Genomic DNA, 144,179 nt, shown 5'->3' with positions numbered 1-144,179 from the left:
TTGGAAGCACCTTTAGCTTTCTCGCAGTGTTCATGAGTGCTTCTTTGGTGCTATAGTGATGTATGCGTACTATGATGTCTCTAGGTGTATTTTCCTTGAGAAACTTTGGGAGGGGAAGTCTGTGGGCTCTGTCTATCTGCAGCTCCTGTTCTGGGATGTTCGGGAGGATCTTTTTAAGGAATCGTGTGATAAATCCCTTTATTTCAGAGTTGGAGATTTTTTCTGAGACACCTCGCAGTTTGACGTTGTTACGTCTATTTCTGTCCTCAAGATCCGTTAATTTTTGTTGTAGTTTGGCAACAGTCCCCTCTAATTCGTAGTGGGCATCAATCAAGGAGTTGTGGGATTTAACTATCTCTCCCATTTTTGTTTCTGTTTTTTCTATACGGTTGTTAACCTCTTGAACTGAAGTGTCAACATGAGATGTTAGGCTTTTTAGATCTAGCTGTATAGTTTCTCTCAGAGCTAGTACTATCTCTTTAATATATAACTCTGAGGCTGGCTTATCTGAGGCTGATAGATTAGCTAGCCCGCTCTCCTTCTTGCTATTTTGAGCATTTGCAGGAACTTCAGGGGCTTCTATGCATGTGTTATCTGACATTCTCTGCCTCTGCTTCTCGGGACTGCTTGTGGGGGAGGGGGCACTCAGTGACAGCGTGTCCAAAGCCATCTTATCTCCCTTAGAGCGCTTTATGCTGTCTTCTATCAGGGGAGGGTTGCTTGCTCCCATCTCTTGTCCTGTCTCTGGGATATCTCCTGTCTCCTCTATCCCCTCTGCAGTGTCCCCTCGCTCACCTTTGTTAGCTGGGATCGGAGCCTCCTGCACCTTAGCTGTCTGTGAGCTGTCGGCCATGTCAGAGGGGGGGCTGCGTGCTGGGAAGAAATCCTCCAGCCTGGCAGGTTTAACTTTTGTTGTTCTCCTCCTTGTTGCCATAGCTGGGTTCCTGGTAGGTTCCTGCAGCTTGTGGTGTATTTTTTGTTCTTCTGGAGTTGCTTTGATGTTGCTTAGAGTCCTGTTCTAGACGGAGCCTATGCAAAAACTTCCATCTTGGTGCCTCTCTAAGCCACCAGTTTGAGTCCTTTTCTGAAGCATTCCAAAGATTAATCCAATTTTGGAAGAGACCTGATATCCATCTTTGGAGCTAGTACTGTCAGCCAGGTACAGGGTCTATCATTTCCTTATATCAAAAAATTGCGTGATATATATTGGGTGCCTCTAGTTTTTTGTTTTTTTTAGGTTGTGTTCGTTGAGTAGCCCTGGTTTTAAACTTAGCAATAAAATTGTTATTTAGGGAGGAGTTCTTTACTGTGATGGGCTTTTGGGTTTATTATTTAGATCCCCTCTGTCTCATTTCATAGTTTTGATAGGAGCCTGTTTGGGGTACATATAATGTATTCAATAATTTTTTATTTTTTTTTTTTGCTGGGGCAGTAGAAAAAACCAATTTCACGATTGTGTTTTATTTTTATGGCATTCAGAATGTGGTATAAATATTGTTACCTGTATTCTATAAGTTATGATGACTATCAAATATTTAGAGTTTTCTCTGTTTTTACCTCTTTTGTACAATATTTTACAAAAACTCCTTGTCTGGCACCAGAACAGTTTTATTTTACCATCACCATCTGGATCAAGCGTGTTTTTTGTGGGACAATTTTTTTTAAATTTGTTTATTTTTTTTTTTTTACTGGTACCGTTTTGAGGTAATAAGACTTTCTTTATTCCGGTATTGGGCAAGAGAAATAAGAAAACTGCTTTTATTTTATTTTTTTAAGGGGGGATTTTTTGTGCTTGACAAATATTTTAGTCATTATTGATACCAATTATGCGTAGGGGTTTTGTTTTTATTTTTTCAAAGTTTAATTTTTTTTTTTTTTTTTTTTTTTAGTAAAAGCAGTTGGATTCCACGGTCAGCAATAACTGCAGAATATGTGGGATTAAACTGTTTAGAGTGCATAGATGAGTAAGTCCTCACCATTTCACTCCTTTTCTAGGAAAGGCCCTGTTTGTAACAGAAAATAATGGAAAGAGAGAGCTGACTTCCCGTGAAGTATACTTTGCCTTCATTATCAAATAGTGCCACAATACATCAGATTAAAACAGAACGTGTTTAACCCCCCTCAGGTCTCGACCACCTCAAGCCGGCTCTCCCTTTCCATTATTATTTGCTTGTGGTGCCGCCGGGACTGGGCAGTGAAAGCCTAATCTCCGTGATTTACTACCTCTGTGGATTAAGAACCGTCTGGGTGAAGGAAAGGTGAGCAAAGCCTTGTTCTACTTTATACCTGTTTGTAACAATTGGAGAGCAAATATGCTGTCTGATTGATGAAGGGGGGTGGTGGTGGGGTTTATATCAAACAAAATTCATGTTACACTTCCCCAGGGACAGAGAGTTATACAGGAGCATCATGCGTGTTCTCTGTTGCCCCTGGTCTTCCCTCTTCTCTACAAACAGACTAAAAACTATAGCTGTAAATTCAATATTACAAACCCCTTTTAAAATGGCGGTAGCTCTGCTTCTGTAGGGGCTAAGAACATGTTTTTGATGCCATTTTAAAACCAAGAATCACATTGCATATAGCCTCAAAGACTATGGCAAACTGTATTTGTGTTTTTTGTTTTTCCAAATCCATAGGTTTAGCCAAAAATTAATCTCTATAAAATTAGCCACTTTGGAAGAAGACATATCAGCCTTAGTTCAGAAGGGGTTGTATGTTTAGTCCCTATGGAAGAGGTAGTGAAAGGCTTTTATTTTCCATCATTCTTGGTTAAAAAAAAAGCTCAATGGTTATTTTCGAGTCACCAATTTAAGACAAGTGAACAAATCCCTACTTTACAAAAATTGAGAATGAAAACCATAGCCCACAGTAAACTTGCTTTTCAAAGATTTTATCAGTTACAGTGAACTTTAAGCTTTCCCATTTCCCCATACCAAGTCACCTAAAAGTTCTTAAGAGTATAAGTACTCATAGGTTTTTAGGTATAGAGATATGGTTATATGGCTTGTCCACCTACAGTCCAGGGTTCTTTCATAATCTTTATGAACCTGCTTGTGGAGGCCACAGCATCTGTGAGATCAAAGAACATCCTCCTCATACCATGTCTAGATGACATCTCAATAGTATCTTCCTCCTCTTCTCATGCCTAGGTTGGAACGTGAACTGTTAGAAATGCGCACCAACACCATCCACAGCTTGTGCCTTCCTAGGCATTCTACTGGATTCCTCACACCAGAAATATTTACTACCACCCAAAATACAGTTACTAAAGAACAGACTGATGGCTTTTTTCTTTCCTATAGATGCTCTTTCAGGGAAGCAATAACGATGCTAGGACTCATGAACTCTACACTCCCTGCCATAAAATGGGCATAATTACATTCCAAGCCCCTTCAGACAGCGATTCTGTAAAAATGGGCTGGCTTCCTAGTCAGCGAGCTCAAGAGCTATCATCTTTAGTGCACTCATGTAGAAAATGTGTAATGAGGAGTTCCCTGGGCACTCCAGGATCCATTCATCCTCACAACAGACACCAGTTCCTTGGGTTGGGGAGCATTTTCCCAGTTTGCCCGCTGAGAGGATTTCTGGGAGCAGAAAATATACCAGACATCTTCCAAATTCAAAAAAAAAAACTCCACAGTTGGGTTAGGCCGCAGCATTGCAGGTCTTCTGTTTGTGAGAACAGATGTGGTGTCTCAACAGTATAGACATACATCAACCATCAAGGAAAAACAATATTTTTGCCTCTACTAATTCCATCAGATATTTTTTTTCTGTTGGGTAGACTGGGCACAGGATTTTTTTTGGCCGCTAGAGTACTTTTACATAGGCTGACTAGCAACATCTAGGGTACCCGCCATTCCATTTCAATGGTCAAGACAATCTGGTGGCAGGCTGAACCATAGTAAGAGGAGTCAGACAAATGCTACATAAGAGTGCCTTTTTGTGAAATGTGGAGGAGGAGGAAAAAAGAGATGGTGGAGCAAAACCTGTACGTACGGTCAGGTTAATTGTGAAGGACGACTCTATATAGAAGGTGAAAAGAGTAGAATACCTTCAATGGTGGAGGTGCTGCCTGAACCAATGATGCACCACCTGGGTGGGCGTAATACAACAAGAGAATAGGACTAAAAGCTGACAGTGGGGGAGGTGCAACACTCCAGGTTAAAGCATGTAGGAAGTGACCAAAGGTGTGGAAAACTTCTCCTTTTCTATATATATAAAATTGAATGTATGCGTGTCTGTCTGTTTGTCCTTTATGCGCTACTACACCATTCATCCGATCGCTATAAAACTTTGGGAAGTTGTTGAGTACACTCCTGGGAAGATTATAGGCATAGTACAACTATCCTACGATAAATGGCGCGTGCGAGCGTCGTCGACAGTTACGCCCCCCCCCCCAAGTAGATCGTTCGATTTCCATCATTGCCACTAATTCTCTCACTTCCCGATGTCGTAGAAACATGAAATTTGGCACGAGCATTGATTATGTCAAATTGGAAAAGGTAATGGGTCCCAACTCAATTATTCAATTCTAGCGCAAAAGAACTAGCGTCCAAATTTTACGTACGGAATCTAATTTTCTCACTTCCCAATGTCATAGAAACTTGGAATTTGGCTCGAGCATGGATTATGTCATAAATAGGAAAAGCTAATGGGTCCCAACCCGATTATTCAATTTTAAGCGGAAAAGAATTAGCGCCCAAATTTTACGTACGAAATCTAATTTTCTCACTACCCAATGTCATAGAAACTTGAAATTTGGCACAAGCATTGAATATGTCATAAATAGGAAACGCTAATGGGTCCCAACTTGATTATTCAATTCTAAGCGCCAAAGAATTAGCGTCCACATTTTACGTACGGAATCTAATTCTCTCACTTTCCAATGTCATAGAAACTTGAAATTTGGCACAAGCATTGAATATGTCATAAATAGGAAAAGCTAATGGGTCCCAACTCGATTATTCAATTCTAAGCGCAAAAGAATTAGCGTCCAAATTTTACGTATGGAATCTAATTTTCTCACTTCCCAATGTAATTTGGCACGAGCATTGATTATATCATAAATAGGAAAAGGTAATATGTACCAACTCGATTATTCAATTCTAAGCGCAAAAGAATTAGCGTCCAAATTTTACGTATGGAATCTAATTCTCTCACTTCCCAATGTCATAAAAACTTGAAATTTGGCACGAGCATTGATTATGTCATAAATAGGAAAAGCTAATGGGTCCCAACTCGATTATTTAATTCTAAGCGCAAAAGAATTAGCATCCCAATTTTATGTACGGAATCTAATTTTCTCACTTCCCGATGTCATAGAAACTTGAAATTTGGCACAAGCATTGATTAATTATATCATAAATAGGAAAAGGTAATGGGTCCCAACTCGATTATTCAATTCTAAGCGCAAAAGAATTAGCATCCAAATTTTACGTACGGAATCTAATTCTCTCACTTCCTGATGTCATCTATATAAATAAAAATGAATGCATGTCTGTCTGTCCTTTATGCATTACTACACTAGATATATAAAAACGAATGTATGTATGTCTGTCTTCGCAGCAACGTGCGACGGGTAAGCTAGTATTTAATAAATACATGATCAGCATTTGGAAACACGTTTTGGGGATAACCCTTTCATCGGGTCAGCTGGTATTTAAAACATACAAGTAGAGATGAGCGAGCACCAAAATGCTCGGGTGCTCGTTACTCGAGACGAACTTTTCGCGATGCTCGAGGGTTCGTTTCGAATAACGAACCCCATTGAAGTCAATGGGCGACCCGAGCATTTTTGTATTTCGCCGATGCTCGCTAAGGTTTCCATGTGTGAAAATCTGGGCAATTCAAGAAAGTGATGGGAACGACACAGCAACGGATAGGGCAGGCGAGGGGCTACATGTTGGGCTGCATCTCAAGTTCCCAGGTCCCACTATTAAGCCACAATAGCGGCAAGAGTGGGCCCCCCCCTCCCAACAATTTTTACTTCTGAAAAGCCCTCATTAGCAATGCATACCTTAGCTAAGCACCACACTACCTCCAACAAAGCACAATCACTGCCTGCATGACACTCCGCTGCCACTTCTCCTGGGTTACATGCTGCCCAACCCCCCCTGCACGACCCAGTGTCCACAGCGCACACCAAACTGTCCCTGACCAGCCTTCAGCTGCCCTCATATATATGTCTTCTGGCCCTGCCTACGCAATTCTGTCCCTGATGTGTGTGACGGAACTGCAGTGTTGCACTGTCTGTTATTAAGTGCAACAGAGCGGTGATTTCAGAGCCAGGAAATAATTTGGCGCAAGCCTGCTGTAACACTTAGCTGGCTGCGTATTTATTTGGAGAAATTTTACCCCCAGCACACACGGACCCAGAACACTGAGCAGAGTGACAGGCAGGCCAAATAGATTTTTTTCTAATCTTTTTTTGCACAAGGACCACTGCGTATATTCAATCTATATATGTCTTCTGGCCCTGCCTACACAATTCTGTCCCTGGACTGTGTGACGGAACTGCAGTGTTGCACTGTCTGTTATTAAGTAATACAGAGCGGTGATTTCAGAGGCAGGAAATAATTTTGCGCAAGCCTGCTATAACACTTAGCTGGCTGCGTATTTATTTGGAGAACTACAACCCGCAGCAGACAGAGACCCAGAACACTGAGCAAAATGACAGGCAGGCCAAATATATGTTTTTCAAAGATTTTTTTGCAAAAGGACCACTGCGTATATTCAATCTATAATATATGTCTTCTGGCCCTGCCTACACAATTCTGTCCCTGGAGTATTACTGCAAGGCGCAATGCTCTGCACGGCCGATATAGCAAAAAAAAAAGTGCAACACTGCTAAAAGCAGCCTCCACACTACTGCACACGGTTAGATGTGGCCCTAAGAAGGACCGTTGGGATTCTTGAAGCCTACAATAACTCCTAACACTCTCCCTGCCTAACCACCACTTCTGTCCCTGTAGTATTACTGCAGGGCGCAATGCTCTGCACGGCCGATATACCAAAAAAAAAAAAATGTGCAACACTGCTAAAAGCAGCCTCCACAGTACTGCACACGGTTAGATGTGGCCCTAAGAAGGACCGTTGGGGTTCTTGAAGCCTACACTAACTCCTAACGCTCTCCCTACAGCAGCTCCGGCACCAACAGCACTGTCCCTCAGCTATCTCACAACGCATCTGAGGCGAGCCGCGGGAGGGGCCGATTTTTATACTCGGGTGACACCTGATCTCCCCAGCCACTCACAGCAGGGGGGTGGTATAGGGCTTGAACGACGCAGGGGGAAGTTGTAATGCCTTCCCTGTCTTTCAATTGGCCAGAAAAGCGCACTAATGTCTCAGAGAGGAAACTGAAAGTAACTCGAACATCGCATGGTACTCGTTACGAGTAACGAGCATCTCGAACACGCTAATACTCGAACCAGTATCAAGCTCGGACGAGTACGTTCGCTCATCTCTACATACAAGCTATATAGTACATAGCGGAAGGCCGAGTTAGAGATGGAGGGTGAGAGCATAAAAAGGAAGTAAAATCATAGGACATATTCTATGTATATGTTATATAAACACATGCAAGTTAAGTGTAGTCATAAATATATATATGGAAAAGATTCCTTGGTTAAACTACAGGTGAAGTCACGATTGTTATGGCACATATTGATACAGCTTTTACATTTCTTTTTTCAGACTGGAAACGCCCAATAAGTGTAGGGAATATGATGATTGGGTGTCGATTGGAGATTGTGTGTGGGGGAAAAAGAAATGTAAATGCAGTATCAATATGTGCCATAACATACGTGACTTTACCAGCTGAACTGATATAGGGGTTATCCCCGAAATGCGTAATCACATGCTGATCACGTATTTTATTAAAGAAGTTTTCCACACCTTTGGTCACTTCCTACATGCGTTAACCTGGAGTGTTGCGCCTCCTCCACTGCCAGCTTTTAGTCCTATCCTCTTTTTCTGGAATGGGCGTTGTGTATTTGCACTTGCATAGCCGCATTTTATTGTACTTTTTGATTCCACTTGTCATGCACAATTGCGCACACTGAAGCCCGTATTCATTGAAATGGACAGTTAGCGAAATAAGTTCGATATGTGCTCATTCCTTGCACAAATATGCAGGGAAATCAAGCATACTGCATATTTTTGGGTGCAAACAATATGCATGTGCAAAATACTTATGTGAATGAACCCATTGAAATCAAAGGGGTCTACTCACTACATATGGTGTGTGCAAATACGTTTGTGTGAATAAGCCCCTACCCACTTGTGAGGGTATATGTATATATTGCCAAATGTTTTTTATGCTTTTATACCTATATGCAAGTTCTATTCAATTCCAAATGAGAAAAAACTTATATGTCGCCTTACATCAGATATTCCAAAGGCCTTGCAAGGCGAAGACAAAATGTATCTTGAACAAAATGTATTTTAAACACAGCAAAGAAGAATCGGACGAAGGACGCGTACTTGGCTGTTTTCCCGGAGGCGCCAGTATTAAGATAACAACTGTTCAACTATGCATCTGAACTTTCACTGTTTCAGGCCGGAAATCCGGACTTCCCATATATGGTTATGAGCCCATCACCCATTCCTGGTGATGAGACAAAGGGTATAAGATCTCATGTAATCTGTAATAAAGCGAAAAGCGCAGTCATGTCCCCGTGTGAGGAATTATACCAGACCTCCGTGTGTGTGGTGTCTCTTCTTTACAGCTGGCAGCGGGGCAAGTGGGGTGGGCCTGATTGGTGCTGTACTTAGAATTACCCTGACACACTGGTCCTGATCCCCAAAGTGCTACAACTGAGAAGACGGGACATCAGTGATGCTAGTGGCTCTATGTTGGCCTGATTGCCCTTATGGTGTGCTTACACAGAATGATTATCAGTCACAAAATCATTCAAACGAACTAAAGTGAGCGATAATCGTTCAGTTTATACGCGAGCCAAAGTTGTTTAGTTTCAGCACGTTGGAGGGCACTTTAAACACTGATTGTTCAGAGGAATATGAAACACCGAACCATAAGACGATGACGCTATTGTCAACGAGAATTGTGCAGTCTAAAACAGGCTCGATCGAGCTGGGGGTGACAGCACCCAGCTTGTTTGCTTGGGCAAATGAGAATCGTGAGATTCTCGTCCTATCTAAAAGGGCCCCTCTTGGGCAGAGCGCTGCTACCTGGATCTCCCACCACATTTTTTTCCCTTTTTTTAAACACTTGAAGTTGCAGCTCCATTGATGTGAACTTGCCTTTGGCTCAATAGTCGTGCTGCAGGCATTGGGCTGCTTCCTTCCTTCCATTTAAATTCCTAGTTTAGGCTCGGACTATACTACAATTTCAGTCACATGGCACCAAGCTGCATGCAAGTTTTGCAACCAAAAGCACTTGTGTTACTTGTTGTGCAACTATTATAGAGTTACAATTTGTCTGTTAAAAAAAAAAAAACCTACCCAAATTGAAAACCAGTCAAAGCATGTTGCAATTGCCCATGACTTCCATTGTTACGGATCTTGGAAAAAACTTGCAGCTGAGGATTCAACAGTGTTGGATGTTTTGTGATAGATAGTTGGATCACAGTCATGTGTCGCTGTGACTATAATATTAATAATTGCATGCAATGTTGCAGCAGGACCCAATTTGCAATGTAGTCCCAGCCTTCATCGTGCATGTATGCTGTCATGGGCATTGGGAGAATAATTATTTTATCTAGTACTTGTTTTGCTAGCGCTCATGAGAGCATCCTCATTAATTAAGTGCATCAGTTACATATATTTGCTAAGAATGTTCTATTCCTTTATAAATATGAACATGATGCCATAGTTGGTTCCCTCTCTCATTTTTCTTTTTTGTCCTCCTCTGTTGGGTTGGTGGCATTTTGGTTTGTTACCATTCGTATGCACACCCCTCCAGTAAATTTCTTACCAATCGCTAATGATTAGAGATGAGCGAGCGTACTCGCTAAGGAAAATTACTCGAGCGAGTATTGAATTTTGCGAGTACCTGCCCGCTCGTCTCAAAAGATTCGGGAGGCGGCAGGGGAGAGCGGGGAGGAACCAGGGGGAGATCTCTTTCTCCCCCCGCAACTCACCGCTCACTCCCGCTGCCACCCGAATCTTTTGAGACGAGCGGGCAGGTACTCACAAAAGGCAATACTCGCTCGAGTATTTTGCCTTAGGGAGTACACTCATCTCTACTAATGAGCCTTTTACACGGGTGGTCACTGGCCAAGCATGATACCTGCCAATTGTGAAAGTGTGAACATGCCCAGTTAAAGGACAAATTATAATTTTTTAGAATCCTAGAATGATAGAGTTGGCAGGGACCTCCAGGGTCATCGGGTCCAATCCCCTGCTCAGTGCGGGATCACTAAATCATCCCAGACAGATGTCTGTTTAGCCTTTTGTTTGAACATTTCCATTGAAGGAGAACTCGCCACCTCCCGTGGTAACCTGTTCCACTCATTGATCACTCTCACTGTCAGAAAGTTTTTTCTAATATCTGATCTGTCTACCTTTCAGTTTCATCCCATTGCTTCTAGTCTTTCCTTGTGCAGATGAGAATAGGGCTGATCCCTCTGCACTGTGACAGCCCTTCAGATATTTGTAGGCCGCTATTAAGTCTCCTCTCAGCCTTCTATTTTGCAAGCTAAACATTCGCAGATCCTTTAACCGTTCCTCATAGATGTCCTACAGACCGCTCACCACTCAGGTAGATCATCTCTTAACTTGCTCCAGTTTGTCAATGTCTTTTTAAACTTACGGTTCATTATCATTGATTGTAGACATAAAATTATCGTTTGTTGGCACCATGTAAAGTAGAGGTGGTCCAGACTATAGTGGAAATAAAGAGGCATATAAACGATCATCACTGCAAAATGATTGTGCAGCCGTTCTTTACCAATTAAATTATTGGTAAAAAGTGTGCACTGTATGGGGACGTTTAACAAGCACAGATAGACTTGCTACAGCATTAATCAGCACCTGTGATGGGCAATTAATCTGCATGTTAACTCCTTAATGACTGGTCCATTTTATGCCCTAACTACCACCAAATTTTACAATTTTTGTTGATTGTTTCATTTCAAGAGCCCCGACTTTATTTCCCTGTTGACATGGACCTGGAAGAGCTTATTTTTTTTTGTAGGACAAGTTTTATAATACCAATATTCTTGGGTACAACTTCAAATGTATTTATTTATTTGGGGGGGGAATGCTCTATTTGTTTGGTTTTTTTTTTTTTACAGTGTTCACCACATGGAACAAACATGATAACCTTCCCTGGATCAGCATGATTAGAGTAATACCAAATTTACAGCTGCTTGTTACATTTGCAGACTAGAATTTTTTTTTCTCAATCACACGCCACGAGCCTGAACTTTTTTTTATTTTTCTGTTGACCTGACCATGTAGGGGCTTGATTTTTCAAGACCAGTTGTATTTTTTTAATACCATCACTAGTCTGAAATATTATATATATATATATATATATATATATATATACATTTTTTTTTGGGGGGGGGGGGGGAGGAGGGAGGGTGGAGTGGTTGACAAATGGCACCATTTCCTTTGGGCTTCCTGGAGGCAGGATTCATGAATTCAACAAGCAGGAAGTGATCTGTGGGTGCACGAGGACTGCAGGACACCCTGGTGGAGCTCCGGAGAGCAGCGGCAGTGCCCAGACCGACCCTGATAGGCAAGTATTCCCTTGTTTTTTTATGGCGTGCAGCTGGGGCTTAGTTTTGGGATAGGGCTTATATTGTAATATTAAAGTCGCATCACACGAAAAACACTATTGTGGCGGCCGTGTGAAAACGGCCTCACTGATCCCTTTGTGTATTTTAGTTGATGTATCTTTCTTTTCTGTGTAATAAGGTGTTGATACATTTTATCTTTAGAGTATACTGCCCCTGCTGTTGTGTTGCTCCACCTAGTAAAGATTTTTCTAATTCCTCTCTGAGACATCCACTCACTATCCTTCAATACAGATTCAATGTTTGCTCCCAATGGATACAAATCTGTTTTGGTCATATGATCGACTCAAAAGTTCAACGGTTTGTTCTATGAAACAGGTCTGATAACTGGACTGTAACAAGTCCTACAACTGTGTGTGCCCATCACATGACCAGGACAGATTTATAGACATTGGGAGCAAACAATGAAGGGGTCTGTTGAGCAACTGTAAGATGAGATCTTGAAAACCAAGTAGCTGATACAAGGTACAATGGAAAATTGGATAAATGCAAATAAAGCTGAAACTAGAATACCCCTTTAATCCCCCCTTTCGGCATTGGAGTACATGTTTTTTTATACAAAGCACTGATATTTTTGTGACTGTGTTTAACTTTCATAATATCAAGGTAAAAAAATGTGCTCAAAAGGTAATTTTTATTCCACAAAGCTCAATGGGTGTAATTAATGTTTTGTATGGCACAACACAACCAAATTCAAGGCATCAACTTTCATTAGTTCCTTCCAGGGTTGCCAACAGGCTGTAAATACGGAGTGCCGCTTTCCTGGCTGTAGCATCGAGCAGGAAAAAAATCCGTCCACAAAGTTTTCCTTTTTAGTTTCAAGTCTGTACTGTGTATGTACAATGCAAACAAGGAACGGGGATGACGAGAGCGGGGATTTTATTCAGCCAATCCCTATTTATTGCCAACCCAAGGCCACCCACCGTAAGAACGGAGTAGCTGCTTATAGAACGTGATGTTAAGAGTCTGCAATGAGTACGACGTAAGCTATGGACAGTAAATGTTTGAGTTACAGAATAGACTAACACCCTTGTTATTGTGAGCGATTACAAGTAGATTAAGTGGTACTTCACACAGGCGATAAAATTGTGTGGGTTTTTTTTGCCTGCGGCGATAGTCAGTAAGAAATCAGAAAACTAAACCCATGATTTACAATCGATTTATTCCCATCTGCGATGTTTTCACTGATGCGATATTAAGAGGATAAAAAAAATCATGGCAGGCGCTATCTTTCTGCAATGTGCGATATTTTATTTTTTTTAAATCTCCTGTGTATACCTATGGAGGCTTCTTTTTATTGCATTGCAACGCTACAAACGCGCTTTGCCATGTTAACATGACAAAGTCCCATAGTCTTTTGTGATAACTAAAAATAGATTATACCTACCCGATAATCGGGTTTCCAGTGGTCTCCACGACAGCACCAATTGAGATTGCCTCCTCCTGATAGGACAGGAACACACTGAGAGGTTAAAAGCTCCCCCCCTTCCCCAATTTCCTCAGTGGATTCTAACGAATTGTCGGGGTAGGAGCTCAACTTAAATTTCTTCCCTTAACCGGGTTTTTTTTGTTGTTTTATTTATTTTTTATTATAAAATTATATTATATATTTATTTTTTTATATTATATTCTATAGTTTCTTTTCTATCAATTTAGGGGGGGGGGGGGTACGGGTTCTGTCGTGGAGACCACTGGAAATTATCGGGTAGGTATAATCTATTTTTTTCCCCAGTCGTCTCCACGACAGCACCAATTGAGACGTACCAACTAAAGTTTCCCTAGGGTGGGATTGCTGCTGAGAGGACTTTGCGGCCGAAGGCCATGTCCTCTTCCTGCTGCACTTTTACCCTATAGTGTTTAACGAACGTGTGGGGTTTCTTCCAGATTGCGGCTTTGCATATCTGCTCGACCGAGCTGAGCTATGTTCGGCCCATGAGGATGCTACTGCCCTTGTAGAATGGGCTTTAAGAGCTAAGGGGATTTCCTTCCCGAGGGCCTTATAGGACTCTATGATGGCTAGGCGGATCCACCTGGCTATGGAGCTTTTCGCTGCTTTGCTCCCTTTATTTGGGCCACTGAACTGGACTAACAAGTTGTCGTCCTGCCTCCAGTGGCTTGTCACGTTTATGTAGCCTAGGACTGCTCTCCTAATGTCCAGGCAGCTTAGGGTTTTTTTCTTCCTCGTTTTTAGGTTTACTAAAAAATGAGGGGATTATTATGTCTTGAGACCTATGAAAATGTGATACTACTTTTGGCATAAACGCCGGGTCCGTTTTAAATACTAATTTGGTGTCCGAGATTTTCAGGAACGGGTGGCGAATGGACAAGGCCTGCAGCTCGCTAACCCGTCTTGCGGAGGTGATGGCTACTAAGAAAATGGTCTTGATAGTAAGCATTTTTATGGGTAGTGCTTCGATCGGCTCGAATGGTACAGTTGTCATGGCCCTTAGAGCCCAATTAAGGTTCCAGTCTGGAAAAAGATTTATGGGCCTAGGCCGTAATCTAGTTGCTGCTGCTAGGAACCTGTTGACCCATCTGTTGTCTGCGAACTTTGTGTCACATATGGCGCTAAGAGCTGCGACCTGGACCTTCAGGGTGCTTGGAGAGAGGCCCATCTGTAGGCCCTCCTACAACAACTCTAAGATTAGAGGGATGTCCAGGATAGAATCCCCGTGATCCCTTCCCTGTCTCCATGAGGAAAACCTTCTCCAAACTTTCTGGTAGATAAGGTGGGTCATTTTTTTTCTGCTGGACATTAACGTTTCTACTACTCTCTCTGAGAATCCCTTCTCTTTTAGTGAGGATTCCTCAAGAGCCATGCTGTTAAGTGGAGCTTGTCTAGGCTCGGATGGTTCAGTGGCCCCTGCGATAGAAGATCTGTCCAGGTAGGGAAGGTGACTGGGTCCTGGACGCTCAATGTTGCTAGAAGACCGAACCAGCTTCTCTTGGGCCAGAAGGGGGTCACCAGGATTAGTGTGCATACCTGGGTTCTGAAATGTTGTAAGACTCTGGGGATCAACAGTATAGGAGGAAAGGCGTACGCCAGCCCCTCTCCCCAGTCTTGGCCTAGGGCGTCTACTGCTGTCGGCCGATCTCCCGGCCGGAGGGAGAAGAAGTTGCTTACTTTGGCATTTTTCCTGGTTGCGAACAGGTCCAATTGTGGGGTCCCCACCGGTTGGTCAGGATTCTGAACGCCTCCAGGGAGAGAGACCATTCTCCTGGGTCTATTTGCCTCCTGCTCAGAAAGTCCGCTTTTTGGTTTAGCTTCCCCTTCAAGTGGGTTGCCGTGATCGAAAGGATCCGGCCCTCTGCCCAGTGAAAGATTTTCTGTGCGATGTTTTCTAGGGCGGGAGATCTTGTGCCCCCTTGGTGTCGTATATGGGCGACCGCGGTGATATTGTCTGACAGTATCTTTATATGCCAGTTCCGTAGCGAGTTCCCTAACTGCTGTAGGACCTGCCATACGGCCTGTAGTTCCCTGTAATTTGAGGACTGTTCTTTCGTCCTTTGAGGCCAGGGGCCCTGAAAGAACTGGTTCCCCACATGCGCTCCCCATCCCCAGGCGCTTGCGTCCGTTGTGATGTGAGTGGCTGGGTTTTGTAGCCAATGAACCCCTCTCCGCAGGTTCTCTGGGGATGTCCACCAACGCAGGGATGTTTTCACCATGCTTGGGATGTACATTCTTGTCCCTAGAGAGGACTGCCTCTTGTCCCACATGGATAGGTCTGAGGCTTGCAGGGCTCTGGTGTGAGCCTGGGCCCATGCCACTCCTGGAATGCATGACGTCAAGCTTCCAGGAGAGACATGGCTTCCCGAATTGTGCATAATCGTCTCCGTAGGAAGGTCTTGACTAACCGTCGGATTTTTTCCTTGTGTAGGCAGGAGCATTGCGATTCTGAGTTGAGCGTTATTCCCGGAAACGTCTTCTGCTTGTCGGGATCTAGGCTGGATTTTTCCCAGTTTATGATCCATCCTAAGGATTGGAGAAGTTCTAGCACTATCCCCAGGTGTTCCGTTAGGAATTCTCTGGACTCTGCTATTATTAAAATATCGTCCAGGTAGGGTACTATTAGGACCGACTTCTTCCTCAGGTAGGTGGCTACCTCTGCCATAATTTTGGTGAAGATTCTGGGTGCTGAGGAGATCCCGTAGGGAAGGCATCTGAATTGATGGTGCTCTATTCCCTTGCCCATATCCACTGCGAACCTTAAGTATTTCCGGGACCCCTCGTGGATCGGTACATGGAAATAAGCATCCTTTAAATCGATGGATGCCATGTAGGCTCCTTTGGGAATCAACTTTATCGTTGAGGCGATGGACTCCATCTTGAATTTTCTGTATCTGATGCAGGTGTTCAGAGGCTTCAGGTTTACTATCATCCGCTGCTTCCCGCAGGGTTTTCTTACTAGGAAGAGCCTGGAATAATGGCCCTGGGTTTCCTCGTCTTGCTGTACGGGGGATATTGCGTTTAGTTGTTGCAGGTCCCGAACGCTTTGCCTTAGTAGGTGTAACTGTTGTTTGGAGCCTCCCGTGATAATAAATTTTCTTCTGGGGAGGGACACCAGCTCTATCCGGCATCCCTGCTGTAAGATCTTTGGGATCCATGGGCCTTCGCAAATCGCGGCCCATTGATCCACAAAGCTCCCCAGCCTTGCCCCTACGGGGATGGCGTCAGGGTCTCTGCTTTGGCTCCCCCTGGTGGGGGTTAAAGAGAATGTTCCTTCCTCTGCCCCACTTGGGGTAACTCCAGCGGCCTGTCTTGCCCTTGCCTCGGTAGGCCTCGGGTTGTTGCACTGGGGTCCGGAAGAAGGTCTTCCCTCTCTGTGGCTTTTCTTCCGGGAATCCCTTCTTTTTGTCGGCCACCTTCTCTAGAATCTTGTCAAGGTCCGGTCCGAACAAAAACTGGCCGTAGAACGGGAGGGCACATAGCTTATTTTTTGAGGCTAGGTCGCCTGACCACGATTTCAGCCATAACACCCTTCTGGCTGAGTTAGAGCGGGCTGTAGCTTTTGCAGAGAGTTTGACCGTTTCGGCCGCGGCGTCCGCTAGGGAATTTGTTGCCATACGCAGGATCGGAAGGGAATTTAGAATCTGTTCCCTCGGCGTCTTATTGGTTAGGTGTAGCTGTAGCTGTTCTTGCCATACCCCCAGAGTCCGCGCCACACAAGGGGCTGCGAACACTGGCCTAAGTATGTTTGCCGCTGCCTCCCATGATTTCTTTAGAAGGCCCTCCGCCTTGCGATCCATAGGATCTTTTAACTGTGCGGCGTCCTCAAAGGGCAGGGTCGTTCTCCTGGCTACTTTGGCCACCGGGACATCTACCCTAGGTACTTCCTCCCAGCTTGCGCAGACTTCCTCCTCGAATGGGTACCTTCTTTACGAATCGGAAAAAAAAACGTTCATACTCAATCATCAACCCATAAAAAAGAGCCTTAAACATGCTCCTATCTTTGTAGAAAGTGATTTGCAGGTTCTAGCAGCATCACAAACTGGCTTTATCTACATTGAAGCTAATATATAACACTGTATGTTGAAGTAACATTGCATTATGTGGTCCCTCAACATACAGTATTAATTGATAGTTAACCATAAATGTTAATCAGAATTGAAAACAAATATTCTCCTACTGACCTTCTCCAAACGCTACTTTTTATTTGGGAATAGTTTTATAAAAAAGTTTATTAGTAACAAAAATTATGCTAATAAATAGTAATTTAAGAATAGATCTATTAGACAAAAATAGCACATTATGGAGTTGCTGGTAAGAACATAATAAAAGAGCTGCTCTTTGCAGCGTCCAGCAGGTGGTGCTAGCCACCCATATACACTCCTACACATAGAAACATTCACTTCTTAAATATGCAATAGAATATTGTCATGTACCCTTCTGAACAACCAGATGCAATTTGTTCCTCTAGAGGCCATCTCGAAAGCCACTCAAAATTACCATAACGTGTCATAGTTGCAGAACCGGGCATTTAGTGTGCTTTCTCTTAGCAGATGAATTTGGCTCAGCAAACACATACTGTGTATCAATTATTTTATGCAGGCTAGGATCGCAGGGTGACACAAGGTTAGGCAAACGCAGATGGCAGTGCCTCATATCTGGCACAGGTACCAACAGGGCAGAAATGTCAGGCAACATTTTAGCAGTGCTTTTTCAAGGGTTATGTCACAAGAACATTATTTGTCTCCTACTGCCAAATGTGGGTAGAGTTAGTACAGCAGCCAAAAGGGACAATATACCATCTATATACTGCATTAGAAGGAATTGTATGACTAAAGGTCTGCAATATGCATCCCGCTGCCAACTTCCCACAGAAGGGCATATATGACTTGGTGCACAGAATATCATGTTTAGATGCAGGACGGGGGGTGGGCTGTGGACTTTGCTGACAAAAGTCCAGATTCAGTCACATGGTTGCTAAGGTTGCAGAAGGCACATGTCCTTCAAGTCCAACCCTTGATTTTACTGTTTTGAGACAGAGGAAAGCAACCCCCTTGAAGTGAATGCCAAGTGCCCCATATTAGGGGAAAAATAGCTGCCTAGGACTACATTCACATGAAGGAGCAAAACAGGCCAAGAAACCCGGGACTGATACCGTGCTTGCCAATGTGTGATTTACCTGCGGATGCAAGATGTTTTTCATGCAAAAACTCATTGCATCACTTCTGTGAAATTACAAGCCTCCAGCGCTTATTTCACGCATGCCAGAGAATTGGCAAGGGTTTCCCATTGCTTTCAATGGGAAACATCACATGACACTAGTGTGCACATCGGACAGTATGTGACCTGTTTGACTTTCCCATGAAAACAATGGGCGATGTGTTCCGAGGGACACAAAAAAATATGTCTGACTTAATGGAAGAGTCCGTTTTTCAGTTCTGTTTAACGGATATTGTTGTTACACCTGAAAGTCTAGCTGGATTTTCTAAAACATTTCTTTCCTTTATCATTCCAAAAATGCTAAAAGACAGGATTGAGCTCCTTCAGGATTACTACCGATAGCATTGGGAGAGTGGTGGAACTCATGGGCAACAATATTTTGGTGTTGGTGTCAAGCACACTTCAGTGCTGTAGTGCAGACATTAAAGGCAAGACAGGATAGAGGTATGTCCCAAAAACAATGGATATGCTTCCCCCGATTTTGTTGTGATCAAACAACTAAACTACAAACGAGGGATTTGGTACTTGCCTTTCTTAATTTTTTTTCATTAGTCCAGGGTTCTTCATGCTCCAATGGAGGAGATGGAGGATTATCTTGTCCATATTGATAATGAGCTCCGCTTACAAATGGTGCAGGAATGGGAACCTGTAGACTAGAAACATGGTCACATTAGGACCACATCCTAACCTGGCACCTCTCGGAGGGGATTCCCTGGGCATTATCCACTGGCTGGGATAACCTGAGTCCCGCAGGTAGACAATGCCCAGTAAAAAAAAAAAAAAACGTGGTAATTGTAATATAAGAATTATATGTACTGTGCCTCTGTACACCAGAATAAGAACCACAAACCTAAAGGAGAAATTTTTTAAAATAATTTTGAACGGTAGACCTTGTAAATGCTGTCAATATGGTTTAAAAAAAATTGTCACCTACGCTCAAGTCTGACCCTTTTTTTAAACAGAAGAAACTGCAATATATTGTTTCGTCTTTCAGGTGAAGTGGGAATGCGATGTGGGGTGCCTGTGGAGATTAGACAGAATTCGGATGGGTGTCCATGTTCTGTCCTCAGGATTTGAAGCTTGTGTTTCTCAGGCAGAGTACATACGGCACAGAGTATGGCCTATGCTGACTAAAGTTACAGACAAAAAAAGTTACCTTTTTTTTTAAATGTGCATTTAAAAGAAGAAAAAAACCCTCTCCCATGCTCTGAGAAGCCGCACCGGTCTGCATCCAAATATTCCGGTAAACTAAAATGTCATTTCCTTATGCACTTTATGGTGCTAAATACAAATCTGGGCTTCAAATTTCTTCAGCACTCAGGTTTCTGAGAAATAACATGTTTAGTAATAACAAAAATACAGAAAACTGAACTGCCAAGGAAGACCTAAACATTTTTTTGTGGTCTTTTCTCTTGACTCTTTCCAATCCACTGTCTGACATCTAAAGACATTCTGATTGAAGCCTGTTCAGCTCCGATGTCAGAAGACGTCCAGCAGGGTATTTTTACTGTATATTACTGGCTGCTCTGTTGTCAGGGGGCCTCTCCAGCATGTCACATACTGCAGCACTGGCTCTAGCCAGCAGATGGTGCCATTGTATAATGGCAAAAAAAAGAACCCCCCCCTAGGAAACCCTGAATCCAAAATTGGATTGCAAAGGGTTAATATATTTTGAGGAAAATCTCAAGGTAAGATCTAGGGGGTTCTTACCTTATGCTTGTGAAATATTGTATAATCATATTTTCAAAAATTATTAAATTGTATTGTCCATATATTTAGATGAAAATTAAGTTTGGAAATATAGCATATCTTAATTTTTTTAAACATTTTTCCATAAGATATTGGAATAAAGCAGATTCTAAGCTTTAATTGGTGTATTGTGAATTAGAATTGTGCCAATCAAAGCCCATAAAACTAGAACTATAATAAAAAGCACAAGTTTAAAAATCAGTAGAAATAGTAGAGGAGATGCTTATGCTTATATCAGACATTAGGCTGTACGATGTCTCTCAAAATTAATTTCCTCCATGCATATTTGGATTACTTTCCAATTAACCTGGGAGCAGTCTTAAATGGTAATACATTTTTTTTAGTCCTGACAGGGAATGTGAACGTAATATGATTGTTTAGACAGTATAATACGATACTACAGCATTGCATCATGCTGTATTTTGAGCACCAATTAGGACAGTGTTTCTCAACTCCAGTCCACAGGGACCCCCAACAGGTCATCTTTTCAGGATATCCTATAGTAAAAACACCTGAGGCACTGACAATAATTACATCACCTGTGCAATACTGAGGAGATCCTGAAAACATGACCTACTGGGGGTCCCCCGAGGACTGGAGTTGAGACACTCTGAATTAAGACATGACCCAGGAATGTCTTGATAGGCAATCATTCCTAGAAACCATGGTGGCTTCAGAAGGCCCCAGTCTGCCATGATACCTGGACAGCTTCCCACGATCTAATCATGGGAAGGGGGTATTCTAGACTCCAAAACTCTGTTCGGGGCACTTAAAGAGTTAACTGCAATCGGTGTTCTTCGATTGCCGCTGTCAGAGATGCTTAACACCCACCTTGTATGTAGAAGGCTCGGCTCCCGAGCCCATTCCACGCAGACACCAAATATGCCGTGTGTGTATGGAGCATGTCTGGAAAGGGTGAAATGGAGGCGACGAAGAGCAGTTGCACCCTGTGCCCAATGGGACCACTTGTTGACTTCCCATGACTCAAATGTTTACCTGCATCTTCATTGCAGAAATTTTGTTTTGTTACTTCAGTTTTGGTGATTTTCTGTCTATACAGCAGTCGTTAAGAGGTTAAATGTTGGTGTTGTTCTAAAACAGAGTCTTATCTTTAAAATAAGACCAGAATCACAACTCTATCTGCAATACTGCCAAAGATACAATGCTAATCTGGAAGGATGTAGAAGATGCATCAACGTCAGGGAGAGGGTTAAAAGTTTGTGAAACAACCTTTAACTTTTTTTTTATTACAAACTCCCCCTTTGATACAAAACTGGATTAAGGCCTCCATGAATGTTAAGTAGTGGGTGGAACTATAATGTGTACATCTCCAAAGATATAAGGGGACATGACTAGAGATGAGCGAACGTACTCGGATAGGCACTACTCGTCCGAGTAATGTGCCTTATCCAAGTACCGCTGTGTTCGTGCTGAAAGGTTCGGGGCGCTCCGCTGCTGACAGGTGAGTCGCAGCGGGGAGCGGGGCAGAGCGGCCGGGAGAGAAGGAGAGAAAGATCTCCCCTCCGTTCCTCCCCGCTCTCCCCTGCAGCTCCCCGCTCCGCAGCGCGTCCCGAACCTTTCAGCACGAACACAGCGGTACTCGGATAAGGCACATTACTCGGACGAGTAGTGCCTATCCGAGTACGTTCGCTCATCTCTAGACATGACATGATTGTTTTAGTGTTCACATTTTAAGATGTTCCCATAGTGAACGGGTTAGTTTCCCGATGAAGAGTTATGAGGATAATAGTTTTATGCAGGAAGTAGTTTTTAGCCTGATTATAATCTAATGTGAGGAACACATAACTTACGTGCACAGTATAAAACAATTCACCTTTTATTTTATGTATCCTCCGGTTTCCCTGAGTTAATATTGTGGAGTTCATTCTTTCCTTTTTAATTAACAGAGGACAGAACAAGCCCAGAGCACTTTGGATGGTTTAATTTCCTGAATAAGAACGGCCATAAAACAATAATAAACTACATTTACAATGGAATCTATGTATTGTTTTGGTATTGAAGAGCTACAGGTAATGCCTCCGGACTATTTGTTTCAAGACCTGCTGTCATACGTCATTTTGATACATTACTTGCAGATTACAGTGAAGGTGATTGGAGGAATCTTCACTTCTGATTTTCAATCTACGATATTTAGGCTACTATTCAAAACATGCTAATTTATTAAAAATGCTTATCTTAATGATAAAGCTAGAAATCTTTTACATTCTTACACCACAAGCAGCAGAGTTGCCAACTACAACCAGACTCCAGTTGCCATTTTTTGTACAGATCAGAAATACATCACAAATGAAAAACTGGTGGATTTGTCTCTGGCTTTTAACTGTATCATGTCCAAGGGCCTATGATCGCTAAAAGGCGATCGTTTTAGCAATAATCGTTGCGTCTAAACGCGCGCCCATCATGCACTGTTAGCTGATCGTTAAATTCAGGCCAACCTAAAAATCGTCGTTCAGCCTTAAGGCCCATTTACAGTGGACGATGATCGCAAAAAATTTGCTAATCGGCGATCGTTTTAGAGATAATCGGTGCGTGTAAATGGGCGCGGGGCACCCGCATTTCGGGCACTATTTGGTGATGGAATGCAAGAGGTTAAAATCAAGCTCACTTGATTTTATTGATCACTTTTATCAGCAGTTCTCCACAGGGAGTGCTGATAGCATTGTTTCCCACTGAAGAACAAAGGATCTGAGCGCAGGTAAGAGCCTCAGGCTATTAACTGCATTCAGTGAAGGCTTCATTTGCACACTTAATTCTCTTAGGTAGCCAAGTAGCTACTTAAAAGTTTATGCAAAATGATCGCTCAAAGCTGTCACTAAACTGTCATTTGAGCGATCGGCCCATGTAAATGGGCCTTTATATATACCCTAAAACAGTCACTACGTTTTTAACATTGAGTCCTTAGATGATGGCCAGTATGATAACTACCAAGAGTGTCATTTACTTTATTTACCTAAAATTACATTTTTTGTGCTGGAAAAAAAATCACTAACATGCTGGCCAAAAAGAATCTCTCGTCTTCCCAACCTGCTGTTCATTGCCTACTGTTAAGTGATGCAGTGGAGGAGGAGGATTTGTCATCCTGCTTACTGAAATCTATTAGAGCAGAGAGGAGTGAGAGTCCCACACGGGCACTGCCTGCAGCTAATTGTGATCATTTACTGTGTTTCAGCTAATTAAATCACATCTACACTTCTCAGTACTGCTTGGGTGACCTCCCTTATATTTGTGTGTGATATTTCTACAGAGAGATAAGAATCTCTGTGCACAGTGTAAAGAAAGCATCACAATAGCAGGCTCCTCCCACCATTTCTTATCGGCCAAAACCGGACTACAATAATCAAAGGAATTTGCAGAACTGCATATACAAGCTTGTGGCCCCAGTTCTGCGTCAATTCATCCACTGCAGTAGGATAATCTCGTGGATTGAGTGAAAAAAATTTGTTTACTTTGCAATTTTTTCCTGTTGGAAAGAGCTCTGAGTGAATCCCCATTTGTATATTGGGCTCTGAGATACCTCTAGGGAAAGAGACCATTACCCTGGATCTAGTGTTTGGCAACCAAGGAAATCTGCCTTTGTATTTAGATTTCCTTTCAGCTGAGTTGTTGAGATGGAAAGAACATGCTGCTCCACCCAACTGAATATCATTTGCGCAAGACTCTGTAGAGAAATGTGCCTTGTTCCCTCCCAGTGACGAACAAGTTGATAAAGGTCATCTGAGCCCCCCACAACTGAAAGAACTGTCATCTGTTGTGATCTGAATCTGAACAGGTCCTTGAAACAAAGTGAACCCCCTCGTCAAATTGATGTTCGATAGCCACCATTGTAGGCTTTTTACAGTATTCCCTTTTACCACATTTCTGACTAGAAAAGTGTGTTTCTTGTCCCAGACAGAAAGAATTGCATTCTGCAGAATATTTGTATGCAACTGGGCCCATGCTACTTCTGGAATGCAAGAGGTTAGTTTCCCTAGCAGTTCATTGGATAAAACAAGCTTAAGGTTCAGAAAGGTTTTGATCTGAAGGTTTTGTATTTTGTCTACATTGCTTTTCTGAGTCCAGAATTATTCCAAGAAAGCACTCTCTGAATGGGAGTTATTTCCCATTTGTTCCAATTGATTCCAGCCCAAAGACTGAAGAAGCTGGATAGTTATTAGTAGATGAGAATTTAAGAGCACCTCGGTTTGGGCTACGATCAGTAAGTCATCCAAATATGATTTTTACTTCTGAGTCGGGGTTGAAGAAAAAGTTTCTTCCTCTACCTTTTTCCAGTGTTCCGTTTTGCTTTTACCTCTGCTAGCTTGTTGAGTTTGCCCTTAAAGGGGTTGTCCCGCGCCGAAACGGGTTTGTTTTTTTTTTTAAACACCCCCCCCCCCCCCCCCCGTTCGGCGCGAGACAACCCCGATGCAGGGGTTAAAAAAGAACACCGGAGAGTGCTTACCTGAATCCCCGCGCTCCGGTGACTTCTTACTTACCTGCTGAAGATGGCCACCGGGATCTTCTCCCTCGGTGGACCGCAGGGCTTCTGTGCGGTCCATTGCCGATTCCAGCCTCCTGATTGGCTGGAATCGGCACGTGACGGGGCGGAGCTACACGGAGCCGGCATCCTGCACGAGCGGCCCCATTGAGAAAAGAAGACCCGGACTGCACAAGCGCAGCTAATTTGGCCATTAGACGGCGAAAATTAGTCGGCTCCATGGAAACGAGGACGCTAGCAACGGAGCAGGTAAGTGAAAAACTTCTTATAACTTCTGTATGGCTCATAATTAATGCACAATGTACATTACAAAGTGCATTAATATGGCCATACAGAAGTGTATAGACCCACTTGCTGCCGCCGGACAACCCCTTTACGTACGAAAAAAGGCTTTTTGGTGGTTTTTCTTCAGGAAAACCTCTTTTCCCATCTTAAGCTTTCTCCAAGATTTTATCCAAGTCTAGCCCAAAGAGCAACTGACCATGGAATGGAAATAAGCACAACATTTTTGAAGCAATTTTCTCTGACCAGGATCTAAGCCATAAAACTCTTCTAGTAGATTTAGACATGGCTGCAGTACGTGCTGAAAGCTGCAGAGTCAGTCAAAGTAGGTCTGCCAAATAGATTTAGTGTATCCTGGAAATAATTTTTTCTTACATTAAGTACATTTTTCAGCCTACTTTTAGCAGAACCACAGGGACAAGGATCTGTAAATATATTTAGACATAAATTGTATGATACACCCAAATGGGTTACTTACAATACCAGGGTTTGTAGCCAGTTCTGGGTTGTCAGATGCTGGAGTGCTCATATCTTGATGGCACTGCAGGCAAATTGTACTCAGCCCAAAATGGAACTCGGACAAGGAGGCTTGTTCCCGTATGTCTCCTGTCTTTTATACTGACTGTCAGTATTCCATCACTGGAGCACGCTACGTCCCTCCCTCCACCGACAACACCACATTCCCATGTGACGCTCGGCATCAGAAAGCGATGCCTACTCCAAACACGTTGGCCAGTAAGCTACACCCGTGACATCAGCGGCACATAATACCGCATCAGTGCATTACGAGCAAACAGTCAGGTGCATGCTTAGGTGGGAAACTAGGAGCATGACAGCACCATCCATTGTTCTCCTTCATTTAAAACCACCCTTGGCCACTGTCAAGAGGATGCTAAGCTAGGGAGAACTGCCCCCGGCAGCGTTTTGGAAAACAGCAACTCTAGAAGGGAGACAACAGCCTCCGATCATTAAACAAAAAAACTTAATCTTCATGGCCCAGAACTCCCAAGAGCTCCCTGCACCTTTCTGTATATCTGCCTATTGACAGGTTAGGAAAAACATGGAGGAGGGTGGGGTGCTTTAAACCACTGTTTTTCCTGTCCTACCAGGAGGCAATCTGAGATGGTTCTGTCCTGGAGATTACTGAAGAAAAACAAGCTTTCTGCACCGCATGGTTCGCTTTACAAAAAAAAAAATCTCTTAAAACGAAGTTAATTGCTAATCTGAGGGAGTATTTTTATTGCTCCGTGCTTGCAATATTACTGCTGACTGCAGGGGAAGAGAATGGTTTGATCCACTGCTTATGTTCATAGCTATGAAGACAAGTCGGTTACATAAACTAAGCACATTGTGAAGAAGTCTAAAGACCCATTTATACCGGATGAATGTCAGGCAAACGATGACTGACACTCGTCCCCGCACATACAGCTCCCGTGCACCTGCTAGTATCGCTGGCTCACAGCGGGGAGGCTGGAGATTTCTCTTCTTGCTTTTTTCCCCCACCCCTCTCCATTGATGTAACATAGTGGCCATTCAGTACTGAACAGCTGCTATTTACACTGAGCGATCAGCTGATTGTCCATTGTTTATGCTGCAGTGTAAATAGCAGTCCGCTATGTTATGTCGATGAAGAGGGGCGTTGGAACCCGAGGAGAGAAATCTTCTGCAGCCTCCCTGCTGCGAGCCAGTGATACTAGCTCCCATGCAGTTGCCCGACACTTGTCCCGTCTAAATGGGCCTTAAAGGGGTTGTCCCGCGCCGAAACGGGGTTTTTTTTTTTTTCAAACCCCCCCCCCCCCCCCCCCCCCCGTTCGGCGCGAGACAACCCCGATGCAGGGGTTAAAAAAGAACACCGGACAGCGCTTACCTGAATCCCCGCGCTCCGGTGACTTCTTACTTACCCGGTGAAGATGGCCGCCGGCATCTTCTCCCTCGGTGGACCGCAGGGCTTCTGTGCGGTCCATTGCCGATTCCAGCCTCCTGATTGGCTGGAATCGGCACGTGACGGGGCGGAGCTACACGGAGCCCCATTGAGAAGAGCAGAAGACCCGGACTGCGCAAGCGCGTCTAATTTGGCCATTAGACGGCGAAAATTAGACGGCAACCATGGAGACGAGGACGCCAGCAACGGAGCAGGTAAGTGAATAACTTTTGATAACTTCTGTATGGCTCATAATTAATGCACAATGTACATTACAAAGTGCATTAATATGGCCATATAGAAGTGTATAGACCCACTTGCTGCCGCGGGACAACCCCTTTAACAGTTAACCTTGTATTTATTTAGAAGCCATAGGCCGCATGCACATGGGCAGGTTGGATCCCGCATACGATATCCCACAGCAAAATCCGGCCCTGGCAGCAGCGGCGTTTGCACGTACCTGCTTTCATTTTCTTCTTTCTGTACTGCAGATGGTCCACACGGCTCGCCATCGGCCATGCGCAGTACAGATTTTTAAAAAACTTCTGCTTTTCCCGTGGAATCTGCGGCCCGTCCAGCTTCCATTGACTTCAAAGGAAGCAGTCAGTGTGGAATTCGTAGGAAAATGGAACATGCTGTGATTTTTCATCCGCGAGCTGAAACCGCAGTTGGTTTCCACTCGTGTGCATGGAGAATAAGTTTTGCACTGCATGCTATGGACGGTATTTGTTGCGTAATCTGGAGGCGGTCGCCTGCTCTGGATTCCCCAATTGAAATCTGCCGTGTGCATTCACCCTAGGATTGCTTTCACATCCACACATGACTCTGGGGAACATGGTGGTTTGCTCTATCCTGCGTTCAGTTGCTATACAGAGATCCCTACTTTTCCAGCTTTTGTCCATGTTTAGCATTGCGCTTCGCCCCAATGCTATCCTACGTTTTATCTCTGGCATAGATTCTCCAGCCTGGTCAATTTTCAAACCAAGAAAAATGAAGTCTCGCACACAAAATACAAAAAACACAACATAAGCAGATGTAAATATACTCATACTTCTGCACTAAGACTTCTTTTTCCCTGACAATTTTTATTAGTTTTTGCATCACCAACAACAATGTAACAATACAACTGTCATACAAAAAATAGTTTTTAGATCAAATTGAGGAGTCAACACACTTGACAAAGCAATAGAAAATCAGAACTACTTAAAAAAAAAAAAGCAATACTGTCTGGAATCCTTTTTACGGAGGGTGCGAGCCAATATGGTTATCAGGGGCTTTCATTTTGTGGAGTTGCAACTCAAAATGGCTACTTAGGTAGATGACAGATGACCTGCTCTTCTTCATAACCTCCCCGCAGAATCCAATTCCGGTCCTCCTAGCAGAATTTCACACTTTTCAGTGAGTATCTAACTTTAAAATAAACTTCTTGAAATCTGAAGCAATAAATATCACCTTGCCCTCCCCCCTACAAAACCTGTTGGTACAGACCTTCCTATTCCGTTAGACTTCTGAAGCTTTGACGTACTTGGCAGTCTGGATCCCAAAGCAGCTAGCTTCTTTTTTTTCTCGAAACCATTTAAGCCTCATGATAACAATTAGAGACAACCTTCATAAGTGGTCCACAAACTTCTATACTTGGTTTGGCTGTTGTGCAATTATAAATATGAATAGTAGTCTTCCTCCCCTCCTATACCACCCTCCAGGCTCTCCCAGTCAGAATTCCAAATAAGTTCTCCCAGCCTTTAAATGTAGACCTAACTCATTTTATATAGACGGGGAAATCGCTCCATTCTTTTTTTTACCCAAAATCAGAGGTGGGATTGGACTCCCAGATGATAAGTATTATTATTAGAGATGAGCGAGCGTACTCGGAAAAGCACTACTCGCTCGAGTAATTTGCTTTATCCGAGTATCGCTGTGCTCGTCCCTGATGATTCGGGTGCCGCTGCGGCTGACAGGTGAGTCGCAGCGGGGAGCAGGGGAGAGCGGGCGGGAGAGAAGGAGAGAAAGATCTCCCCTCCGTTCCTCCCCGCTCTCCCCTGCAGCTCCCCGCTCCGTGCCGGCACCCGAATCTTCAGGGACGAGCACAGCGATACTCGGATAAAGCAAATTACTCGAGCGAGTAGTGCTTTTCCGAGTACGCTCGCTCATCTCTAATTATGATGCATCCCATCTCCAAAGAATATTACGACTGTTGCCACCATGCAAATTCCAAACAATAGGTAACCATCAAGAATTATCCTATCCCCGACCCCTACCATTTCCTCTCTTGCCCATTCAACCCCACTTTCTGCTAATACTACACCCTTTGCACTCTCCTCATTTAATCTCTCCTCCCCTCCTCTAATCTCTCTACCAATGTATGTAGCTTTTGTTTTGCAATGTTTCTTTGTTTCTGGATTTAGGTTAACCCTAATGCTCATCACCTCAGTCTACTCATATAGGGCTCAGTCACATATGCGCGTCGGCGCCCGTGTTACTGCAGGTAGCAGACGGCCGTACCTCAAGACGGACGTCTCTCTGCAGCGCCGGGAGAAAGAACATATGACCGGCCTCATTGCCGGTCATGTGTTCTTTCATCAGCGCTGCAGAGAGATGTCCGTCTTCAGGTACGGCTGTCTTCTTCCTGCAGTAACAGCTCAGTCACACGGGCGCATCGGCGCCTGTGTACGGGTGCTGATGCGCCCTATGACTGAGCCCATAGACTGATCCCCAATGCTTGCACCCCTATTTTATCATCGCATCTTCAATCTTGGTCTCCTTACTATGATGATGGGTGCAGGCACCCAGTTTTGGAATCGGAATAATTCTGTTTGTCCATGGTGGTGTGCTTATTTTAAAACATGTAGTTCATGATGTATTCTTTGCTGTGCTTGGGCTTTTCGTTGCCCAAATGGTTGTCTTTTTAAAGATGTATAAAGAATTTAAAAAAAACAAACCTGTCATATCAACAGTGAAGAACTGGAAGTTTGCAATGTCTTCAACAACTGTATTCTTTGCTTAGTAATGGCATATACAGTTTTAAACACATGCCTGGCAAGACAGATTTTCTTTAGGCCTCCTGCAGACAGCCGGGTCGGACCCCGCTGCGAGAATATGCAAGCCGTGCCCCTGCAGTGACCACTGTGGCTCCCCTCCTCCCAGCATCTTCTCCGCTCTGCTTTGTGCCGGCTGCCACCCAGCTGGTACATGCGCAGCGCAGAGCCGGTGTGTCAGCCATGACGTTTCTGTGCAGGCCTCTGCGAAGCTCGCACAGAAATAGGACATGTCGCGATTTGTTTACCACGTGAGTTCTCACACGGCCAAATCACGGCTGTCTGCATAGGATTGCATTATCTAATGCAATCCTATGGCAGCAGGCACGGGCGGAAATTCTGTGGGAAATCCCACCACGGATTTTCCGCCCGTGTGCAGGAGGCCTTAGTGAAAAGAGAAAAAAAAAGTATAAACAAAAGACATAATACATACAAATCAATTTTATTCCATGGGAATGGTCAAAAGGTATTCACCACTTTGTAAACTGAGTCAGTTTCTTCACCTAGTTCAGAATTCCCTATGTAGGCTAGCAATGATTTTATAGATTAAGCTGGTTATACAGTTATAAAATAAGTGCAAAATATGAATTTTCACATTTTTCAAAATAAACTAAATAAAATTCATAACTTCACATGGCAAATTCTCATAATACTAAATTACAGTCCCTCTCCCCATCAGTGGCGTAACTTGAAGCTCCCGGGCCCCGATACAAAACTTGTAACAGAGCCCCCAACTATAATGCTTTACTCATAGTACTGGGTTCCCTAAATGGAGAAGAGAGGCCTTATGGGCCACCTAAGGCTCCTGGGCCCGAGTGCAACCGCATCTCCTATAGTTATGCCCCTGCTCCCCATAAAGGTTGAATGGAAAAAAAAATGTCTTGTTGATCCAAAAAATGGCAGTATCCTCAAAATCTCACACTATATCATTGGCAAATACAGAAGAGCTAATTGCATGAAGCAGCAAAATCATAAACAAAGTCCCCCCCTTCCCCAGGCCCATAACACAACACTGTTGATGACGGCCTGGCTGCTTATTCCAGGAATCTGTCTTGTTGCAGTTTTGCCACTTTGTCTAATTGCCGTCCTTCTTGTTGCAGCTCTCCTACAATAACAGAGAACGGTTTCAGCACATTCCTTGGGACAGTTTTAATCAGGTTAAGTGCTATGGCAGACTGACATGAATCCATGCTCAACCCTTTGTAGAAGTGACCATGTTTATAAACCTGAGTGAAGTAAGGTCCAAAACTAAAGTTCAAAAATAAAGAGGAAGTGAGTAACTGAAGTAAAGACTTTAACCAATGAAGCTCTACAAAACAGGAAATGGGGAAATAATTTACAATGTAAGAAAAAAAGAAAAACAAATAGAAATGTTGCTATTAAAAAGCTGAACAGATAAGTTTAGATGATTGTTACTTTGGAAAGCTACATGTTTTTGCTTGAAACAAACTAATATAATTCAGATTACAATATGGGGTTTTGTGCCTTTATTAACCTTCCCCGTTTTGTGTGTAGTTACCTCAGCAGCTCACTCTTTAGTCGCTGTTAAATTGATTACATGTGCTATTTATCTAAAGATTATAGTTTCTTATTATCGTATATACTAGAGTATGAGCAAATTTTTTAGCACTTTTTTATGCTGAAAAATCCCCCCTCGGCTTATACTTGAGTGAGGTAAAAAAAAAACAACCAAAAAAACCCAAAACGCAGTATTTACCACGTCCCATCCAGCGTCTGTGTCCCTGGCCCGATGGTCTTCCCAGCGGTGCGGCAAGCTGCTTGAGAATTCTCCTTGCTGTCATCTACCTGCTCAGCTTTGAAGTGCCCTGCTGTCAGCGCTGTGATTGGATCAAGTGCCAGACAATCACAGCCAGCGCTCGATCATTCACAGCCATTCAGTGAATGACATCACTGAATGGCTGTGATTGGTTTATCAAGTGACGGCTGTGATTGGCTGGCGCTCGATCCAATCACAGCACTTACTTACACAGAGCTGATGGCGAGGGAATTTAAAGCCGAGCAGGGAGATGACCATTTTTTTTTACCTAGTATATACCGGAGTATAGCTGGGCTTATACTCGAGTCAATAAGTTTTACCAGTTTTTGTAGTAAAACTTATTGATTCGGCTTATACTCGAGTACATACGGTAATTTAAAATGTAAATTAAAACAATATCATACATACCTTTAATGGGGAGAACTAGAACAAGCAAATTACAAATAAATGTATAAACTTAGATATAACATTTAATGATAAAAAAATATATAAAATCCAATATAAAATCACACAATCACTGTACCCATGTTTTTTTCCAGCCCTCCATTATGTTGCTGTGCTCGCTAACAGCACTCTTCCATCTTGATAGTTCATTTGACCAGCCGTGATTTACTGAACCTGGAGAAATAATGGAAGCAAATGATGCGCTACTGAATTAAAACCCTCAGAAAGTTAGTATTTATCAACACAAAAAGCGTTCTACATAGCAGAATAATCTTGGTCTAGCGAGGGCCACTATGCAAGCAGTCCCCCTAGAATGATTATCTGTTTAGCGAGGGCACTACGCAAGCAGTCCCCCTAGAATGATTATTATCTGTTTACCATGTTCTTTTGCCAAGTAGCAGCTTAAATCAGTCTGAGAGATTGCTTAACAGAAATTGCAGTTGATAGGCGACACTGCCTGATCTCCACACTCACTAACACACTGGTGACATGCGATATGGCATTCCTGTCTGAGACTGAAGATAACCGCTAGAAGCCAGCACTGAACCATGGATCTAAAGGCAACTTCTTTTTTCTTCTTACAAGGGGTGTACACCTTTTCAGCAGCTTCTCATGGTCTCCTTAGCAAAGGCTACAAATATTCTGCAGGTCTGATGCAAATAACCTGCAGCAAATGTGCTGTGTGTGTGCAGGCACCCCAAGTAGGGACAGATGATCAACATCTACATCTTAAGACATACCTGTTTCCAAATAGCATGTTTTAAGTACATAGATCTTTTAGGAATGTTGCATCACAAGAGGTGGAGACAGTAAAGAATCTGTACCTGTTACTCTAATGAACACTTTCGCAGACTTCTGTCCAGCTTCTGATTCAATTGTGCAATGATACTCTGCATCCTTAATGGCAACATCTCTCACCCAGCTGAGGATGTGCACATTGTCTTCAGCCAGTGGGAGGATAGCATCCTTAGCGCAACTCTCCATTTTTATTCCATCTTTTATCCACACAAAATGTGCATCTTTTGGCCCTAAAGCACAAAAAGAGAAGGTTTAGAACTTACAAATTATAGACCTCTGGGAAATTTTTAAAAAACCTATAGATGCACACAGCTCTGTATACTGTGCAGTGGCCCAGAATGGTATTGCAGGTTGTCCAGGAATACATGTGGATATTACTCTGACGTGTGCCACCCACCTAAACAAGACCAAGTACATCCATTCATAGCCACAGTATTCCTTAATGGTAGTGGCCTCTTTCAGGTAGAGAATGTGCCCTGTCACACTGTAAAATATCTTCAGGAATGGTTTGCAGAAAAAGAAAGTGTCTTGGGTGTCGTCTTGGTCTACAAGTTCCCCAGATTTCAATCCGATTGAGTATCTGTGGGAGGTACTAGAAAAACAATTTGGATCCATGGAGGTCCAACCTCACAACTTACATGTCCTGCTGTTAATGGCTTGGCGCCAGATAGCATAGGAGACTTTCAGAGGTCTTGTGGAGTTCATGCCCCAATGGGTCAAAGCTGCTTTGGTGGCATGAGGTGGGCTTACCAATATTAACCCCTTAGTGACGGAGCTTTTTTCTGTTTTTCCATTTTCCTTTTTTTCCTCCCCCTTTTAAAAAATTGTAACTCCTTTAATTATCCATCAACGCCGCTGTATGAGGGCTTGTTTTTTGTAGAACGAGTTAAAGGCCCCTGGATGCCATGACACCCACACAGCTCCCTGCGATCTCATCGTGGGGGGCCGTACGGGATCCCCAAACATCGTTCGGGGGATTTAAATGCCGCTCTCAGATTTGACAATGGCATTTAAAAGGTAAACAGCCCTGATGAGCTGCATGGCTCATCACAGCTGTTGCTGCTGCAATCGCTCTTCATACATAGACTGCCGATACAGGCAGTCAAAAGCCGCACCAGTGGTCTTTAAGGGGTTAATGTTATGGCTGATTGGTGTATATGAGCCATGCAGAGTAGAGCTGCTCTCTGTGAAAGTGGCTTTAGAGTACAATGAGAGCGCTATGGCCCTGCATGAATCAGAACTGTCACAGAGGAGATGTAGCCCAGCGAACTAGAACACACTGACACTGGAAAAAGTATACATGAACTATTATGTGCAGCAAGGACACTTTTTCGACATTTCCCAATAGTCTTAGAAAAATCAATAATGAACGATTTCTGGCAGATTAAAGTGAAAGTAAAACACACTGAAGCTAGGACTATACTATGTAGTCAATACTGTGATATTAATGCTAGTAGTCTTAAAAGGATCTCATTCCATAACTTCATACAGCTTAAAGGGGTTCTCCCACTTCGAGCTGTTTTCAGACAGCTCTGTACATTGCGCAGTGGCTTGGGTTGGTACTGCAGGCTGAGTCCCATTAACTTCAATAGGATTCAGCCTGCAATGCCAATCTGGGCCACTGCACAATGTACAGAGCTATCTGAAAACAGCTAGAAGTGGGAGAACCCATTAAGGTGCAGTATATTTCAGTGTTTCATCATAATCTGGGAAGAACAGGATGTTAAATGTAATGTGGCTGCATAGTTCTGTGTATTTTAAAGTGACAGCTTTAAAAAAGGTCAATGGTTTAAATTCGGCTACATTTCATTAACAGAAGAACGAAAACAAAAAGCTGTTCTGTACATTCTTTTGAAAGCCAGTACTTACTGTTGCCAGTCCAATAGAGTATGCTTAAGATTAACAAAAGGGACAGAAATACAGATTTAACAAGTTAGCAATATAAAGCAATATTCAAACTGTTACAAACTAGAAGCAACCTAATACAAATGTAGTCTTGGCGTGGGTGGCTATTTCAGTGTTGCAGGTTTGTCCCTATTTGCATACATTGGAAGCAAACATGGGCAAAGCTACATAAAACTGGGTTGTTGGACTATGGAGTAAACCAGATATAACAGGCTGCTGTAAATGGAATCAGAGGACAATAGGAGGCTGGGTACTTGTAGATTGTCGGCAGGATGATCGCTTCTACCTTTTGTTGAGCAGTCTGGAAAAAACAAAAACACACAGACCCTGTGGTGTCCTCAAACATTTGGGGAATTGTGCTTCCTTATCAGTGTTGTTTATACAGGCTACACATATACTTGGAGGGACAGATATTGGTCTGTGAAAGCCATGAACACAATCCCTGTGATGTCATCAAATATTTGGGACTATTACTCTTTATCAATGACCTGGCTTAACAAAGATTACTTCAGACCCAAAAAGTACAATGACTTATTTTAAGGGGCTGCCCGGGACTTTGGGCGTCTGCCTCTCGGGATTCTCACCACCGCTGTTAATGTGGTCAGTGCTGGAAACAGACAGCACTGATATCACTACAAGGGCAGTTCCCCTTGAATTCAATTGGAGCTGTAACGGCAATGCCAACCCAGGCCACTGCCCTAAGGACAGCGCAGTCTGCTTCCTGAGCTGCCGTGTTTACAGCGGCACCAGGAATCTGATGATCAAGTGAGCGGGTCAGGGATAGAAAAATGTGTTTTTGCTGCAGTGGCCTTTTGATGTTTTAGCCTGGGTTCACATAGCCAGCCATGTGGATGAGATTTCTCAGACGGCCAATCCGCTGCGGTAAGTCCGGCTGAAACCGCGGCTGCCACAGCCACGGTTTCAAAAGAATGCAGCATGTCTATTTATTGTTTACTTCCGTCGCGGCCGGCGTCCTCTATGGGAGTGCCGGCCGCAATGGAAAAGCGAGCGGCCGGGCCGCTTCAAAGCCGCCGCGGGTTTTTCAGCAGCGGTTCTCCCGTCGGAAATCTCGCGGTTTCGGCTGCGGTCAAACTGCGGGATTTTCGACGGGAATACGCCTAGTGTGAACCCAGCCTTAGGCTTCCCTCAGACAGACGCTTTTTTCCGCGATTACTGCAGCATTTTTAATGGAGCCCCTCAGACAGGCGCTCCCGTGCCGCGATTTTCGAGCGGAGTCTGTTCTATTTTCCGGCATTTAGCGCACCTCATTAATTATGGGGAGTGCTAAAAGCCGGTGTCAGCCACAGTATCGCTGTGGCCAAAAACGAAAGTAAGTCACGGCGGTTTGCCGAAGACCTGATTCTTTTCAAATAGAGGACATTGAAGGAAGGTTTTGCCAATTATGCTGCTTCTTTATTATGTTTATTTTAAATTTTATTAATTTGATTAAATAAGCCATTTTCCTTTTTAATATATGGAATTTTCATCAAAGTTTTATTCAAAGCGCATCTAGAATATGGTAGTTAACAGAAGCACTTATCCCAATATTAGGCTGGGTTCACACAGGGCGGATTTGCCACGGAAATTCCGTCTGGAATTTCTCTGTGGCAAATCCCACCTGCGGCCGCTGATGCCGGGATCAGCCAGCCATGTGGATGAGATTTCGCGGCAAAGCGAATTCGTGGCTTGACGTGATTTGCCTGCCGCGAGCGAAGAATCGCTATGATTCTCTTCTCGTGGACAGGGGGGGCCGTGCTTTCCATAGCAACGCTATGAAAAGCGTTCACTGCATTGCCTGCGGCCGGATTATCTCCGCAGGGAACGCAGTGAGAATTCGCCCGTGGACAGGAGCCCTTACACTGAACTATCGTTTGAATTCACTTTTTCAAGCGGTTATTCAGCCAAGAGTCATCCCGCGTAAGGTTCGTTTAGATGTAGTCTACACAAAGAGATTGTTTTTTGAGATGTTGGATTAGAACAATTTTATATTAAATTTGTGTATATGCTTTGTACACACAAAAAAGGGATGATAGTCCTGGTTAATAACAGACATAATGCACACTTACTAACTAATGCTACTTACCAGTTCCATGACAAAAGAGGTGAAACGATCCATGGACATGAACCAGCTGGCCCTGATCACTTAGGAAAGGAGGGAGCAATTTAAGTACATCTGTGTCTGTACTAGACAGAACCTCAAGTGGCATGCTGGATAATGAAGGAGGCAGTTCAGAAGCCATAGAAGACACAAAGGAAGTGACGGAAGGAGGAAAAAGTATGGGAGATGAGGCTGTGTGACAGAGACAGGGATAGAAGAGAGAAAAGGGAACTAAGAAAATAAAGAAGTATAACCCAACAAAATAAAACACACGCACTAAAGTACAGGAAAGAGACATATGGAAGATGAAAAACAATACTGTAAAGGTGTGAAAGCCAACGAGTCACAACACTGGCCAATTCTCTCAAAACAATAAAATAATACTTTATTTTAGGGCTTTCTGATTTGACATTTATACAGAACTGGTATAGAAAAATAGACATTTTTGAGAAATATAAACAGCAAGAATCACAGTGTATTCTCCCCTACAGTCTTGTATATAGCCTATGGAAAGTACGCCCTAAGCAATATTACCGCTAGAGTTCTTTCAGATTTCAGTCTTTATGTCGATGCAAGCTTATAAGATACTGCATTCACTCCAGTGTGTCGACTGGTAAAATATATTACTAAAAAGGAACGTCTCTGCTGAAACAGTTTGTTTTCCCTCATCGTCCAAATACACATTGGCGTATATTAAAGTAGTCACTTCTCATTTTTGAAACCCTGACCAAGATGTCATTGCGGAAAGCAGGGATTATTTACATCTCCCCCACGTAATATTCATGCTCTGGTTCCAGTGTAGACTGTAGAACGTGTGGAATTTCTGTGTTATATCGTAGATCGTAAAAGGAAGGACACCAAAAATTGTTCTTTTTTTTCTCCCTGAGAAAGCAAATCAACTTAAAAATATATCTGTCAAAAAGCCAGGAGGCAAATTCTACGCAGAACATATGTACAAGCAAGTTGCCCTTAACTTTTCACCTTCAAGTACTAAAAGAGAACAGATGGGACCTATGTGGGCCCAAGTGAGCAGATTTTTACCAATCTGATAAACGATTAACTTCCAATTTGGAATTCACTTCATAATTCGGTATTGTGCAATGACTGAATATACGTCATCAGTCTGCTGAGAAGAAAAAAAACAAAAAACATCGAAAAGGAATGTAAATGAAGCGGTAGAATCCAGTTGTATCTCAGGGCTTAGATGGGAACATCCCTATATCCACGCTTCCTTTTACGAAATGGAGTGGACTGCAACATAGCCCTCTTGCTTATGGCTCAGAACGCTTGAATCCCAATTAAGTCTTTCAATCGCCATCGGAATCTGCATATTTTATCTCACACTTGACGTCGAATGGTTGGTCCATTTCTTTTTCTGGGGTCGTCTCATCTTCCTTATGTGTGATGTTCCCATTGCCACAGTCCGGCTCGGTCTCGTAACCGGTGTCATGAGGAGCTTTCTGGGTATCGCCGCATTGGTTCTCGGGGCACACTTTCTCCACCAAGGTTTCTTTAACCCCTTGTTCACAGTCTTTCAGGTTGAGAGGGGTCTTCTTCTTCCCATGCACCATAGCATCACGATACTTCAGACAAGTGGCTGGAAGAAATCCCTTGTAGCAATTGTATGTCAACAACAAGACGAAAAGGAAGAAGAAAAGGATGACCAAGATTATAAGGAGGGAGCAATCATTGGTGTTTGTCAAGTACAAAGCCTTTCCAACTCCGACATCAGCCACGGAGCTGTATACCTCCATAAGAGATACTGTGGGTGTTATTTTGTTGTTTAAATTGGTTACGCCGACAAATGGCGTCGCTGCTTGAGTGGTTGACATTTTGGTGGTCCCCTTTGCAAGTACATAGAAGCGAGTGGTCTCTATGCTTTCTTTCCTCTGTGTTGTAGATTGCGCTGTGCTCGTCAGGGGGATTGGTGTCCGTTCAATCTCCAAATCATGTTTCATAACCACCTGAGAAAACACTTTATCCATTATGGTCTCCTTTGACCAGCAGTGGTAAGTGCCGGCATCCCACTCTGTCAAATTGAGTATTATTAAGGTACTCTGCAGAAGATATTTAGGTGGGCTTATTTTCAAGGTTTTGTTATTGAAAGTCCAAAACACTGAAGCCAAATTAGACTTGTAAGAGCATTTCAGCTCTACCGTGTTTCCTGCTTTCACCTTGTACCTCATACTTTTCCGGATTCCTTTATCAGCAGAATCTAAAAAAGTGGGTACATATAAACAACCATTCTGTTAAATGAGTCTACATTGCAAAGTTTTCACTTTTAAAGCACTGATGGAAGGCTTTAATACCTTTGCATGCTTGGTTTTAAAGTATAACTTAAAACTGATAAAAAAGAGAAGTAGACAGATCACTAGAACATGTCAGAAGTTGTAATCGGTGGGGGTCCGAGGGTTGAGACCCCCACTGATCGCTAAAACAAACTGACAGAAGCAGTCTTCTGAGCACTGTGCCCGTGTGGCTGTCACTGGCGAGCAGTTTACAGACTCCATAGACTAGGAATGGTGCCGTAAAACGCTCCTAGGAAGAGCGTAAATAGCCAAACAGGCAGAGTACTGATATAAGTGCTTTTGACAATTTGTTTTAGCATTCATGGAGGTCTCAGCCCATGGACCCCCAACAATTATAACTTTTGACATAACACTCCAACATGTTAAAAGTTTTTAAAAAGTTTAGTTACACTTTAATCCCCACATGCTTCTTCAAAACAAAAATCATATACTTTGATAAAAGATAAAACACTGGGCTAGGTCGTATTTAATAAATAACCTAATAATATATGTTTGTATATATATAAATAACCTAATAAAATCATATATGAAGGGACCTCAAATGTATTATGAGAAAAGGCCAACTGTCCTCAAATCTCCCCAAGATTATTAGACTCAGAAAATGTTTAAAATGAGAGAACGTACCTGGGCATTGAGATGCATCTCCATTCAGTGCCTGGATCAAAAGCCTGTAACCAACAATGTATACATGACAATCAAGATAACGGTGACTTTGGAATGTATTAACACTGAGTATTTTAGATGCAGTTTTCGGGATGAGATCAATGTAATAAACCATGTGAAATCATTAACATACGGAACTGTTTAGCATTAAACGTTATGACACCTTTCTACATGTTATTGGCTGCCTTCAGTTACCTACACTGGTGGAGGCTGCAATCTTCATTTATTTACAGAATCCCTCATAGGAAGTTTGCAACCTAGTTTCTTAATTTTCTCAGAAATGGCCATCCCTCCCAGTAATACATATAGGATGTGAGCGCTGTGTGTTCAGGATGCTGCTGTCTTCACTAGATCTCATGTATTAGCACAGCTTCGCTCCTGTACCAAATTCTCCCACTACAGCCCATTAGAGAGGTCTTCTCGGCATCAATGTCTGTCAGCGCAGAGACGTATGCAATTCTCCCTCCCTGCAGTCTGCCAAGAGTTCTCTTGTCTCTGTACACTGATACATAAGCCTATGTGATTCACAGTCTCCTGTGTAGACTTTCCTTCCTATCTACAACTTGTGTGAGCAGCCTTTCCTGAAGACCTGGATGCTCGTCCCTCTCCCCTCTCTGATCTGCCACATACAACATCCTTCCCCCTCTCCATACTGCCATTTGTAATACTGAAAGAAAAACGTCTATATTGCAACCATCTGCTCTGTGCCATCACATAGGGGCTACGAATGCTGCAAGATCAGCATTTACATCTACAACTAAGGGGTTAAAAAGCCTGTTGCACTAGCTGTGTAGCACAGCTGTCACCCAGCAGTTATATGGAGCAGGGTCGGGTCCCAGGCCCAATCAATACAACCCCCAGCGTTGGAGGGTACCTAAGTCCTCCCACTTGCACACGTCCTCCCTTTCTCATGTAGGCTGTAAATGATTGAAAATAGATTTTCAGTGCAGTCCATAACCTTTAACTGGTTTTTACCTTGACAAAAATGTCCCATCTTTGTTTCAAAAATGAGTAATATGAAAAAAGTGCACATAAACCACAAGCGCTAAGTAAATGAGGCCCCTTTGATGGAGGTTAGGCAATTACTATTCTGCTTATATTTTATTTTTTAACTTTGTTAGGTCACATTCAAATTTGCATCACAGGCTCCGCTCAGAGCCCCGGCACAGCCCCAGCAGAAAACCCCCCAAAAATAGTGCAGCAATCTGTGCCATTTCATCTGGTAAGGTACCGGAGGGCATAACAGAAAGCAGACAGATCCCACCATAGTCAATGAGGTCTGTTCAGCATCATTTAATTCATCACTGGATGGATGTGTTTGGGTAGGGGGTTCCATTTTTATGCTCCCATAATGGAGCAAGAAAAAACGGAAGCCCAACGCAAGTGTGAATGTAGCCTTATTACTATATTTATGAACTGTTCCATACCTGTCAGTGTTACTTTCATCAAGGATAGAAACACAAGAATTCTTGACCGGGTGCCAAGCACAGTAGGGATCCCTTGTCAGTATGCACTCTGTGCAAGAAGTGAGCTTCTCACAGAAGGCAACAGGAGACTGCACCACCTCAGTGTTGGATCCAGCATAGATGTATCTTTTGCTCTAAATTAAAACAATGGTAGAAATCATGAATTGTAGTGATCTGAATGGGCAAATGAGAGACTAAAGGCCCATAAACACAGAGAGACGAGTGCTCAAAATCGCTCAAAAGTCGCTAAAAGCGATCTTTTGAGCGATAATCGTTGCGTCTAAACGCGCTGCCATCGTGCACTTTTTGTGCACTGCTAGTTGATCGTTAAATTCAAGCCAGCCTGAAAATTATTCTGCAGTCTAATCAGGGCCGCATGCTGAGTTCTCCGCAGGTAGTGCTGATAGTATTGTTTCAGCTACTTAACCTATTGGAGAACAAAAGGAGCTGAATGGAGATAAGAGCCCTTGGGCTATTAACTGCATTCAGCTAAAGGCTTCATTTGCATGCTAGTAACCTACTTAATAGTTTATGCAAAATGATCACTCAAAACTGTCACTCAAATGGTCGTTTGAGCGATCATCGCTCCGTGTAAATGGGCCTTAAGATAGTATTTAGAAAGTAATACACAACTAATTGGCTATCCCGCATGCAATGAATTTGTATGAGATAAATAAAAATGAAATGTACCGTTATTCTAATTATATTCACATATACTAAAAGAAGCCAAAATTAAAAGATAAATAAGTAAAAAAAAAAAATAAGTCGAACATTTAAAAGTTTTGAGAAAAAAATACTTTATAAAGAGTTAGGCTTACCTGCTTGTCTGAAAGTAATAATGTCTTGACTGACTGATGAGCAGGGAATAGGACTATTTCTTCAATGATCCGTATCTCTGTATCATGGCTGATTGCTTTGTGCAACATACCTTTGTCTACAAAAAATAAAAATAAAGTAAGCTGTCAAAACCCCCAAGTTCCCAGTAATGTGGTTCAGGCACTAGTGATGTGCACTAGACAGCTCATATGCCCAGTGCTACTTACTCGCTGCTGTTCGTATTTGAAGGGTATGGAAAAGCGTAAGATTGGCGATGATTACTCATTATTGAGCTCCTGCTGACAGTACGTATTTACATACTATATTTTTGACCCTGGCAGCCCACCAAGTTAAACAAAACAAAAAAAGGGCTTACAGAGAAAAATAGCATTTAGCTAATGTATACAGTGGATATAAAAGTCTAGACACCCCTGTTAAAATGCCATGTTTTTAAAAACCCAACAAAGATGGATCCTTTCAGGTTTATTTCCACCTTTAATGTGACCCCTTATCTGTACAAATCCATTGAAAAACTGAAATCTTTTAGGGTGGAAAAATATAAAAAGAAAACTAAAACAATGTGGTTGCATAAGTATGCACACCCTAAAACTAAAACACTGTCGATGCACCCTATTACTTTAATGACGGCACTCATTCTTTTTGCATAGGTGTCTATCAGCATGGTACATCTTGACTTGGCAGCCTTTGGCCACTCTTCCTTGCAAAAGTGGTCCAAATCTGTCATATTGTCAGGTTATCTTGCGTGTAGCGCCCTCTTCAGGTCAATCCAAAGATCTTCAATGGGATTCAGGTCTAGACTCTGGCTTGGCCATTTAAAACTTTGATCTCCTTCTGGCTTTGGGTCATTGCCATACTGAAAGGTGAAATTCCTCTTCATCTTCAGCTTTTTAGCCGAGGCCTGAAGGTTTTGTGCCAAACTGGACTGACATTTGTAACAGTCATAACTCCCTCCACTTTGACTAAAGCCCCAATTACAGAATTCAAAAATCAGCCCCAAAGCAAAATGCTGCCTCCAACATGCTTCACTGCGGGTCTGGTGTTTTGGTGATGCGCAGTGTTGGCTTTGCACAAAACATACCTTTTGGAATTATGGCCGAAAAGTTCCCCCTTGGTCTCATTAGACCAGAACCCGTTCTCCCACAGACTTCTAACAGATCTGAGGTTTTGGCAAAACATAGCCGGGCTTGGATGTTTTTCTTTGTTAGAAAGGCTTCCTTCTTGCTCTCTACCCCACAACCCAGACATATGACGAATACGGGAGATGGTTGTCACATGCACTACACAACCAGTGCCTGCCAGAAATTCCTGCAGCTCCTATAATGTTGCTGTCAGTCTCTCTGCAGCCTTCCAGACCAATTTCTTTTGGTCTCTTTATCAATTTTTCAGGGGTGTCCAGTCTTTTGTAATGTCCCTGTTGTGCCAAATTTAAACGTTTTGTTGACCATCTTCACTGTGCTACATGGTATATGTAATGCCTTGGAAAGTTTTTGGTCCCCTTCTGACTGATACCTTTCAACAGGTAGATTCCTTTTATGTGCTGCGAGCTCTTTATAGCTTTTGCCGAAAAACTCAACTAAAAAAAAGCTTAGGAAAATCCTACTAGAAGTGCTGAACTTTATTTGGGGTAAATCAGAATTCCTGTAAATAATGGTAGGTATGTTCTGACTACTATGTAATAGGAGTTTAACTGTGATTGACTAATTCTGAACACAGCCAGAAATTTTCCACCCCAAACGATTTCAGTTTGTTTTTCTATGGAATCGTACAGATAAAGGGTCATATGAAGGTGGAAAGAAATCCGAAAGGATTCATCTTTGTCGTATTTTTTAACCCGACAACATGGTGTTTTAAAAGGGGTGTGTAGACTTTTTATATCCACTGTAAGATGTCAATGCAATACACAATAATACAAACAATATGCCATACCTGAAAGTACACCTATACTTTAAAAAAATAAGGCGAAAAAACATACACTTTAAAGGAAAACTTTATCTTAGGGATAATGTTTCAGTGATTAGTAGTGTCTGTGTTTCTTTCTATAGATCAGGAAATTCAGGAGAACTTCACTGATCTCGGTATGTTGCCATTTGTTACTGGGCAGTAACTACATTCAATGAATTGCTGAGCACTATCTGTGATTGGCTGAGCGCTGTGACCAATCACAGGCAGCACTCAGCTGTCATTCAATAAATGGCTGAGTGCTGCCTGTGATTGGCTGAGCACTTAGCCAGTCAGATGCAGCCCTTTCAGCAGGCAGGGATTTTAAATCCCTACCTGCTGAAAGAACTTCCTTACAGTGACAGGACCCAAGCAGCTAGATGTGCCATGCACCCAGCAGTGGCAGAGAGGCAAGTATAGATATTTTTTTTTTATTTTTCGGGACCCTCACTCGAGTATAAGCCAAGGGGGATTTTTTTCAGCCTAAAAAAGGTGCTGAAATAGTCGGCTTACACTCGAGTATATATGGTAAGTTGGTTCCTGTCAGTTAAGGCCACTCTCACCACATGTAAAAAGGCTAGGTTTTTTAATGTTTACTGCGGTTTCAGCTGTTTTTACATGTTTTTGACAACGTTTGACTGCGTTTTCAGCAGTTATAAATGCAGCCAAGCAAGCTGATAATGCCACAACTGAAAAAAAAACAGTCAAATATGTGGCAACCACATTCTACCGCGTTTTCGGCGGTTCTGAAAACACACCCGTTCATGTCAATGGGCAAAGCAATGCGTTTTAAAAGCGCAGAACTGCATGAAAATAAGACAGACAGCGCGTGAAAAATGCAGCATTACAAACGCTACGTTTTAGCGCATGTCTGAGAAGCCCCACTGAAATCAATGGTAGCTTTTGAAAGCATTTAGCGCTGCAATGAAAACAAAGCATTAAACGCTGGAAAAGAAATACATGTGGGAGAGCGGCCCAAGACTGAATGGCATTTGGTCCTTACTGGAATCTCCACTTACATTTTTGAAGACAAATACTGTATGCAGAAACAAATTAAAAAAAAAAACATTGACAGCAATTTTTTATTTCACCTGTACTGATAAACATGACATCGTAGGTGTGACCGTCCAACGCTTTGACCTGGTCTACAACTATCTGGGTATAGGACACATTGGGATTCACAAGCTTGGGTCTCTTTCCTATAGGAGCCACGGAGTCATCCATTAGAGGGTGGTCTTTCACAAACTGCAATGTCTTGTCTGGTAGGTTTAACGAGCTGCTATAGTTCATGGCTTTAGCTTCATTGTTTATACACTGAGAACAAGAAAATAAAAGCTCATGAGTCAGGATGAAATTTATGGCTCTTAAATGTAGATGAAAAATGTGCAAATTGGGGAAAGATTTATACTGCTGTGAAAAACAATTACATGAAAATGGCAAAAATATAAAAATGGTGCGCAAAGGATAAACTGGCTAGATATGTTACAGTTTCCTCTTCCTTACGCCATCTCAAGGCATTCATCAATGTTCAACCTCTAATCTAGAAATAAATTCTACTTAAATAGAACTTCAAAACTAAAATATACAAAAGGCAACCATGCACAAATCTAGCAGGTCATATCAAGGAGCCACTTTTCCTCTAAAGAGAGCCAATACATTTTCTAGTATTTCATCAGGGTATGTGAAGAGTAATAAGCTTAAAATTATCACCGAATTTTCAAATCAGCATTTCTTTAGTAAAACAGAACTTACTGCTCCGGGCCGGGGCTTAGGGATTTCCCCATTAAACTGCACCCACTTCGTGTGTGCCTGCTCCACAGTAGCGCTCTGCATGTACTTCCCCTTAGTGAAGACATCTTCCACAGCAGATAAACTGTATGAACACACCGCCGACATGCCGACATTGTTTCTAGAAGAAAAAGAAATCTGCTAAATACTTATACGGCTTTTAGAAAACTAATTACACAAACACAAAGGTTTCAGTATTTATTGATATTTAGTAAAACCGCTTGTATGGTTGAAAAATAGACACACGATCTTGTAGTTCAACTAAGGTGTAAGAGACAACGTGGAGGAAGCGAAAGAATGTTGGCACATTTTAGAACTTCGTTTTCGCTATAATGATCCAGGGTAAAGTAAAAGACCCCTCAGGCATGAACCAATGCGCCCTAAAAAAGGAACACATTTCCCTCCTGTTCTCAAGTTGCTTTACAAAACACACACACACACACACACAGAAGCTACAATGTTTTAGAATAAGACTAAGGCTTCATGCCCACAGCCGTATTGGACTATGCCAGCGGAATATTGCAGCTGAGTCTAACACGGCGCCCCTCAAAGAACCCATACACAGCTCTCCGGATCCGCCACGCAAGTTCTGTCTGGTTAACACGTAATCACGCGATACTTCCTCTGTGCTCACAGCTTAAGTATTGCGTGACTTACGGTTTCCATTGACTACAATGGAAGCCGGACGTGCGTTTTCCCGCGGCAATTTCAGAATGCCGCGATTTCTTCCATGCTGCGGAATTATCAAGTACAGCAAAGCCTTTGATTGCATTGAACACAAGTTGTGCCATACTTAAGACAAATGGAAGTCCCGGGACATCTGGAGCAACTCATACAGTCGTTATATGCAAACCATGAAGCTACGGTCAGGACCTCCCACGGTGACACGGAATGGTTCAGAATCGGGAAAGGCATACGCCAAGACTGCATCTTATCCCCTGCATTGTTCAACCTGTATGCAGAGATCTTGAAACAATGCAATTTAGACAAATCCAACATCGGAGTCAAGATAGGTTAAAGAAACATCAACAATCTCAGATATGTGGATGATCCAACCTTACTGGCAGAAAGTCAGGGAGATCTCGAACAACTCATGCTAAAAGTTAAAAGGAGGAAGTGAAAAAGCAGGTCTATACTTGGCTACCAAGAAGACTAAGATTATGACAACAGCCGGTAATGGTACAGGAAAAACCAGAAGCAGTTCAAGACTTCATCTTCCTTGGACTGAAAATCGTCCACAATGAAGAATCGGGACCCAAAATAGAGTGACAAATCAGGCTAGCTTAAGCCCAGTGTTAGGTATGGATAAGATCTGGAAAAACAGACATAAGCATTGCAACAAAATGTTGGAAAGTCAATGCAATCATCTTCCCAATTACAGCTTACAACTGCGAAAGTTGAACACTGAAGAAAACGGACCGGAGGAAGATTGTCGTTGAACTTTGATGCTGGAGGAAACTCCTACAAATTCCTTTGACTGCCAAAATCACAAATGAAACAGTCCTGGAGCATCAAACCAAAGTTTTCATTTGAGAGCAAAATTACAAAACAAAGGCTCTCATACTCCGGCCACATAATGCAATTGAATTCATTAGAAACATCAATAATGCTTGGAGTGGTCAGCGGCTAAAGAAGACCTGGTGCCAAAGAACTGGCTGGCTTGATACTATCAAAGTTGACACCAGCATGCAAATGATCGAACTGTAAGCAGGCGAACAAAACAGAACCGTGTGGCGAGGGACGATCCATGAAGTGTCCGAGAGTCGGCCCTGACTAAACAGATAAAGATAGAAGATGGACGTACATATGTACACATGCACAAGACGTACAAGATGTACACCTACACAAGCTAAAGGCTACCATCTAACATACTTTACATACAAAGAGCATATAGATTTAGCAGTGTGAACTGCAATACCAAAGCAGTCATGACATAAATGTTCAGATCTAACCATGTCAAGTAGTGTATAGCCTATAGGGTAGGGAAGCATAGGTTAGTAATTATAATTTACACTTACAGGTGAGAAGTAAAAACTCCATAGATGACGGGTTCTTTTAAGGTTGGGGATTTCAGGATAAAAACATCATTGACAACATTGAAAATCAAATTATTCTCTGCCGAGTGACAAATCAGGCGGGCTTTGAGAAACGTTGTCCACTTCTTCTGCAACGTTCGCAGGCCTCCCTGATCGTTCTGGGACATAAAATAAAGAGAATGTATAAAACAGCAGCACCAACAAAGCCACAAAGGCAAGCTCAACTAAAGTGGATTGGGAGGAACCACATGCATGCACGTTGGCCACAGAATGTACAGCAATTACAAGAAACAGCTTAATAAGTGCTGAATAATATTTTTAAACCCTTGTAACACTGAACTTGTGTAAAAAGCAACACTTGTACACTTATCCGCGCTATTACTGCACACTGTATCCCACAGCGGAATCCGACCCTGTGACCAGCCGGCGACTCCCACGTACCTGTACGGATTCGTCATAACCTGTATTGTGGATGTGCTGACCCGCATGCTGGCACACATGCGCAGTACAGATTATGCCGCACCATCGCTATGCAAGACGCGGACTCCGCGGCCCATCCGCAGTGACAGCTGCAGACAGGCCGTGGATCGGACGGCTTCCATTGACTTCAATGGAAGCCATCCGCGCTGAAATAGAACGTGCTGCGATTTTTCCTCTGCGATCGGAAAAATCTCAATTGATAGCCTTTCGTGGCCATGGAAAAGCGATTTTCAATAAAAGGCTTATTTGCAGTATTTGCTGCGGAATCCGGAGGCAGACACCCATTCTGGATTCCACAATGCAAATAGGCCTGTGTGCATTAGGCCTTAAGATAAAAGGACTAACTTTCATGTCTATGTATAAGATCAAGGTTAAGTATACAGTCTTCAGAGTGTGCGCTATAGCTAACCAAGCATCTGTATAGCAAACTTTTTGTGGCCATTTACCAATACTGGCAAATTGTCATATCCCCAACATGGTTCATGTCTATTGGGATACATGAAGCAATGGACATATTACTTACACACGTTGTCCCTGGCTGCACTCAACTCCACTTTATGCCTCATTTACTAATTGTAGTTGAGTTGCAAAACTACAGCAAAATGAATAAAGCCGAGCTCACATCTGCATTGGATCTTCCGGTCGGAGGTTCCATCACAGATCCGGCTCAAAATCGCTGCATGCATCACTTTTTGTTCTGTCCAAAAGTCGGGAAGCTGAGCAGAAACCAGACGGCCCCCTTTATAGTCAATGGAGTCCGTTCGGTGCTATTCGGTTGCATCCAGAGACGGAGTTATTCGGCCACAGGGATTCCCATTTCCTGGTCCCCAAACGGAGCAGCAATGCGGACCCCCGGGCACAGGTGTGAGACCACCCTAACTCAACATCAACGTGACAATGCAGTCCTAGGTCTGTCCTATGTGGATCAGTTCTCAATTATCAAATCGCATTGACAAAAAAGAGGCAGTTGAACTCCATTACTGTGTATTTACAAGGCAGGAAAAACAGCCCGCGACGCTTTCACTGAAGTATGAGAACGGCTCCTGCATCAATAAAGCCACATTAACCCCTTAACGACCAGCCCATAGTGTTTTTACGTCCTCCCGAATTGGGCTTTATTCTCTGAGGACGTAAAAACATGTGTCCTGCAGAGAATAATGCCCCTCGGGCTGTGGACGTGACAGCTTCATGCTGTCGGTGTCCGCAGGTAGCTGACAGCATGGAGCTGTCATCCCGGGCTGTTCGGAGCCCCCCCCCGGCATTGCGATCGGCGCTATGCAATGGATAGCGCCGATCGCAAAAAAGTAAATAAAAGTGCAATAAAAGTTAAAGATTCAGCTGCTCTGATGGATCGGATCCATCGGAGCAGCTGAAATTACTCACGGAGGTCCTCCGCACGACTCACCGCTGTCCCGATGCTTCGGGCGCCGTAGCCGTCCTTCTGCGCATGTGCGCCAGGCGGTATTACGTCAGCCGCATGCGCAGAAGGCCCGGCGGCGCGGGAGACTTAAAATCTCCTGGCTCCCGGCTCCTGTAGGTAGCCGGGAGGCAGGAGATGTCAGCGGGGACTGCGGTGAGCGGTCCCCGGTACCGCGATCGCCGTTATACAATGGATAACGACGATCGCAGAAAAGTGTAAAAAAAGAAAAAAAGTTTCACCTCCCCTCATGGATCGGATCCATGAGGGGAGGTGAAAATACTCACCTCAGGTCCGCCGATGTCCTCCGGCCGGTGTCGGGACCCCCCGCTGGCTTCTGCGATGTGCCGATGCGGCGCGCATGCGCAGAAGCCGGCGAGCCCGGCAAATTCAAAATCTCCCTGCACCCGGCTGTCACAGATAGCCGAGTGCAGGGAGATATGACTGGAGACCGCTGTATGCGGTTTCCAGTCATATGACCACCATTATCCATCGGATAACGGTGATCATATAAAGTTAAAAAGTAAAAAAAAAAAAAAAAGTTAAAAGTAAAAAAAAGTTTAAAAAGTTAAAGTTTCATCTCCCCTTATGGATCGTATCCGTAAGGGGGGATGAAATTACGTACCCAAGGTCCCGGATTTGTTCCCTGGTGGGATGTTGATCCGCGGATCTTACCCCAGCTTCGGCGCATGCGCCCGTCAGCATGATGGCGGACGCATGCGCAAAAGTGAAATATTGCCCAAGAAATATAAAATCTCCCTGCTGCTGGCTACAAAAGGTAGCCAAGAGCCTGGAGATGTCACGGGGAGCCGCGGTATGCGGTTACTGGTCACGTGATCGCCGTTATCCAATGCATAATGGCGATCACGTAAAAGTTCTTTAAAAAGTGGCAGTTTCATCTCCCCTCACCGATGCGATTGGTGAGAGGAGATGAAACATCTTCTCGGAGGCTTCCGCATTTGAATCCAGATGCGATTATCCTCCATGGACCCTTCCGGCTGCTGCGCATGCGCCCGCCGGCAAAATGCCGGACACATTCGCAGGAGCCGGGGAGCCCAGGAAATGTTAAATCTCCTTGCTCCCAGCGACCAACGGTCACTGAGTGCTTGGAGCAGTGACTGGTGGCCTCGCTGAGCAGTCCCCAGTCAAGTGATAAAGTAGCGATTAGAGATGAGCGAGCGTACTCGGATAAGCACTACTCGCTCGAGTAATTGGCTTTATCCGAGTATCGCTGTGCTCGTCCCTGAAGATTCGGGTGCCGGCACGGAGCGGGGAACTGCAGGGGAGAGCGGGGAGGAACGAAGGTAAGATCTTTCTCTCCCTCTCTCCCGCCCGCTCTCCCCTGCTCCCCGCTGCGACTCACTTGTCAGCCGCAGCGGCACCCGAATCTTTAGACCCGAGCACAGCGATACTCGGATAAAGCCAATTACTCGAGCGAGTAGTGCTTTTCCGAGTACGCTCGCTCATCTCTAGTAGCGATCTAACGTTAGGCCGGTCACGCGTGACCGGAGAGGAATTACAGGTTCCGCATGCGCTTGATCAGTGGTAATCCACGGATCAATCACATGCATTGGATTACACAATTCCCCCCAATTAGCGGGTCGGAATTACGTAATCCACTCGCAGAAACAGAACACAGCATGTTATATTTTACCACGAATATCTGCGACCTAGAGCACTTTGTGCTCTATGACCGCGGATATACCCGCACCCCATATGCAAACACATTGTGTACGGGCTGCGGGTACCCGGGTCATCTCTAAGCGACGGCACGGGAAATGCAAACAAAAAACCGCCTGTGTGAGTAGGCAGTTATGCGCAGTACATTACGCAACCGTACGCAGGGTCACAGCCGGGCTCACAGATGGAATCCGCTGCGGGCCTCGGCAAGCGGATTCCGCCTACGGTTACGTGAGCCCGGCGTTATTCAGACTGCTACCTGTAATCCGTAATTTACAAGAAGCCCCGGGAACGTTCTTCTTCCTGCAGTTCCAGGAGCAGCTTGTTGAGCGCCTTCTCTGTGAGACCGCTGCACCGCAGCAAGATTACAAAGCCTCACAGCGCCACTTTCTACACCCCATCCCCACCGCTGAGGTTACGAAATACACCCCAAAATACATGAGAGGAGGGGGGGGGGGGGGATACCCGGTTTTCTTGCCCCATGTGCCCAACCCAACCAGCCTCCGTAATTACCCGTCTTTGGACATAAAACGCAGTTTATATTATTACCTTTATCTAATATTTAGGGAATGCCAAAAAATGGGGATGTCGGGTGGTGGTGGTGGGGGGATTATTTTTAGGAAGTCAAATTTTTTTCCGTATAAGTGGGCAATGGGGCCTGGAATTTATTCAGTTCTGCCCTGAAATCCAGCGGGCATTCCCTCCATTATGGGCCTAGCCATGTGTCCTGTAAGTAGATTAGGGCCACAAGGGGTATGTTTCTGAACACGGGACAAATGGGGGTATCCATTTTGGGGTGAAGGTCTTCATTCCTATGTACACTGTACAAAAAAAACTGTTTTTAAATTGACAAAATTGCCAAACAAATGAAAATCGTAATTTTTTCCTTTTGCTTTGCTTAGATTCATTCAAATACTTTGGGGTCAAAATATGCAGTACACCCCTAGATGAATTTGTTAAGGGGTCTAGTTTTTAAAATGGGGTCATTTGTGGGGGTTCTCTATCGTTTTGGACGCTCAATGGCTCTACATGTGGGCAATGGGGACTGGAATTTATTCCGTTGTACCCTGAAATCCAACGGGTGCTCCTTCCATTATAGGCCTAGCCATGTTTTCTTTAAGTAGATTAGGGCCACAATGGGTATGTTTATGAACACGGGACAAATGGGGGTATCCATTTTGGGGTGAAAGTCTTCATTCCTATGTACACTTTCCAAAAAAAAACAGTTTTTAAATTGACACAATTGCCAAAAAATGAAAATCATAATTTTTTCCTTCTGCTTGGCTTAGATTGATTCAAAAACTGTGAAGTCAAAAAAGTCATCATACCCCTAGATAAATTCGTTAGGGGGTCTACTTTTCAAAATAGGGTCACTTGTGGGGGTTCTCCATCGTTTTGGTCACTCAATGGCTCTACAAGTGGGCAATGGGGACTAAATCTCCTTCAAGCAAAATTTCTGTTCCGAAAGCCACCGGTTGCTCCTTTCATTTTGGGCCCCATTGTGCATATAGACGTAATACTAGGGCCACAATGGGTATGTTTCTGAGCACAGGACAAACAGGGGTATCCATTTTGGGGTGCAAGTCTTCATTCATATATGTGCTGTACAAAAAAACTGCTTTTAAAATGACAGAATTACCAAAAAAATGAAAATTGTAATTTTTTTCCTTCGGCTTGGCTTAGATTCATTCAAATACTGTGAAGTCAAAAAAGTCATCGTACCCCTAGATAAATTCGTTAAGGGGTCTACTTTTCAAAATGGGGTCACTTGTGGGCGTTCTCCATAGTTTTGGTCACTCAATGGCTCTACAAGTGGGCAATGGGGCCTAAATCTCCTTCAAGCTAAATTTCTGTTCCGAAAGCCACCGATTGCTCCTTTCATTTTGGGCCCCATTGTGCATCCAAACGTAAGATTAGGGCCACAATGGGTATGTTTCTGAGCACGGGACAAACAGGGGTATCCATTCTGGGGTGCAAATCCTAATTTTCATGTGTACTATAGAAAAAAGTCCTGTCTTTAAAATGACATATTTGCAAAAATATGAAATTTTTGTTTTTCTCTTCTAAATTGCATTGACTCCTGAAAAAAAACTGTGGGGTTAAAATACTCATGACACCCCTCAGTGAATACGTTAAAGGGTGTAGTTTTTAAAATGGGGTCACTTGTGGGGGTATCTAATTTTGACTCCTATGAGCCTTTCCAATCTTGGATTGGTGTAGGAAAACAAAGTGTTCCTCAAAATGCTGAAAAGTAATGTTACATTTGTACGTCTCCTAAATGGTTAAAAAAAAAAACGAAAGTTTTTCCAATGTGCGCCCAAAATAAACGGATGGAAATATAAATCTTAGCAAAAATTTCTATATTATGTTTGCACATATTTGAGATATTGCAGTTGGAAATGTGAAAAAATGACGATTTTTTCAAAATTTTCCCAATTTTGGCGCTTTTAATAAATAAACACAAATTCTATCGGTCTTTTTTTTCCACCTAAATGAAGTACAACATGTGGCGAAAAAACAATGTCAGAATCGCTTGGATATGCAAAACCTTTCTGGTCTTTTTCCATGCTAAAGTGACACGTGTCAGATTTGCAAAATTTGGCCTGGTCATTAAGGCGTAAACAGGCTTGGTCACTAAGGGGTTAATGGTGCGCTGATTAACAACTTTTCCGTTTTTACTTATAAAAACCTATGGTGTCCTTTTACTGGCAGAAGCAAAAATTATGCTACGGCATTGAGAATTTATAAATCTAAGCCGCTCACTACACATGCCACCAACTATTACAGCCGGGTCAGAGAACGGACAAAAGTATAAATCTTCTCCCGTGTGTCTGAAGTATGATGGCTCACTTTCCGGGAAATCAAAAGCTTTTCTATTCAGCACCTGCTCCCCACCTCCTTTATGGAAGAGGCCTAGACATATCCTAAGATATGTATCACATACATCACTTGTACTGGAGTCTGATTTATAATCATTCTGTAGGATCACATTGACCTTTTAATGAATGCATGTCACAGCTGTAAAACTAAAGTGAATGATGCGTTATATGCTCCTGTCCCCTTCTGGTGGAGGGTCACTTACCAGTACTGTAAAAAAAAGGCAAATCTGCAATGAAGCCAAAAGCAACTAAAGATGTAGTCTACTTACAGAGTAAAGGCCCATTTACACTAGCAGATAATCGCTCAAACAATCGTTTGAGCAACAGCTTTGAGCGATTATTTTGGAGAACGACTGATAAAACGGATTGCTAAAATCAAGCTCAATTGATTTTAACGATCAGCGAAAAGAGCCTGAAATGCGGGTGCATTATCGCTAAGACGATCGCTGATGAGCGAAGTTTTAGCGATAATCGTCCAGTGTAAATGGGCCTTAAGTTTTAGAGCAAAAGAAAGTATGTGACAGCATAAATGGTGCAAAAAAGAGACTTCATTCCTCCATACGAATGTGCGATGTTTTGACTTGGTAGTCTTCATCATGCTTGGATTCGTATGGAGGAATAAAGTATATTTTTTACTTTTTTTGCACCGTTTATGCTGTCACACTATTTCTTTTGCTGCATTTGGTGGATCCCTGATTTGGGCTCCTGCCTGTCACTGTGCATTTATGATCTGCCTCGCTGGGAACAGCAATTCAGGTTGTGTTGCTGACAAATGTTTTTCTTTAACTGCAGTTTTGGGTGACTGTTCAAAATCAGTTGTCATGTGCAGTATGTCCCAATATCCACGGGCAGATGTGATTTGCGGGAGATCCGCTAATCAAGCTGCCCATAGAGAAGCATGGGTATCCGCAAATGGATTTAACCATGCGGACTTGTTTTGCGGACATTTTGGTCCGGAAAACAAAATATCAGCATGCTCCATTTTTGTGTGGTTCCTGCATGGACGGCTTCCATTGAAGTCAATGGAAGCCGTCCGATCCATGGCCTGTCTGCAGCCGACACTGCGGATGGGCCACGGATCCCGCGGGAAAGCAGGAGATTTAAAAGATAAAATAAAATCTGTACTGCGCATGTCCAACAGTGCGCTATGCGGACCACAGTACAGATAACCTGGAAGTGAAGAGGTCTGCGCGGACACATCCGACTTCCTGCACAGGTATGCAGGGTCCCCGACTGCTGGCAGGGTGGGATTCCGCTGTGGGCTCCCACCTGTGGGATCTAACCCGACCGTGGACACTGGGCTTATAGCAAGTATTTCTGGCCACTATATGACTTGTATATGAAATTTTTCATCTCTTTTCCCCTCTGCAGGTTCTATCTAATATTCAGTTTTTCCTGAGATCACCTCAGCAGGAGAGTCTAGCTGCTGTGTCGTCTCCCATATACAGAACACACAGAAGAGGATGTTCTGTTCCCTTATCATTATCATTTACATACACAGCTGCAGCATGGAAAACATTATACAGTAGTCATAAACAGTTCAGCTGTGAATCCAGCACTACTGTGAAACAGGAAAACACTTGCTGGAAGCTGCAGCAGTATCTCTTTGCCTCCCTCTACAGCTGCTCCCTCCTTATCATTAAGGGGCATTTACACGGGACGATTATTGCTCAAAATTCGTGCAAACGAACATAAATGAGAGATAACAGTCCAGTGTAAATGCAAAAAAAAAATTTTAAAAAAAATCGCTTACTATTTTGTCATCACTGACTTTCAGTCTGCATAAAAAACATTGCCGGCTTCTCGTTCTGTGTAAATGCTCCCTACTTAGCGATTCGCATAGAAGTTGAAGCTCTGAGCGAGAAGCCTGAGATCCAGTGGCGCTCTCAGTTTGTCTAAATGCTCTACACGAGTGCTAATGACCTTAGCCGTCAGCGGTCATACAGTCGTTTAGACAACTGTTGTCTCATGTAAATGGGACATTAGACTTCTATGTGCAGCAGGTGCGAGCTCATCTCTCAGCAAACTAATATTCCTTCACTTCTGTCTCACTGAATTCACCGTCTCCTGCACTATTCACTCTGAATTCAGGGATATGCTGAAAGATTTTATCAGTGAATTCAGAGTGAGTAAGGCTGAATGTACACGGCCGGGTCGCATCCTGCATGCGGGATCCTGCAATGGAATCCGACCCGATGCCTGGACGGTGACCCCTGCGTACCTGTCCGCAGTGTTCTTAATCTGTAATGTGGATGTACTGGCCGGCGCAAAGTACAGATGACGCCACTCTGTTACTAGGTGATGACGTGGATATAGCGGCCCGTCCACAGTGACAACTGTGGACGGGCCGCAGATTAGACGGCTTCCATCGACTTCAATTGAAGCCATCCGTGCTGAAATAGGACATGCTCGCGGAGGAAAAAATTACTATTGATTTCCGGTTGTGGACAGGGAAAAGCGATTTTCTATAGTATATCTATGGGCACTTGCTGCGGAATCCGGAGGCGGACGCCTGCTCCGGATTCTGCAATCCAAATACACCCATGTGCATTGGGCCTAAATAGTGCAGGAGACAAGGAGGTTCTGATAAATGGAGAAAGTCATTTTCTGTAATACTAACTAAAACCTTTCTTATTGCTAAAGCATCTCTATACAGAAGCCTTCAAAAACCACTAAAATACTAAATGCATTAATTAAAGCATCACACAAGCCATTTATAGTAAGTGAAAAAAACCACACTTCCTTTTCTCTATATATAATTTTTTCAGTGTTACGTTGTTTTTCCCCTTAAGACCCGTAACTCCTTCAGTAAATCGCAGCTGAAATGTGTGGCTGTCCGACTAGATGTCTCTCAGGCCCTCAAGTTGCTGTGGAAACTTCCAGGATTAGAATGAACATTTTCAGCTGCGGACCGCCACTATATTCAGCGGGGCACATCTTAGCTGGATTTGTAGCATTTACCAAGAATCTGTCATTACCTGTAAATTAATGCTGATATCATATGCTGTAATGATGCTCATTGGGTTCTGTTGAACTCAAGAACTTAATATTAAATGGGTGTGTAAGTCTCTAAAAACGTAAAGTGTTCCAATCATCAGCGCACCTTCACAAGTACGTAAGCGTGGCTGATTTTTAGTAAGATTTAAAATCTCTCAGTAAACACCAGTATGGGTGGAATCGTGCTGCTTAAATTACTGTAATTAAGCCCGGATTTCAGTTTGATCGCTGTTGCTGAAGACGCCCATGAACACCAATAAAAGCGATATCCGTGCACAATTGAGATTGTCAATTAGAAAGCCTTGCCAACCCTCTCCACAACCCAGTGATAGAAGCGGGCAGCTGGGCTCATTTTTTGGTTTGAGTGATGACAGCTTAGCATGAATTTCCACCTGTCATCACTGGTTAAGACAAAACACAGCCTGTCAGAAGCATCTTATAACACTTAAAGAAAATATGTGAAAGGCGAGCTCAGATACATTTCCAACTTAACTCGTTCCCCAAACTACAATTCGTGTTTATGGGGTCACGGATGCAGCTGCAGCAGCGCAGGCTTGGAATACTCTATATGCCCCAATCTATTTTGAGGAGTATGATGAAACTATGCAGCGCCTTTTAAAAAGTTTTCCCAATCATTAGAGTCGCACTACCGGCATCCACATGAACCCAGAGAGGGGCTACCATAATACAGTATTAGTCCATAGACCGTCAAAAGGAAAATTTTACTTTTAACCTTATAATTTATGGAGTAACTGCAGGAAAGTTACTTTGTTTTCAGAGTTTGTTTCATCCCTGCAAACAAAGGCAACTTTTGTATACCGTCTTTTAACCAGGTGCAAAAACATTTCACACCAGAGAAAGAGAATGCCGTCATTCCTGACCTGGAAAAAAAACTGGAACATTCTGTATACACCCGTGTGAATGAGCGCTTATTGGAATGGATGTATGGGAAATATGAATATGCTGGAAGAGAATCTGCCACAGGACGACATTAACACCTTATATGAAAGTGTGCTCAATGGTTGACCAGAATTCCGTATAATGTAACATGACGTCCGCATGCCCCAGCAATAGGCTTTATTATGGCTTATGAAGCGGTTTAACATGCCAGCGATTCTCCCAGTATTAGCAGGTGATTATTTACAGTCATATTACTTTAGGCCAATTATAAACCCTATATATAGTGATGATGCATCCTCCTCATTGTGGTGCAGTAATTAAGGTTCTCTTTATATAGATGAATGACCGGTAACCCACCTTGCAAACTCTGGCTATTCTCGGTATCAGAAGCTTGTTGAAGAAGTCATACTCTACAGACACTTCAGTGAAGAAGAAATAAATTTTGTCATCGTCGCCTTCTGGGTTATTGTCAGGGGCCCTGATGACATCCGCATGCACAAATCTAGGCTCTGTGAACACAATGGATACAAAATATTCATGTGCAACCAAAAGAAAGCAACCCACATGAAAACCAATTGTGATCTACCACGAAAGTCATACAAGTGACCATTAGAATCCCTCAAGCTGGTTTCACGCAGTCTTTTGGCGTTTTGACGCAGTGATGTTTTTTCGGGCAATGAAACCCTTCATCCAAACGTTTGCTGTAGTTCAACAGTAAAATATGAAAAGCCCTACAAAACATTGTGCTTTGAAGAGGCTTTTTTTTTTCTTTTAAATCGCTGCATTTTTTGGAACCATGGCAATTTTTGCAAATTGTAGCATGCTCTGAATTTGCCGATTTTTTCTGGTATTTTTCCGTGGGCTCTATAGGAAAAAATATGCGAAAGGGAAAATGCTACAAAAAAAAAAAACACTAGTTAAAAATCACAAACATGATGAAGCCAAAAACGCTTATGATTTCCTGCTGTTTTTCTTCATCCAAAATGTACCCGAAAAAAAGTGTGTTTTATTGCATATTTTAAATGATTTTTTTGCTTTTTTTTTTTTTACACATATCATTGTTTGTGGTGCATTTAATATTTCACTATAGACTATAAAGTACTGTTTAGACTGTCTGAAGCAAAGAGATGGAGAGGGCCCTTATACACGGGCCGATAAATTGTTCAGATTCCAGCATCTAGCAGAAAAGCATGCCCTGACTGATGGACGAGCAAGAATTTGTTTACTACTCATTAGTGGTTTAGTTTCTGCATGCAGAAAACCGAACAATGAGTCGCTGGTGTAAACAGGCAGTCGTTCACTTATGGACGACTGCTTCCTTATTGTGATTGGAAGTGGGTGGGCCAGATCAATCCCCAGCCTTACTCCACCTCCATTCACTAGCAATGTTCGTTCCAAGCACAGGAACGACTATCGATGGGATGACTTGTCTGGCATCTGCGCCCAACTAGTCACCCCATGTAATGGGCCCTTACAATAAATATTACAACATAATTTCCACTGTGGAGAAACCTTCAAATCAGGAAGAAAAAAACAAACAAATACCTTGCAGACCATTTTTGATTTCTCAAGCCCTGGTTTGTATTGGGTCCTGGCTTCATAGGATGCTGTAATGGCTCCTCATATAAATGATCTGAATGGCAATTGACACAACCCACTGACTTAAGAAAGTGTGTTGGCATTCCATTGATGTTACTGTAGCTTTGACAGCAAGAATAGTGATGTGCCATTCTTGCTATCAAAAGTGACGTATGGCGTGAATATGGCCTATACATTCTAGATGACATCCGAGTTAGTTCTTACCGTTAAGCCAAGGGACAGCATATTCCGTCCTCAGGTTGCTAAGTAGTTGGGAGTGTCTACATATGATTGGTTCACTGCCGAGGAAGGTAAAGGAAGTTCCAGAGTACAAGTCTCCATCTTTTGGGAGCAAAAAAAAAAAGTTTCAAATGTTTATGGAATGTCGGCCTTCGCAAGTTTTTCCTTAGTGTATACATTTTTGGAAGATGAGAAATTACTTCATAGTAGCTCATGCGGTAATGGTCTGCAAGCATAACAGAGCATTCGCAATCTTTTTCAAGAAACCAGTGCAAAAAAAAAAATCACAAAATTCCAGTGTTTCTATAACTGAAGAGCTACCAGAAATATAGGAAAGTATCTAAAAAAACATAATTGCTGAAGTTTGCTGAAACTACTCTGCTTCTTTAACTGTAATATTTAGAAGAGCATTAATAGGCATTTCCACCTCAGCTTTCCATGGCCGAGATGGCAAAGCCCATCTTCAGTCCAGCGCCATTTCCGTAACCCTTATTGAAGTGAATGAGAGTTAGGCCGCCTGCAGACGAGCGGGTCGGATCTGGCGGCGAGAATTCTTGCCGCGAGACCCGACCCGAGCGCCTGCAGAGACGAGCGCGTACTCACCCGCGCCCGGCGGCCCCGCCTCTTTCATGTGCCGGCTGCCGGCGCATGCACAGACCAGAGCCGGCGGCCGCGTGAGTGACGTTTCTGTGCGAGGCTCTGCGAGCCCCGCACAAAAATAGGACATGCCGCGGTTTGTTTGCCACACGAGATTTCGTGCGGCCAAACCGCGGCCGTCTGCATAGGAGTGCATATTGTAATGCACTCCTATGCAGGCTTTGAGCGGCGGAAATCCCGCCGCGGGATTTACGCCCGTGTGCAGGCGGCCTTGAACAAACAACGCAGCACAATGCGCTACACTGGGGAGGGGGGGGGGGGTGTAATGGAAACAGTATAGTGCACTGTGTTACGCTGCTTCTGTAGCTCCTGTTCACTTTAATGAGACTACGGAAACAGCGCTGGGCTGATGCTCTTAGCCGTTTTTGCATTTACCAGCTACGTGGCCGGTAACTATAGAACTATAGCACTGGTTTCCCCATCTCTATAGCACTGGTTTTTCCATCTCGGCTCTGAAAAGTTGTGATGGAAGTACCGCTTTAAGGTACTAGAGAAAAACAAGCTTTGTACTGCAATAAATAAGGATACTTTTGCATATTCTAGTTTATTGTTTAAGTAGATTATACACAAAACAATGGATTAAAGAAGGTATTAGATAAAAGCCACTTACCAACCATTATCGAAGTGTAACTTTGTGCGGGGTCAAACGGACATCTTCCTCTACCATCTTCATTTTTGCCCAGTAACTTAAACTTTTTTAATTCCTATAAATGCCACACAAAACATATTTTTTTCCAAATAGACAAAAACGTGCAAAATCAGTAGTCTAATAGTCTACATCCTACTTTACTGCCTTAAGGCATTGTCTGACTTATTCAATTGTTATGTAAATAGGCCCCCCATGTGTAAAGATAAACAGGCCAATCATCACCTCTCTCCGCTCCCCCTGTGTTCAGCACCCCAGCTCTAGGTCTTCCCTGTGGTGTATTGCTTTACAGGCTGCAAAGCTCAATAGCTGGCTGCAGCAGCCTATGAAATCCTATAGACAGGCGCTGGACACAGTCGGGAGAGGGGAGTAGAAGCTTTTTATTTTTACACGAGGGGGATGGGTTTATTTAAAGACGGAATAACCCCTTTAAAGTGATATATACAATATCTACCAAATGCCATGTAACATGCACACATATGAAAGTTGACAGCTGCCTTAATAGGACTAACCAGGATGTCACAGACGGGCTGAAATGCATTGGTCCCACACACAAATAAAGCACTTTCATTAAATGGCTGTAACACACGAATGTAGTTCAGACACTCCGTCTAAAAAAGAGAATAGGTATAATGAAGATGTGACCGACAGTTTATAAACAAAAGGTAGAAAAAACAACTGCCCAGGTTAATGCGCAACTTATATGAGATTTGTATTACCCAACGGTGGTAGCTGTGAGGCAGAGAACTGCTCCACCACCAGATCTAAAGAAACTAGACCAAAAAAATAATATACATGGTTTGGTTAGTATAAAAATGTAGTACGAGCGCAACTACGGAACAGTAGGGCAGATTTACTAACCAAAGTGCACCAGGATTCTGGCACACGTGCCTTGTGCCAAGTGAGACACTTTTTACATGTTGCCAGACAAGAGTTGTGGATTAGATGGAAAGAAAATTTGTTCCAAAACTTTGGCCTAAACTAATTAAAACAGTAGTTGGTGTAAAGGTAGACAAAAGTGTCTACAAATACACCACATTTACAATCTGCCATGAGCCACTGTGACAAGTTTGGAGCATTTTAGATCATGTAGTCTACATTTTAAAACGGTCTAAATATTAGATAATTAATAAATCTGCCCCGGTGGGTATAACATGTGTTTTCTCTGCTGAAGTCAATGGAGTAAAAAAATAACACAAAATGAGAGGGGTAGGACTAATAAAAAAAATAAAATGCTACAGCATGCCCCAAATGTATTACCAGTGTTAACCCTTTGCAATCCAGTTTTGGATCCAGGGTTTCCAAGGGGGCTTTCTCTTTCTGCCATTATACAATTGTGCCGTCTGCTGGCTAGAGCCAGTACTGCGGTATGGGACATGCTGGAGAGGCCCCCCGATAACATAGCGGCCAGTAATATACAGTAACAATACCATGCCGGATGTCTTCTGACATTGGAGCTATACAGCCTTCAATCAGAATGTCGTCAGACAGTGGATTGGAAAGGGTTAAAAAGTGTTCCGCAGTGCTTTTCTGTAAGTGTGAATAAGCCTTAAATAGTTAAGAATACAAAGTACCTGTTTCGATTTGCCTTTGCGAGAACATTCTTCCTTTTTAACTTCAGTAACTTTCCAGTAAGCCTAGAGCAGAAAGGGAAGAGGTAGCTGTTAACTGGCATATAAAGCAAGAACCTGGCACCAGGCTTAAAAGGGAACCTGTTATCTGAACCTAGGACATACATGGCTACATTGTCCACAGCGTCCTATGTTCATGCCTGCTGCTCAGGCCGCATGAGACAAGTAATACATGTTCATTTGGGGGAAAAAAACACAAAAACAATAAAACCAATGATCTAAAATTTATAGCAGTAAAACCATATGCACCTTTAAAAAGACAGTCATAAATAAAATGCTACACTAAATCTGCTACTTCACCTCTGCTTTCATCAGAGTAATGTCTAATTGGGCCATCTCTAATCTTTTGCTACTGGGCTCGTTAAATTCCACATTTCATTGCAGTTGTGGGCTGCAAATATGTCATTATCAGACTTTCTAGATTCTCAACTGAAAGGGATTTCGCTATATTGCTTGCTACTTTTATATAGCCCATGCATGGTAGATCTCATGTATATAGGTTTATCTTTATCAGCATGGCGACCATTTGAACTGTAATTTGCAAATGGCGAGAAGAGCTTACAGTCTTATCGCCATTTGCGAGTAGTGCTGCTGCCTGTAATTTAGGGGCTGCATATAGAGGTGGACTGAGCAGACATTTGTGGTGTGTGATGTGTCTGTTGACTTGAAAGGCGAGTCTAGTAAGCCACTCTGAGAAATAATTACTTATGAGTGCGTCCTCATGACGAAAGCAGATTTGATCTGGGAATGGCCTGCATGAAACAGGCCCTACAAGAGCGGCTGGCTAAGTGTTCTCAGCTCATGTAGTGGTCACCGACAGTTGCGGCACCACATTTCTGCTTCCGCTGACATTTGTGGACCACCACTAGCCTGTGAAAGGAGAGGTGAAGGTGAACAGCTTGCACTGCACTGGTCAGTGGATGGGGGCTTATCAAGAATATAGAAAAAAATACTGCGGGTACAAAATAGGTTTGTGTGCAATGTATAAATACATATTTTACCCACAAGCACATATACACTGTAACTCATTGTAGCCACAGCTTGTTTCTATATTACTGATACATTTTCCACTCCCCCACTGACAAGTACAATGCCATATATATATATATATATATATATATATATACACTTGTCAGTAGATGAAGGAGAAATCTGTCAGTAATATAGAAACAAGCTGTGCGTAAAATCTATATAATTACTGAAACTCACTTTCACACAATGACACATAGTTGATTCATAGTTTTAATAAGGACTCATTAACATCTGCATCAGAGCTTCCGTTAAGAGCCTCCAAGGTAGATTTCAATGAAATTACCAGGAAAATGCTGGACCCCATTATATATAAGGGTCCTTCAGGCACAGTTGGTGTCTAACATATGATGGATCGGGCACTACCACCACTTTGATTGCTCTGGTGCTATAATGGAGCAGAACAGAAGGTGTAACGACGATATGAATGGAGCCTTAATTGCCGGTGTCCTATTTCTGACTAGGGGTAGGTCCAGATATGGCAGATTTGCCGCACATCATTTCCATAGCAAATTCACAAACAGAAGAAATCCACATTGAATGGTGTGGATTGTAATACGGATTTGCCATTGTGGCTTTTGCCATGGAAGCTTAGAAGTGGGAAAAAGTCAATGGTTTTGAAATCCGCACTTGCAGATCTTGCTGTGGATGTGGGATTAATCCATTATATGTTACTCAGGGATTTTATTGCAGTTTTTGACATTCCCCTATTTGTGCAAATAAACAGCACAAGTCTGGAAAAAACTCTGCAGCGGAGCAACGCTACTTCCACTAAGCGATCTGATATAAAATATCCCCATCGCATGTTGGCAAGTGTGATATTGGGCCATGATTTACGGCCTGATAACGCACTCACACGTGTGACGTTAGCCCTAGTGAACTCTGTTTAAAAAAAAAACTTTAGAATTGCTGTTTTTTCTTTATTGTAACTCCCAAGAAATGGAATGAAAAGCATTCAAAAAGTCATCTGTACCCCAGATGGTAACAATAAAGCTACAGGTTGTCCCGCAAAAAGCAAGTCCTTACACAGTTCTGTCGGAGAAAAAGTATAAATCTTATGGGTCTTGTAATGCAGCAACAGAGAAACAATATTATTTTTCAGCTGTTTTCAGTGTTCATAAGTAGTTTGATTAAAAAAAAAATGAAAAGAAAACATGACCTTGGTATTGCTTTAGTAGTGCTGATAAAATAACCTTATTCTATGGGTCACAGGGATTAATACGATACCTTTTTTTTGGGGGGGGGGGGGGGGGGGTCTGTGTCACTTTTTCTCATAGATATTTAATTTTTTTCAATTATTTCCTCCTGACATCTTCTGACAGCCATAACTTTTTATTTTTCTGTCAACATACTTGTGCGGGCGCTCACTTTTTGTGGGATGTCCTGCAGTTTCTATGGGTACCATTTTGGAGTACATGTGACTTTTCGATCACCTTTTTTCTTGGGAATAGGGTTACCAAAAAGCGCAAATCTGGTGTTTTTTTTTTCTGATGACGTTCATCCTTCGAGGTAAATAACGCATTACTTTGGTAGATCGGACATTCACGGGACGAAAAAAACAACAGGATTTTTCTGGGGTTTTATTACTTAGATTCTTTTATCATAAATATGGCAAAAGGGTTGTTTTTTTAAAACTTTAATTACCTTTTATTTATTTTTTAATAATTAATAGAGCTTTTCTGAACTAATTTATAGAGGTTTTTTTTAGCCCTCCCATAGGGAACAAGAACTTGCGATGCTTTGATCGCTCCTGCAGTCTGATGTAATGCCATTGACAGGAAATCTATCAAGCCACACCACAGGCAATCTGCAATGGCAGCCCTAAGGTCTTTCTCTGACATGGCAGCTCCACGGCACCTCACTATTTTATCGCAGGGGGCAGTGCAGAACCCCCAAGCATTGATCGGGGCATTTAATTGCTACTGTCAGAATTTATATGGTTAAGAGCTCCGACCAGCGGTGATGCTGAACGGGGTTGTTGCGAGCAGGCGTCGGCTGTAAGAAACAGCCAGCACCCACATTATATGGGGCGGGATCGACCCTGGATCCCAATCCATACAAACTCCTAACCTCCAGGATGTAAATGTACATCCAATAGAGTTAAGCGGTTAAAATGACGATGAGAAAAAAAAAACGGCTTAGTTGAAGGAAACGGGTTACCTGTGTGAGATCTCTAGGAGTCCGGTGATTTACTTTTTATACTCACCCAGCTCTCCGTTCCCACACTGTCACCCGTGGAAGTTGGCGAGCGGACAGCGCAGCAGACTCATCCCTGCAGGCTGTGTGCGCACATTCCCATAGAGAACAATGTATGTGTATGCGCCCAACCTGCAGCGATGACTCTACTGCACTGTCCGCTCGCCAACTTCCACGGGCACAGTGCAGAAATGGGAAGCCAGCCAAGTATTTAAAAAATACATCCACAGACTCCTCAGCACCTGCCCAGTGAGCTCCATAACTTACCGTATTTTTCTGACTATGAGATGCAGTTGCGCCTTACCGTCCAGAGGCATAAAAAAAATGATACATCACTATTTATTATATCAATTACCTCATGCTTCTTCTCCGTTATATTCCTTGAATTCACAGCAAAAATCACTTCGCGGGCCCCAATGTACAGAATATCCCGGTTGTCACTCAGCAACAATGTAGAATAGTTATAAACGTCTTGCACTTGAAAACGCGTTAGGCTAATTTCTGAAAAAAATAAAAAAATCTTGCAGCAAAAAAATGAATATATAGTTGATGCTTTATAAAACCGATAAACAGACTTCAAAGGGACACATCATTAGTGCATATTTGTTATGGCACGCCATTCACATAAACATCAGTTGTAAGTTGTCAAGCCATGTAGTGGTTTTCATTACTGCATCTTTGCATGGTAAGGGATCAAGTGACTAAGTCGGTGTAGCGTCTTCCTGTGGACTGCGTGCTTTGGGAGTCTCAACGGAGAAGCCCAAACTGCCACCGGCACCCTTGTAAAGGAACCTCCTAGTTAGGAGGAGTGAAATAAATGTGGTTATTTTCAGATTTTCTTATCGATGGCTGAGATTGAAGTGTAAAACTACGAGAAGTTTCTTTAACTTCAATATGCATGGCCAGGAAGAGGTTACAAACAAAGCTGAAAGCTATAATTATGCTTAGGAGTTACTCGAACAGCTGTGCGAGCGAGTTTACCAATCGCAGTAAAAATAATACGTTTAAGAGGTGTCACATCACCGAGAAATCAGAGCCGCTAACAACTTATAAGGCCGAACGACACAGGAAATTCATTCTAGAGCAAATGTTTACCTGCTTCTTGCCATGTGAGTCTCGGCTCTGGAGCAAAAGCTTCAGCCCTCAGTAGGAAACACACGAGCGTGCAGAGAAAGTAAAAAGCCATCGCCACGGAAATCTTCAAAACGTAGTATATACAGTTTACAACCCAGCACTTGTAATGGAGAGGAAGCAACAAGTTGATCACAAGTCTGAAGAGCCCATTATCTCCAAGTGGAAGACGCTGTGTGGAGTGCACCACAATGTGACTCTGATCGCGGTTCTTCTTCCTTTATACATCATCTGAAAGAGTCATATAGGAAGTGGGGAGCCAATGGTTAGCGACAAAAGGACTTCCTACACATACATGTACATCAAGGAGTAGAAGAAAGCATGCTTCAGAACAGGTGCAGTATACTCAGGATGACACAAAACGCAACATTTTACTTCATTTTTGCAATAGTTCCCGATCCGACTACTTCTTCATATTATTCAAATATCTATTTAAACCATACAGACATCTTAGTACAGATTATTTTTTATTCATTTGCTGTCTAAATACATGATAAGCAGCTTCCTAAATAATCTTCACTAAACATTTCTGACCATTTCTCTGCTGTAGAGCCTGCTCAACCTCTTCTCCTAGCTGGCGGTGCTGCTGCTTCTGACAGATGCCAACAGCGCAAAGTGCAATTGGAATCCGTTATGTGGAGTTTGACCATGCCAGATCCATTCTTCTCACAGCAGATAAGCTGCCATCACTCCTTTCTCTACGTTGAGAACACATACATGTTTAGCTGGGGGAAGAGAGGGGAGGGGGTGTTCGGTGTCTGGAGGTATAGCTGTTTACACGGGATGATAATCGTTAAAAAAATTAGATTGAATTTCAACGAAAATCTTCAGTACAAACACGGCAACAATTGAACTATGAATAATTTGTCCACTTTTCGTTCATTTCGTTCACCGTTAGGCCGGCTTCACACGACCAGGTTGGATTCTACATGCGGGATCCCACAGCAGATTTGGACTGTGAAGTCGGCCAGTGACCCCGCGTACCTGTCATTTCTGCATTGCATAGGACTGCAGTGGCTTGCCGGCAGTCATGCATAGTACAGTCTTTTTTCCCCTAACATGTGTATTTTCCGCACCGTCACCAAGCGATAACGCGGGTACCTGTAGCCCATGTGCAATGTTAATTGTGTATGGGCTGCGGATTGGGCGGCCTCCATTCAATGAAGGCCATCCGCATAGAGTCTGCAGCAAAACAGAGCAAACTGCGATTTTGCCTCCGTTTGTGGAATATGCAGTTTGTATCCGCAAGTGAGAGCAAAAAAACTAAATTATATACATTTCAATGCGTACAATTTGTTGTAGATCCTCTATGCAGACGCTGATCATGGATTCCGCAATAGGAATCCAGTCATGTGAAGCCGTCCTTACAGAAGGCATGAGGGACTGAAATGGTGGAACGAGCGACATGTAACTGATTTATCTGCCTGTACAAGCAAACTATCAGTTTGCTGGTGTGAAGGACCCTAAAGTGTATAGCCACCTTCAGCAGCGAGAGGGTTGACAGGGCTGTGTCTGTGGCATATTAGGAGGCCAACTACAACAGAATGGGTGAGGAGAGACGACACACAAGCTGCATCATTCCCTGGGTTGGCACAGGAGCGAGGAGATCACATAAGGTTTTATCATGAGGGGAAATCAGTCCAGGAATCGAGCCGTCCTAATACATGAGAGCAAGTGAAGGCGGTGCATTCTGGAGCCATGGAAGACATGTCCAGCGTGTGTTACTGGGACACATGAGCCAAGGCTGAAAATAGGAGCAGGTTGAAAACTGCATATCAGGGTGTTCTATTGCAGCCGGAAACTTGATTTTTGTGCAGATTTCACATTGAAGATCTGCAACAAAGTACATTACAGAACAAATGAAGAGTTTTGCAAAGCCCCATTCACACCCCACACAGTAATTAAAGGGGGTTTCCAGGGAGAATATTAGTGATGACCTATCCTCAGCATAGGTCATCAATAGTTGGACCCTGATCGATCAGCTGATTGTTCACCCACTGTCAGCGCCGCAATAACATAGCAGAAGTCTGTATAGTAAGCCTGGGTTCTCACATGCCGGATTCCCGGCGGAAATCTCGCGGTTTGGCCGCAGCGATAAAACCGCGAGATTTCCGCCGGGAGAAGCGCCGTTTCAAAACCCGCGGCACTTCTGCTGCAGCTGGCGCAGCGGAAGAAGTAAAAGAATGAGCATGCTGCGGCTGGCGAATCCGTGCCGCAGCAGCGGCTTCTGCCGGCTTTGCTGCCCCGTGTGGACGAGATTTCACATGGCTGGCTAATCCCGGGATTAGCGGTCGCAGGCGGATTTGCCGCGGCGAAATTCCGGACGGAATTTCCGCGGCAAATCCGCCCCGTATGAACCTTAAAGTATCACTTAAAAAACATGAGTCATATATGAGGGAATCTGAGACAGAGTCTGGAAAAATTGAAGATTCAGAGGTTTGGCTTACCTGCTCCCAAGTACTAAACATATAGGACACCAGAAGGCATAGGACACTGATGTACATCACTCCAGGAGTAGAAGCCAAGCCAGGCTATGCTATGGCTCTATAAGTCTCCTCACTAAGAAAAGATAGCGTTCCTGACCCATGTCACAGGCCTCTCAGTAGCAAAGCCAAACTCCTACTGCACACTGATGAGGGGCAAACCCCCTGAAACAGCTATCTGTGTATGGATTCTGGCTTGGCTCTCAATTCCCAGTCATCATTACAAGGCTTGTATAAAGAGTCTAACATCGACTTGCAGGAATGCTGCCTTCAAATAGGTGGCGCTGCAGAGGTATTGTTCCATCTCCCTTATTTGAATATGTTTTCTATTACATGTTAATGGCAATTTCCCTTGAAACTTAACAGGGGTATTCCCATCTCGGCCGTTCAATTTCAATATCTTCAAAAATCGCCAAACAATACACTCACCCACAAGATGTCTATTTCCAAAATGCTCCGTTCTCCAGATATAGATTCCTCTGTCTTTTTTAACCACTTGCTGCCAAAGAAACAGACCACCTCTTCTATGGAAAGTAGCAGCAGAGAAGGTGAGTGCTTGTGCACATTTTTCACCTAAATCTGATGGGCGGGATGCACACTAGCTTTCGCCCCGACCACCAGATATTCCCCCGTGTTCTGCTATCTCTTTCCATAGAGTTGGTCTGCTTCCTTCGCAAGGAAGAATCAACATCAGGAGAACGGAGCATTTTGAAGATAAACATCTTATGGGTGAATGCATTGTGTTGCGATTTCGAACAGATTAAAATAGGATTCCTGAGATGGAATACCCCTTTAAATGTGATGGAGACAGAGGCTGATGATGGACCCAGGGGCAGGATAATACACAGAAATAAGACTTGTGATTACAGCTCACAATGTTAAAAAAAAAAAAAAAAAGGGAACGTCACGAAAAGAGACAGTGGATCCGGTAGATCACATTGGTTGCATGTTTGGAGGACCGATACGTTGCGCTCCTCCCAGGGCAGAATTATTGCCATTAGAAGATCCTGCACAACTTTCTCTAACTTTCGGTATTCTAAATGTGAAGAAAATGTGGCAGCGTCCGCTGCTTACCAGCGTGAATGAAATCTGGTACACGCATATTAAACACTAGCCGGGAGAGCTGCTCTTTGTTCTCCATTGCTAAGCGGGTCAACGTCTCACATTTCCCCAGCATCCATTTGGCAGGACATTTATCATTCTCTTTACAGAACAATTGTACTCCGATACCAACAAGTACGAGAAAACAAAAGGCCGGCTAAATCTGGGCTGCCATCGCTCCTACGGCTTGTTGCTAGGAAACCTTTCAACTCTTAAGCAGCTTGTTGATGCTCATCATTTATTAAACTGCGAGCGGTAAGAGGGAACGTACAAATAAATGCAGCGCTAATTTACTGCAATGTATGAAGTTAGAAAAACATGCAAAGAGGGAACGTGCTCACCAAAAAGGGGGAAATTATGAAAAAAAAATAAAAACTTATTTTCTGATGTGGATTATTTCCTGCTTTATAGAATAGGAGATTATTCATGAAATGAGCTATACAGCGGGGATGTTAGACAACACACAAGTGATATATGGAGTTTGTACATAAGTGATATGTGCTATGTAGGATAGCCGTTATCTGCATACCACTACATAGGAAATGATCTTAACCCCTGAGTGACCAAGCTTGTTTTCGCCTTAAATGACCCATTTTTCGTTCTTTTTTAATCACAGCATTCCAGGAGCCATAACTTTTTAATTTAATGACATGACTATATGAGGGCTTATTTTTTGCACAAGTTGTATTTTCAATGGCATCATTTTGGGTTACATAAAACGTATTGTATAACCATTAGAGATAAGCGAGCATACTCGCTAAGGATAATTACTCGAGCGAGCATTGTCCTTAGCGAGAACCTGCCCGCTCGGAAGAAAAGGTTCGGCTGCTGGCGTGGGTGACAGGTATTTGCGGCAGTGAGCAGCGGGGGTGGGGGGTGGGGGGGGGGTAGAGGGAGAGAGAGATCTCCCCTCCGTTCCTCCCTGCTCTCCCCCGCCGCTCCCCGCCCGCTGCCGGCAGCGGAACCTTTCCTTCCGAGCGGGCAGGTACTCGCTATGGACAATGCTCGCTCGAGTAATTGCCCTTAGCGAGTATGCTCGCTCATCTCTAATAACGATTAGAATTTTTTTTTTTTTGTAGGGAGATTAGGGGGAAAAAATTCTGCCATTTTTGGGGATTTTAATTTTTACTTCGTTCAATGTGCAAACTAAATAGTGCAATAACATTGTTCTCCGGGGCGGCGCGGTTACGGTGATACCAAGTTCAGACAGTTTTGTTTATGTTTTGCTATTCTTGTACACAAAAAAATTTTTTTTTTGTTTCTTTAGATTAAAAGATTTGCTTTTGTGTCGCCGCATTCCAAGAGCCGTAACATTTTTATTTTCCATCGACGGAGCTCCATGAGACCTTGTTTTTTTGCCGGGTGAACTCTAGTCTTCATTTATCCAATTTTTGGGAACAAACATTTTGCCTTTTTTTATTTTCTAGAGGCAAGAGTAACAAAATCTACAATTCTGGCAGGTTTTTATTTTAACGGTGTTCACCTTGCAGTATAAATATGTTACATGACTTTTTAGGCCAGTACGATTACACCAATACCAAATGTATATGTATGTATTATTTTTGCAACTTTTTCACAGTGTATAAAAAAAAAATATATATATTTTTTTGTTTATCTCTTCATTCAAAGACCCCTAATATTTTTCATTTCTTGTCAACAGTGCAGGGCTCACACGACTGCATTGGAATTATATATTACTCGAGCTCTGTACGTTCGTGTAATATGCAGAATGTCGCAGGCAATCAATTACTCCGCTCACATTAGCGTGTCGGAATGAAGTAATCCGCAAGAGCAAAATAGGACACACTCTGTTCTATTTTGTCACATATATATATACACACACACACACACACACACACACACACACAAGATAGAGCCCACTGTTCTCGCAGCCAATACACAATTACATTGCATATGGGCTGCAGGTATACATGTCAGTGCCAAGCAACCATGTGAAACACATAAAAACACTAAACAGATGTACTGCACATAACCACGTGCGTGAGAACGCAGTCATGTGCAGTACAAATCTACCGCTATATGCAGCCATACGCAGGGTCACGGCCAGGTTCACAGCTGTAAAGTGCTGTGGGAGCCCCACAGTGTTTTACGCTTATTGCCGTGTGAGCCCGGCCTAAGGGTTTTGTTTTTTTTTGCAGGATGTACTTTTGTAAAAAGTTGAACTTTTTAATGGTACTATTTGTTGATGCACACGACGTTTTGATAAGTTTGTTTTCCGTTTTTTGTAAGGCGAGACAGGCAAAATTAGCTATTTACGTCATGTGTTTTTTTTCCCGTGGCGTGCACCGAGCAGGTTAAATAATGTACTAGTTGTTTCCTCTGGGTCGCATTCTGAACATAGTGATACCATAGGTATAATTTTTTTTTTACATAGTAAATGGGGAAAGGTAGGGTTTTGAAGTTTTTCTTTTTGTCCCACAAGGGCACTTTAATAGCTGCATCCTTTGTCACTCGTCTAATACACTACACTACTCTACTCAAGTATAGTAGTGTATTAGAAATCCTATGAGTCTCATAGGCCACTGTAGGCCTGCAGCCCTAGAGGCTTTATTCAAGCCTCTGGGTGCCATAGCAACCCATCAGGACCCCGCGATCACACTGTTGGGGTCCAATGGGTGAGACGGGGTGCTTTTACACAATTATCGTTAAAAAAAATAAAATTATTTATCTTTTTGTTTAAACTGACTGGCCAAGCGAACAAGCAAACTGGGACTTGGTTGGCTTGTTCGATTATCGTTACGCCTGAAAGTACCCGTAGACAGTAGCTGTAGAGTATTTTCAGATTACTTGAGCGATATAAATCACTATTTACTGAGTTCCCTAAACACATTCCAAAAAAATTTACTTATCCAAAGCTTCAACGGAGGTCAAATTGGTCATTGTGAATTGAATGCTAGTAGCTCCCTGCTGGCGGCTATGAGCAGGGAACTGCTTGCACTGAAGTCAATGTCAGCAGCCTGTCCTCTCTGCCAGTCACTCAGGATGCAGTTATGGGTTAAATCTCTGCCCGGGTCCTCATAAAGCTGCAGATTGTTCATACTGCTAATAATGCAAAAAATAAGTCATTACCATGTTTAGTGCAATTACTTGACTCGTTTACAACCCTTCTAACATCTATACATCTCCTATTTCTCTGTCGCTGCGAGGAGCTTAGGTTGCGGCATCCTACATTATGCCCCCGTAGAGTGACATCTGTGCAGGGAGGTCGTTCCCATATGCTGACATTCCTTCATCCTTTCAGATTACAGCCACTTGGTACTACCATACAGAAAGATGCAGTGACAGCAATCATCATTAATTAGAATTAGTATACAGCATTTATAAAAGGTAACAAATATACAATGAGGTCGGGCTCACACGACCGTACAGTAATAGGCTGTGTTAAAAAAAAAAAAAATATTGCAGCGTTTTACCAGTGTAGGGGATTGCGTACTCCTGTGTATTGTCGCATTTTTACACACATATGCCTGGAGATGCACAGCGTATTAAAAGCACTGGCTTCTTGGTTTATTCTCGTCATGTTTCCTAGCACTATTGCGTATGCCCTGCTTTCCGAATGCACCCAAAAACAATAATACGGCAGTACGCACATAAAAAGTGGTAACATTGAACATGCTGCACTCTTTTTTTTTTTACAGGTGTAATATATGCAACAAATATACACAAGTGTGAATGGAACAATGAAAATCAATGTGCTTTCACTGATGCCATTCACCGCGTAGGTGTGCGTAGATTGTGCGCTTAATACGCAATTCAAATCCGTTCGTGTGAGCCCGGCAAGTATTAGTACATGTTCATTTTTAACCAAAAGTTTTGTTTGAGAAGTATTCGACAAACCTGATCACTTGTACATCTTCAATGTAACGCGGCGAGGAGTAGAGTTTCTCCAGCGATCAGTTCCTTCGTCTTGTTTGGCAATGTGAAAAGAAAACAAACGCACGTTACTTGCGGAACATCTTAAGTGGAAAGATACAAGTAGTGACATGTGACAGTGAAGGCGCAGATTTGTTAAGCATCTGATAGAAATGACATTGCTGCGCTACATGCCTTGGGGAGATGCCAAAAAATAATCTGTGCCGGGAGCAGAGGAGTCCGAGCGGGATGGATGCATTGCATACCTAAAGGGCCTCCTAAATCGCCTCTGTACTTAACAGCTTGTTGTCTTTGATGCTATCCCTTTATGATAGAAACCATGCCAGTGTGTTCCGGGTCATTGAGCCCACTACAATTAGAGACATAATGTATACATTGTGGCAAGGAAAAACAAAACGCATCCATGAGCAACAAGACGCTCCTCTGCAGTCGGCTCTGTGGGCTTTACTTTATTAATGTTGCAATTTTTCAGGCATAAAGATACATTTTCGTTCTCTCGATTAACAAAACATTTATGGAGCCTCTACAAAAGGCTGGTCGATTCTAAAAGGTCCGGGTAACTTGGAGAGCATACAGCTTTGTGGGGCTACACATCTCCATAATATTAGTAGATGCCGGATGTTCATGCTGAGCAGCAATAGCCTCCGAGTAAACAGCCTTCTAGATGCACGAGAGAACTGTGATAAGTCAGATTCAGGGGGAGCTTTCAGCCAATGCAAAAGGTCTGGGGAGAACATTAAAGACCCGTTTACATGTAGCCATAAGAATCCAAATGAGTTAGGAGCGGAACTGCATAACGTAAATGACGATAACATTATGGGTGGGGAGCTTCATTTCTCATATATAAAGCGACGTTCTCATGTATTTGACCCCGCTGAATTTTAAAGTGAAAGGTCAATAATCCAAGACCACAGGAGAGGCGTTCCAGCATCATACTATGGCCTCATATACAGGACCATCAACTGTTCCTCCTGAATCCTCCACTTATTGCCCATTCAGACGTAGTGATTGCCGCACAAATTTCATTGAAACGTACGAAAATGTGCAAAAAAAAATCATCGCTGGTTCGCTCACGTTTTGCTGCGCCTAAACGCTCCCCGCTCAGCGCTTTACATAGAATGTGAGGCGCTGAGCAACAACGGAGAAATTCTCAGTGATTATCCGCCTGCTTAAACATTCTGTACAAGAGCGAACAATTAGCGGTGACGTCACCGCCTCATTTAGACGATAGTCGTTCCCTGTAAATGGGGCATTAAGGCCTCCTGTCCACGGGCGATGTGTCACTGCGTCATCTGTGGCGATAATCTGGCCGTGGGTAACACAGTCAACAGTTTCCAAAGGCTAACTTTGGAAAGCGCAGCCCAACGTCCACGAGCAGAGAATCATAGTGATTCTACGCTCGCGTGATTAACCCCTTCCACTCCAATGCCTGACCTGTTCCAACATCATGAGCTTCCTCTATAGTTCCAATGTCGGAGCAGGTCCGCAACTGCAGTGCAGGAGTGCATCTGTACCCGCTCGTCCGACACATCGGGTTACACATTACATAGCGCTCAATTAGCGCTATGTAATGCTGAGACATTGCGAAAGTAACACTTCCACATTCCGCCTGGCAGTCATGTGACCACCGGGAGCCTCCTGACCTCACCGTCTAGGTTGGGAGGATGAAGAGAGATCATGTGACCCCGGCAATCATGTGACCACCAGCACCCTCCTGATATTGGCTGTCAAAGATCAGGAAGGTTAAGGGAGAATGCTGAATGGGCATTCAAATAAATTGTAGCTGGGGGGTTGGGGGGTTGGGGGGTGGGAGGGTGGGGATGGATTGGAAATGGGTTAAAGATCGCGGCATTAGATAGGCTCATTGCGGAGACCTGTCAGTGCTCCCCCCCTCATTCCCTGCAGCAGAATATCACTAGTGATATTCCGTCCCGGCCGCAGCCTAACTATAGTGAGCAACCTGCCATCCTTGGAGTTACACAATAACAAAAATGATTATGCTCCGATTTTCTACTACCGCATTAATATTGAATACACAAAGTAAATTCTAGTAGATATAAAACAAGCAGACCTCCTCTACAGCTGTAACCATTTGGAGTCAAACTGGCTATTAACCCTTTGCACTCCAATTTTTGATTCAGGGTTTCCTAGGGGGTTTTCTCTTTCTACCATTATACAATGGCACCATCTGCTGGCTAGAGCCAGTACTGCAGTATTGGACATGCTGGAGAGGCATCCAACCACAGAGCAGCCAGTAATCTACAGTAACAATACCCTGCCGGACGTCTTCCAACATCGGAGCTGTACAGCCTTCAATCAGAATGTCTTTAGACGTCAGACAGTGGATTGGAAAGGGTTAATAGTTACAAATGTAAAAATGATTGTGTATAAATAGGTGTTTAATGAAAATCATTTGTCAACAGATGGCAGTTTTTGTTTGCGCTTAAGGTAAGTGGGATAACTAATTAGCCGACGCCTGCTACACACACGATACAACTGCCACATGGAAAGGAGATTTCCTAAACTACACAACAATTTACGAAGGACCGTCAGCAGCGCAGCGCTCTCACCTCAGAGACCGGCATGCAGTCCCAGTGCGTTACATGGCGTCGCACTACAAGGTATAGCTAGGGTACTGTTTCTCCTTGAGGAGAGCAGCTAGAAGCTTAGGAGACTTATAAGACCATCCATGCTCCTCTGGGAAATATGCAAATAGGGAAGATGGAACAATACCTCTGCAGCGCCACCTATTGGAAGGCAGCATTCCTGCAAGCTAATGTTTACACACACATAAAACAAAGTTTATTTGAGCTTTGTCAAAAGTTAACAAGGTTTCTATACTGCGAATCACTGAAAATTTGTTTTGCTGGAAATTTCCCAATAACAGAGCTGTATTTCACTCATATAATACAGTGGAGGCTGAAATTAGTATCTATAAAGAACTGCAACATGTGTAGGAAACTCACCCGGCCACAAAATAACAGCGAAGCAAATTTTCTCAAATTTGCTAATTTTTAGTTTTAATACTCCTCAGGAAATGAGTTGAACAGAGACAACCCAGCGCAGAACTGTACAGTCAAAAGTACAGCAATAAACATGCAAAACCTTCCAGGAAAGCTACATATTGCCTGAAAATACAATCCATTAAAACTAAAACAAAAAGCATGAAGTAATGGACTACCACACACAATTAGGTCACAGAAGAAATGATATTATGTGGTCTAATGCTTTGCTCTGCAGCAATATCGATCGCTAGAGACATTGCGGGGGTTAAATGGCCGTCTCCTAGCAACCAGGCAGCCGTGGGTAAAGGTTATATTGATTGATCCTTGCAGAGAGCAGGAGACGGGTGAGCACATGACAGGGCAGCGGGCATTCTCCGGGAAAATGGATGCGAGTACTCATAGAAAGCAGAGCTATGACCGCTCCTCTGGGGTTACCAGTGTGACACAACCCTCACATGACTCCGACCTGCTGTTTACCGAGTAATAAGACGACAAAACTTCCTGATAATGGCAATCTAAAGAAAACAATAGCGTATACCACTGGGGAACAAAAAACAGTTTTTTTTCCATGGTGCCTGGAATTTTTGACATTGAGTATTTTTGGGGTGTTGATTCTGAAAATCCCAGTTCGCTCTAGGATCTCTAGTTTTTGAGATATTCCTGACGTCATTATGTATCATCGTTATATTATTTTCCCGCCAGCACTTGCTTACTATTAGTACATATGATATATATCGCCACGGCTGCACATCACACTTGATGAAACAATGTGTAAAGACATTGGAGGGAAATGCAAGGCGTTTGGGCTACAAATGTAGCGACTTTCCAGCGATGAGCATGGAGAAGATAAAAGCAGGTAAATTCAATGGACCACAAATCGGGAACTCCTGAAAGACCGGCGTCTCCAAGACTCAGTGGACGAGGCGCATGTGCGGTCATCGTTCTGTATGGTTCTAAGGCATTTCCTTGGGAACTATAAGGCCGCTAACTCCGGTGAACTTGTGGAGAACATGATCACTGCTGTCCCTGAACACTTGGGTGTAACATGAGCATCAGATTGCAGGACCAGCAGGCATTGCGGATGTCCAGATTGTCTTCGTGATTTATGAGATGAATAGGGTGAAGGATTTCACCAGGAAATAAGGACCATGGAATACCAGTACTGCGGACGATGGGATACACATATGATAGCGGACTACTGGTGACCGTGGAAGAACAGTACTGCAGACGATGGGATACACATATGATGGTGGACTACTGGTAACCGTGGAAGACCAGGACTGTGGACGATGGGATACACATATGATGGCGGACTACTGGTGACCGTGGAAGACCAGGACTGTGGACGATGGGATACACATATAATGGTGGACTACTGGTGACCGTGGAAGAACAGTACTGTGGACGATGGGATACACATATGATGGTGGACTACAGGTGACTGTGGAAGAACAGTACTGTGGACGATGGGATACATATATGATGGTGGAATACCGATGACCGTGAAAGACCAGTACTGCGGACGATGGGATACACATATGATGGTGGACTACTGGTGACCGTGAAAGACCAGGACTGCAGACGATGGGATACACATATGATGGTGGACTACTGGTGACCGTGGAAGAACAGTACTGCAGACGATGGGATACACATATGATGGTGGACTACTGGTGACCGTGGAAGAACAGTACTGCAGACGATGGGATACACATATAATGGCGGACTACTGGTGACTGTGGAAGAACAGTACTGCGAACAATGGGATACACATATGATGGCGGACTACTGGTGACCACAGAAGACCAGTACTGCGGCTGATGGGATACAGATATAATGGCGGACTACTGGTGACTGTGGAAGACCAGTACTGCGGACGATGGGATACACATATGATGGCGGACTACTGGTGACCGTGGAAGACCAGTACTGCGGATGATGGGATACACATATGATGGCGGACTACTGGTGACCGTGAAAGACCAGTACTGCGGACGATGGGATACACATATGATGGCGGACTACTGGTGACTGTGGAAGAACAGTACTGCGAACAATGGGATACACATATGATGGCGGACTACTGGTGACCACAGAAGACCAGGACTGCAAATGAAGAGATACACATATAACGACGGACTACTGGTGAAACATCCAGCATGAATGTCCAGGAAAATCTCATCGCAGGAAATCATAGAAATGTAGTTTCATCGACTTTTCAATAACGAAACTCTTATTTTATTTGTGTTCATGGCTTCTGGGGATTTATTGTTGTACCTTCAGATTTGATTGGCAGTCATTAGATGTATAATACAATGTGTGCACATTTCTATGGATATATGCTATATCTTAATAAGTGGACCTGATGAAGAAATTACTTTTATATCACATAGACAGGCAGGTGCTACAAATATAATGTCCCAGTTCCACATGGGAAACAATCCAGCATTCCCGCTGTAATCCATCTAACTTGTTTTACTACAGGATCCCTACATGATGAACCATAAGTGCTTCCTATCCGGCCCCAAGATGGCGGGACAGGGCAACAACTCCATGGGAACCCATTCTGCAAAAATGTAGCAATCATAGTCATATTCTTTAGACCGCCTGCACACGACCGGGTCGGATTCCGCATGGGGGATCCTGCTGTGGAATCAGCCCCATTGCCTGGCTGGTGAACCCGCGTACATGTCCAGATTCTTCTTGTTCTGTACTGCGGATGTGTCGGCCGGCACACATGCGCAGTACAGATTATGCCGTGCCATCGCTAGGCAATGATGCGGATCCCGCGACCTTTCCGTAATGATGTTCGAGGAAAGGCTGTGGATCAGACCGCTTCCATTGACTTCAATGGAAGCCGTCTGCACGGAATACGCCTAAAAATACAGCATGCTGCGATTTTACCTCCCATGAGCATGCTATGGCAGGTATTTGCTGCAGAATCCGCAGGCGGACGCCCACTCTGGATTGCGCAATGCAAATCCAGCCGTGTGCAGGCAGTCTTTTGCACAGGATTATATAGCCAGCGTGTGTAATATGCGGTGGGTAGAGTCTGTATGAAAGTACATTGATTTGCATTGATCCAGTCACACTTACATATATACATCACGTATAATATGCACGTAAAAAAGAATGCATGTTCTAATTACAGCGTATTACGCGCAATACAGCCCTATTGTTCTCTATAGGCTCGTAATAAACACTGTATGTACGCAATTACATGGTGCGTGTGCGGCGTTTATACGCAACGTTGCTAAGCGACCTTGTGGGAAATTTAAAAAATGTATTAATTAAACCAGGAAGACTGGCATGACAGCGTGCGTGAGATACGCTGCAACGCACAGTGCAAAAATCGCTGCCACACACGGTGATATGCCTGCTCACCACTGGCTCATACTCAGGCGGACTTAATTTGCTGCGAGACGCCCACAAGACGCACGCAATGAACATTGCATGCTTGCTGCGGGTCACTAATCCCATCCCTTATCTTTAATACATGCCAAAGTAGAACATCCTGCGATTTTCACGCACATTGTAAGTCTATGGCCGCTTGATACAGGGTATTACACATGGGTAATACACAATTCCAATACGGCCGTGTGAGAGCGCCCTTCTGTATATATAAAACCAATGTATGCCGATGTCTAGTGCTATGTAAACACTACTGCTACATTGTGAATGTATTCTGTGACACATGAAGAGATTGTCGGGGGTCTGTGGGCTGGGACCCTTCCAACAGCCCCAATGCCCAGCGAAGCATACAGACTTGGCTCGGCTCAGCTTTCCAGCGGTAGAAGCTATGACCCAGATCCATTCATGTATTACTAGACTGATTATATCCTATTGATCCCTCATATTAGAAACAAGTGCGCTCCCCATACAGATAAGCCATGCAAGGTCTTCTTCAACCTTGTAGCTAATGTCAAAAATCTAGTGAATACATCAATAGTTATGAGATGAAGCCAACAGAATGTGCTGGTTGAGTAGTTGGCACAGCATGATGTACGAGCGAGCAGACATATCTGCAGGCAAGGTGAAAGGAGCAGCGCCAGCCCACGCCCGTCAGCGCCACATGTTTACTAGCACCAAGCACTGTGCCAGGGGAGAAACTACTACTAAAAGCCATTGTAAAGTTCAGCAAACAACTCCCGTCCCACTGCTCTTACCTCCTACAATATATACATATATACTCTTATTACAAGTAATACCAGCTGCGTGGAGCACTTTTCTCAGCTCTCCATCACAACCAAGTCTTTGAATATATACTCTGTTTCCCTGATAATAAGACAGGGTCTTATATTATTTTTTGTTCCAAAAGATTTTTCTGCCTGGACACTGCTTACATTGGATTTTTTTTATTAACTGTAACTAGGGCAATATTTTGGAGTAGGGCTTTTAGTTTAAGCATCCTCAAAAATCCTGAAAAATCATTTTCTAGGTAGGTCTTATTTTCAGGGAAACAGGGTAGTATTTCCTTTCTGTTGCATCACATGAACATGCACTTTTTGTGCGGTGCAACTTTCACAGTAGGAAATCCTACTGTTTGTCCCCAAAATAAACCCTAGCCGCATTAAAAGAAAAACAAAGAAAACTGTGCATTACCCAACAGGCGCTGTCCGCTCCGCTGCACTTCTCCTCTGCGGCTCCGGCACTTGTCTGAAGTCTTCAGCCAGCGCTTCCTGGTCAGGGGGTTCAAAAACCCCGCCACCAGGAAGCGCTGGCTCTGATTGGTTCTCGAGCACCGTGGCTCAACCAATCACTGCAGCGCTCGATGAACCAATCACAGCTATCGCATTGAATGGCTGTGATTGGTTTTTGAGCCAATCCGAGCCAGCGCTTCCTGTAACTCACGTTAAGACTGCAGCCAGCAGCACTGAATTTTTAAGCAAGGCTAAATCTACTTTAATCGCTGGGATTACAGTCTATACTGTTTGCAGCAATATATGGAGTATTAAGGGGGAAAAAAGGATTGCGTAGAACAAGAGTGAACGTGCGCTTGTATCGGAGAGAGACGGTTCGCCGCCTGCCAGCTACACGATACATAAATTATTATCCGGTTTGTCACAGTGAGGATCTGACACTAAGTCACTTACAGCGTTTAGAGGCCCGGCTAATCTGCAGTTTAAATGTAAAGTACATAAAGCTGATAAACCAAATACGTAATACAGTAAAAGTGCTTCCCAGACGCACCTCTCGGGGAGAATGCTGCCATTGTGCAGTATGTAACAGGTAGGTCCATGTAACGCAGGAGCCTAGGTAACCAAGACTAGCACCTAGTCACAGGAGAGATGATAACAAAGGCAAATGTCCATCCAGTTCAGCCTGTTTTTGCCCCCATGTTGATCCAGAGGAAGTCGAAAAAAAAACCTCAATGAGTTAGAAGCAAATTACTCCACCCTGGGGAAAAAGATTCCTTCCCGACTCCATAATGGAAGTCAGAATAATCCCTGGATCAACACTCCTCAGAGAAGGTTCCTTCCCGACTCCAAGTCCGGCTGTCCGAAGATCTTGGGATCAACAACAATCAATTCTGGCTAATTAATGTTTAAGCCCTGTGATGTTGCAGCGCTCTCCAAAGACGTCTAGTCCCTCTTAAACCCCTCTACCGATTTTGCCATCATCATGTCCTTCTATGATGTGTAGAAACCTCCTTCTTCCTCCTAAACACAGAGGATGCCCTCTTGTTACCGTCACAGTCCTGCTTTTCCCACGTCATCACTAGGCAATGTTAATTGCGAAAGGGCTGCAGATCAGATGGCTGCCATTTACTTCAATGGAAGCCAACTGTGGGGAATGTGCGAAAAAAAGGAACATACTGCGATTTTTTCTGCATGAGCAGAAACCGTAGTTGGTTTCGGCTCGTGTGCAGGAAGAATCACTTTTCCATAACATGCTATGGGGGGTATTTGCTGCAGAGTCTGGAGGCAGGCGCCCGCTCCGGATTCCGCAATGCAAATCCGCACGTGTGCAGGAGGCCTTAAGGTCCATCACCATTTGTCATAGACTTCAATATTATTAATAGGTCGATGACCAACAGCAATATCTGTTTAATGCATCTGCCAGAGAAGGTGAAAAAAAGATGTACAAATCCTCCTACTAACACAAAACCCCTCACCACAGGCGTCACACAAGCGGGCTGTACGTCCGGTCATTTCCTGACAGTTCACCTATACATAGAACCTATGGTATGGTGCAGGATGTAACAGTCGCCTGCATGCAGCCACGCCGCAGTGACCACACTGATTTAGTATGGGCTCCTTCAGATTCCACCAGGGACACATCATTCTGATGGGGGGGGAAATAGCCTCCAATGCAGATGTTAACGGCCTTATGAAGCAGCAGATTATGCCAGTATAGGATGGGACAGGAACGCATATCAGGAGCCATCAGAAGGATACTACAATATTTGTATGCTAACTACAAAAAGCACTGGCTATATACGGTATACTTGTGGAGGAGCTGGCCAGCTAAATAGTGTGACACACAACATTATATAGAAGTGTGTATGCGTCCTGCTATCCCCCCACAGTGCGGAGTCATGTAGACACTGCTGAGGTCTTCTGTATAGTGTCCTCCATGCTGCTGCTGCCTCTGTGCACCTATGTGTGGAGCCTGCAGACACAACAGGTAATCAAAGCACTCCAAGTGAACCTCGCAGCCTAGGTGGGCGGGGCTTATGCTAACACCTACGGCCAGGTCCGCCCACTAGATCAGACCGCGGACATTTACATGCGGCATGGGAAATTTTAAGTCATTTTATGCAGGTATGCTTTCAAATTGAAAAAAAATAAATAAAAGTTATTTATGGAAATTGCTCTAATTCAGTGATCTGCTCCTATAGTCATTTAGTCCGGCTTAAACTGCTGACAGGTTCCCTTTAAGGTCTGATCGTACTGCTGAGGCAGCACTTATTAACAGGGTATTCTGCTTTGAGCCCATAAATATTCATCCACTATATAATGAAACCTAATGCACATTTCTAATATACTTTGTATATCAATTCCTGACAGTTTTCAAGATCTCTGCTTGCAGTCAATGACTGCAAACCTTCACTGTTTACATGTTGCTTCGTTTTTCTCTATGCTTATTTTATATTGGCTGCTTGTTGCCTTCTTGTTTGTCTTAATTGTAAAATCCTCACATGACTTTTTAATACCCAGGTCGATCACGTGATTTGCCCACATGATCCTACGATGTCATCGGCCTCCTGCCTTATGAATAATCGGTATTCTTTAGATTTAAACTATTTATTTTTTTATGTTCTTTGTGTAATTTTTGTGACTGCTGCCTTGTTTTGTTGTCAATCTGCTTTTGTTTTTCTAGGTTTTTTTTTTGTTATCGTTGGTAATGTGTCTTTGGTCATGTGACTTTTTAAATGCTCTGGTCCCGGGACCGGGTCACGTGATACTGTGACATCACTCACACTTTAGCGCCCCCGTGTTCTGCATAATTTAATAAAGGCGCCGATAGGCACTGAAAAGTGTTGCCAATCCACCACTGATCTCCAGGTCTCCTCCGCTGTCTGAGCGCAGCGCTACTTACTCATCTACACACTCACTTCAAAGTCGATCTTAAAATATATAACTTGTGGTTCAGAGACGAGCCAAGTGTTTGTATCAGGCCCGTCCCTACTGTACCACATTTATAAAATAGGCCTTCTGAAATCTGCCTACATATTATATATATACACACACACACACACACACACACACACACACACCTTCCACCGTATACTGTAAAGCAGCTTCTGAAACAGTATAAATAAGCAGTAATTACTGGAATGAGGAGCCCAAAGCCTGAAACCAGACCCCTCTGCAGGCGCAACCTTCAATTACTTTTTATGAACTTCAGTAATCTGATAACGTGAGGAGCCGGAGCTGCAGTAATTAGATGGAATAATCTTTATCATGGCAGAGACTTCCTTGCATGGTCCTTCCTCTAAGCGGCCTGTACTTGATCAGGTGACCACATTAATGGAACAGTCAGTCAGTATACAGTATGCTGCCTTTCCGTTACAACAGTTCCTCATCTCATACCATTACTTCATATTTCCGGTAGATACTCAGAAGTTCCCTAGTAAACCCCCCGATCAGCATCGCCCTCTATTTCTGATGAAAAAATACACATATTTCATCAATTCATGACTGCAGTCACATAGCTGAGAGCTCTGGAAAGGATGCGGTCATACATAAAGCTACGCAGAATTAAAGGGGTTATCTGGCTTTATAAAACTGATGTCCTCGGGACAGGCCATAACTATCTGATCAGCGACAGCCCACCACCCGGGATCCCCGCTGTTTCCATACTGCTGCCCACCAAAATCCAAGACAAATCCACAGTAAATCAGTTGCATGTGAAAATACCCTTAATGGATTTTTTCTTAACTTCACAATCACTGTCCTTCCTGGTTGTCGCTGACCAGGCCATGTGACTGCTGCAGGGACCTTCTATAGACCGTGATTGGCTGCAGCGGTCACATGTCCTGGTCAGCGGCAACCAGGAAGTACAGAGCGCTCGTGAAGCAATTTGAAGTTATGGGAAAACGCCTTAAAGGTGGCATTCAGATGAGTGTACTGTAACTCAGTATCTGGGCCTATCTCTTGCAGACTGTGGTAGGGAGTGAATGTGAAGATGTATGTAGTCATATGACAGTATTTTTGATGGCTGTTTTTTTTTAGCATTTGTGCACCAAAAGTCACCATAATAGACAATGGATATGCGCAAATGTGCGCGCAATACGCTAGGAGATGCTGCGTAATTGCACAGGAAAAGAACAGATCTTGAACTTAGACTAATTAGCCATTGCAACCGCAGGGAGCATCAGGGTTTTTTTGTGCGTGCCAAAAAAAAAAAAAGCAAAATATACTCTGATGCAAACGCAAAAAAGGCAATATGCGTGCAAATACGTGTACACTGCCAGCCAAAGTACAATTGTTACCATAGTTTATTCATCATGGCAAGAAGAATGCCAAATGAAATGTCCCGGCCGACTAAATGGTATTTCTGCAGCATCTTATGTCTATGCATCATGTTACATCAATCCATGAATGCAAAAACTAATCCATAGGATCTGAAAAAACGAGTCCCTAAAGACAGACACTCACATGCAGTCCCCTCACATGCAGTCCCCCTCACATGCAGTCCCCCTCACATGCAGCCCCCCTCACATGCAGCCCCCCTCACATGCAGCCCCCCTCACATGCAGCCCCCCTCACATGCAGCCCCCCTCACATGCAGCCCCCCTCACATGCAGTCCCCCTCACATGCAGTCCCCCTCACATGCAGTCCCCTCACACGCAGTCCCCCTCACAATGCTGGCAGAAGAGTGCAGGAAGCTCAACTTGTCTATCTTGGAAAAAAAATGGACAATGAGAAAAGATCAAATGATTAAGCTGAATGCAGTTGAGGCTTGCCCTTGCATGACGCCAAAAGGCACTCTCTATGACACGGCATCTAAACCCTTTTAAATTACATGGTTTTAAGCGGATCAGTCCAGAGCCATGTGCTGCTTGCTAAACTTACAGAAGTGTCAAGATGTTGGAGGGAAGGAGGCTGAGCACATAAACACAAGGATGAACGGAACGTTTAGAAGGAATCTGAGCTTTAAAGACAAAAATGCATAAAACAGGCGCACGGCTTTAAGAGTCTCTGATAACACCTGACTGCTGTCATGTTTGAACAGTATAATAATTGCAGCACCACCATGGGGGGCATTAGTAGGGCCGCTCCACAAAGTTGCACCATGCTTGAGGCACACATCAATTTAGACAAATTTACTACTGATTTGCACTAAAAAGAACAGATGTCACGCCTCTCGCTTCACTTTTCAAAAGGGTCCTGAAAGGGGGATGAGGTTTGAGTTAGGCAAAGTAGTGCAACATTATTTTAAAAAGTTGCAAAATGTCTTACAACTTCACTCTAGTACATACTTAAAGGGCACCTGTCTCTATAAGCAACACAACTTTGTTTATGATCTTTATAGTTGTTGACGGATTCCCTTTACCGGGAACCTGTCACCTCCCTATAGCACCATAATCTAAGTCATAGTGCAGTTAGGGGAGCGGCGTGATCTATTTTATACTTGGCCGCTCTCTGGTTCTCTCTGTGTCCTCCTTTGAAGATCTCAGATTGCCATGCGTGCGCTCTCCCATACAGTTCAAGTACAGGACTCTGAAGAGTCAGATTTTTGTGGCACGCGCCGATTTTACCGGGTGACAGAAACGGACCAGTATAAATAAGACACATCACCCGGTTTCCTGTCACCTCTCCTAACCGCACCATAACATAGTTCTATAGGGAGGTGACAGGTTCCCTATAAAGATGCAACAAATTAAACAACATTGTGCAACATTTGATAATTGTGTTGGATTTTAAACTGTCGAGAAGAAAAAAAATAGCATGCTAGAAAAGTGGCAGAAAACTTCCTGATAACTTCCCATGCGAGAGTCTAGTATAGGTCTTAGGACTAAAAGTAGAGCAGTTTTAACAGTTCTAACTCTTAAAGGGAACCTGCCCCGACCTTTGAGCCCCATAATCATACCGCCATACTGTTTTATGCTCGCCTACGCTGTGTCTCCCTGAAGTCCGTGTACGCCAGCAGCGTGACTCTTCCCAGTCTGTGCACACGCTCTCCCATTCATCCCCATAAAGCAGCCCCCCCAGACTCCTTATTCCCTGACCTTTGGGCCTCGTAACTTAGTTTATGGGGCTCAAAGGTTGAGTCAGGTTCCCTATAAAGGAGTCATCCCATCTCAGCACTTCCTGGTTAAGATGAGAATCCTGGCCACCTTGCCGATGGTTATGTAAACAGCCGAGCAGGGCAGCCTTACGCCATTTCCCAACTCCCATTTAAGTGAATCGGTGGTACAGAAACCGTGCAGCACAAGGGAGATAAGCCAACAGCGCAGCATGCGGCGCTACGCTTTTTTCTTCACGAAACTGAATCAAAATCCACATCACAATTAGTATCTAAAACACAGGTCTCACACCATCATTTAACTCCCTAACGCTCCAGGAGGTACAATTATTACAATTACATTGTGGAGGTTCGGGGTTTGTATGGAGCGGGATCGAAAGTGGATTGCAGCTGTTAACCTGTTTAATGACATCAACTCTGACAGCATTTAAATGCCCCCAATCGCCTGGAAAACCGCCCCTTTCCGACCTTAGTGACATCATGCAATCCACTGCAATGCACGTGCACCACTGAGCGATAAGGCGCATGCGCGGGGATGTCAGTGTGCCAAAAGAAGCAGTCAAAGCGCATGCGCCTGATCGCCATTGTGGTGGGACGCATGCCGGTTCCAGCAGGCGGATCTAGAGAGGTTACCAAGGATGGACAGGGACAGTTTTTCAGGCGATTGGAAGGCTGCAAGCCTGGCCTGGAGATGGAGCACCCATCAGACAGTCTGGGGCTAATTTGCATGTGGTCCGCAACACTATTGAGGGATTTCTCAAGAATGACAACGCACTGGAAACTGCTGAAGGTATCTATGGATTCATCATAACCGTGCACAAGGCCTCCTGCACACGGGCGGATTTGCATTGCGAAATCTGCAGCGGGATTCTGCCTCCGGATTTCGCTGCAAATCCAGCCCATAGCATGCTATGGAAAAACGCGATTTCCTGCCCACGAGCGGAAATAGATTGCGATTTTCGCACGTGGGAAAGAAATCACGGCATTCTCGATGTTCCGCATGCCACCATTCTGCAATCATCATTATGGAATGGCCGTAGGAGCCGCGTCATCGCTATGGCGATGGCACAGCATTCTCTCAACTGCACATGTGCCGGCTGGCACATCCGCAGCACAGGAAGCTACGTCATCGCCATAGGAACGGCGCGGCGTCTCCTGTACTGTGCATGTGCCATCCAGCACATTAGCAGCATAGAAGAAGACTGAGAAGATGCCGGACAGGTAAGCAGGCCTGGTACTGGTTGAACTCCGCTGCGGGAATCCCGCATGCGGGGTCCGACCCGCCCGTGTGCTGGAGGGCCTAACTCTGCAATCTGTCACTAAAATGCAACGATGATGCCATCTGTCTCTGGATGGAAGGCAATGAAACAGTTGGAGCTACATGTCAGACGATCAGAGGATCCGCTCTACTGGTGGTCTGTCGGGGGGAGTCCTGAGCCCGGTCACCTTGTGAGCCCTAACACATCCACTGGTCCCAACACCTCCTACCAGCCTGGTCAGAACGGCCTGGTGGTGGGCAGCGAGCCTACATGCCCGTCCAAGGCTTCCTTTGAACTCTCCATGATAATATTGTTCAGCATCACATAAAGGAGGGATTGAGCAGTACATTACTTCTTCACCATCAAACGCCGATTTGGCTTGTGCCCAAACTAATACCATTCCAAGCAAAAAAAGGAACAATTTACAAAAGTCTCTATTTTATATCACATCAAATATTTCTGTCTGCGTGGATTTGCTTTTCTTTCACAGTATCACTGTGTTCATTGTTTTGTCACTAATGTTAGATCACAAAAGCTAATACTTCAAAAGCTGAACCCAAGATGTGCAATAACTACTCATGACAGCAGAACAGCAAATGGAGAGCCACTTAGAGTCGGGAGCACCTGGATCAAAGAGATCAAAAGCCGCGAAGGGGGTAAAACAGTCATTTACACTCCACACTAGTCACAACTGAGAGAAGACAGGAAGCAAAGCTCTCCTGCGCTCATAAATAGCTCTACATGAAGGAACTTGCACTTCTTTCATTGCTTGTTAATAGCTGTATTGTATCCGCAGTTCAACTAATAAACATTTAAAAGGCCTCTCTGGTGATTTTTTCCCCCCATTCAATATGTAGCTATCCGCCCCCCCCCCCCCCCCAACTGTGTATGTGTGTATGTGTATATATATATATATATATATATATCAGCTAGCATATTACCTTACTTAGTTATTCCTGGGAATTACTTATGTCTAGGCTCCTCTAAAACCATTAGTCAGTATAATTCCTGTGTGATGGACATTACCACACAAGCTCTTTAGAGGGCGACACGGAAACTTATCCCATTACCGCTGATGATTAGAGGCTGCCGCCATAGGATGATCGTTCGGTCTCCAGACTGTATACTTATGGTCTATGGCATTTGTAGATGAATATGCAGAGTAGTAACAATCACAGTTTCTTCCCTGCAGACAGAAATGGTATTGACTCTAGCTGTTCATGTGATGCATCATGGGATTGATAGCACAAAATAGTGAAAGAGAAATCTCAAAATGAAGTTGGTACCCGATAAGTATCAGACAGGAGACTGCACTGCATGGAAGTGACTGCAATATATAGAGGGGACGACCAAGGTGTGACAGGCAGTCAGGTGAAGGGGCTGGGATGGAGAATTTTTTTCATCAAAGTGGCATTTTAACCCTTTCCAATCCACTGTCTGATGGCTGAAGACATTGTGATTGAAGGCTGTACAGCTCCAATGTCGGAAGACATCTGGCAAGGTATTCTTACTTTATATTACTGGCCGCTCTGTTGTCAGGAGGCATGTCCAATACCGCAGTACTAGTTAAGCCAGCAGATGGCGCCCTTGTAAAATGGCAGAACGAAAAAGCCCCTTAGAAAATCCTGAATCCAAAATTGGATTGCAAAGGGTTAATGCATCTGTCTCAGTTTATTAGACCATATAATAATGGACACAATTACCAATATCTACCCAAGAACGCACAGTCTGTCTGGCCGCACACAACCGAACCCTGGCCACCCATAGCGGTCAATGGCCAAACAATTTTATGGAAAAATGTTGTGGGCACCGGGCACCGCAGATGGGTTGGCTTCGTCCAGCCGCAATGCCGGACCAGGTCTCCTTAAAAGGGAGCACAGCTAGAATAATAACTGTAATAGTTTCCCAGCATAGCAGCAGCTAGAAAGGAAACCTTATACATATACAGCAGATATAAAAAAAGACATTCATAAAACAATACAGAAATGACTAATTCAACTTTCCAGCGGTTACTGCAGACTTCCTCTATGTTCATTTTCTAATTTTAAGTGTGAAAAATGCTAATGAGATTTAAAGTGTACCCGCTCTATCAGAAAGTACATGTACGAGTCAGGTCTTACTTCTGGCCGTTATATGACTCGTATGCTGCATTTTACCGGTTTTCCCCTCTGCAAGCACCCTATAGGGATGCATTGACCACCCGCGGGTAGATAAATACCCGCGGATGGTCAATAAAAGTGATTTTAAAAAAAAAAGGAGCATGGAAAAATCCGGCCCATGCTCCATTTAGGTGCGGGTCTCCCGCGGGGACGGCTCCCGCGGGCTTCTATTGAAGCCTATGGAAGCCGTCCGGATCCACGGGAGACCTAAAATAGGAATTTAAAAGAATTAACTCACCCGCAGCGGACCGGGAAGGTCTTCTCTTCCTCACGGCCGGATCTTTCTTGCTTCGGCTCGGCGGATGTGCCCGGCGCATGCGCGCGACACGCCGGCGACGGGCTGAGTTCATCCGCCGGCCGAAAAAGAAAGATCCGACCGTGAGGAAGAGAAGACCTTCCCGGTCCGCTGCGGGTGAGTTAATTCTTTTAAATTCCTATTTTAAGTGCCCATGTCCGTGGGGCAGGAGGGACCCGCTGCAGATTCTACATGGAGAATCCGGAGTGGGCCTGATTTTCCCCGTGGACATGAGGCCTTATAGTCTTCCCTGAGCTAGAGTGGAGATTAGCTGCTGTGTCGTCTCTGCAGAAGAGAGCAGATTCTGCTCTCTGTAACACACAGAGAAATAGCAGCATCATAGAACAATGCAGTAGCGAGCAGTATAGATATGATAGGAATTACACAATAAATCACTTACTACTAACTGCAGCAGCCAATTCTATGTTAATCTCTGCAGCAGCTACCTACTCCATCCATAGACTTCTATGGGCAGCATGAAACACCACCCACCTCAACTTCCTGTAACCCATCTCAGTGTCTTTTAATAACGACAGTCTTCACATGACAACAGGCGGTAGACCGTAAAAGTAGAAGGAAGGCAGACCCCTCGTGGCAAGCACTTTAGAGGATTTTTTTTTCAACATTAAAACCTTGTTTTAGGTAAGGTGAAATGTATTTTTGCTAATTACTACAACGGCTATAACATTAACCCAAGTTGTTTCTAAGTGTGGTGACCATTAATCAAACTACCTAAACATGATGCAAGCATAAGGGCGTCTTCAGACGTGACAGTTTAGTAGAGTTTTTCTTTTTAGCCACGAAAAAAAAAGGCCCAAGCGGCGCACCGGCACGTGTCCTTTAAAAGCTTGGCCTTCACTGCACACAGTTGTGTTACAAAACATAGCAGATTGTGCTTTTCTATAGTGTTGAGGCTGCTGGATCACAGAACTATATTTTTGTACAGGCTTGGCCATTAAATTCTAAGACACATGGAACATACAACATTTACTGAGCAACGATCACTCCTATGTGAGGGCGATTACTGCGGAGACAGCCGTCGGGCGCCTCTGCACCCGATAGTCATCTTGTGTAAAGAGCCCCAACTCACAGCCAATACAGTACCCAACCATAAGATGGCAGCTGATGAAGTGGCACATGGCCCGTCCATCAGTGGCCTCCACCAAATAATGTATACGGTATTAGAGCTCATCTTTATTTCCCGATTGTAGACTTTTTTTTTATTGACCACAAAACCATTATTTGCATGTGGGCCCTTCCCATTTCTCCCCCATTGACTGATGTCAGGAAGAAAAAGAGTTGGGTAAGCTGAATTTCAATATGCCCAATCCTTTTGTTCTCAGGGGAAGATAAGCTGCCCCCAACAAGGATGGCAGCAGCTTCCTCCTCTCTCCCCACTGAGATCACATGCATGCTCAGCCGAGCCGAGTACGCCCGTGGAGGTCAGAAGGACCAGTATGGTGGCTGCTAGCTAAGACATTTGGACGGCCTTACATAACATCACAAGAAAAATCACCAATGCAAAAAAAAAGAAGGCGACTCCTTGACTATAGAAGCTCCTGTACCCGCTCGCTGCCAGCAGCTCTGGGGGTGGGCATCATCTCGGGAAGCATGGACAACCTATAGTTATGTGCTCTAACAATGGGGCTGGGAGGTTGCTATGGCATTTCCTTGCATGTTTGCTCAGCAGGACACAAAACGCCTGGTAATTATCGCCCCAGTTTACTCTCTGCTACAGCAGATCTGAATCTGGTCCACTATTATCCACGTGTTATATACTTTTCATGATGCCTGCTGTATCATTAGCAACAGGTTATCACCAAAAATCGCTAAATTACTTACAAAACATTCGCTGCAAAGATCATGTTTTAGTCCGAAGTGTCCAAAGTCACACTGCAGAAAATGGTGAAAAAATGGCTTTTGTTAGATTTAAGTCGCTTTGGAAATCGCCTCTTCACTTCTCAATAGAGCTGAATATACCAACAACCCATATGGGAAGCGGCAGGACAGTATAGATGTACTGAACAACATATGGAGGACCCAGAAGGCAACATAGCACCTACATAGCAGGCTTTACTTGTAAATGAACTGCTTAAGAAAAGCTCTCCAGAGACACTAATAGACAAGCGGATTTTAAAGCACCCCTCTGGTTTCAGGTCTGAAGGGAGGAGAGTACATCACCTGCTGTCACTCTTCTCTGCCATTGGCCCTCCCATCCACCAATCCAGGGTCCTGTTTCCAGTTGTCCACTGCAATTTTCCAGCTACCTAATGAACAGTGTACTACTGTTTAATTGGCCAGTACTGATCATGTGATCGGTGCTGGTCAGAGAGCAGGTATAATATAGTAGTTTAACACTACCAATGCGCTGTGGGTATTAGGCAGTCTGAAAATTGCCTTGGTCATCTTTGACAGCTGAAAAAGGTACCGGCGGATCAGAGGGGCATCAGCAGGTCATATAACTGCCCCCTCCCAGGGCAAAGTTTTATCAAACTGGAGGGCTGCTTTAACTCCATATTTGGTCCGTGCTTTGCAGACCGTAACATGGAGCCAACGAAAATCTATATAGCTATTCCCATGGCAATGTTGCCGTATTTTTTTAAAAATGCAGAATTACCTATATTTTTTTTGCCTCCGTATTGCGATTATTTCTATTGAGCAAATACAGATTAGTATTTGTTCAGTAGAAAAAAAAAACGATGACCGTAAATAGCGAGAAAAATACCGATGTCACCTTGAACACGTCGGTATTGCGTCTGAAAGTGGCCTAAGTACTGAAATGTCGCACCGCTGTAACAATGGACCTTGAATACAGAATGCTGCCTAAGGCCAGCTATACACGGACGAGAAAAATCATGCGAGATTTGTGCGTTGCGGGACACACAAATATGAACCCCGCTCTTTTGAATGGGGTTATATACATAAGCAAGGTTTTCCTGTATAGCGATGTGGGAAACAAATCGCGGCATGTTCTATCTGGCATCGCAGTACCATTGTTCTCAGCACCAGCCCCACTGAAGACAAAGGGAGAATCTCTGTGATCCTCTGCCGCGGCTGTCACAGCTGTGGTGGGGGATTCCCTTCATCCCGCACTAATAGGGCTTTTACATGGTGAGCAGCGCAATATGGGGGCCGGATTCACGGCCAGATATCGCCCTCGCCTGTGTGAAGTTAGCCTAAGGCTGGCATTACATTTTTGCGTGAGATTAGTGCGTTGCACGACTATGAACCCCATTCTTTAGAATGGAGCCATACACATGAGCGATGTGGATAGGAGATAACTTTAAATTCTGGTACACCCCTTAAATCTGACGCTGCATGATTGCACTTCAAAGCACACATATCTACTTGTTAACACACAAACACTGTATGTAGTAGCGGCCTTTGGGACCTAATTGGAATAATTCCGGGACGCAGCAGGATTTGCACCAAGATCCTCTGGACTCACTGCGGACTGATGCAGAATTACAGGCTGTTTTAAGCCATTTTCTTTCCACATCAAAATCCGTATGAAGTCGTGCAGAACTTACTGCGAATTCCGTCCGTATGAAGGGTCCCTTAGGCTTTAACACCGTTTCTAACCGGGACCCAGTAGATGCTCCCAAGATGCAACACTGGGTCTCCACCTCACTAGGATTTCTAGAATTTCAGTTGTGCAATGAGAGATTAGTCCGAAAATGAGAAACCTTCAAACTAAAAGTGTAGAAGATATCCACTGAGGTTGGTTATTCTTACATATAGTATACCAGCTGCGGTATGTGATAATGTTAACTTCAGGCTCACTCACAGTTGCGTATGTGCCCCGTGTATTACATGTGTAAAATAAGCTACACAGCAAATATGTACGTACCGATTTGCTGTGTATGTTATGTGCGTAATAAATGTGTGGGGGGAAAAAAGCAGGTGTGAGTGGTGCAATATAAATCAACGGCCTTTTAGCACCCAGCGTTACGCCGTAGCAGCGAGCCCTTACACATATCCACCTGCTGCAATTGAAATCCACAAGTTTGGGACAAATGTTAATATTCTCCAATTTCAACGTGAAATTACATCCAGAGTAAAGCCAGAGCATTCTGCGTGATATAATGGCGTCGCCCCGGACACACAGCCCGTACAAGTTTACAATGGCATCAGCCCAAAACGCTCAACTCCGCTGGACATCTAACAGGTGCAGAGCTGCAATTAAATCTCGGTACCTAGCTTATTACACATGGAAAGCACAAATCACAGAACCTGAATCTCGGGACATATTCATCCACTGGGGAAGGGGGGATGTTAATATGACAATGACAGTAAAAACAAGAAAAAAAAATCTATTTTTTCCCAATTAACCGGAGTCAACAGAGCGGTTTACAATGTAGTGAGCAGCAGATCCATTACTGCAGTGTAAGCTATAGACTGGTTCTGAGCGCTGCTGAGGCATTGTAGGTCAGATACAGCCCAGAAGTTTCATCTTAGACTGGTTTTATAGCCACAATCACAACTCTAGCCGCAACAAGGCAAACAAACGAATATGAGCGATAATCGTCCAGTGTAAATGCAAGAAAGTCGTTTACTATTCGTTATCCTCTACTTTCAGTCGGCATGCAAAACAAACATTGCTGGATTGCTCCCCGCACATAGAAGGTGAAGAGCTGAGCAATAAGCCGGCGATCCAGGGGTGAAGTATAAGCACTCTGCATGAGCCCCAATGACCCTAGTGGTGTCGCCAGCGCTCGTGCGGTCATCCACCAGTCTGTCGTCCCATCTAAACAGGACATAACTTAGGCTGTTTATAGACTTCAAGACCAGATGTTTACCAGCAGTCAGATTGCAGGGTCAAATGAGTCGTAAAAACACCAATAAAAAGTTGATATATTTTATATTGCCCGTATTTGGTTTGTACCTGATCTTTAGCATGAAATACACCTGTTATGCTTCAGCTTTAGCCAGAATTACTACTAAAGGAACGGAAAGAGTTCCACCCGTCAGAAAAGACATTTTTATCCTCTGTCGCCATAAATGATCGTTCGCAACTAGTTCTACAAAAGAAAAGAAAAACACTACTTGGCCCCTTTCAGGAAGGGGTTAATGTGGGTCTTTTTTGTGTTGTATTATGGAGAACACCCCAAAACCTCGCATGGTTCATCAGAACTGGCGTTGTGGTGGCCTACATCCGATTTAAGTGAACCACGGGAGGAGATTCAGAAGTTGGGTCCATGAAGCAGAAGGAAGCATCGGGTTACATATATCTGAGAACGGCCTTAACACGTTACATAAGAAAATGTATACCTATATAATCCCCAATTTAATATGGATGTGTGTTGGCGCATTCCTGTGGTTTGGGCTTTTCTTTAAAAACTGGCACCTGTGAATGCAGACAAGTGCGGCGTGCATGAGCGCTCACGGCTCGCTTACACACGGGGGGGGGGGCTGTGCGAGCATTGGAGGTGGGAACTGGAATGTTCATGTTAGTTAGAATTACTGTTTGGTGCAAAGTTGCATGAAGGTGGCGGTGTGTATAAATGATTAAATAGTATCTTTATACACAATGTGCAAAAATGGAGGACTTTCCTAGCATTTGCACTATATATTTGTAACACACTATGGTGGGTGCTGACATGTTTGGCTGGTGTACACGGCTGAGGAATACATGAACTTGGTACACTTCGATCCATTATGTTTATAGTGTAAACCTCTGCTTGTTTCTGAGATCTACCGCTTTGTCACCTTGTTACATGAGGGTGGACATAAATAGTAACAGCAGGTCAAGATGCCTACTTGGTTGTCAGCTTTCAGGAAATACATAGGATTTAGGGGTGCACTTACTTTCCACGGTGTCTATTTTACAAACTATTCCAGCTTATAATCAATTTTTGTTGTTTTTTCCCCCCGATCCGGTAGTTTCATGAAGATACGTGCGAGTAGACACAGGTCTGAGGGCTCGTTCACGCCGGCATTAGGGCTTTCCATCTCTGTTCCGTTTTTGGAGCAGAGAAATGGAACTGAAACGGAAATAAGGGCTTGGGGTTTTTCCCCCCCCCCATTGATTTCATTGGGTTTTCCAAAAGTGGGAAGCTTTCAGTTCGCTTCCATTGCGTTGGGTTGTAATTAAACAAATGGCGCTGCAGACTGGACTTTCTGTTCTTTTAGTCGGTAAAAAAAAAAAAAAATACGAAACAGAAGCAAAATGAATGCTTTCCGTTTCTTTGAAAACCCATTGAAATTAATGGGGAAAATGCGTATTTCTGTTTTAGCGTAAAAAAGTGCTGAATGGCAGTTTGACAACGCGTCGGGGGTCCGCTTACAGGAAAGAAGAAGTCATTATAGGGGGTTAGTATGTTTTCTCAATGTAACTGTTTAAGCTTTATTTGTACAAGTGAAGAGTGTGACAATTGTCCCAGAGCATATTACTGTATAAACCATGGTTTTTTTTACTTTTTAAGCTCCACACTAATGCACTGGCGTTCGGGGGGGGGGGGGGGGGGGGGGGGGAGCAGGAAGACAAAACCCTTTTTAATCCAATTTTGGATTCAGGATTTCCTAGGGGGCTTTCTGTTACTGCCATTATAACAATGGTGCCACCTGCTGGCTCGAGCCGGTACTGCGGTATGGGACATGCTGGAGAGGCCCCCCGACAACAGAACGGCCAGTAATATACAATAAGAATACCCTGCCGGACGTCTTCCAACATCGGAAGCTGTACAGCCTTCAATCAGAATGTCTTCAGATGTCAGATAGTGGATTGGAAAGGGTTAACGCCTGAGAATACCGCTAGGGGAAAAGGAACCATTGAAATCAGTGGTTTCCCTTTGTTATGCGGCTGTAAGGAGTCCTTACGTCCCCCGCCGCCCCTGTAATGCAGTCCCGCAGGCACTGAGGTACTGTCCGTGTACACCAATTATTGTTTGGACAAGTGAAGGTCATCAGCGTTCGCTCCTGCAGGCTGATTATACCGCAGATACATTGTTGCCGCCTTCAAATGAGAAACTGTTCAGTCGTTCACATGCACTGTATTAGCGATAACGACCGAATGACTGGTATTTAACCCGATCGGTGAACGAGCCAATGATGGTTTTTAGTCCCGTATAAAATGACTGAACAATTCATTGTTGGCTGCGTTTAGACTGAACGATTATCTTTCCGTGTAAAAGGGCCTTCATACGGCGTGTGACGGAGCAGAACGTAAAGGCACAAGGGTCAGTATGGGTTCCCAGACCACGGCTGGTGGGTACGTGCGCCCATCAGCACATACAGGTCCATACTGGTCCGCCGATCGGTCTTCCACATATCACAGCACACATGTACATGAGATAACTGACTTATTCTATGGTGAGATATATTATCAATCACTTATTACTCACTACAAGACTGTTCTAGTATGTTCCTGTCTGCGACAGTGGCACGACCAGTACCTTCCAGAGCAGTCCGGCTCGGCACGATGCTACTGCCAACCAATCATCACAATGCCAACCGTTTGATCAAGCGGATAAGACTAGACTTATTACTGACCGCTGCGGTCTCCTCCATCCTTAATGTTCTGTTCAGGCCGAACTCACACGGGAGTATCCGCACATATATTTGCACATGACATTTTTGCATTTTCAACACGCAGAAAAAAGAAGCCATCGAAGGGGTTCGTTCCCGAGCGTGAGATATGCGTGAGCAATTGCCCCACCCCGAAAAAAAAACAAAAAACAGCATGCTCTATTTTCCTGCGTATTTGCACCTCTGGCGCTTATTAAATGATTTCGCCATGTCGGTGGCGGGGAGCAGCAGTGCATTTTTTTTGCACATGTAAAAGTACATTAAAAAACGCAGTTGTATGCGCAAATATGCAACTTTCATTCCGCAAAAACACACGCATGTGCGCTTACACTTGTGTGAAGCCGGCCTACGGGCTCGTGTGCGCAGACGGACATTTGCTGCAGAATTCGCCGCAGTCGGTGTCCGCACCACGGATTTACATCAAATGCCGTCCATAGAATGCTATGGGAAATAGATTCTTCCTGCGCACGAGCGAAAGTCAAGTGCGGTTTCCGCTCATGGAGGAAAATAATATATATATCGCAGCCTGCTCCATCTTTTCGCAGATTCCACACAGACGGCTTCCATTGATGTCAATGGCAGTCATCCAATCCGCGGCCCGTCCACAATGACACTGCGGACAGGTTGCAGATTCCATGTCAACCCTAGGCGATGTCAACTCTGTGCTGCGCCTGTGCGACGGCGAGCCGTGCGGAGCACCGCAGCGCAGGTGAAGATGAGAGTGACAAGGTAGGCGTGGGCGCCGCTGCTCCCAGGGCCGGCCTTGGCTCTGCCGTGTGACACAACAGTGTATCCAGCGTGTCCCGTGCGTATCTTTGGCGCAGGCCGTGTATGTAGAATATGGCGCAAATTTTTTTGCGTGCGGCTCGTGTAACCAGGACTATGACCGTGTACAGCCGGGGCTCCCGTGTTGTGAGGCGGTGTCTAATGCCGCCTTTTACCTCCCGCCGCGTATCTCTGCGCAGGCCGGCATGTTTCTTGTTTTACTTTCTTGTTGTGACGTATAAACGCCACATAGGCAATGAAATCGCGCCCGTTCGGGTTTATTACGCACCCGCAGAGAACAATACGGCTCTATTGCGCGTAATACGCTGTAAAATACAACACGCTGCGTTCTTTTTTTACAAGCATATCCGATGCGACGCAGGTGCGAGCGGACCAATGAAAGCCGGCGTAAATGCGTATCATATGTGCGTAATATGTTATTACAACGCCGCCCGTGTGACCGCTACAGCGTGCTACACGGATAATACGCCCGTCCCAAACGATGAGAGCGTCGTCTCCAGAAGGCAGCGGTCTGCGGCGTGCAAATAAATCATTTCTATTAACCACTTAGCTGCCGCAGCGGCAAGGTCACCGGGGCAACCAGTGGCAGGATGACACCGCCATAAATAGCGCACGGAAGAATGGCGACCACCACCACCGTGTCTCCTTCAGGAGGGGGCTACCACACAGTAGTCATGAAAGTGAACCCACTATGGCTCTCTGGTATCAGCCACCCCAGCCTCTGCTGGGTAATATCAGCAGCCGGGGTGTATACGGAGGTAAGTCAGCTTTGTAATAAATAGAAACCCCTCAGACACCGCCGGCGCTATCCCGGCGCTAACCGCCGCAGTCCCCGTCTAACCTGCCGTCACGTGACCCCGCAGCACCTTCCCCGCCATGTCCGGAGGTAAGCCCCCCTCAGCCCGCGCCGCTGCACCACCTGACAAAAGGAATGTGCCCTTACTACCGGACGGAGGAGAAGCGGCTGCCGCGGCTCTTACCTGCTGCTCTCCACGGCCGGGGAGTTGGCTGCAGTATGGCGGGGCGCAGAGCTCATCACCAGCAGCAACTCCGGCGAGCTGCACACAACGGTGGCGGCGGGAGGGGGCTGTGACACGGAGGGGGAGGGGAGGTAACAGGAGCCGGGGAGGGGAGAGCCTGAACAATCCTGGACCGTCCGCAGGTCTGCTGCTCGGCGCATCCCCCTGCCGCAGCGCTGCTGCACTCGTTACAGAGCAGCCGCACAACTATAGATATATATATACTGCACTAGACTGACACCCCAGCGGTTGCCCGTAGCAACCAGTATTGTATGAGCTGTTCTTGCAGAGGAGGGCAGGTTATTACAGACACCTGGGTACATACTTGTTCCATCCCAGGACCGAATACCACACATTATGGAAGATGGGCACTAATGGCGCTCAACTTGGCAGAATGGGGTCTGTTGGCTTTCCACCATGCCGCCTGGTGTTTTCACGGCCATAGTAGCGCAACCTGCTGCGCCGTTTTTCTGGGCTTCTGCTGCAAACAAATCCGACAGCGATGTGAATAAGCCCCCCGCGGAGCCGGATCCGCAAGTAGCTGGTCTGTCGCCGGGTAATCTGTACAGCGGAAGGACTTCAATGGAAGCCGTCGGCGTGGAAATATGGAGCATGCTGCAATTGTTCCTCTACTTGCGAAAACCGCAACTGATTTCTGCAAATGTGGAGGAAGAATTGATTTCCCATAGCGTGGTATGGGCGCTAGGTGCTGCGGGTCCGTGGTGCAAATATTCACCCTAAAGCCTGACCGTGTTGACGTGGGTTCCCTACAAGGTGCTCCGGTTCCCCCCCAACACCCCAAAAACATACCGATAGGCGATGGCACACTGCAATAAAAACATCAGGCACCTAGAAGGAGTTGTCGGAATGGAATGAACCAATAGATGTGATCGTAAGGCTAAGTTCACACAGGTGGGGGCATTAGCGGGCAGTGACGGATGTATCGCCCTCGCCATCCATGTGAAATCCACGAGGAGGTCACACGTTTGCATGTGAAAGCAGCCTCGCGTCACTTCGTGGATGCCAGGAACCTCGGGCGTGGCAGATTTCAATGGCATCGCATGCACCTAGCACGTGTGGCGATGCTGCCGCCGGCCCACTGCAGACAATGCGCGATGTGATGCGAGAACATGCAGCTAGATAGAACATGCTGCGATCTGATTCCTGCATCACAGTGCCATGCGGGAAAACATCGCTTACATGTATGACCGCATTCAAAAGAACGGGGCTCATATTTGTGCGTCTCACAACACACACATCTTGCAGTTTTCTCACCCATGTGAAGGCGGCCTTACACTGATATAAGTAAGGGATTACAGTATCGGTGCAAAAGGAGAAACAAAGTGGAAAATGGAACACTTCACAGGGGCGTAGCTAAAGGCTCATGGGCCAGAGTGCAAATGTTTATCTTGGGGGCCCCCCAACTTCTCTTAACCCCTTCAAGGGAGGCTCTAGTACCCTGTTGTATCACCTTTAGCTTGGATACAAAATGTGATACAGGGTGCATGGAGGCTCAAGTTCCCTGTTGGGCCACCTCCAGCTTGGATACAAGATGTGATACGGCCGGGCATGAAGGCTCTAGTACCCTGTTGTACAGCCTCTAGCTTGGATACAAGATGTGATACAGGCTGGCATGGAGGCTCTAGTACCCTGCTGGGCCACCTCCACCTTGGATACAAGATGTAATACAGGCGGGCATGAAGGTTCTAGTACCTTGTTGTACTGCGTCTAGCTTGGATACAAGATGTGATACAGGCTGGCATGGAGGCTCTAGTACCCTGCTGGGCCACCTCCACCTTGGATACAAGATGTGATACAGGCGGGCATGAAGGTTCTAGTACCCTGTTGTACAGCGTCTAGCTTGGATACAAGATGTGATACAGGCGGGCATGGAGGCTCTAGTACCCTGCTGGGCCACCTCCACCTTGGATACAAGATGTGATACAGGCGGGCATGAAGGTTCTAGTACCTTGTTGTACTGCGTCTAGCTTGGATACAACATGTGATACGGGTGGGCATGGAGGCTCTAGTACCCTATTGTACCATCTCTAGCTTGGATATAAGATGTCATTCGGGCAGGCATGGAGGCATACAGGTTCCGTATGGTATCCTGCGGCATATGACTCTACATTGGCTGTAACTGAGCTCCTGGATCGTGCAACCTTGAAGACTGTTGAAGTTGGTGTTTCAGATGGTCTCATACATGTTCTATTGCTGATAAATCTGGTGATTGGGCAGCCACAGAAGTGTGACAATGTTCTGAGGCATTCCTGTGACCCCCTTGTGTGTGCGGCCAAGCATTATCCTGCTGGAAGCCTCTCGGAAGCCACCATGATAGGAACACATGTGACTGCAGGATGTCCTGAATATATCACTGAGCTGTCATTACCCCGCATACCACTACTAGGGGTGACCTACTGTCATATGCGATTCTCCACAGTCCATCACACCAACAGGGGGCAGTGTGCTGCTCCACAGCAAAGGCAGGATTGAGCCACTCACCCCTAGATCTCCAGACATGAGCACGGCCAAACAGTGGCCAAACTGAACCTGGATTCATCACCAGACAAGCCAGTTCCACTCTGTAGCGTCCAGTTTAGCGGTACATGTAATGGGACCGTGACCAATCTGTCTCCAGATGGCGGACAACGAAACAGTCGGAGCTGATTGTGTTTATGGGACGATCAATCAGACGACCCTCTCTACTGGTGGTCTGTTGAGGGCATGCGGAGCCCGGTCACCTTGTGTGTCAATTTGCTTTACTGTGCACTAGCTGTTCATCAGGACGATTCTTGACATTCTACTCAGGCTTCATTAGTCAGTGAGTTGTTTGCATGCACAGGATCCCCTTTTTCTGGATATTTTTTCTCGATCACACCATTCTTGGTACAATTGTGACACTTTGCACCAGAAAACTGCACAAGGTTGGCAGTGAAATGCTGGCCCCGCTAGTCTAGTGCTAATGGGTACTGGTGTATCTTGTTTTCCCCGGAAATATGGGTGGAGACCTGCACAGTGAGAGGTAACACCGCGTTAACGCCCCTCTCAGCTTCCAATTTTGTCTGCGCTCGCTTCTGTGCTGCAGCTGACGAGGCTGTCACTGTCCTCCCTGCTGCTGTAACGCGCTAACAGCTCTGCTCGCCTACTGCTGGCGCTTTTGATTCCTGCTGTGATCCTCCATGATGCCTGTGTGTCCCTCCATGGTGCACACCCCACTGCCGACACTCCCCCCCCCCCCCCCCCCCAACGCTGTAGCGGCACTTGCCGCAGGTTCCCCCCGGCAGCTCGGCAGCTTATCCCTAGTGGATGGAACAGAGAGGGCACATGGTGCACACCTCGCTGCCAACACTCTCCTCAACACTGTAGGGGTGCTCGCCACAGCTACTCCCCAACAACTCGGCAGCTTGTCCCTGGCAGATGGAAGAGAGAGAGAGCACATGGTGCACACCCCGCTGCCAACACTCTCCTCCCCGCTGTAGCAGCGCTTACTGCAGCTTCTCCCCGCTGGCTTGGCAGCTTGTCCCCGGTGGCTGGTAGACGGAGGGCACATGTGTGAGCTGCCAGGGCCATGTCACAGGAGGATGCCCTGTGTGTGTTTCTCAGCCTCTTGGCAGCAGCTGAATACTCCGTCCTCCCCTGTCAGTGTCTCCACAGCAGCAGGGACCCCAGCAATCACAGTTACAGGGGGGCAGCCTGCTGTTGTTTGACGGTGGGGGAATATGGATGCTCAAAGCGGGGAGTCCGGCTACGAACAGTGTGGGGAGGTATGTGCGCCAGCCAGTCCCCAGCTCTGGCCATCACCTAGCCCTACCCTAACTCCAGACTCCCAACCCATGTCTCCACCCATTTTTCTGGTGGAGACAAGATACACCAGTACCGCACTAATGACCAGGCCTCGTTCGAAGTCTCCCAGATTGCTCAATTTTTCCTATTCTAATGTGGATTCACACAAACTGATCCACGGGAAATGTACTCACTTGATTTTATGCTGCACTCCGGGGTCCCGGGTCTAATTTCCATACAGGAAAGCTCCAATCGTGAAAGGATTGGCGTCTCTAACACAGTGCCATTCAATGTACATGGAAACTAAAAATCTCTTTTAATATTATATATATTATCCTAATCAGATAACATGTTTGTGTTGATATTATTAAGAAGAGTTGATTCTTAGAAAAATAAAACTTGTGGGAACCAAAAGTAGTGGGGAAGGCAAAATATGCCAGTACTTCCTATATTCGAGGACGATAAAAGAGGAACTGGTATATGAAGAAAGAAACATGCCATTAAGAAATAAGTGTAGAGTGTGACCTATCAAGGTTTCCAGTCACATTTAGCTCTGGCATGCTTTGAAACAGTCATATGTTTTACGAATACAGGAAATCTCTACTCAGAATATTCCTACTAAGTGAAATACAGTATTGCTCTTATTTTACTAGGTGACTTCCCCCATTAGATCAGTTCTTAAATTGGTGCATCCAAAATTCACATTTATCACCTATGTTCCCCTTTCCTCCTTACTGCACCCCCCCCCCCCACAATGAGGAACATCTTGAATTGAGCACGCTGCCAAGCTTATGCGTTGACCACTTCTTTCAACTCTATGGAATTGTAGTCGGCAGTCTACAATTCCATAGAGTTGAATGGAGTGGTAGCGCACATGCCCGGCTGTCGCTACATTTAGGCTCTTCCTCATTTTCTGTGGAGGAGGGGGGGGGGGTGCGAGTGAGGAGAAAAAGGGTGCATGAGATCCCTGTTCCTGTGAGCGGTGGGGATTCCCAGCAATAACTTATCACTCATCCTGGGGATAGAAAGCTGGATGCTCATGCTGGACCTTTAAGAAGGGGGCCATTTGCACCCTTTGGGAGACGATGAACAGGTAGGGGGACGTGGCTTATGCCGCAGGGGATATGCATTACCCAATGCCGATGATGGCTGGACAACAGTCCATACTCCCATGGTGTATGTTTTAAGCCGAAAATCACAAAATCCCATAGATTCTGCCCCTGGTTTAGTCCTAAGCAAAATTTAACAGTGACACATACGTTCCAAGCAACTGTCTAGAGGCCTGTCCGAATTTGTAGGAAATATGTAGAATTATTTGTATAGAATAAAGCTACAAATTTCATAAAAATTGTCAGGAAATTGGGGTGCCTTGGGCAATGCAGATGTGGTCCCCTCAAGGGTGAGGCCAGCAGAAATGACCAGGGAATAAAGTAAGACAGGAAACTCCAAGAATGGGACACTCACAGATACGAAGCAGGCAAAGCAGAATGCACAGGAGCAGAACGGGTTACTCTGGAGAAGAAGCATAGGAGAACGCTAGCAGCCCTCAAGCAAGGGAAATAGGAAAGTGCAATAGCGAACATAATTGTGGAAACCTTTTGGAAAAAAGTGCATTTTTGATTTTGATGGCTCTTAGCACCATTTTTTGTAATAGTACCAGGAAAGTATATATCATTGGAAAGATAATTTAGTGTAGAATGTAATGCAACGAAGTTTGTTCAATTCAGTTATAATTAAACAAACAGAAAAAGCAAACACAACAGCCTCAAGTTGGTATGAACTGGTTTTCCTTGACTGGAATATACCCAATGAGCAGAACTGCCTAGAGATCACATACCGTATTTTTCGCTGTATAGGATGCACCGGATGATAATCGCACCCTTGTTTTAGAGGGGGAAATTAGAGGAAAAATATTTTGAACTCACCCAGGGATAGTGCCGGGTGACGGAGCAGCAGCAGAGGTCTGAAATACCGGAGCTCGGTGTCACAGCGGCGCTTGTTCGGCAGGAGGAGGGGAAAATTAGTGGAGGCGGGGAAGCAGGAGCAGTTCCCGCCGGCGCTCACCACCAATCGGGCACATATGGGCGGCAGTGGGGAGGAGAGAAAACTGGTAAGAGATTGCACATTTGTTCACGCGATCATGAGTTTGTTTCCGCGACCACAATTCAGTTTAATCGTGCGTTTAAACTCATGATCACGTGAACAAATGCCGATGCAACAAATATCATCACTTTCACTTTATAAGGCGCAGCGACTTTTTCCCCCGCTTTGGGAAGAAGAAAAGTGCATCTTATAAAGCAAAAATTACGGTAAGTATTCAGCTATCAAAACCATGCATTAGAGATGATCTGTCTTTGGGTTGTGCCATTGTTATCAAATTGGTTGCTTTTTCTGTTTTCCCCTGTGTAGTGAGGCTTGTAGAACTTAGTAAAATTAGAAAAAAAAACTGAAAAGGGTCGACTGGTCATCCAAAAAGCAATGCAAAATAGTAATTTTGCATGAATAAGGCTACAATTACGGTGAAATTAGAAGATAAACAAATGTCACCAAAGGAGGTATTTAGAAACTTTTGAAGAGACGTAAGACAATGTCTCTACAAAGTCAGACTGATGAAGACAGGAAGAGGGGTACAACTTCAGGGGGTGATAGAAGAATTAAAAGATTGTGTCTAGGTAACAGAAGAAACTCACCTGAGTCTATAGAGAGTGGACTGTCTCAATGTTCTGTGAAGTTGAATGCAAGGACTGTTCAGAGCGTGAATGAATTTGGTCTAAATGCTAGAATTACATGAAAATAGCCATTTATATCGCTCAAACAAAGTCTGAAAGGATTACAGTGGGCTAAAACACGTTACCAGCGAAACAATGGGGCAATCATCGGAGGGATGAGATCAGAATCTCCCCATTCTGTAGTGATGGAATAAAGTGTAAAGTACACAAGGAGAAGAATTGCAGAAGATTTGCAACCTGATTGCCTTAGAGCTACCATGAAGCACCCAGAGAGCGTTACAATCTGTGGGTGTATGATAGAAAAGGTGTGGGCGCAATTTGTGTGATAAATGGCATTGTATATGTCCAAAAATACATAAATTAAATACATAAGCCCAAACTGAAGCCTTCTGCGAGTGATGTGTTCTAAGATAATGAAGCCTTTATATTGCAACAGGATTCAGCTCCATGTCATGTTGATGCTGTGTTCAAAAAGTGGATTCCGGATAATCACATTACACTACAATGGCCTGGAAACAGCTCTGATCTTAACCCCATCAGAAATAATATTTATTTGTAGAGTGCCAACTTATTCTGCAGCACTTTTCATGCACAGGGAGCTCAATCAGGAGTGTACATGGTGGGTGATTTGAAGGCAGGTGACTAAATTAGGAGAGTTGGTATGCTTCTTTGAAGAGGTGAGTCTTTGGGGCACATCTGAAAGTCAGGGATTGTCTGGATATTAAGTGGTAGAATGTTCCATAGGCTCGGTGCTGCTCTGGTGAAGTCCTAAGGGCAAGCATGTGAGGTTCGTATTAGGGGGACGTCTAATTTGACTGCGTTGGCAGAGCAAAATGTGCGGGTTGCTTGATGTATGGACAGGAGGGAGGTGATGTAGTGGTGCAGCGCCATGGAGAACTATGTGAGTGAGGGTGATTAGTTTAAATTGAGGTCTGTAATACATGGGCAGCCAGTGCAGCGACTGGCATAGTGCCGAGGTGTCTGAGAAGTGGCTGGATAGAAAGAGGAGTTTAGCTGCCACATTTAGTATGGATTGGAGAGGGGAGAGTCTAGTGCGGAGAAGGCCAATTAGTAGCGAGCTGCAGTAAGTCCAGTCTGGAATGGATGAGGGCAACAACAAGAGTCTTCAGCGTGTCCATAGTTAGGAACAGATGAATTTATACAATATTCCTGAAGTTTAGGTGGCCTGTTCAGACCAGGGATTGGATGCGGGGGGAGAATGAGAGGTCCGAGTCCAATTCGACCCCTAGGCAGCGGGCGTGCTGTCTGGGGGATATGGTAGTGCCAGCTACTGATATGGAGAGGTTTGGGAGAGGTTGGCTGGTAGAGGGTGGAAAAACAAGAACTTCTGTTTTTGAGAGGTTAAGTTTGAGAAAAAGGAAAGACATGGTGTTGGAGATGTTTTGGAGGAAAGATGCAGAGATGTCACGGGAGGAGGTGTATAGCTGGGTGTCGTCAGCATAGAGGGGATGTGGGAGGCCAAATCTGTGAATGGTTAGCCCGATTGGGGCTGTGTAGATAGAGAGGTGAAGGGGGCCAAGGACCAAGCCCTGGGGGACCCCGATACCAAGAGGAAGTGGAGAGGAGTTAGAGCCAGTGAAAGACACTAAAAGTGCGGTCAGAGAGCTAGTAGGAGAACTAGCAGAGAGCAGTGTCCTTTAGGCTGATAGAGCAAAGCATGGAGGAGGTTACGATCAACAGTGTCAAATGCAGCAAACAGGCCAAGGAGCATTAGTAGGGAGTAGTTGCCCCTCGACTTGGCCATTATCGGGTCGTTAGATACTTTTGTGAGGGCGGTTTCGGTCGAGTGGAGGGGGCGGAAGCCAGACTGAAGGGGGTCGAGGAGGGAGTTATTAGAGAGAAAGTGTGTGAGGCGGAAATAGAGCAGGTGTTCAAGTAGTTTGGAGATGAAGGGGAGGTTAGAGATAGGCCGGTAATTGGCAGCATCTAGGGTCGGTTTCTTTAGCAGAAGGGATATGATGGAATGTTTGAAAGAGGAGGGAAAAAATGCCAGAGGTCAGAGAGTGGTTGAAGATGGTAGTAAGGTGGGTGATGACAGCTGGGGAGAGGTACAGAGGAGGTGTGAGGGGAGAGGGTCGCTAACGCAGGTGTTGGGGTGAGCAGAGGAAAGCAGTCTAGAGACTTCTTCCTCTGTCGTTGGTTCGAGTACAGATAGTTTGTGAGTGATGTGTGATGGAACTGATTAGAGAAACTTGTAACCAGAAGCAACTAAGGAATAAAACAATAGAAGCAAAAATGCAAACTCCATAGGAAAGTGTTGTAAGGCCATAAGTGAGATAAAAGATATCTTAATTTTGGCCACTAGTCTGTTTGGATTATTGGGTATTGGGTATTATTATATCTTGATGCCACCAGAAGGTAGGGGTGTGACAGGGCTTAGATAGAGGGATGGCCCTGTTACACCCCTACCTCTGGATTGGCTGTCAGTCAGTGTGCTGTGCTGTCCCCCGAAGTCTGTGTTACCAGGCCGCGGCTCTGTTGATGTCTGGTACCGCGGCTATTTTGGGGGCTGCTTCTGCTGGACTGGAGGCTGGACCTCTATGAGGCCTCCCAGTACAGCGCCGGAGGAGCAGGGATACGCAGCGGTGGGGAGCTGAGCCGCAGACACTGCAGTGCAGGACCAGAGAGCGCAGCAGGGCACCTAAGGCACCGGAACACAGCACCGGAGTGGGGAGCGAAGGCGCAGAGGCACTGCAACAAAGCGCCGGAATAGAGGTGGTGAGGCACTGCTACAGAGTGCCGCAGCGGGGAGCGGAGACAGGGGGAGTTGAGCCACGGCTGTTACTACAGTGCTGGAGCGTGGAGTGCAGGCAGGAGGAGGTGAGCTGTGAAAACTACAGTGGCAGACCGGGGTGCAGAACCAGGGGGAGATGAGCCAACGCAATAAGTGCAGTGCAGGAATGGAGGAGCGCAATTCCGCCCCTGTGACCCAGGCCTGCTGTCAGTGTTCCCTGCTCTCCGCACCTCTGCTCTGACTGTCTTCCTCTGTACTTGCCAATCGGAAGCTAGGGGCTTGGAATGGGGCGTAAACCCCAGCAAAGCCAAGTCAGCCCCTAGCTTCCGGTGTTGTCAAGGTACAATAATACCTTTGGATTGTTTGATAAAGACTGAAAGCTTTTAACCCAATGCTGGACTTTTTCCATTTTCCTGTGCATCAGTTGTGGTTTCCAGTCAGCCGTTGCGTGGGAGCGACTGCAGAGTTGCTGGTTTCTGGTTTGCATTTCACTAGTGTATATATAAACCTAAGGAGGAGTAGGTGAAGTGGTGAGCAGTCCAAAGCAAAAGGTTAAGGGCTCACTGATATTCATTCTCTGAAAAACGCTGTGTTTTCACTGCATGTATATGTGCGTGTTACATGTGTTTTTGATGCGTTTGTACTTTTTTCAAGTCTGTATTGCATTCATATTCACTGTTTTTCACGCACAAACAGAAAAAAAAAATCCCCCACTATCTCCTGGCAGCATGCACAAAAAATGCAATTCGTACGCAAGCAACTGCATATTTACGTAATCCCATTGATGTTAAAGGGTGATTTCAGTCTACAAATCTGTACGAAAATAGGGCATCCTGTTTTTGTTTTACGTGAACGATCGTTCAGCGAAATAAACACTCATTTGAGTACAGCAATGCAAATCAATAGGATTGTTTGCTGTCCGCATTACATCTGTAAAAATATGGACGTATTACAGACAGAAAATACGCCCCTGTGAATGGGCCCTTACTGTTCCTTAGCTGGTTAAAACACAGACGCCTGGGTCAAAAGCCATCAAGCTCTTAATAACCGCCCATATGTCTTTTGACGGCGGCCATTAAGGGAGAGCAGGTGCTCAGCTATCAACAGCCTGACACTTGCTATAAGACGAAGAAGCCACCGATCCCTGGTGTTTAACCCTTTACACGCTGTGGTCAGTGCAACTGAAATATAGTTGTGTATTAGAAGAATCATAAAATATGCTGATGATCAAGTTCCCTACTGGGACAAAAATAAAAAGTATTAAAAATAAAAAAAAACAAAAACCCACCTTTCCCCGTTTACTACGTTAAGAAAAAAATAAATAAAAAAATCACATATGTGGTATCTAGAGATGAGCGAGTATACTCGCTAAGGCACATTACTCGAGCGAGTAGTGCCTTAGCAGAGTATCTCCCCGCTCGTCTCTAAAGATTCGGGGGCCGGTGCGGGTGACAGGTGAGTTGTGTCGGGGAGTGAGAGGGAGAGGGAGATCTCCCCTCTGTTCCTCCCCGCTCTCCTTCGCCGCCTCCGCTGCCCCCTGAATCTTTAGAGACGAGCGGGGAGATACTCGGCTAAGGCACTACTCGCTCGAGTAATGTGCCTTAGCGAGTATACTCGCTCATCTCTAGTGGTATCCCTGCAGAGAAAAAAAATTGTACATTATTTAACCCACCTGGTGTACGACATGAAAACAGTTATAAAAACATGGCAAAAATCGCTAATTTTGCGTATCTCGCCTTACAAAAAACAGAATAGGAAGTGATTAGAGATGAGCGAGCATACTCGCTGAGGGCAATTACTCGATCGAGCATTGCCCTTAGCGAGTACCTGCCCGCTCAGAAGAAAAGATTCGTCTGCCGGCGACGGGGCAGAGCAGGGAGGAACGGAGGGGAGATCTCTCTCTCCCTCTCTCTCCCACCCCACCCCCGCTCACTGCCGCAACTCACCTCTCACCCGCGCCGGCAGTCGAACTTTTTCTTCCAAGCGGGCAGATACTTGCTAAGGACAATGCTCGCTCCCAGGAGGCAGGGGATTTTTAAATCCTCGGCCAGAAGAAAATGCTGAAGAACACGATTCTGGTGATACGGGTGTATTTGCATTGTGGAATCTGTAGCAAGCGTTTGCCTCTGGATTCCGCAGCAAATACTGCCCATAGACATGCTATAGAAAATCACTTCTGCTGACCCAGAGAATAATGTTATCACACTATTTATTTTGCCCACTGAATGCCATAAAAATCAAATCCAAAACGTGGCAGAATTTCTTCTTTCTCACCAAACCCCCTAAAAAAACTAATGAAAGTGAACTATACATGTACCCAAAAATGATGCCATTAGAAAAGCCAACTTGTTGCGTAAAAAAACAAGCCCTCAAACAGCTATGTTAGTGGGAAAATGTAAAGGTTATGGCTCCTGGAATGTGACAATGAAAAAAAACTGAAAAATTAATTGGTCATTAGGGCGCAAACAGGCTTCGTCACTTAGCTCGCCTGCACAAGAATGGATTTGCATTGCGGAATCCGCGATCGGCGCCCGTACCGCAGATCCGCAATAAATACCGTTCATAGCATACAATGGAAAATCGCTTCTTCCTGCACACTCACGGGAACCAACTGCGGTTTCCACGAGCAGAGGAAAAGTCACAGCATGCGCTATTTTTGTGCAGTGTCCGCACGGACAGCTTCCATCGAAACCAATGGAATCCGTCCGACCCGAAGCCGTCTGCAATTGACACTGCGCATTGGTCGCCTAGCAACGGCGCGGGAAAGATAAAAAAAATTAAAATCTGTACTGCGAATGTCTGACGGCAACTCGCCGCAGCCATCCGCAGTACAGAAAAAGAAAACTCAGGTACGTGGGGTCGGCGGCTGGGCACAGGGTCGATTCAGCTGCGGGCTGCCGCAAGCGGAATCTGACCTGTTCGTGTGCAGGCGGCCTAAGGGGTTAAGATGGGAAAGTTCATAACATAAATAATATTATTCCTATTAAATTGTAACCCCTGAGATGTGGTTATGGGGATGCGGCTGCAGTGGGGGTGACTGTCTACATAGGTAGCTGTATGGTTGATCCAGTTATTATACGGACACGCTACACTACTAACTAGAGCTAACTAACAAGTGCAGTAAGCAGGGCGATTTCAGTAAAGTAATCAGTGAGGAAAAGAAACTGGAAGTACAGTCCATCATAGGAAGTTTTCCATGACTAATATCTTATTTTCACTGTAATGCAGTAGCATGGGTTCTTTGTAAGGACTGGCGGTTCGCGGGTCCGTCGTGCCCGCGGGTCCTGTCACACGTGCGCCTGCTGTGCGGCGCAGGGGGGCCCCGGTCCTCGTCACCTCCCCTGGCCGCTGAGCTCCACGTCGCCGCCGGGTTGCTAGGGACACGGTGGGTGTTGCCCCGCGTTGCGTCCTAGGTATCTTAGCAACCAGACATGTGTCTCCTTTCCTGCCTCCTGCAGGGCTGGGGGCGGGTTCCCCAGAGCTGCTGGGTGCACTCAGCTGCTGTCAGGCTCCCCGCCCTAACCAGCTGTTTGCTAAGCTTGAAAAAGGTGTTTTTGGAGTGCAGAAGATAACCTTTTTAGGGTATATCATTACTCCATGGGATATCCAGATGGATCCGGGGAAGGTGAAAGGCATCACAGAGTGGGCCCAACCAGTCACTCTCAAGGCCCTCCAGTGCTTCTTGGGCTTCGCTAATTATTATCGGAAGTTCATTAAGAACTTTTCTGTGGTGGCTAAACCCTTAACGGATCTCACCCGGAAAGGGGCAGATGTGAGTACCTGGTCTCCAGATGCGCTGGCGGCCTTCGCTACCCTGAAGGCTGCCTTTTCCTCCGCACCCGTTCTTGTCCAACCAGACCTGTCATGCCAGTTTGTGGTGGAGGTGGATGCCTCTGAGTTTGGAGTAGGGGCGGTACTCTCTCAGGGGCCGTCTACACTCACAAATCTCAGACCGTGCGCTTACTTTTCTAGAAAATGTTCCCCTACTGAACAAATTATGATATAGGCAATCGTGAGTTACTTGCTATAAAATGGGCGTTCGAGGAGTGGAGGCATTTTTTTGGAGGGAGCACGCCATCAGATCATGGTACTCACAGACCATAAGAACCTTATATATTTAGATTCTGCTAAAAGGTTGAATGCGCGACAAGCTCGTTGGGCTCTGTTCTTTTCTCGTTTTAATTTTCTGGTTACTTACCGACCCAGTTCAAAGAATGTTAAGGCAGATGCCCTATCTAGGAGTTTTGGTATTCCGGAACCTCCTGAGTCGGAGCCTGAGACTATCCTTTCCCCTGAGGTGGTTCTCGCAGCTGTCTCCTCTGACCTCTCGCCGCTAATTCAGGCTGCGCAGCAAGCAGCCCCTGAAGCACTTCCAGAAGGCAAACTCTTTGTTCCTTTACGATTAAGTTTGAAGGTGTTGGAAGAGACGCATGCCTTGGTCCTTGCTGGTCACCCCGGTATCCGGGGAACTCAGGAATTACTTTCCAGAACTTATTGGTGGCCTCATATGAGTAGGGATGTTTGGGCTTTTGTCACTGCTTGTCCGTGGTGCACCAGGGGGAAGAGTGTCAGGAGACGTCCTGAGGGGCCTCTTCTTCCCCTGCCCATTCCGTCCAGGCCCTGGACACATCTGTCCATGGACTTCATCACAGATTTGCCGCCGTCACGGGAATACGGTCATTTGGGTCATTGTAGATCGGTTCTCCAAAATGGCACATTTCGTTGCTCTGAGCAAGTTACCAAATGCCAAACTGTTATCTGACATGTTTATTAAGGAGGTGGTGCGGTTGCATGGGGTTCCTGAGGACGTGGTCTCAGATAGAGGTGTACAGTTTGTCGCTCGCTTCTGGCGAGTTTTCTGCAGGAAATTGAATATTGGTTTGTCCTTTTCGTCTGCTTTTCATCCTGAGTCGAATGGGCAAACTGAGAGGATGAATCAAGAATTAATCCAATACCTGCGACTGTTCGTTTCTGACAATCAACATCTGTGGGTTAACTTCCTACCGCTCGCCGAGTTTGCTATTAACAACCATGTAAATTCGCCTTCTCATGTGTCGCCGTTCTTTTGTAATTATGGTTTCCATCCTCTATTTTCTTTTTCTGCGCCCTCAGTTTCTGACACGCCGTCTGTGGACTCTGCCATTAATGAACTGTGCACAGTTTGGGCCCAGGTTCGTAAGAACCTTCAGGGTTCCCAGGATAAACTTCTTGGTCAAGCTAATAAAAGACGCACGATCTCTGCACCATTCGTGGTTGGGGAGCAGGTATTACTGGCCTCAAAAAATTTGAGACTCAAAGGTTCCATCCCTAAAGCTTGCTCCCCGCTTTGTTGGTCCGTTCACAATCTCCCAGGTGGTCAATCCTGTTGCGTACAGACTATCTCTTCCGCAGTTGTGGAAGATTCATGACGTCTTTCACAAGGGGCTGCTGAAGAAATATGTAACCCCAGTTCTGCCCGCCCTCTCTTACTCTTGTACAGGGGGAACTGGAGTATGAGGTAGAGCGTTTGATTGATGCTCGGCATGTGAGAGGTATCTTACAATATCTGGTACATTGGAAGGGTTTTGGCCCTGAGGACCGTACATGGATTCCTGCCCGGGACGTACATGCACCACTGTTGGTTCGACGGTTCCACAGAGCCTTTCCCCTCAAGCCTGCTCCGGGCTGTGGGGGTCCAGTGTCCCCCCGTAGAAGGGGGGGGTACTGTAAGGACTGGCGGTTCGCGGGTCCATCGTGCCCGCACCGCCGGTCCTGTCACACGTGCGGCTGCTGTGCGGCGCAGGGGGGCCCCGGTCCTCGTCACCTCTCCTGGCCGCCGAGCTCCACGTCGCCGCCGGGTTGCTAGGGACGCGGTGGGTGTTGCCCTGCGTCGCGTCCTAGGTATCTTAGCAACCAGACATGTGTCTCCTTTCCTGCCTCCTGCAGGGCTGGGGGCGGGTTCCCCAGAGCTGCTGGGTGCTCTCAGCTGCTGTCAGGCTCCCCGCCCCAATCAGCTCCTGGGGCGGGAGCTCTGACAGCATTTAAACCTGCTGGTGTCTGCAGTCCAGTGCCAGTGTTAGTTTGGATTTCCTGCTACACCAGCGTACTGCGTATTTCTGACTCCTGATATTGACTCTCTGCTTTTGACCTGACGTTGCCTTTGCCTGACCCTCTTGTACCGCATACTCTCTCGTTGCTGACCCGGATTGTCTGACTCTCCTTGCTGTTGTTTGTTCCAGTGTCTGTCTGTTTGTTAGTCCCAGTGTCCCCCTTCCTTAGTGAGTGTAGGGACCGTCGCCCAGTTGTCGCCCTGGGGCTTAGCCCAGGGGGGCAAGTAGGCAGGGACAGGGGTTGCGGGTATTGTCAGGGACTTCCAGTTTCCCAGACCCCGAGTCCTGACATTCTTGTTTTGAAAAGCAGGACAAGTTGTAGTTTCTATATGCCATTTTGTCAGACATATACATTTAATAGCATTTAATTCTTATTGATCTTGGAGGGACAAGCAAAAAAAAACACACAATTGCACAATACTTTTCCTATGATTTTGTTTAGTTCCTTGCTGACCTGCAATAACAGTGATGGAAAGTCCACATTTATGTTATATTATTGTATGTGTTTTAGAACATGAAATTTATTTTATGTTCTAAAAGTGTTGAATTCTTTCCTTTTTTTATGCTATAAAAGTACCTTATAGGAGATGCCCAGGACACAGGATAGATCATCAGTAGATGCTCATCAGGGTCCACTGCTTAGGATCTCCGCTGATCACCCGATTCCTGTGGCCGCTGTCATTGGGGTCAGCACTGAAAGCAGACAGCACTGGCAACACTGCAGTAGCCTGGTGTGGTTCTGCAGGCAGAGCTCCCATTGAATTCCTTGGGAGCTGTGCCTGCAATACCAACCCAGGCCACTAAACTGTCTGTTCTGATAGTGGCACTGAGAATCCACTGCTTGTTGGGGATCCCAAGTGGCGGATCTCCTCTGATTATTTTATTGATGATCTAACCTTATGTCATCAATAGAAAAAGCACCCCAAGTCCTGGGCAACTCCTTTAATTCAACATCTTTTTTATTGCCATATGTTTGCATGCCTGTGCATAGAAAAAAAGCTTACATTTATAATTGTTTATCTTTAAAATAAGTATATTTATGCTAAAATAAAGTACAGGAATGGGTCCCTCATTTTCTTTTGGATGTTTTGATATATAATTTGTATAGATTTGAATTACAGGATGCATATGGTGACAGTTTTGGTTGGCATAGGCGGTGGGTTCCTTCCTTTATGAAATTTTTAGTTTATTCTGTAATTTCTTTAACTTATTTTTGTAAATATTTTGTTTACCATCTATGACCCCCATGATGTTATTTAAGACCTCTGGGGGTCATTCACATTCTTTTTTTTTTTTTAATCTCACACTTTTTCACTGTAACTGGAAATATTCCATGGGTGTCCCAGTGACAGGGGCATAGCTAAAAGCTCATGGGCCTGGGTGCAAAAGTTTGTCTTGGGGGCCCCCCAACTTCTCTTAACCCCTTAATGCAGAGGTGCATCTTGAAGCTCCTGGGATGCATCTTCCCGCTCTAGGCCTGCAGAGCAGAATGCTAACTGTCCTGTATCTTATGAGAGGAAGATACCCTTGGTTTAGATATATGTTGGATATTTACTGCCTTCTCCCCTTCTACGGTGACAAGGAAGCTACTATAAAAGTGAAAATATTTCAGCCACCGATATGCTGCATCCAATAAATGAGAGCATAATTCAAAACTACTTTTTTCATATACAGTCGACTTCCGACAACGATTCCAACCTATTCCCACATCATGGCTTACCAGGTCCTCTGTGAGTGTCTCTGCATAATGACATGTTGATAGTAAGCTGTTCATAATGTGCCAGACTGCTGGATATACAGTGCTTTTAGACAAAACAATTATCGTTTAAACGAACAGTGAATAATCGTTCAGTCTAATCACGAGCCAACGACTGAAGAAGTGAACGATTCTCATTGAACGAGTCAACGAGGAACTTGCCTGTCCAAACAAACTGCAGGACGCGAACGAGCTGGTGATGACGTCACTTGCTCGTACACTGGTGTAAATCACAATTATGTCATCTAAAGCGAGTTTATCTGTGGGAGTACTCAACAGCAAGTGTTTAACCACTTAAGGACAGGGTGTTTTGATTTGAAATCGATTTTACATTAGTGAACCTAAACAATCCTTTGAGAATACATATATGAGCACAGATACTTCGTCTCCAAAATGTAAAAATGCCTTCTGGAAATGATAAATATAGTGACATTGTTTCTCTTGAAAATTTGCCCAAACTGGCTTCTATGAGGACAAGCTCTGCCATATTGCCAATCCACACTGGCATGTTTACCAACTCTACCATCTGAATATTTTTTTTTGTCTATTTTTAAGTTAATTTTATTTTCCACTTATTTTGTTGTTTTTGTTATTCATTGCAATAACTGTATGCGTGTGACTCCTGGAGTGCAGAAGACTATTTGGTTGCATCTTATTAGTGGATATCACATGTTCATTTGTAGTTTGAATACAGAAACTGACAGTATGCAACAAGCTAAATATCACATGCTTTTTGATAGATTGACTAATTGTGTTGAAGGAAAACAGGACAGTGAATGGTATAAACACTGAACTATTCTGAAAGATCTGAATTCATGGACCATGATATGCCCTTGCTTTAGACCAGGGGTCCCTAACTCCAGTCCTCAGGGACCACCAACAGGTCATGTTTTCAGGATATCCTATGGTAAGAACACCTCTGACAATGTCTTGAGGACTGACGATAATTACATTACCTGTGCAATACTGAGGAAATCCTGAAAACCTGACCTGTTAGTGGTCCCTGAGGACTGGAGTTGGGGAACACTGCTTTAGACACAGCAACTTTATTCTCAACCTCTTCAATCTACCCCCTTATTCCATTAGGCTGCCTTCATACTGGCTAGAAAATTGTACGAGATTTGTGTGTTGTGAGATGCACGAATATGAAACCCATTCTTTTAAATGGGTCCACACACATTAGCAATGTTTTCTTGCATGGCACCACGATGCAGGAAACACATCATAGCATGTCCTATCTTTCTGCGAGATCACCCATTGTTTACCATGAGGCCAGCAGCAGCAGGGGCTGTTAATCCCTGAGGGTAATTGTCACGGCTATTTACTCTGCCTGAGGCTGGACTGAATTGCCGTTGAATCTTCAGTCTAGCTCTGACTATAGTCTCAGTCAGAGCTTGGTCCTGGACCTATCATTTGCCTGCAGCATCGCAAGGTTAAGTTTGTGTTTCTTCTTTTGTGTTTCTTATGTTATTACCTTGTCCCATGTAGGGTTAACTAAGGACCGAGCTACGACGTCAGGTACGTCCTTGTCAGGGTGAATTGCCTGCATGTAGGCAGGTCCCCGTCCCTGAGGTTATTTAGATAGGGAAAAAATTCCCATGTTTTAGTTTATTGTTTTGACACAGTTTGTGTGTTTATGTGCGAGATCTGTGGGTTACGGGTCCAGCACATCCTGGGTGGACGTAACAAGAATCTTCCCAGGAGTGTATGTCCCAGCAAATTCATCCCAAGGTCAGACTGTGCAAAACTCAGAGAAATTGCAAAAAAAACCCAAGAGCTACATCTCAGACTCTAAAGGCCTCAGCATGTGAAATGTTCAAGTTCCTGAGAGTGCAATTAGAAAAAGACTGAACAAATATGACTTTTTAGAAGGGTTGCCAGTCAAAAGCTTCTTATTTCTAAAAAAAAAAAAACTCAACACAACAACATGGCTAAAAACTTTGCAAAGGGGAATCTGAACAAACCACTAGACGTCTAAGACAATGTCCTTCGGATAGATGAGACCAAAGTGGAGGTGTTTGGCTCTTATGCCCAGTGCCACGTTTTGCAAAAACCAAATATAGTATATCAGCACAAAGACCTCATACCAACTGTCAGGCACAGTGGTGGAAGGATGATAATTTGGGCTTGTTTTGCAGCCATGAACTCCTCTGTATACCAAAGTAGTCTAAAGTCAAATGTGAGGCCATCTAGGCAAAAGCTAAAGCTTGGCCGAAACTGGGTCATGCAACAAGACAATGATCCCAAGCCAACCGGCAAATCTACATCAGATTTGCTGAAAATGAAAAGAATCAAGATGTTGCACTAGCCCAGTCAAAGTCCAGACCTTAACCCAATTGAAATGCTGTCGTGGGACATTAAGAGAGCTGTGCATACATAAATGCCCACAAAGCTCCATAAATTGAAGCAATGTTGTAGAGAAGAGTGGCCCAACATTCCTCCAGAACAATGGGAGAGACTGATAAAGTCATACAGAAAACATTTAATACAAATTATTGCTGGTTCTACAAGCTATTGATTCATGGGGTTTACTTAATATTTCACACACTGCTTCTGCATTTTGGCTTAGTTTTTGTTAAATAAAAAGTGACTCGGTGTAATTTATGTGTTTTTGTTCATCTGAGCTTGTGTTTTCCTAATTTTATGACCCTTTAAGGGCCAGATTTTTTTATGATGCCCTGATATGTATGACCATCAAATTCAAAGAGGGTGTACTTAGTTTTTCTCATGACTGTATGTGCTTGCTAAATTGCCTATAACTACTTACTATATAAATTAGCACAGGAGATGATAGTGCTATATAAAGAATAATCTTTATTTGTATAGCGCCAACATATTCCACAGCGCTTACATAGACGGGGAATACAGAAAGATAGAAGTACAAAAATTTACAGAGCCACGGTTACATATAGTAATCAGTTGATGGAAACAATAGGGGTGAGGGCCATGCTCCAACGAGCTTACATACTACAAGTAATGGGGTCATACAGAAGGTAAAGGGCTGGAGATGTGCACGGTATGGCGAAGTGTGAGCGATGCTATACACATACACATACACGGCTAAGCTAGGGCCCCTGCTATATGGCCTCCATGCTTTGCCCTTATGGTTCATACATTCTTGGGCTGCCTGTCCACGGGCGTTGCGGTATCCCACGGTGGATCTCCGCCACCAGGAGCAGGAGCCAGCAGGCGAATCTCTGTGGTGAGCCTATCTGACAGATAGGCTCACCGCAGAGAATCGCGGCAATTCGCAGCATGCTGCGATTTGCTGGCCGTGAGCGGAGAATCACTAAGATTCTCTGCTTGTGGACAGGGGGGCTGCGCTTTCCATAGCAACGCTATGGAAAGCGTGCACTGTTTCCCGCGGCTGGATTATCGCCGCGGGGGAACGCAGTGCAATAACGCCCGTGGACAGGCAGCCTTACTCTGGAGCACAGATCAATAAGAATAACTGTTTTATTAGTGCTACATAGAAGAATTTTAACACAGATTAGACAATTGCCACATAGAATTGTAGCAATTGTGGTAACACTCCTAGAATTATGGGTAACACTCCTCCATTGAGGATCTAAGCAGCAACCTTAACTGTCACACTGAGGTCCATTTAACTGTATCCACACTGTCGAAGAGATAAATAGTAAATTATTCTTACATTTAGCAGGAGACAGAATTATGCATTTACTCCACCCAAAGCTCTTATTTGCTCCCGTTGGGGAGTGATTAGGTGATTTTCAGTCACCACTGTGCCATTCTTGCTTCTATCTTACGATGACTGTTATATCCATGTTTAGACAAGAGAACAAGATTATCCCTACACTTGTTGAACAAAATAAGAAAATAATGAAAAAGCAACATGCCTGAACCTTCACAGCTGCTGAGGACTTCAGGGAGACGTACTACAAATTAAACAAGAAATATTGACTACCTTTTGATAAGTACTTGGCTTTTTAGGTAGTAATGAAAAGTGTGAAATGCAAAAGGAACCTAGACAAGATGGCTTGTTGAACGGAACAGAGGGTAACCATGGACAGCACTGAGAAGTCACTTCTGAGTCACTCTCTGATATTCTCCTCCTAAGGTCACACTTGTTTATTCAGCATATAAACATGACAAATGAAGGCCAAATAATTCTTAAGCAATATAAATCTAAAGCAAATCGATAACAAATATATATATTAAAGAGTTTTTATTTGGCCTTCAGTCTTACATCATTAGTAATGCGGAGGTCAGCAAATGCAAATACAATATATTAACAATTATTTTAGTACCCTACAAGATTTTAGATTTTGTGGCTTTTACAAACAGTTGCCCATCTTCATAGGAAGTCCTGCATGCTGTGTAATAGTATGGAGCCTTATTTAAACATAGTGTATTACACCTATACAGTGATAGTAGTAAAAAAAACTATATCGTTCACATGTTTATGGCCACAAAAAGCAATTGCATAAGTTAACTGCTATCATGTAAAGCTAATGCGTTTTTAAATTGTTTATTGTAAATTAGAGATGAGCGAACGTACTCGTCCGAGCTTGATACTCGTTCGAGTATTAGCGTGTTCGAGATGCTCGTTACTCGAGACGAGTACCACGCGATGTTCGAGTTGCTTTCACTTTCATCTCTAGCGTGCTTTTCTGGCCAATAGAAAGACAGGGAAGGCATTATAACTTCCCCCTGCGACGTTCAAGCCCTATACCACCCCCCTGCAGTGAGTGGCTGGCGAGATCAGGTGTCACCCGAGTATATAAATCGGCCCCTCCCGCGGCTCGCCACAGATGCATTCTGACATAGCTCAGGGAAAGTGCTGGTGCTGCTGCTATAGGGAGAGCGTTAGGAGTTATTTTAGGCTTCAAGAACCCCAACGGTCCTTCTTAGGGCCACATCTAACCGTGTGCAGTACTGTGGAGGCTGCTTTTTGCAATGTTGCACTTTTTTTTTTTTTTTTTGTATATCGGCCGTGCAGAGCATTGCGTCCTGCAGTAATTTTACATTGTCCAGGGCCAGTAGTGGTGAGGCAGGGACAGAAGACATATTTAGTGTATATAGGCAGTGGGCCTTTCCAAAAACATTTGGGGAAAAAAAATCTATTTGGGCTGCCTGTGACCGTCCTCTGTGTACTGGGTCTCTGCTGGGGGTAGTTGTCCTAATTCATACACAGCGAGCTAAGTGTTACAGCAGGCTTGCGCAAAATTCTTTCCTGCCTCTGTGTTGCCTCTTACATCACCGCTGTATTCCTGTCCACAAGTGTACTGGGTCTCTGCTGGGGGTAGTTGTCCTAATTCATACGCAGCCAGCTAAGTGTTACAGCAGGCTTGCGCAAAATTCTTTCCTGCCTCTGCTGTGCGTTCCATAAGCGAAGTCAGCCTCCAACCACAGGCCAATAAGCGGCACATTTAATTACAGCGTTCTGTTTCTGCACTACTGGTAATACAGCATGCTGAGGGGTAGGGGTAGGCCTAGAGGACGTGGACGCGGGCGAGGACGCGGAGGCCTAAGTCAGGGTGTGGGCACAGGCCGAGCCAGTGCGGTGGCCAGGGGTAGAGGCAGGGCCAGACCGAATAATCCACCAACTGGTTCCCAAAGCGCCCCCTCGCGCCATGCCACCCTGCAGAGGTCAAGGTGCTCTAAGGTGTGGCAGTTTTTCACAGAGACGCCTGACGACCGACGAACAGTGGTGTGCAACCTTTGTCGCGCCCAGATCAGCTGGGGAGGCACCACCACCAGCATGCGCAGGCATATGATGGCCAAGCACCCCACAAGGTGGGACGAAGGCCGTTCACCGCCTCCGGTTTGCACCACTGCCTCTCCCCCTGTGCCCCAACCTGCCACTGAGATCCAACCCCCCTCTGAGGACACAGGCACGAGTGCCTACCGGCCTGCACCCACACCCTCACCTCCGCTGTCCTCGGCCCCATCCAGCAATGTCTCTCAGCGCAGCGTCCAGACGTCGCTAGCGCAACTGTTTGAGCGCAAGCGCAAGTACGCCGCCACGCACCCGCACGCTCAAGCGTTAAACGTGCACATAGCCAAATTTATCAGCCTGGAGATGCTGCCGTATAGGCTTGTGGAAACGGAGGCTTTCAAAAGCATGATGGCGGTGGCGGCCCCGCGCTACTCGGTTCCCAGTCGCCACTACTTTTCCCGATGTGCCGTCCCAGCCCTGCACGACCACGTCTCCCGCAACATTTTACGCGCCCTCACCAACGCGGTTACTGCCAAGGTCCACTTAACGGACACGTGGACAAGCACAGGCGGGCAGGGCCACTATGTCTCCCTGACGGCACATTGGGTGAATTTAGTGGAGGCTGGGACAGAGTCAGAGCCTGGGACCGCTCACGTCCTACCCACCCCCAGAATTGCGGGCCCCAGCTCGGTGCTGGTATCTGCGGCGGTGTATGCTTCCTCCACTAAACCACCCTCCTCCTCCTCCAACGCAACCTCTGTCTTGCAATCAAGATGTGTCAGCAGCAGCAGCATGTCGCCACCAGTCGGTGTCGCGCGGCGTGGCAGCACAGTGGTGGGCAAGCGTCAGCAGGCCGTGCTGAAACTACTCAGCTTAGGAGAGAAGAGGCACACGGCCTACGAACTGCTGCAGGGTCTGACAGAGCAGACCGACCGCTGGCTTTTGCCGCTGAGCCTCCAACCGGGCATGGTCGTGTGTGACAACGGCCGTAACCTGGTGGCGGCTCTGCAGCTCGGCAGCCTCACGCACGTGCCATGCCTGGCCCATGTCTTTAATTTGGTGGTTCAGCGCTTTCTGAAAAGCTACCCACACTTGTCATACCTGCTCGGAAAGGTGCGCCGGGTCAGCGCACATTTCCGCAAGTCCAAGATGGACGCTGCCACCCTGCGAACCCTGCAACATCGGTTTAATCTGCCAGTGCACCGATTGCAGTGCGACGTGCCCACATGGTGGAACTCTATGCTCCACATGTTGGCCAGGCTCTATGAGCAGCGTAGAGCTATAGTGGAATACCAACTCCAACATGGGCGGCGTAGTGGGAGTCAGCCTCCTCAATTCTTTACAGAAGAGTGGCCCTGGTTGGCAGCCATCTGCCAGGTCCTTGGAAACTTTGAGGAGTCTACCCAGATGGTGAGCGGGGATGCTGCAATCATTAGCGTCACCATTCCTCTGCTATGCCTCTTGAGAAGTTCCCTGCAAAGCATAAAGGCAGATGCTTTGCGCTTGGAAACGGAGGCGGGGGAAGACAGTATGTCGCTGGATAGTCAGAGCACCCTCATGTCTATATCTCAGCGCGTTGGGGAGGAGCATGAGGAGGAGGGCGAAGAGACAGCTTGGCCCACTGCTGAGGGTACCCATGCTGCTTGCCTGTCATCCTTTCAGTGTGTATGGCCGGAGGAGGAGGAGGAGGATCCTGAAAGTGATCTTCCTAGTGAGGACAGCCATGTGTTGCGTACAGGTACCCTGGCACACATGGCTGACTTCATGTTAGGATGCCTTTCTCGAGACCCTCGCGTTACACGCATTCTGGCCACTATGGATTACTGGGTGTACACACTGCTCGACCCACGGTATAAGGAGAACCTTTCCACTCTCATACCCGAAGAGGAAAGGGGTTCGAGAGTGATGCTATACCACAGGACCCTGGCGGACAAACTGATGGTAACATTCCCATCTGACAGCGCAAGTGGCAGAAGGTGCAGTTTCGAGGGCCAGGTAGCAGGGGAGGCGCAGAGATCAGGCAGCATGTACAGCGCAGGCAGGGGAACATTCTCCAAGGCCTTTGCCAGCTTTATGGCTCCCCAGCAAGACTGTGTCACCGCTCCCCAGTCAAGGCTGAGTTGGCGGGAGCACTGTAAAAGGATGGTGAGGGAGTACGTAGCCGATCGCACGACCGTCCTCGGTGACGCCTCTGCCCCCTACAACTACTGGGTGTCGAAGCTGGACACGTGGCCTGAACTCGCGCTGTATGCCCTGGAGGTGCTTGCTTGTGCTGCGGCTAGCGTCTTGTCAGAGAGGATGTTTAGTGCGGCTGGGGGAATCATCACGGATAAGCGTACCCGCCTGTCAACCGACAGTGCCGACAGGCTAACACTCATCAAGATGAACAAAGCCTGGATTTCCCCAGACTTCTCTTCTCCACCAGCGGACAGCAGCGATACCTAAGCAATACGTAGGCTGCACCCGCAGATGGAAGCATCGTTCTCTATCACCATCAAAAATGGGGACCTTTTTGCTTCATCAATCTGTGTATTCTATTCATCCTCCTCCTCCTCCTCCTGAAACCTCACGTAATCACGCCGAACGTGCAATTTTTCTTAGGCCCACAAGGCTCAGTCATATAATTTTTCTAAACAATTTTTATACGTTTCAATGCTCATTAAAGCGTTGAAACTTGCACCTGAACCAATTTTTATTTTAACTGGGCTACCTCCAGGCCTAGTTACCAATTAAGCCACATTAACCAGAGCGATTAAGCCACATTAACCAAAGCGATTAATGGGTTTCACCTGCCCTCTTGGTTGGGCATGGGCAATTTTTCTGAGGTACATTAGTACTGTTGGTACACCAATTTTTTTGGGCCCTCGCCTACAGTGTAATCCAATTAATTTTTTGCCCACCTGCATTAAAGCTGACGTTACATCAGCTGTGATGGGCAATGCAATGGGATATATTTATGTACCGCCGGTGGCTTCCTGGCACCCACCCATGCTGTGGGTCCACAGGGAGTTGTAACTGCATATGTCCACTTCTAAAGAACCCCAGTGTGACTGGGGCATGCAGTGTGGGCCGAAGCCCACCTGCATTTAATCGGACGTTACCTCAGCTGTGATGGGCACTGCAATGGGATACATTTATGTACAGCCGGTGGGTTCCAGGGAGCCACCCATGCTGTGGGTGCACATGGAATTCCCATTGCGGAGTTGTACCTGCCTGTGACTATTTATAAAAAAACGCGGTCTGACTGGGGCATGCAGACACCTTGACAGAATGAATAGTGTGTGGCACATAGGTTCCTCATTGCTATGCCCACGTGTGCAGCTCCTGATGGCGGTGGCACAGGATTATATTTCTCATTGCTTCTGTACAGCATTGTGGGCTATCGCCCCGCCCCTTTTAAAGAGGGTCGCTGCCTAGCCGTGCCAACCCTCTGCAGTGTGTACCTGCGGTTCCTCCTCATGGCAGACGCACTTATAAATAGACATGAGGGTGGTGTGGCATGAGTGCAGCTGAAGGCTGCGCAGGGACACTTTGCTGTGCGCTGTGGACACTCGGTCGTGCGGGGGGGGGGGTTGGGCAGCATGTAACCCAGGAGAAGTGGCAGCGGTGTGTCATGCAGGCAGTGATTGTGCTTTGCTGGAGGTAGTGTGGTGCTTAGCTAAGGTATCCATTGCTAATGAGGGCTTTTCAGAAGTAAAAGTTGTTGGGAGGGAGGGGGGGGGCCCACTCTTGCCGCTATTGTGGCTTAATAGTGGGACCTGGGAACTTGAGATGCAGCCCAACATGTAGCCCCTCGCCTGCCCTATCCGTTGCTGTGTCATTCCCATCACTTTCTTGAATTGCCCAGATTTTCACAAATGAAAACCTTAGCGAGCCTCGGCGATATACAAAAATGCTCGGGTCGCCCATTGACTTCAATGGGGTTCGTTACTCGAAATGAACCCTCGAGCATCGCGATAATTTCGTCCTGAGTAACGAGCACCCGAGCATTTTGGTGCTCGCTCATCTCTATTGTAGATGCATAACATAAAGTACTAAAAAAAATTCTTAAAGAGGGTCATGTGCTTTAGATGAGCGATATTTAAATGGGTATTTTTGATTAACTAAAACATTTGTTTATTAAGGAATTTCCATAAAACTTTATTATCCATTCTTCATTGTTTACAAGATCTCTGCTTTCAGTCATTAAATAGTGGATAAAAATCTATTCGGCTCATGTTATAGTGCAGATTTTTGGCAGATCTGCAAAAAATAAATCTGCCATGTGGGCACACCCTCAATCTTTATGTGAAACCCCCCCCCCCCCACAAATTTCTTGCTTCCTGCTATTTACTATGTGGGATCTACTTTGTACGGAGGATCTACTATATGACCCCATTTACACTTAAAGATAATCGCTCAAAACTCACTTAAACTATAGTTTGAGTGACAGTTTTGCGCGATCATCTTTGCATACTTTATAGTAGCTAATTAGCTACTATAGAGCTATGCAGGCAGAGCGGGACACAGCCGCGACCCCTAATAGAACTATACAGCTGTTTTGCATAAGCAAACAGATGTATTCTTCTCAGCGCTGACTGCTACTGTCCCTGCTGTGAATTCACAGCAGAACACAGGCACAGAGAATTTTATCAGCGCAGCCGGCTGATAACAGCCTGCTCCGCTGATAACAGCTGGTCACTCAATTCTAGCAAACTAGAATTCAGCGATCAGCGACTCGTGCACGAAAACTGCACAATGTCAGTGCATTTAGACAAAACAAGCATCACTCAAAAGACGGCTTTGAGCGATTTTTGAGCGGCTCTCATTGTGTCTAAATGGGCCTTAAAGCAGTACAATATCCATCCCTTGAGTACAGTGCTTGGCTATTTCCAGCAGTCCCTTAGAGTTGAATGAGCACCAGCGTCCATGCTTGCTCAACCATCACTCCAATGTGGTTAGTGCCATTAGAGAAAAAGGAGCTTGGTACCCCTGTTCCCATGATCGATAGGGGTCTCGGCAGTGGCACCCACAGTAATTAGACATCAATCATCTATCCTGTGAATATCCCTTAATAGTATTTATGAATCCTAGTTAAACTCATGATGTCAACTATATGACAAACACTCTAGAGGAAGGGCAATGATGCAGAGATACGAGACTGATCTGATTTTTGTAGTCACACCATCTACAGGTGCTAGAATGAAGTTGAAGAGAAACCTTTACCAATGTTCCGAAATAACAGATTAGCTTGGTCATATCTAATTCAAATCTGAATATTGTCTTTGGTTGGAGTTACCGTTTCACTTGATCAAAGGTTTGTATGAGAAGTATAGCTAACGAGAGGAAACAGGTTTAGAACATTAACAACAATAGAAGCCAAGAGAATACCAATCACACCAAGACAGTATTGTATCCTCTCTGATGAAATGAGAAGGTTGATAGCAGGGGGTAGGAAGCATCACGTCCTTCAAGAGATCAATAAACTTATAATGAATGGTGGGATGTCATTCTAAAGGCGGCAAGGATGTTAAAAAATGTATCCAAGAGAATGGAGGAAATGTATGCTGAGAGACACAGGAACATGCTAAAAAGGTTTCCAAAACATGACCTCTAGAAAGTGGATGTCCTTCGAAGGTGGTAGGAAGTCCATGTCTACTAATATGTCTATGAGAATAATGGAACTATCTTGTATTATAGCCCTACCTCCTACCTGGAACAAATTACATTTTCAGTAATTAAGAGTAATGCTGACGGATGGATTATTCAGCTAGTAGATTATGCAAATGTTCAGCACTATAATGTCAACACCAAGTTTACGTATGCAAAGCATTCGAGCGACAAAGGAAGAGTGTTTCTGGGCAGAGATTTTTCGCACCATAGCAAAAGACAAGAAACACTTTTAAGGAATATTGACAATTTTCATTTAATATCATTCTGTAAAAATAAAAAGTAGCAGTATACAATCCGTACATGATCAGTTGGGAATGTGTTATTGCAGTCATTAGGAGAAATAAGGCAATCTTGTAGATAGGATTCCTTTGGAAGGGAATCTGTCATGCCCTCGGAGAGGTTAGTATACGGTAGTGACAGGCATGCTGACTACAGCAATATGCTTATTTTATGTATCACTGCAGTAGATGGGTAAAACAGATTATATTAGTGGTGGCTGCAGATAGAAGACTAGTTCTCAATATTCATGAGCTGCAGCATGGGGGTAACCCTGTAGCTTTATCCACCCCACTCTATGGCAACTGATTGACAGCTGTCTCCCTATGCACAGTAATAGGGAGAACTGTCAATCAATGACCTGAGGGCGGGAGTGGCTAATTCCAGAAGTGTGTGGGGCTAGATGCAGCAACAAAATATCGAGGACTACTTCCTGTAGTCCTATACGTGTAGCTGCTCATAATAAAATGTACGTTTCTCCCAAACTATTGCAGCAATCCATAAAACAAGCATATCATTGTAATCCGCATACATGTCACTACCTAAGGGCTAATGCGGAAATACACGGCGTTTCACCGCAGCTATTAGGTTCTATTGAACTTAATAGCTCAATGTTCACGCTGCGGAATGTGAAATAACCTGCGGCAAATTTGACATGCATGAATATGCATGGACGGCTTCCATTGTAGTCAATGGAAGACGGCCGTCACGCTATACTTACGCACAGCGGAAGTATAGCGTGAATACGCGCCCTGCCCACCGACGGCCGCATCATATGACACTGCCAGCGCATCATGCTCTCTACTGTGCTATGCGCGCCCACACGTCATGCCGGAGCTGCGCAGCGGATCTGGACGGGAGTAGGGGGGTCTTTGCGGGGGGGGTGGGGGGGGGGGGCGCCGCGACGGACTCCGCTGCGGTATTACGCTTGCGGAGCCCGTCACAGCTGTGGGCATGAGGCCTTATGCTGCTCACAGTGAGGACTGCATAAAGGTGATCACAAAAAGAAATGATACATCACAAAGCAGTGGAAACCATTTTATTTTGTTTCTCTTACGGAGAACAATAACACTTTTTCTATTAGGTATTAGTAAAACATAAATAAAATTGTGCAATTTATATTTTCTGGCTAAAAAAATATGTGAATTTAAATTATATTAAAATGTTTCAAAATCTGCAAAGATCTTTACTGTAAGCCTGCTACTTGCACATTTCATATTTTATCTCTATCTAGTGCGGATGAAAAAATATGAATGCCATCTATGTGAACTCCCGGCGTGTTTGTGCATGTAAGGCATGTTAGTGAGCCATCCTGGAATGCCATATTATGAATGGCGGATTAAGAAACCATAAAACGTTCATAAATTAAACACATAACAAGCCACCAGCAACAGATCAGTGATAGAGTTATTACTTTTGTCATTCTCTGCAGAGAGCTTGTTGGCTTTTGTTTTATTTAGTATGCTGTTTATGAGGTTAAATACGGAACAAGGCAACTATAAAACAAAATACCTCGCTCTATAATACTGTAGCTGGCTATGCTATTCTATACAGGAAAAAAGAGGTATAGCGGGCAGAGGAGAAACAAATATTTTCGGGTTCTGTCAGTTGAATGGAAGCATATGGATACGTTTGACATAAACGCCAGGAGCTTTCCCAGCACATGTGCCAAACATATGCTGCAAATACAGTATGGATGCACCCTTACTTGTTACTGTGTCTGCTCAAGTTTCACATCGCACTACAAGGATCAAGTTTAATCCATTAGACAGAGGATACAAAGTAACGTACTTGTAGAACAGCGACCATTCTATCTGGACTTTAGTTTAAAGGGTGTTGGGATGGGGTTGAATCATGATTTTGGGCTTGATGCTATTGTATAGAAAAGTAAGGCCGGTCGCACATGGCCAGATTTGCAATGGGCGTCTACCTCTTGATTCCGCAGCAAATACCGCCCATAGCATGGAAAACTGGCTTTTCCTGTCCATGAGCGGAAATAAATTGTGTTTTTTATTTTTTTATTTTCCGCTTGTGTAGGAAAAATCGTAGCTTGCTCTAATTCAGTGCGGATTCCGTATGGAGGCTCTTCCATTGCAGTCAATGGAAGCTGTCCAACCCGCGAACTCTTCCGCAATGACACTGCCAAAAGGTCGTGGATTCCGCATCACATCCTAGCGATGACGTGGAAAACCCTAAATTAAAAAAAACTACATTGTACAGTCCATGTCCAACGGTTCGCTGTGTGGACCATCCGCAGTACAGAGAAAGAAGAAGAAAAACAGGTACAGGGTCGGATTCCGATATGGGCTCCCCACACAGTTGTGTGCTGCCAGTCTAATTGTCAGTTGGGAACAAGCACTGCAGGCAAATACTGTTAAATAATATCTTTATTTATATAATGCCAGCATATTCCGCACTACTTTACAAACCAGAGGGTACAAGAACAGACAAAATCAGTCATTACATGCAGTATTAAACCACCAAACAAGTTGAACAATAGGATTGAGGGCTCTGCTTGTAAGAACTTACCATTTAAGAATTGTTCCTTCCCACTTTGCCTTATGTAAAGTTAAAAAACAAACATTGACGTTACACATATGGCACAAAACTGCGGAGACCGTGAATGACTGGAGCCGTCACATGGGAATATGGCATACAGGAAAGTTAGCATGTGGCTCCAGAGAAGATCCAAAACTATAAGTCCCAGCATGCCCTAACAGCTTGCAGCTGACAGGGCATGTAGGGGTTGTAGTTTTGCAACAGTTGGAGAACCACAAGTTGGAGGCCACTATATTAGATTGTACAACAAGTTGCCTTGTAAGTTGTAATAACCTCACATATAATTGGAGGAAAAACGCAAGTTCTATGCTCCACAGTTAATGGCTTGATCTTTGGCTTTGACTATCACAACGTCCTGGGAACTGTAGTTTCACAACAGCTACAGATTGGAGGCCCCTAATCTAGAGTATGGATGATAATGAAGGATTGTGTAGAACAATTAACATAAAGCTAGATGAAAAGTATAAAAAGTAGATGAATACTGCTTGAGGGTAAAACAGTTAGCCCAGTGAATGGGATGCCTGCCAATACTTGTGGGATCAAATTTTCCTTTCTCGACATAACAATAGGCTTGCTTAATACTGTTTTATAAGTCCTGAAAGAAAGTGCAATGTGTGAAAAACAGAGTTTTCCAAAGAATCTATGGGAATATTTTACCAAACAGAACTCCCATAGAACGGCCATAGAGTGAGGGAATGAACTGAATATAAAGACAGCGCCGAACAAATAAATGGAAGCTAAACACTTTCTGGTTGGTTTGTACAAACTGTAGAGGAAATCATTGGTTATATATGTTCTAAAGCTTTTCATTATATGTCGCTTACACTATTTTATGGTGCAATACAAGATATAGAGAGCTAAAAAAAGGACACAGGAATCTCTGTAGCTTCCAGTCTCCCTTGCTGAAGTATTAACACTCAAGCCTAGTATTAGGGTTCATTTAAAAGTGACGAATGTTGGGCAAACAATGGACTCGTCCCTGTGTGTCCTTGCTCCCGTGCTGTTGCATGGGAGCTAGAAGCGCTGGCTCACTCACAGAGCGGCAAGCAGCGGGGAGACTGCAGGAGATTTCTCTCCTCGCGCTCCTCCATCCCTCTCTATTGCTTTAACATAGCAGATGTTCAGTACTGAACGGCTGCTATTTACGCTGAGTGATCAGCTCGTAATCCATCGTTTATGCTGCATAAACGATGGAGGATGAGCTGATCCCTCATTGTAAATAATTGTTCAGTACTGAACAGCCGCTATGTTAAGTCAATGCCGAGGGGTGGAGGAGTGCAAGGAGAGAAATCTATTACAGGCTGCTAGTCACAAGAATAATCGCTCAAATGAGCAATTTCAGGTGACTGTCATCTCATGTACACATGACCATGGGCAGGACACTGAGTGAGAACTCACTTAGTTGTTGCTAGTCTTTCCATTTCAGCTAGCTGAAAAGGAACAACTGCTGAGCTGCTTCTTGCTTACTGTACAAAGGAGTTGCTCAATGTTTGAGCGACTGCCTGCTTACGGTGTATGGAGGCGGGCGGGACGGAACAATCCCCAGCCCACTCTGCCTCCATTCACTTGTACGTCTTTTGCTCTTGTGTAAAGTATAGTCGATGGATTGGCTGTCGGGTGCTTATGTGCCTGAAAGTCATCCAATGTAAAGGGGCCTTTAGAGCAAGGTAAGCAATCATGTTGAATGAAGCTGTCTTCTCATATTGGGGGCATACCATGACAGCCCGATATAATGTGATAAGAGACTACTGGCCACTGCTCAAGAGGAATTTTGCTACAAAGTCTCTGGCCATTGGTGACTGTGACATTAAGCCACCAGAGCCTAAACTACTTGTAAGTGGGGTTGAATGAAGTAGTAAAGCAGAAGAACTTTTTTTTACTCTTCAACAACAGTAACACTAAATGCTTAAAGAATCATCCCCTGATTATTATTTTTTATTCATTATGTAGCTAGCCATCCAGCTAGCTACATAATCAGCTAGTCTTACCTTGTTTAGTTATCTATCTGAAAAGTTGCCTTCAGCTAGATCATTTGATCTCATGGTGACCACACCTGAGAATTTCTAACCTTCATATTCTCCGAAGGAGGTCATTACTACAACTTTCTGTGGATAGCCTGTACCACACACTCTGTTATCAGGGGCACAGATATTCCTATCACCAGGGGCGTAACTATAGAGGATGCAGGGGATGCGGTTGCACCCGGGCCAGGAGCCTTAGGGGGCCCATAAGGCCTCTCTTCTCCATATAGGGAACCCAGTACTATGAGTAAAGCATTATAGTTGGGGGCCCTGTTACAAGTTTTGCATCGGGGCCCGGGAGATTCAAGTTATGCCTCTGCCTATCACATTACTGCTGATGATTAGAAGTTCCTGTCACACAATTATAATGAAGGAGATAGTTCATCCCCCTGACTGTATACTTATGGTTTTTAGGTTAATGATATTTACACTGTCCCCCAAGCAGGCAGAAATGGTATAAGCACAGCATTAGCTAGTGGGATTGATGAGAAAGTGAAACTAACATCAAGATGATGCCTGAGAAGCATCAAACAGGAAGCTGTACTGCATGGAAGACAGTACAATATGCAGAGTGTGAAAGGCTGACGGGTGCAGGGATGGAAAAATGTGTTTTCAGGGGAGGCCTTCTTTAAAGCGACCCTCTGGTCAAATAGAAATGGCTGTACCGATTCTCTGACTACCTGATGCACACTATGCATTAGTATGCATCATTAGTCTAAGATACTACACGCTACTTGGATTGGCCAGTGCTGCGCAGTTGAGCAGCACTGGCTAGTCAGAGTGGCGTGTAGTGCAGACTACCAATGCATACTAATGCACTAATGCATCAAGTAGTCAGAAACAGTAGTCATCTTTGTCCAGGACCAGAAGGTTGCTTGAATGGTCATATAATTACAGCATACTGTACTTTACACTCACTTGGCTGAACTGTATTTCCAGGTTTCTCATTGGGCCTAAGGACAGCCAGTCTCTCACTATCCTCAGGGGAATTAATATAGGGTCAGTGAATCCACAGCCCACACCAGCAGCAGTCCCCCAAAGAATCTCCAATACCTCTCCTTAGTGGATATTTCTTTTACTTTGGTCTAGTCCATACTCAAAGCCGGAGCAGGCTGCCATGGCAATACTTATGGCTTCCACAGCACCCCAACTATCATTACCAGAGCAGCATCTCCCAGCATTGAGCTCCATCCTTCTCCATACTTGAGTGCTGGATCTTTTACCTATACTGGGCTGTCTGGGCAGGAGAAAAGTGGAGGAAGAGAAAAGAAAAGGAGGGTGGGAAGGGGACCAGGTGGAGAGGGAAAAATTGAGGAATGGGAGGGATATTTATCATTTACAGAGGAACAACATGTGAAAAAACTAGGACCATGACATGAAACACAATCAGAAAGGCAGAGAAGTGATGAACGAAGGTGGTAACTTTATTTCCTAATCCCACAAGTGACATGTTTCGAGGCGATGTTCCTCTTTCTCTAACACATTACACTCTGCTGATGGCTGCAGAGTCTTTGACTGCCATCCATTAATGGTACTATTGATCTGCTTGTGCACATGTGATTGAATGTGAGGACATTATGATCAATGCCTGAAATTTACTGTCCAGTTGTTCGAAAAAGAGGCTCATCATCTCGAAACTTCTTCTTGCTGGTTTAGAAAATAAACTTCCGATCAGCATTCATCACTTATCTGCCTGTTTTATGGTTCGTGCCAGGGTCCTAGTACTTTTATATATTCTGCTCCATATATATATATTGATGCTATATAGCCTTATGGCGAATCAGTGTCACTAGGCTGGCAGCCCCCTTCATGTTACATCTCATGTCTGTACTCTTCTCACTTCCTTCCCATACAGTGCTCTGCCCACCTTAGTTTTCCCTACATCTCACATTTGTTTTCATTTAGTAATATAGTATATCAATTTACATATATAACCAAACAGCGTGATAAACTGTAATTATATATCAGTATAACCTGTTTTCCACAGTACCTAGAATAGACTGCAAACATAGAAGAAAAGCATATTTCCACCTCTTACATGCTGGTCATACACACCATGCAAATTGGCAAATGGAGAATAATTGTCACTTTTGTTCGACAGCCATGTACACCATAGTAGCTTGTTCTGTCAATGAAAACAGTTCCATCCTTGCCTAGAAGGGAAATTATAATGAATTGAAGACAATGTGACGATGGGTGGTCTTGAGGAGATGGGTACTGGAATAACACACAAGTGTTTGTTACATGCATTGACAAGTGTGTAAATACTACCCATTATTGAATGGCTTGGCAAATGTTTAAACAAGACAACTGTATCAAGATATCTGGGAAATGTGTGCAGATAGAAATTACTGCAATGACAAAAATGTAAATATTAAAGTCCATACAGCTAATATATGACGTACATAAGAACCCGATCTCTAAGTGCAATGATGATTGATATAGTCAACAGCCCATTGCAATACTTGTAAGCGAGTTTACTTTTTTCCAGACAGCTGTATCTCACCAATGAGCAGCTGTGAACACTTGTCTGCCTATTACTAGCTTGTGCCCCCGAATTTGAAAATTTCACACATCTACCAAAACTAAGTAAATGGATCCAGGGATTAAGGGGGATACGGAAAGCTGTGCTTAAATGCATCTGACTCTGAAAGTTGCAGTTCAGGAGCTTAACAATTAGCCAGTATTCCTCAAGTATTTACTCCATAACTGACCTGAATTTTACACATAACCAGAAACTACAGTGACCCAGTTACCGCACTATGTTTTGTAGGTCAACGAATATACCACTGAGATATTTATGAGCCAAGTGTAAGAAATAAAGTAGAGATAAAAAATTGGATGAAATTCAAAGACTCTTTGTGCATCCCCTGATCTTTAACAAGGCAGTATTTTGCTTCAGTATTTGTAATTCAAAGCCAAGAATGGGTCCAAAAACACAGAAAAAGTATAATGTAAAGATTTCAACCATTTTCTGCATTTTGGATCCACTCCTCGTTTTGGCTTAAAAATATTGATACAAAACACTGACTAAATAGTGTCATGTAGAAATGGCCTTTTTCTTTATGGACAATGTTCTAACATAAGGATATTCATATTTGCATTAACCCATTCCCCACATCTGCCCTACATGTACGGTGGATGTCGGGTGTTATTGTACAGAGCAGGCTCACTGTATAAATTGGGATTCTTTTTTTAAATGTGCAGTAGCATATGTTACAGTATGGTATAGAACACATTTCTTGGCTAAAGCAGTCAGGACATCTGTTATCTTAAGATGAACATGTTGTACTCAAGTCAGAGTTAAGTGAACTACAGCTAACCCTCACATTTTATGACCAGGGTTAAGACAACATTGATAAAGGTATGTTGTACTATTTTGTTTTCTATATTTAACATGTTTTCTTGTTTGAACTCATAAAATGCTGACTTTCATATTGGAAACTGAAAACGCTCATGATGGCTGATATAATAGCTTTAGACAATCAAGACATTCTTTCTACAATTGCATTCAGATATCATTCAGAAATTTCTTCCCAACATTGTTACAGAAGTTCCCACAAATGTGCTGCACTCGTAGGTTGCTTTGCTTTCACACTTCTGTCATGTTCATCCCAAATAAGCTCATTGGGGTTTAAGTCTGGAGACTTTGTAACCTATTCCTTTCTTGGAAACATACTGGCTGCTTCTTCTCTTCTTCAGTAGTTCTGATATAACCTAGAAGTGGGTTTTGCATAATTATCTTGTTGTAATATGATCGCATGACCAATTAGACGTATACCAGAGGGTATTGTATGGTATATCAAAATGCTGTGGTAGTCCTTTTTGTCCAGTGTGCCAGTTACCCAAACAAGTTGCCAACTCTGGATCCAGCAAAAGAGCCCCAGACAATCATGCTTCCACCTCTATGTGTAACAGTTGGTGTCACACAATCAGGAACTATCCTTTCACCTACTCAATGGAGTACAAAAACCATGCATAATGTACCAATGATGTCAACTTTTGATTCATCAGACCATAAGACCTTCTACCACTCTTCAGTAGTCCCCTGGAGGTGCTGCTTGATCTAGGCAAGTATTTGTTTTATTTTGCTATCTTAGCAGTGGCTTTCTAACTGATACTCTATCAAACCTGCAGATAGAAGTCTTCTCTTCACAGTTGGAATGGAGACTTGTTCATTTCTGTTGCATTAAGTTGTGCCTGAAGATTTTGTGCTGTGATTTTGTAGTGGCCCCTTCCTGTCAGTTTCCTCCAGTTTTCAAGTGCCTTTGATGGTATAGGAAACTGTACTAACTTCCACCTTGGCTTTTTTTGGCATTTTCTCTGTAGGACAGAACTACACTTCTAAGGGTTATCATTGTCTGTCTATATTGTAAGATTGCCCTAGGAATACTCCGGGTTATATAAACATAATTCTAATTGCCAAAGGCAAAAAATACCCATGGGTAATATCCCCTAAAATATAAGTGCTTTATTATTCAAAAATAGATGAAGACAACATAAAAAAAATAAAGGATCAAATGTGGTAGCAATATAATGTGACCAACAGTCATCAATCAGTATTGTGTGTAATTGTGCATATATACTTAAGCATAGGCCTGGATGGCCAACTTCCAAAAGCCTGTGTAAAAATTAGTAGGTCAGCGCCACCAGAACCCTATTAAAAGTCTAACCTATGGCCACCCCGACATGTTTCACCTTACGGCAACCTCAGGGGGAACAACAACCAGGGCTATATACATATAATTTTAGAATTACAGACATCAGTGAGGAATGTGTTCTTCCCTTTGGTGGTGATAATGTAGAACTGATCCGCAGAATTTAGCGGTTTTCTTATTCCCAAATATTTCACTAGTTCCTTATAGTTATATAACAGTAACCAAATGACTCTCACGTTAAGGAAACAGTACAAATAGCGCTTTATTTTGGATAATTACCACACTACTGTAATTACTTTCCTTTCCATTTCAAAACAGGTTAGTATAAAACTATGATTATTATAAGTACATATACTGTATAAACATCAGGATTCCTATTGAAGCAGTAGCATGAATTATATGCTGAGCTTGTTCAGTTGACAGAATCGTATACAGTTGCAATCAAAATTATTCAACCCCCCCATTGAAAATTAGGGTTATACGCCAAGTTTACAAACCTTCAGCTGTTTGCAAATTTGGCATATAAAAACAAACAAACAATAACTATTTATATAGCTTAGCACAACTAATGTAACAAGTGGCTTCTACAAATTTAACACTAAATGCCACTTTTAATGACTTCTGCAGTCTCACAAACACATACATTTGTCACAGGTGGTATTCATTCTCCCAGCTACTGTCTGCTTGTTTCGTATGAAGGCACTGTCAGCCATTGGAGGGTGGAGTGGGGTAGATGAACAGCACATGGTCTATCCAGTAAATTACATGTAATTGATATCAAAAATAGAAAACAAAACTTCCTTGTATGTACTGTAGATTGCATTCAGGCCTGTACAGTTGTCTAAAGTTATGTAATATGGAAACCAGGGAAACATCCTGATAAATTCATGGACTCGGGGACTTGGTGTGTTCTTTATACCCGATACGGACATTACATTTATTTTATTAGTGTACTCTGGTTTACACTATTATAGGGGCACTTTGGATGGTGTAATGGTGTTCGGGGCTTATGAATACACAGTGTTTATGGAAACCAAGTAAACAGTGCTTTTCTTTAAGCTTTTAGCGAATAGCCTATTTGGTGCTTTAATGAGTAGGCAATGTTTTCTTTTTCTATAGTCACATTTCAGGAACCATAGCATTCCTATTTTTTCATTGATAGAACTATACAAGGACTTTTGTTAGGTGCACTGGTCAGAAACAATACTCTGCTTCTGTGTCTGGCAGGCGAAGGCATCGTCCTGCTCTCCCTGTTCACTGAACTTTCATTTATTCTCTTCCAGCACTCCGGGGGTTAATTGCTTCTGGTTCTCCTACTCAGCTGATGCATCTTTTCTAATCAGCGCCCTATATAGCTGCCCTGGGCCTTTCAGACAGTGCTGTAGTGTTGTTGTGTGATTCGTGTCCATAACTCCATGTTTTGCTGCTGCTCCGGCAGTTTCCTTGCTACTTTGCTTTCTGCTCATGTTCTGTGTCCTCCGTTCATGTATCCTGCTGTCTGTTATCCTCGTGAGTCTGCTTCGCGATTTATTCTTGTCTGCCTGTACCTCCTTTGTTCCTGTACACCCTGGTGTTCTGTCATTTTGTTTTATAGGCGTTCTGTCCTGTCAGGATCAGTCAGCGCCTAGAGAAAGACCATGGGGTTGTCCTTATCAGGACGAGTGCTCTTCTTATAGGCAGGGGTTTTACTCTCTTGATTATTAGTTCAGGGCAAGATACCTTCCCTAGTTTCCATCTGCATACTGGGTTCGTACATCTTAATGTCAGAACAGGTCCGCAACTGCAGTGCAGGAGTGCATCTGTACCCGCTCGTCAGACACATCGGGTGCAGAGACACTCCTGTACTGGTCCTCATCGAGGACCCCCGAGGAGAAGGCAGAAAGGGTTTAACCTCTTCTGCCTTCTCCTTTACACATTACATAGCGCTCAATTAGCACTATGTAATGCAGAGAGAATGCGGAAGTAGCACTTCCGCTTTCCGCCCGGCGATCATGTGACCACCAGGAGCCTCCAGACCTCAGCTGTCACTCACAGCCTAGGTCGGGAGCATTTCCCTGGTGATCATGTGACCGTCGTCACCCTCCTGATCTCAGCTGTCAAAGATCAGGGGGGTGAAGGATGAATGCCAATTGGGCATTCAAATATATTGGAGCTGAGGAGAATGGAGGGGAGGGGGAAATGGATTGGAAAGGGTTAAACTAATGATAATCCTCTAGTTCCACCAATTTTTTCACAAAGCTGAATAAGAGGTAGAGCCTGTATCACTGTCACCAGCTATAGCTGCAATGATCATTTACTTTCATATATATGAAAATGTTATAGATTCATTGAAAATATATAATGCGTAGGTATGTATGTCCTTCTAAAAAAAGAAAACTATTTAAGTTCCAAATAAATATATACACAATATCAAAAAGGTAGGTTTCAGCTAGGATTTAAATCTCAGTCTCCTGTATTGAAAGCAGCATTCTTAGCCACTACACTTTCCAGTCATTCCATATAAGAGAAATACATATGCATAGTGTGTGCTGTAAATTCTCCATACAGGGCAATACACACATTTGCCTTCCAAATTGTTTTCCAGTGAATACCAATGCTGTGGAAAAAGATGTATATTCATTATACATACCATCCAGAAATGTAACCTATATAGCTCATTTACCCACTGCTTATACATGTTGTCCATGAATAAAACATGAGCTCCTATCTACGAGTAGATAACATTCTACTTCCCAACGCATTACAGCCATCAGAGCAATAATAACTACAGGGAGAAGACAGTGATGCTGGGCTGTGTTAGTGAGCAAGCAGTATCCTCTTCTGAGGTTATAGACATAATATTGTGTCCACGCTCCAAGGAGTGGATGTGTAAATAATAGTGAGTGTTAAGGCCCATTTACACGCGAAGATAATCTTTCAAACGATTGAAAGTTTTAGCGATCATTTTGCATAAAGTGTTAATGAACACTAATGTCCATTAACACTTTATCATCTTTGTTTGCATGTAAAAGGGCCTCTGGGAGCTGTCTGCAGAGCACAGCATGTGAGCTGGGCTCTGCACACAGCTACATTGCTGTCGCATGGGCTGCCGGCAGAATACAATGTAATCTCCCGGCTTCTCCTGAGAACACAGCGTGCAGTGTCTTAAGAGATACTTTATCTTTCTGCAGCTGAATGATGTATTTTACGCTCACCTTAAAATCATCGTTCAGACGACAAGTGCAAGATGGTAGCATTTACACGCAACAATTATTGCTCATCTGCGGCTGTTTGAGCGAATTTTGAGCAATAATCGTTTTATGTAAATGGGCTTTTAGTCTAGCTATAGGTGCTGGTAGAATATCAAGCAGTGGACTGTCATAGACAGAGCTCCATACCTTAGGTCAACGTTAGCCTCCAAACGTCCTCACAGGTATATAATCCCACTGGAATTGTGCAGGTAGGGAGAGCAGCATTGGAAGGGCAGCATATATTATACTTGTTTTATGCACTCCTATGTTATATACTTTCTGTGACATTAATTGGAAAATAAATGACTGGATAAAGGACCCCCGTGACCTTCAAACCTTATTCTTCATCAGCTGACCTGGAGTGGGGGGAGTTGGTTGTAACCCAAACTCACCCCAGTGAAGTAAATTCTATATTATTTTCTCCTACCATCAGGGTAGAAGTAGCGCTTATAGGATTTTTTTTATCACTTTATTGTTACATCTCTTCTGAGGTTAGAACTGTGCTCACTCGTAACTCTGGGTAATCCTCTGCTCCTGACTGGCTACCCAGCTCATAAATATGCGTGTGGCAGAGAAAGGATGGTCAGGACTGGAAGCTAAGAGCTTCTGGCCATGGTCATTATATCAGAGGAAATCTCAAAATCAGGTCAGTGAGAGTCATGTGACACACCCTAATTGAGGCACAGGAACTCATTTAAGGTAACCCAAAGACATTGTTGAATGCTTCACTGGGGCTGGCTGTGTATAAGGTTAGAAGTTTGTAAAGTTCTGGAATACCGTTTTAAAGCCCCTATAATCTAGTAGTCATCAATGTTACCAAAGGTGAATGTGTTCACCTGTAACTGTTTAGCCTATGGATAGCTGACATAATATATTTATAGTGCGGGTCATTAGGAACTCATCAATACCTAAAATTTATTTCTTTATTTTTTCCACAATTAAGTGGGTTTTGTAAGGAAAACAGTTTTTATACTTTTTTTGGTTTTTATTTTAAACTTTATTTAACTTTTTTCAAGGGGACTAGAAGATGTGATCATTTGATTGCTGGTATACTACACTTACAGCTCTGTCCTGGAGGCAGGGTCCGATAAGCTGACTTGCATGGCAGACTTGAAGACTTTGGTCAGGCCTCGAGCTGTCATGGGAACCTCATAATCGCATTGTGGGGTGTTGATAGGTGACAGAAAAAGTCCTCTCCCCTTATCAACTAGTTACATGGTGCAATCGCCATTTTATCATGGCATGTAAGGGTTAAACCACTGGGATCAGAGGTTTCTCCACACCTCGCTTTTAGAGCAGGATACCTGCTGTCAATAGACAGCTGACCCTCGAC

At 44.4% G+C, this 144,179-nt stretch overlaps 1 protein-coding gene across 2 annotated transcripts; it reads right to left on the bottom strand.

Moving 5' to 3' along the window:
* Nucleotides 1–30,340: 30,340 nt before the first annotated feature.
* Nucleotides 30,341–101,727, bottom strand: SEMA4D (semaphorin 4D). Of its 2 annotated transcripts, XM_066604055.1 has the most exons (19): nucleotides 101,620–101,727; nucleotides 74,877–74,945; nucleotides 67,399–67,665; nucleotides 66,659–66,804; nucleotides 63,022–63,084; nucleotides 61,960–62,058; nucleotides 61,412–61,505; nucleotides 60,130–60,246; nucleotides 58,684–58,835; nucleotides 47,956–48,131; nucleotides 45,902–46,058; nucleotides 45,241–45,463; nucleotides 42,193–42,308; nucleotides 41,336–41,508; nucleotides 39,870–39,913; nucleotides 36,922–37,128; nucleotides 32,960–33,163; nucleotides 32,215–32,309; nucleotides 30,341–31,019 (listed from the first exon to the last, which is right to left on the bottom strand). In XM_066604055.1, exons 3-19 carry the CDS (start codon nucleotides 67,487–67,489, stop codon nucleotides 30,990–30,992), a joined length of 2,187 nt encoding a protein of 728 aa, XP_066460152.1. In that variant the 5' UTR covers nucleotides 67,490–67,665; nucleotides 74,877–74,945; nucleotides 101,620–101,727; the 3' UTR covers nucleotides 30,341–30,989. The 2 variants fall into 2 exon arrangements, with proteins under 2 accessions (XP_066460152.1, XP_066460151.1); XM_066604054.1 differs by lacking the exons at nucleotides 30,341–31,019; nucleotides 32,215–32,309; nucleotides 32,960–33,163; nucleotides 36,922–37,128 and adding an exon at nucleotides 37,296–39,151.
* Nucleotides 101,728–144,179: the final 42,452 nt, after the last annotated feature.

The sequence above is a fragment of the Eleutherodactylus coqui genome, chromosome 5 (assembly GCF_035609145.1).
Source record: "Eleutherodactylus coqui strain aEleCoq1 chromosome 5, aEleCoq1.hap1, whole genome shotgun sequence".
Taxonomy (NCBI): Eukaryota; Metazoa; Chordata; class Amphibia; order Anura; family Eleutherodactylidae; genus Eleutherodactylus; species Eleutherodactylus coqui.
The sequence above is the reverse complement of the archived record's forward strand: the minus strand, read 5'-3'. Positions and strand labels throughout refer to the sequence as shown.

Excerpts from the sequence above, each read along its gene's own strand:
- SEMA4D (XM_066604054.1), bottom strand. The coding sequence starts at position 67,489 with ATGGCTTTTTACTTTCTCTGCACGCTCGTGTGTTTCCTACTGAGGGCT. Across the intron at positions 60,247-61,411 it reads TTACACTTCGATAATGGTTG|ATGGAGACTTGTACTCTGGA; the intron begins GTAAGTGGCTTT and ends TGCTCCCAAAAG. Across the intron at positions 39,152-39,869 it reads AGATGCATCTCAATGCCCAG|ATTCTGCTGATAAAGGAATC; the intron begins GTACGTTCTCTC and ends CCACTTTTTTAG.